Source organism: Indicator indicator, chromosome 4, assembly GCF_027791375.1.
Source record: "Indicator indicator isolate 239-I01 chromosome 4, UM_Iind_1.1, whole genome shotgun sequence".
NCBI classification, from domain to species: domain Eukaryota; kingdom Metazoa; phylum Chordata; class Aves; order Piciformes; family Indicatoridae; genus Indicator; species Indicator indicator.
The window spans coordinates 31,387,441-31,522,971 of record NC_072013.1 but is presented as its reverse complement, the minus strand read 5'-3'; the positions used below and the strand labels follow the sequence as shown (position 1 = coordinate 31,522,971).

At 44.7% G+C, this 135,531-nt stretch overlaps 1 protein-coding gene across 1 annotated transcript; it reads left to right on the top strand.

Annotated features, from left to right (window-relative positions):
* The first annotated feature begins 18,097 nt into the window (after positions 1–18,097).
* Positions 18,098–75,787, top strand: KTN1 (kinectin 1). Its single transcript, XM_054400636.1, has 43 exons — positions 18,098–18,617; positions 20,238–20,375; positions 23,298–23,459; positions 25,762–25,892; positions 28,829–28,945; positions 31,428–31,568; positions 33,639–33,745; positions 35,326–35,458; positions 36,480–36,567; positions 36,856–37,022; positions 37,681–37,749; positions 39,507–39,544; positions 40,133–40,223; positions 40,879–40,947; positions 41,654–41,691; positions 41,807–41,897; positions 44,179–44,247; positions 45,498–45,532; positions 45,696–45,786; positions 46,688–46,756; positions 48,311–48,348; positions 48,954–49,044; positions 49,204–49,272; positions 50,860–50,897; positions 51,830–51,920; positions 52,026–52,103; positions 52,997–53,034; positions 54,016–54,106; positions 54,211–54,279; positions 54,706–54,743; positions 55,666–55,756; positions 57,750–57,836; positions 59,661–59,750; positions 60,885–60,965; positions 62,006–62,095; positions 62,184–62,276; positions 63,894–63,965; positions 64,376–64,459; positions 64,656–64,739; positions 67,330–67,413; positions 68,720–68,812; positions 73,901–74,024; positions 75,426–75,787. Exons 1-43 carry the CDS (start codon positions 18,098–18,100, stop codon positions 75,428–75,430), a joined length of 4,083 nt encoding a protein of 1,360 aa, XP_054256611.1. The 3' UTR covers positions 75,431–75,787.
* Positions 75,788–135,531: the final 59,744 nt, after the last annotated feature.

Sequence of the window (135,531 nt, the reverse complement as noted above, 5' to 3'; positions counted from 1 at the left end):
TTCTTTCATGAGAAGTCTTCCATTTGGGATCTCTGATATGATGTGGGTAGGAGTTTAAAGCTGGTCCTGAAAGAAGTGTTTCTTCCTGCCTCCCAAACTGGTTTGGAAGGCTGCTGTGCCTATCAGTGCTGCCTTGCTCCTAACGTCATCGCTTGTGTTGTGTGGGGACGTCCCAGTTTGGTTTTCATGTGGGTGCTGCGTTTTTCTTAGTGCTACCCATGCGTTGATCTAAAACCAGGTACATGAAACTACTTGCAACATCTTTTGCCCTTCTCCGTTTCAGCTCCAGGTAATACCTGGGACAGCACCATGGCTACAGCAGATAATACCTGATGGATCTTTCTCAGGACATTCTCAGATCTGGGAAGTGATCTGAGTTTAGTGATGCTGTGCCAGGAATGGCCCTTTTCCCTGGGGCTAGGCAGGAACTTTTCTGCCTCCTTTGACTTGCTGTTCTCTGTGGAGACTTGACACATCCTTCTCTTGGACCAGGCAGTGTCTGCATTTCTCAGTGGGGTGTGGTGCTGGGAAGCTGGCAGAAAATGGGGTTTATGGGTGAACACTGTATCCCATGTCACACCTACTGACCTTTGCTTGGGTAAATACCTGTGGCATCATGTGTGGGTTCAGCTGTCATGGAGTGATAAAGGACTGTACTGCTTTTTCTCTTTAAGCTACCTGTGTTGCCTTTACAGCAGTGGTGATGGAGGTCCATCAAATCTTCACTTCTGAGTTCAAGCTCTGACTGAGGAGGAGCTGTGTGTGCTAATGTTTGGTGAGAATGTGTCTTTGACAAGGCTGTCCTAGTATGGACAATGAGAGGCATTGTCCAGAAGAAAGGCAGAGGTAGCATCTCAAAATCTTGGAAATGAGCTGCAGGAAAGATTTATGGAGGTTGTGTTAGGATTTTACTGGGTTTTTGGGCTTTCCTACAACAGGTTAATGAGGGAACTGAGAGTTCTTCCTTGTTACCTTCACCTAAGGTCACTTCCACGTCTACAGCCTGTGCTACACTGCTGTTGGGATTGGGTTGCGTGCTAAATTTAGTAAACCCCTTTCTAGCTTAGTGTGTGCTTATGTAAAAAAACAGATATTATTTTGTTTTGAAGTAGTTTTTAATGATTTAAAGTCTAGTTCAAGCTGCACAACAAATCCAATCTTTCTCTGCACAGGTGGCAGTGCACCATACCAGTTGACAAGAACAGGTACACTTTTCCACCTATGTGTACTTAAACGCATGGATTCATTAAGGTGCAGAGTGGGTTGTGGAGGCACAATTACACCTTGCATAACTGGGTCTGTAGTCTGAGGCATGTGAAAAGTGCTAGTGAAGGGCTTAGATTTCAGAAGTTTTAAAGGCTCGAGAAAATTCTTGGTCAGATGTTTCCATTACAAGCCTGCCTTTTCAGCCCCTCCTGTCTCACAGTTTCTACCTCTTTTATCATGTCATTTGTGTGCCAAAGAAGAATTTTTTGGCTTCTGGTCTGGTGTACCTATTTCTAAAAAGATTTCTTATTCCTTGCTTGCCATTACAGGCTACTGGTGTAATAACTCAAGGTGTAACTAGAGTTGTGGGTAAGTAAGTTTAGATCTGTGTTTGGGGTGAAGCATTTGTACAGTCCTCACATGCCAGAAGAGGAGCAGATTGTGGGACAGCAAAGCAAGGGGAGTGAGAACCCAGAGAAGCATGATAGAAATTACCTCAATTACTCTTCATTTCTGTTGCTGAGTGTTTTTAGACCTTTTTAACAACTTGGCATGTTCTTGAGTTGAGATCAGTCCTGTGCTGCTCAGTGTGCTGGGTGGGTGTGCCTTCATATGCTGTGGGGCCATTTTGGGGGAGAACTTTGGGATGTTTGGTTATTGGACTCAGAACTATGAAAACCGTGGCATGCATATTTGAAGTCCCTTTAGGAAACTCTTACAAACTTAGTCCTTATGCTCACAAGTGACGAAAATCAGGAAATTGTCAGAGATGCACTTTGAACACATCTCTAAGTGTTCTTATGTATTGTGATCTGACACCCAACGTTATGCTGTACCTGGGGTTATGCAGTGGACTGGATTGTGGAACTTGGACCAGTATGGCTTAAGGAGTGTGCTTCAGTGTTTGCTAAGCTGCTTGGAGAAATGCCTGCAAGCCTCACCACTGCTCACCTGGGGAATCAACAGCCACACGAGGAAGGTGCTAAAAGAAGGCTCCTTCACCACATGGCCCATATATAATTCAAAGGTATTAAGCAAGTCTGTGAAGGAGCTGGAGCTTTTTCTCTGATGCTGGAGGGGAGCTTAGTCTCCTACTCCTAGTGCTAAAGACCAGATCCAATATTGCCTTGGAGTCTGCTGAAATATTGCAGTGGTTCCTGAGTGTGTGTGACCTTCTTAAGCTGCCTGCTCAGATCCTAAAGGGTCCATGCACTGAAATAACACAAACATATATATATACATATAACTTCTTTGTGTTAGTAGATTGGGGATACTGCTAAACAAAGTGCAGAGAGGGTAACAAGGTGAAAAGAAACCTCATGGAGAGGCATGTGTCATGATAGAGCTATAACCACTGAGGTCTGTCTTGTAGTGCAGAGGTGTTTTGGGTAGATGAAGTGAGCTTTTAGTGCTGCTAATAAATGGGCTTCATGCAGTGCTTTGAAGGAGAGTGAAGGAGAGTTCACTACCTCACTAGGGAAATGACTGAAGTTGAACACCAATTTCTTAAATTTCGTGTTGTGCTTTTAAATTGAGTTAGAAGCTGTGGCTCATAATGCAATTTATACTTGGAAATACACCGGAGTAACTTGTACAGTGCTGCAGGAATTGCTTTGAAAGCTTCTTTTGCTTCTGGACCATTTTTGGAACTTTATTTGTAAAAGTACCATCGTCGTCGTGTTCTACAGCATAAGGGATCTGGCTTGGATATGGAAGTGCTATCATTATGCCTGTGTGATAGTATACTTTAGGATAAATGTTGAAGGACAGCTTTGCTGTGAAACAATCAGACTAGCTCCTATCTGCTGTGCAAGTCATGGTGGTGAAAATCTGTTTGGCCTTCAACTCATGCAAACTTGTGCTGGAGCAGAAAGTCCCAAGTTATCAGTGTTGCAGGAAACCCATCATCAGAAACTTCTGTGTTCTGAGTATAGTCCTGAATGTACATCTGCTTAATTCCCTGTCTTTTGAAGGATTTATGAATACAGTGTGAACAATGTTTAAATCTGGCAAATGATTTAAATTTAGTGCACCATTGGAATAAAATTCAGCACTTCTTTGTGAGCGGTGTTCCTAATGTGACTATTAATTAAAACTCGTTGATTGCTACTAGCAGATGAGGGGTAGATGCCTGTTGTATCAGTTCCAACATGTTCCCTGCACTCCTAGAGCTCTGGTTCACCTCTAGCTAAGTTACAGGATTAGGACTCTGCTGCTGTGTGGCCAGGTGAAATAAGATACAACACTTGTACTCTAGATTGAAGCTGCACACTCACCATTACAGCCTTGAGCACCTCATTGGGTTGATGATTGAGAGCTATTTTTTCAACTTGGAGTCAAAATGTGTTCATGGCCTGTCACTGCCCATTTGTTTCTGTGCCAGCATTGTCCTCTGACTTGAACCGCACCCTACAAGGTTGGGTATGGCCCCTGTTAGCTTGGGAGTAGCTGAGGGAAGCAAGGGGAGCAAGTAATTCCTGCTCAGGTCTGGCTGTTTAGATTTTCCAGTGTTTCTGTGTAGGCCTCAGAGGAGGCAAATTCCTGCTTGGGGAGGCTCATAGTGCTCCTAAGTCCTAATTTTAGTCGTTGTGCTGTGCATGTTCATGGTTACTATTCATCATGCCTCAGTCAACTTTGACTTCTATATGTTGAGTCTCCATTCCTCCTATTGTCTAGTCTAGACTGAAGTGGCACTTTTAAAAATTCTGAATTCTGAACTCTTGACATATATGAAAATTTATTACCACTGTAAACTTGAACTGATAGATATTTTTTTCCTCCCTGTCCCTCACTATACTGTATGTGGTGAGAAGGGAGAAAAACTTTGCCCGTTGATTTCATTTCGCTTTTGCAGCTGAAGAATTATCAAGACTTAGCCTGATAATGAGGTACAGCAATCTTATTTCAAATGCTGCTTTCTGGTACTTTCCTTTAGCTGGGTCTGTGCCAGTAATTTTATGCAGCAATCACACTTTACTTCCCTGTAGAGAAAACTGAAATTACTCAACTACTTAGACAATGTGATGTAAGTAATGTCTTAAAACTTCAGGTAGTTAGAAGAAACCACATGAAAGCATCTAGATTTGATATGATTCACAGTCACTTTAAGAGTTTTGATTTCCTTTCAAGTTAACTCCCCTTGAACTTGCAGCTTCTTTCCAATGCAGGTCAATCTCATTTTCCTTTAGGAGTTCCAGCAGATGAGAGCATCTGTCTGCTGTCGACTTCTTTTGTCCACCACTGTTTAACAATGGGATTGTTGAGTCACCGAGAGGTTAACGAAGCATTTTTTTCCCTTGTCAGTGGTCCGGTCTCTTTGTATAGTTGTGTGGAACAGCACACTGAACAGAAATAATGGGAGAACCTTGGTGATGGAATGACCAGGGTTGTTGTTTTGCAATTCCAGGGTAAAGACCTGATTAAGCTTCAGGCTTTTAGTTGTGTACAGGGTGGCTGATTACAAAGCCCTCAGTAAGAACATTAAATATTAGTTTCTCTGCATTCAAGTGTTGGAGCTGGAGGGATTACAGTTAGTTCAGGGTGATTACAATTGTTTCAGCAGTAGCTTCCCATTCAATATTTAATTTTTTTTTTTTGGTTAAAATGAGTCTTTTGGGGCTTGGCATTAGAAAAAGGGTGAATTGTAGCCCTTAATTATGAAGTGCAGGAACAGTTGCGGCTGGACAGACAGGCAATGATCCAGCTCCTCTTACTGAGTGAGCAATGCTTTTGTACTGTGCCATTCCACTGCACAAATAACTGTCATAGGCTGTTGCTAGATTGATTGGTTTTGATCTCTCTTAGGAAGGGGTCTGAAAGCTCCAATTTTGGGTTTATCACACCAGTCCTTCAAGCTTCTGCCATGTTGCTCTATTACTGTGGCTGCCCCAAAGAGCTTCCCATAGATGCAGCTGGCAGGAGGGGCATGGGTTTAAAAAACAGCTATTAAATCCAGTTGTAGTGGGACAGTGCTCCAAGAAACGCTCTCATGTTTTCCCTCCAGAGCACCTCTCCAGGCTGAGTTTGTCGTGCAGTTCAAGTCAAAGTGCACCTGTTGTCACTGACACAATGCTGTTTGTCCAAGCCGTGCCTCCTGTCAAGGCATAGTAGGAGAAGACGTCAGCCATTGTGTGCTAGGCTGCCACCAGAGTTCGTGCTGGGAAACAGAAAATGCAGAACTCCTCTTCTAGACATAACTGCACTTTTTTGTTTTTTCCCTTCCTGGGAGCTGCTGAGCCTCTGTGGTGGCTGGCATAAGTAAGGCAGTGCCTTCTCCTGTTGGGAATGTTAAAAATACCCACTACAATTTTCCCTTTCCACATACCAAAATATATTAATGTGCTGCTGCTTTGGTTAGTCATTTCCTCTTCCTTTGTTACTTTTGCAACTGGGTAAAGGACTGTGGGCCTGTATTTCAGTAAAATCTTGTCTAGTTAAGGACTCTGAAGCTAAATAGATTCTCCTGGGTTGATACCTGTCTTTGGTAGAAGATTTCTGTCCTCGTTCGTTAAATACATTGGATCAAGTCACTTCTACGGTGTTGATACTGAAGATCTCTTTGCTGCCTGATTAATTTCTTTCCCCTACAAAAAAAATAATACAAACCAGATTAACACTTCTACCATGAGTTTAATGTGTTCTTGCAGGAGAACTTAAGTGGTATGTTGCTGTAGGAAAATATCTAAATTGTCTCACTTATTTTGAGATTTCTTGTCTTCCTCCTGTGCCATCACCTCTGTGCACATATGCTCCTCCCTCCCTGAGTTCCTGCAAGGCCTCATTCAGTGTTGGTGGAAGCACTAGTGGGACACTGTTAGAGGTTGTTACTTGGCTCAGTTGTAGGATGGTTTTGGCAGTTTCTGCACCACTGAGGTGTGGAGGTACGAAGGTTAACAAATTGAGCTATATGTCGCTGCTTAAACATTGCTCTGAGTGACTTGCTTAACCCTTCAAGGCTGGATATTTTTTGCATTTTTATTGCTGCTGCTTTGACAAGAAATTTGGAGACTAGCATTAACACTGGGTAGTCTGGAGACCCAGAGAACTTCTAGCTTTAAAACTTTCTTGGGTGTCTGGAGGAATTCAAGTGAGTAGGGTAAGATGTCTGACGAGTATTGTTAAGGGCAAAGATGACCAGAAGTTTGGAGAGTTGAGCAATAAATTAAGGCAGGCTTCTTTGTTAGGTATGTGCAAAGATCAGAAATCCATCCCCTGAACAAAATGCCATCCTTGTTAGCAATCTGTTGTGGTTTTCCTGTTGCTCTGACACTGAGGACATCTGCTTTGCACTGCTTTCAAAGCAGAGGACAGCTTGTGCCTGTGCAGAAGGGTGAGGCATAGGCATCAGTGCTTCTCCTGCCAGGCAGCCTGAGCAAAAACGGTGTTGGTAGGGCTGTGTGAGGCATCCAGGGAGGCAGTTACCTCTTCTGGGATGCACAGGCGCATTATGCGTTTGGGTCTTTTGGCTATTGGCAGCTCTTCTATATATCTTCCTGGGTTCTGTTTTCTATTTTTTTTTTTTTTATTTTGAGATGAATATTAGCCTTCCAGTGCTCAGATGCCATTCATACTTTCATAGCAAAAAAAAAAAAAGCAATCTGGACTGAAGGCCTTTTCTTTTGTTTCACTCTCCTTGTATTTTACATTTATTATAAAAAATATAAACAAGAATACATAATAGAGGAATGTATATTTAGATAGTTATATTTATTATATGCACTGGGAAAGGGTTTCATTCCAGCTGTTCTTTCTTTGCAGATTGCTGTGGAAGTATGAGAGGAATTTGAGTGCTGAGAAGCTGTAGCTCATACCTGCTTTCCTCTATTCTTTCATGCTTGCAGAGACTGAATTGGATATAAAAACATGAAAAGGCTATAGCAACCCCAAATTTCTCAAGAGGTGATATTCAGGTTGTTGTTCTGGTGTTTGTATGGTGGGGGGTGGGTTTTTTTGGTTTTTTTTTTTTTTGTTTGTTTTTTTGCTATGGGTGCTGAGGAGCTTGTTTTAATCAAGTTAAAAGTAACAGAGCATAGCAAGAGTAGGTGCAGAAGTCTCAGAAGAAATTTACTTATGTTAGTACAACTCATTCCTGTGTCAGAAAAGGTTTAAGCTGTGTTGGAGTAAGATAGCCTGATACCCTCACAGCTGAGACCCTTCACCTGGCCTTGTTTTGGCAGGGCCAGCTTTGGGAATGACACTGCATGTGGTTATGTCATGAAATGGAGCAGGGGACAAGGCGGGTAGCAGACTGCTTTGTGACTGCAGCTGTCGGAGCTGTGCTAGTACTGAGAGAGCCCCATGTCCTAGGAAAGGATGCTGTGCTAGCTGGAAGCCATGGCTAATTCCTAAGCAAGGACCTATTAAGACAGGACAAGGGGCAGTGGCTCCAATAAAAGAGAGGAAGATTCAGACTACGGAGAGGAAGAATTTTTTTTAAGCTAAGAGGGGTGAGACCATGGCCCAGGTTGCCCAGAGAGGTGATGGGTGCCCCATTCCTGGAAACATTCCAGGTCAGGTTGTCTGGGGCTCTGAGCAACCTGTTCTAGTTGAAGATGTCCTGGCTTGATGGCAGGTGGGTTTGACTACATGACCTTGAAAAATCCCTTTCAACCCAAACTGTTCTGTGCTGATTGAGACCCAGCTGAGCTGTGCAGTGCTCAGCATAGGGGCTATTGCCTCACTTCAGAGGACAGCAGCTGAGCTGTGAGCCTTTCTATGGATCTGAGGTGGAGATTATACTGTGAATATATTTATACAGAAGACCACAACAGATGTTGGAAGGCCTTTTGTTGAGGTTCCTGCTAGCTTTAAACTCGTGTAAATGGCTTTTGTGGGTAGTAAACCTGAGCTGCTATGGACCATCACATCGACTCTGCTTGTACCAAACCTCTGTTAACTTTACAGAGCTAATAGGAGTTAATAAACCAGGCATGGCCTGACGCCGCCTTCCCATCCAGGTACTGGCCACAAACAGATTTCAGGTGTGGTTGTGTGTTTCATGCTTCTACTTGGCAGGCCCAAGAGTCCTGCCTTAGATCTGTACCTGACTCCTGCTGAGTGGGTTTGTGTTGCAGGGGACCCCTTGATGCTCAAAAACTGTTACGTGTGGAACTGCTGTTTAGACTGGTAGCAAAACTGAGTGTTGGCCATTAATCTGCTAGCTTTGTTTCTTTAGTATGTAGTCCCTGGCAAAAAAAAAAAAAAACAAACAAGTTCTAGCATTACTTGCAGAGCCAAACTAAAAAGTTAATTGATGTTGAGTTTATTGCAATAAACTCAAGCAAGCCTGTGAAAGCCTCCATTGCAAAGCAGCTGGGTAACATCACAGTAAGAACAGGGAAGGTTGTATTTATTTATAGCACGGTTTGGAAGGGACTTTAAAGATCACCTAGTTCCACCCCTGCTGTCCTGGGCAGGGTCACCTACTATACTAGGTTACTCAAGGCCCCATCCAACCCATCTCTGAACACTTGCAGATTTGGAACCTCCACACCTTCTCTGGGCAACCTGTTCTAGTGCCTCACCACTCTCATTCATAGGAGTTTCTTCCTAGTGCCTTATCTAAATCAAGATTCTTCCAGTTTGAAGCTATCACTTATCTTGTCACTCCATGCCTTTGTAAGAAGTCCCTCTCCAGCTCTCCTGTAGGTTCCTGTCAAATGTTGGAAGGGTGCCGGTTCTGGAAGGTTGCTCGGTTTTTGGTATGTTGAAACTATTAGAGGTAGAAACTGAATTACTTTCTAAAGCACAGCTGAAATGTACAGTTTCCTTACTGGCTGGGTTTGTTTGCTTTATCTGGCAACTTTGGAGAAGAAGTGAGACTTGATTGCTGCCCAGCTTGCTGGGGCAGTGTGTTTCCGAGCAGCTGTACTGACATCTTTTCTCGCCTTAATATCAGAGTTTGACTTGCAGTTTTGGATTTACTGCTCTTTGGTCTTTGTTGAGAAAATGCAGTAAATTTTTTTTGTTTTTCCCTCTTCCTATTTGGAAGTTTCCCAGTTCCCCATGCGTAGAAGTGAGTGGTCATTGAAGAGCTAATCTCAGATCTGATCTATGCTTGCAAAGGAGAGCAGGGAAAGGGGAAACAGTTATCCCAAAGCCTGCGAGCTTGCTGCTGGGATGTTTAAATGCCTCTTGAATAGTTCACAGTGGTGTGGGCAGAGCATGTCTGTACATGAGCCTGTGAAGGAAGGAGCTGGGGAAGTCTCAGGGACTCCCTGCCAAGAGTGATGGGAAGGTGCAGACTTGCTGAGTAAAGCTGAGAGCCCTCTCTGGCTGCATCCCTCCCCCTGCCCTCCTGCACTCTCCTGCTGGAGGAAAGAAACCTTTGAGCCTTTACAGGAGCTTTCAAAAAAGTTAGTATAAAGGTGATTTGTTATCTTACAACTTTAGAGGTAACAGATGTGCGTGTGCGTGTGCATGTTAGAAGTTAGTGATTTTTTTTTTTTTTTTTTTAAAGGGAAAACTTGTGGTTTCTAGAGTCTGGTGGAGCCAAGGACACTTTCCTCTGGCCCTGATGTGTTCTAGCTTTTATAATACTAAAATATTTATAATATTTAAATAATAACCCCTCGTAAATTCATAAATCACAGAGTTGTTGGGGATTGGAAGGGACCTCCAGAGATTGAGTCCAACCCCCTGCCAAAGCAGGATCACATCCAGGCATGTTTTGAAAGCCTCCAGAGAAACAAACTCCCCAACCTCCCTGGGCAGCCTGCTCCAGTGCTGTATCGCCCTCCCCATAAAGAAGTTTCTCTTCATGTTGAGGTGGAACAACTTAACTGCATTCCAGCTTATACCCACTGTTCCTTGGGCACCATCAAAAAGAGACTGGCATCTTCATCTTGATGCCTGCCCCTCAAATATTTAGAGACGTTGATAAGATCTTCTCAAAACTGAACAGCCCCAGGTCTCTCAGTCTTTCTTCATAGGAGAGATGTTCAGATCCCCCAATCATCCTTGTAGCTCTCTCTTCAATTCTCTCTAGTAGATCCTTGTGTCTCTTGAGTGAAGAAATGTTTTGGTTTCCTAAGACTTTTAATTCCTGAAAAATATAGAATACTAGGATTGTTTAGGTTGGAAAGACCTTGAAGATCTTCTAGCCTGACCATAAACCCAGCACTGGCAATTCCACCATTAACCATGTCCCTCAGCATTACATCTACATGTCTTTTAAGTTGCTCCAAAGATGGGCACTCCCATCAATTCACTGGGCAATGTGTTCCAGGGTTTGACAACCCTTTCTATGAAAAAAGTTCTCCTATTGTGCGACCTAAACCTCCCCTGGCACAACTTGAAGCCTATCACTTTCTACCTGTGAGAAGAGACTGGCACCCACCTGGTTACAAGTTGTAAAGAGCAAGAAGGTCTTCCTCCAAAATTCCTTTACTCCAGGCTGAACAACCACAGTTCCGTCAGCCATTTCTCACAAGACCTGTTCTCTAGACCTTTCATCAGCTTCAGTTGCCCTTCTCTGGACATGCTCCAGCACCTCAATGTCCTCCTTGTAGTGAGGGGCCCAAACCAGAGCACTATTTGAGATGCAGGCTCACCAGTGCTGTGTAGAGGGAGATGATCACTTCCTTAGTCCTGCTGGCCATGTTATTTCTAGTATCAGTGTGTCTGTGCTCATGCTTTGAATACTGTGGGTTGCTGGTTTGACCAGGTCAAAGCAGTTTTGGGACATCCAGGGATGCTGCTGGGCTCCAGGAAGACAAGAGTGTGATTTTTCCCACCTCCCCCAATCTCGTTCTTTGTGCTGTGCCCTGCATACATGTAAGGTTGCTCATTCAGCTTTCACTGATGCTAATTCCAACTCCAGGCTTCATCGTGTGGCCAAGGTGGTTTCAGGGCGTCAGCTGCCTCACAGCACATCCCGGCCCTGCTTTATCTTGTCTGAACCTGCCTGCATGGCTGGGGCTGAGGTGGAAATCTCCCACATACTCCTGGCAAACCCTTGCAGGAGGTCCTCAACTACCCACCACTGTTGGCATTTGGACAATAGCAAGGTCATCTGCCAGAGAGTGGTGGAAACATCATGCAGCTGTATTGTGCTCTTGGCTTGCTCTCGGCACTGCTGCTGCCTTTTGTCAGCTGTTGGCTCTAAAGCTGTATGAAAAAAAAACCCTGAAAGTCAAGGCTTTTGTTGAGGCAAAGCTACTCTTCTCTGAAATTTAATAAGTCTGTCTGTGTTAACTAATGTGAAGCAACTGAGAGCAGGCAGAGCCCAACAGATGGTACAAACAGTGGCATGTTTGGAATGGAAAATATTTACCTAGAGGGCATTTGAAGCCCTGAGATTGTGCTCTGCAAATGGCTTAATTGTATCAGTGTAATCAAGTGAAGAAGAACAAGATTTATTGACAAGTCTCGTTCTCCTCTTGCTGTTAGCAGTTTGTAGGGGGTGTCAAGCACTGTTGAGCTTCACTCAAACAGATCGCCTTCCCCAAGAGGAGCAACTTTAATAGGTGAATGGCTCAGCCAGGAGTTTTGAGTGTCTGTGGCTCTCTTCTGTTGCTGCATAAATCATGTCGTCAGGGCAAGTATTTAAATGAAAGAAGCTTGGAGTTTGAACTGCTTTATGCTGCCTGCCCAGTCTTCATTTCGAGAGGACTTCTGTAAACAGAGCATGGAAATATGGATCTAAAAGTAGAGTTTAAAAAGAATACAAAAAAAGTAAGTTAAATTTTTCCATCTAGGTCGGAACTGGCAAGACCATTTAGACCTTCAGCTTTTCCAGGTGGTAGGTGCTTGGTGTCTGTCTCTAAGTGACCTGTGAGAAGACTGTGTGATCCTGTTGGGGGCTGTGCCTTTTCCCTTACATAGGTGACAAGCGAGATTTGTACATAATATCTTTTTTTCCTATCTTAGAAACAGTGTGCAGGTGTAGTCAGCTCCTTACTACTGTTCTCTGGGCAGTATGGTTTTTGGGAATGAATACCACTTGGACTGGATGACCAAGGAGGATACGGAGTTGTTGCAAGGGTCTCCTTCATCTTAGCATTGCTTACCAGCTGAAGTTAGCAAGATGTTAACCAACTCAGAGCCAGTTTGATTGACTGAAATCCCTGCCTGCCCTGACAGCTCTGTTTTCACTCTTTGCCTCTTATTGTCACGGCACAGAAGCTCTGCTGTCTTTGTTATCTCATCTTGGGGTGTGAAGAACACATCTTGTTTTCTCAGTGACATATAGGGCTGCTTAAAAATCTTAAACCAAGCTAACCTAGCCTCTAACTCTGATTTTTCTTGTACTGTAGCAACGCTGATGTTAAATGAACAGCCTGGAGGGCCATGGAGATGAGAAGGCTGAAGCACCTCCCCTGTGGGGCCAGGCTGAGAGAGTTGGGGCTGTTCAGCTTGGAGAAAAGAAGGTTCTGGGGAGACCTTCTAGCAGCCTTTGAAGTACCTGAAGAAGGCCTACAAAAATATGGGGAGGGAATTTTTACAAGGCTTGTAGTAATAGGATGAGGGGGAATGGATTTAAGCTGGAAGAGGAGAGATTTAGACTGGGTATTAAAAAGAAATTATTTAGAGAGTGGGTGGTGAGACACTGGAACAGGTTGTCCAGGGAGGTTGTGGATGCCACCTCCTCCCTGGAGGTGTTCTGAGCCAGGTTGAATGAGGTGTAGAGCAACCTGGTCTACTGGAAGATGACCCTGTCCATGGCAGGGGGTTTGGAACTAGATGATCTTCAAGGTGCTTCCAACCCAAACCGTTCTATGAATCTCTGGCAGCCCTCTTTTCTAGAGCTTGAGCCCTGCATTGCTCACAGAGTCACAGAGAGCTGGTTGCTTGCACTGTATGGGTGAGGAGTAGTCACGGAGCAGCCAAACATACTGTTTAATTTTTTGGTTTACTTGTGGCCAATCTGGATTTAGTTGCCTTGTCCAACTGCTAGGCATCCTCTCTTGAAGAGCTCTAGGAGAGGGTGAGCTTGGGAGTAAAGCTGTCTGCAAGAAGATCCTCTTTGCAGCTGACTGATATGGAGCGTGTTGCAAACAGTGCGCAGATTAAGGAAAAAAAATGTTTGAGGAATTTATTGAGTACAGATTCTCTTCTGAGACTTCTTGCTGTGTTCCTAGTGACTGTTGAATATGAGGGCTTGCTTTCAGCCTGCTTGCCAGCTTGAGAAAATCCCAGGGAAAATACCCCAATTAAATAAACTGTTGCCTTGGCTAAATTCTATGTGGTGTATGTTAAATCGCTTAGTATTAAGAAAAAAACCAACAAAAAAACCCCAAACGCAAACAAACAAAACAAACCCAAAAAATGCCATAGGTACCAAGGTGATTTTATTTTTCCCCCTTTAATACTAGTTTTTCAAAGAGGAACAAATCCCTGGAGATTATGTGCATCTTGGGACTCAAGAATTTACAGAAACCATGCTTCTAACGTGCTGGGGCTAAGCTATGAGTGACTCATTAGCCAGATGGAGCTGTAATTTAGTTCTGTCTTGTCCAGTAAGTTAATTCTCTGGACCTAAACTGAATGAATATCCTGTGAAATGAGGTATCTGTGCAGGGTGAAACTTGAGGTTTAAGTGCAGAAAGCGAAGAGTGTGTTACCAAATCCAGGGCAGCCTTCACTAGCCGGAGCAGTCAGGTGCAAGCAGCGACACTGCACTGGAGTTCAGAAATAGGGATTTTTTTTTTTTCTGTGGCATGGGCTCTGCTAAAGGGAACAAAAGTGCAATTCTTTTGTTAAACGCAGGATGGGAACAGTAACTGAGTCTGTGTGTGGGCTGGGACAGATGTAGCTTGTTCCCCTTTTTCAGAATGACTAAAGGGATGTTGTGAGCTCTTGAATTTATGGAGCGTTTCTGCAAGTGGGGAGCCTGGCACGGGCACTGGGCTCTAAGAAATGTGCCCGCTGAACATCAGGTTAAATATCAAATAGGGATAAAAGGTGAGTATTTAACCAAATGCTTTAAGTGTGGATACAGTTGCTGTGCTTCTTGTTGGCAGTAGCAAGGGGGTGTGTATGTGTGATTTCTTGCTGGGTGTGCCTTGTCTGGGTGTGCAGCTTTGAGTGGGCAGAGAGCTGTTGTAGCCGCCCTGGAAAGTTGTCCCAGGGAGAGCTATGAGTGATAAGTCCTGTTGCCAGCAGTCCTCTGGGAAAGAGGTAATATTTTTGTCAGGAGGTCTTATGCTTCCATAGCTAACAGGAATGGGGGGAATGGTAAAAGTAAATTCTGAGGAGCAATTAAGCTGGTATGTGATGGTGTTTTAAAGTTAATGTAGCATTCACTTTTTTCCTGGTTTAAAAGAAGGAGCTTCTTTGTATGACATGGAATACTTTTTTTTTCTTCCCTATGGATTGCTTCTGTTTTTCCTTAGAGAGTTTGTCAATGTAATACAGAAGTGTAAATGGGAATGGAATAACTTCTGTAGTAATTGCAGATTGTCAGAGGACGACTGGAAACTGGAGCCAAAATGCTGCCTATTTGCCCCATGGCAAGGATGTTACTTTGTAAAGATGTCTTGACAAGGGGTGGATGGTGAAGGATGTCATCTTGTCATTCTGCATATGAGCCAGTAGCAATGCTATCCTTCTAGAAGAGATTCTTTGAATGCTCTTGTGCATGCTGGGCTGAGATGGGCAATTAGTGTGTTGCCATAAGAACAGAGCTTTTGTTTGCTGTTCCTGAGTGAGCTTAATCAACTCTAGTTACATCATGAGGCTTTTATTGGTGTTTTTTTTTTCTTTTAATATTTATTTTTATTTTTCCAACCCTGCTTCCATGTGAAAGGTTGGATTTGTGTATGTGAAATTCCCCATTGGACTTGGGACATAAAATCTGTGTGCCTCTGATTGCAGTGTTTGGGGTGGAAGTGTTCACTTGGCTCACACTCTGCTTTGCCCTGATGAGTGAGAGGAGGACAGGAGCAGTGATTGAGTCTGAGGGTCTGAAAATGATTGTTTCAAGGTTGTGATCTGGATCCAAGACACAGTGCAACTGATCCTGTTGCACAAGGGAGGGAAGTGCAGGGAGGGGAGAGCAGGGTGATGGATGGATGCTTGGCAGAGCTTGCATTGCTTGGCCAGCTCTGAGATCAGACCTCATCTACTCCAGTGCATATTCCGAACTCAGCCTATCTGTTGTAATTACATATTTATGGCTCCTTTTGGAGCAGCTGAAGCTTTTAAATGTGTCTAACCTCTCTGGTCTCAAAGCAACAATCATTTTCTCCTTATACTTAGTCCTGCCTTGATGACCCATCGTGACTCCTTACTCTTGATGTCTTGAACCTTTACAAACTTTATTTGTGGAGCATGTGATTAGATCTGAGCATCTGGTGTCTGGTGTTGGGAAATGTGTAAGGGCAGCTGCAGGGTGTGATAGTCCTGGCTTGGCTGAAGCAGTTGGGTGAAGTTGTGGCCAGCTGTGTGCTCTCATATCAGCAAGGCAGAGGTGGGCTCTTCATGGTTAGGTATTGTAATTCTTGCAGTAATGTAATGATCAACCTAATTATAATTGTGTGAGATCTACTTAATTACATATTTACTTTGGGGGATTAGCCTCTCCCATAAGCATTCAATATTGAGTTTGGCTGAAGCAAGCTTTCAAGATCTGCTTCTTTCAGGACATGACTAATATTCAATCCTTAGCGCAGGAAGCTGGTTTTATCAAGTAGCTGTAACTACAAATTTTGGAAGCTCCAGCTTAGTTTCAGGCATCTGTGCTTTTTACGCCCCACAGGCAAACTTTTCCTCCCATACTTCTCAGCCCTTCTGAAACTCTGTGGTGGTTGTAATTTCAAGCCCAAGCCTATTTGGTCAGCTGTGTGCACACAGAAAATAAATGCAAACTTGGAGGAGACTTAATGTTAGGGCAACTGATGAATAATTAGTATATTGAAAGTGTTAGTCTTTTATTTGGATAACTTAATAGCCAAATTAGAGCTCCCAGTCTGTGCTTTCTGTGCTGCTCAATGCACTGTACAAATAGATTATCACAGTAACTCCTTTCTGTCCAGAAATTACTACATATAACAACTTTTGAACCAGAGCCAGCCTACAAACCAAGCTCTTGCCAGTCTGGGAGTATGGCAGGCTAGTTTAGAAGAGCTCCCAGCACAGCCAGAAGCAGAGGTAAAACAACCTTAAGTGTAGTACTAACAGGTATTTATGAGTAATTTTGTCTGCCCAGAAGCAAGGACAGCCTGGCCTCTCCCTGCACCATGCAACTTCTATATAGACTTTATTCCCTGTGTCCTCAGCAGGCACACCTGTTTTCTTTTTCTAAGCAGCAGTGGAAGTACTCCAAGCAATATTGCTTTAAGGTGTGGAACAGTTCTCCCTACAGTTTTTGGGGTCATCTCACATTGAGAAAGCAAAACTTTGAGGAGACCTTATCACCATATTTCAGTATTTAAAAGGTGATTATGAAGAAGATGAAGGCTCACTTTTTACAAGGAGTCACATTGAAAAGACAAGTTACTCCTGGGGAGATTCTGGTTTGACATGAGGAAAACTGTCTGCAACAAGGACAACCATTGGGAGTCTCCAGGACAGGACAAATTGTAAGATTTGTCTGGATAGGGTGCTGGACCATGTTGTGTAGACCAGGTTTATTTCCAAGAAAGGTTGGAATAAATGATCCTTGAAGGTCCTTCGAAGCCAGTATTCTGTGGTTATATCTGAACACCTGTGAAGCTGTCATCCTGAAGATGACCTTGGGGACCTTTGCATGTGTTGGGTGTATTGGAGGATGCTGCAGAGGGGGTGATAAGGATTATAGGAAACACAACGTGGGTTAGGTCTGTTACCTTTCATTTCCATGGATCCTCCAAGGGCTGGTTGAGTTGAAGAATCATGTACAGAGGAAAACATAGTTGAAGCATGTGCTTTCCATTGAGGGTTTTAAACTGAGTTTGTGAATCAGGAGTTGCACTTGCTGTATTAGTTTTGGTTGTAGTTTTCTTTAGTTATTTTTTTTTCCCCTTTTCCTCCTTGGAACAAATAGTCTGGAGAGGATTTAGATTCTTCCTGCAAAAATCCATGTCTGTTTCGAGTGATCAGTTGTGAAATAGGAAAATTTGGCTTGTCTTGGCCCCAGAGTTAGGGTTTTTTTTTAAACATTGACTTTTTTTTTTTAATTTCTGTGGTTCTTACTTTTAACAAAAAGCAACAAAAACAAACAAAAAGCACCATCAAACTCCATAAAAATGCATATATAAAAAAAGTGCTTAGGGCACAAGTAGTGTTTTCAGCAAATTATCCTGGAGTCATCTAGTCTGTTAGTGTCCTGGAAGTTGTGCAGTCTTACATGAGCAAAATAAGTAACAGATCTTCTTGTTTTCCTATAAATGTGTGTAATGTCATGAGTTTAAAGCTGGCTTTTAGACTTCAAAAAGCAGGTTTGAAAATGCCTGGTTCTTTAAGGTTGACTAAAATGTAGGGCTCTCACCCTTCTTCCTCTCATTCAACTTCTGAAGCTATCATAAATCTGGGAACAAAAGAAAGTGGAAATTTAACTTAGTTCATTATAGGTCATCTAATGCCCAAAGAAAGATGTTGCTTTGCATATACTGGTCCTGAATTCATAGGCCCTGAAAGTGCTGTCTCATGTATTTCTAAAATAAAAAGCTTTAACTTTATGAAATTCACTTGGGAGGGAAAATGGAAGTTCAGGAAGGAGGAGAACTGCTTGCTTCCAGGATCAGCAGTCCTGTTCCTTCCTATCCAGGCTAACAACTTTGAAGCAGATGGTGAATGATCTAGTTTGATAATTTTATTAAAAGCTATTTTAAGGTTTCTCTAAAACAATGACATGACTTCTTTTATGATTGGTGGAGGAAATAATATTAAGGGAAAGCCTGTTCAAAACCTAATTATTTTTTTTTCACCTTCCCTTGTAGGTCTTTTTTAAATACAGCTGAGAAAAAGCACAATGGAGTTTTACGAGTCTACCTACTTCATCGTCCTCATTCCTTCTGTGGTTATTACAGTCATCTTCCTCTTTTTCTGGCTTTTCATGAAAGAAACTTTATATGATGATGTCCTTGCAAAACAGAAAAGGGACCTAAAGTTTCCACCTACCAAGGCTGATAAAAGGAAAATAGAGAAGAAGAAGAAGAAGAAAGAAGCTCAGAATGGGAACATCCATGAGTCTGACTCTGAAAGTACACCCCGGGACTTTAAGCTCTCTGATGCCCTGAGTACAGATGAAGAGCATGTTGCTCCTGTTCCCTTGAGCGTGACAGAAGCGTCTACCAGCGTTAGAGAACGGAAGAAGAAGGAGAAAAAGCATAAGGCTGTTCAGGATGATCATGTAACTAAGGATTCAGAAGGCTCCAAGTCTTCAGGCAAGAAAGTAGAACCAGTCCCTGTTACAAAACAGCCCACTCCACCATCTGAATCAGCATCATCTAAGAAGAAGCCTGGGCAGAAGAAGCAGAAAAATGGAATGGGTATCTGATGTTGCATATGCTTCTTGCACAGAACGCCAAAACTGTGTTCTGCGTTTTGCAAGACCACAGAGTGTCTCTCACAACTGTTCTGCCTGATCTCTGTGGAGCAAAGCTCCCTTCTAACCTTTTCCTTTTTATGAGCTAATTCTTTCCCCCCGGGTTTTACATCTGGCAGCGATGCTCTGGTTTTCCTCCTCCCATCCTTGCATTTTGCTACTAAAGATTGAGTGAAACAGTGTAGCTCATATCTCTGCTTTGCTCTATGGTTTGGCTACTTTGATCTCAACCTGTCAAAATTTTTATTACCTGAAAGAAGTCATTAGATGTTTGCTGTATATATTCTGATGTCAAGTTATGAAAAAGTGGAGTCCTAGAAGTGATTGCTCTGATAAGTAAAGGGCATCTAGAGAAACCTTATAGCAGATTGTACAAAATAAATCACGGTTTAAGTGCAGGCTTAATATACAAAGAGGGGTTTGGTGGCAGGTTCATGGAAAGAAGCACTTACAGCTGCCTCCCACCTGCTGCATCTTTCTAATGGAATGGAACTGATGCTAAAAGAAAACTGGTCCAGATTTTGTGACTGAAACATCCAACCTAGAAGAGACCAAAAACTGTAGTCAGAATCAATTGTGACTGTCCTGGCCATACCCTCAGTGGAAGCTGACATGCCTCAGTGTGGTTGTCTGCTTATGAATAGAAATTTAAAAGGAATAAAAATAGCCAGTTTCAGAAATCAATGGTGTTTGCAGATCACCCTTTTGAGCTGTAGTCATAACAGGTTTGCTAGAGGGAGTGAGGAAGAAGCATGGCATTGCTGCTCTTTTTTTCTGAAAAAAGGGAGAAAAAAGACCCACCCATTACCAGCAACAACAACAAAAAACACATTAATTTAAAAAGTATCAAATCTTGTTTGTGGGTGTTCTCCAAAAATCTCTGTGGCATGATGAAATGTGGTCTGCAAGCACTGTTCTGAGGGCAGCCACAACTAACTCTTATCACTGGTTACAGGAGCTGACACTATACCCCTGTATTGTGTGTGTCAGCTCTTGACAAGAATATTGTGTATTATATAGCACAGGCTGTCCAAAATGATAAAAACCTAAATTCTCACTAGAAACAACTTTAAAAAAGAACAGTTCCCTAATGTGAAACACTTATTTTCTGCTTCTCACAGTCCCAGTAGCTATTGGGGGTGTGTGTGTAAAACCCAAGTGGTTTCATGGAGTGGGGATTAAAATACTTTCTGCAAATGAGAAACTGGGTAACATGTGCTGTCTGCTCTGTCACAGTAAAACCTGGATTGGATTTGTTAAACTGATACTTGCATTGCCATATGTTCTGCTTGCAAATAAGATTTCTGTCTGTCAAAACACTGGGTGCTGTGGCTCTTGATTCTGCTAAATCTTCCTATTGCTTTGGGGTTTCATCTGACATGGGAGGTGTAGGTGTTAGTGAGTGTCTGTGTATGTTTGGATGGATGGGTAACTTTTGTGCTCTGATTTAAAATACCTGGGCTTCTCTTTTTTGTGAGTGGACTTGGGTTATTATGAGCTTGCTGGTTTAAAAGTGATGGTGAGGATATACAAAAAAGCATATTGTCTTAATTGTCTGTTACAGATGATCAAGATAGTAAGACTGATTCTGTTGTATCTCCTGCCAAAAAGCAAGTCCCAGTGCTGCTCCACCAGGAGATAAAGCAAGACAATGTATCAGGAAAGAAGAAAGTCTCTGCAAAGAGGCAGAAGGTTGATAATGGTGAGAATACAGACTGTTAATAACCTGACTGTTAAGCTTTTTTTGCCATCCATACTTTGATTTCTCTTCCTTTGGGAAAGAAGCATGTAGAAAAATCTCTCTTAATTTGAAAAATCAAAAATTCTGGGTAGGAAAGATTGTTCAGCCTGAGATGCTTGTGAAGACCTGGTACCACTGAACATGGATGGGATGATACTGTGAACCTTTCTGAGCTCTTTTGGCTCTAAACATCCACTCTTGAGGAGTAACGTGTTGGCTCAGTGAGTAAGCTGAGCAAGGCTCTAAGTTGCTCTGGTCAAGTCATGTCTGGAACTGCTGCAGTCATCTGCCCCAAACAAGACTGCAATTTTTTCAGCTGGTTGCTTTGACCACGTTCCTCTCTTACTGTCCTGTTGTTAGTTAGCTGTTGCTCCAGCTAAACTGCTCATCTTGGCTGTCAAGGCCTTTACTGTTTGTCATCCCCCATTCTCTGCCAAGATGCTGTTTCTTGTCTCCTCTTTGTTCAGTGTGCTTCTGTTCGTAGTGTTGTGGTTTGGTGTTTGGTGGTGGGTTTTTTTTTGGTTTTGTTTTTTACAACGAGTGCCATTGTTCCTCTGGGAAGAGCATGACCATGAAGTTCTGTGAGGGCACCTTGTTACCTTCTCAAAACTCTACTGGGATAGCTATCAAGAATTTGTTCACCAGTGGGTTGCTCCTGGAGTAGAGAGTGTTGGTCACTGTTTCCTTTATACTTTGGTCAGGTCATCAGGGTCCAAATGAGTTGTGGGCCCTGGTCAGACCAGGGTTGGTTTCCAAGTTGTGTAGGGTTTCTGTATGTCATAAAAGTTGGAAGAAACTTACGGGGAACCTAGGATGTGATTATCTTTTATGGATATTCCTGAGCTTTTCCTGATGCATTAATTGCCCTTTTTGAGGGACCATTTAATGGACCACAGACTTGTCTATGTGTGATGACTAAGTGTCAGCATCAGCTCAGCCAGCATTAAAACTAAGCTGTCAGTAATACACAGGAATAGTTCCTGTATTATCTGAATGAAAACTGTGTTCTTCTAAAGCCAACTTGCCAAAATGACAGAGCAAAAATCAGCTGCAGTGAGCATCCAGATAAATCTGGATGCACTGAGGGGATTTTAGATGTTACTGGCACTCTGAAGTGTCTCACTGATATTAAAAAGATTCTGAGAGAAGAGGAATAAAATGAGTTTGGGAAGTTTAATAAAGAGAGGAAGGGGAAAGGTGAGGGTGGTAACTGGATTTAGGTGGTGGATATTTCTGCTAGTGGAGAGCTCTCCTGAGCTTGTAGTGTACCTGCAGGTGTTTGCTGGCTGCTTAAGTAGAAAGACTGTAGCAGGTGACATAAAAGATCCATCTGGCCTATTCTGCTCTGTAATAGTAGCCACCATACAAACCTGTTTTATAACTGTGTCCCTGGCAGCCAGGAATGTGTATTTGTCTTGCACTGATGCCTGAAACCTTGCATCCCACCCAGTTCCTCCTGTCTCTGGTCTGCTGCATGGCATCTGCTGTTCATTAGCCCTTCAGTCTAGGTTGGCAGTGTCAGTGAGCTTTTCTGCTGTGGCAGAATGTCTTGCATATTTTAGCTAGCGTGGACCAGCACCTCAGGAGCTGGGCAATGAGGAAATCCAGCTTTGTTGCTGGTCATACAGAATCATAGAATGGTTCAGCCTGGAAGGGACCTCCAAAGGTCATATAGTCCGATCTCCCTGCAGCCAGCAGGGACATCCCCAACTAGACCAGGCTGCCCAGGGCCTTGTCGAGTCTTACCTTGAATATCTCCAGGGAAGGAGCCTCAACCACCTCCCTGGGCAACCTGTTCCAGTGTTCCACCACCCTCATAGTGAAGAACTTCTTCCTGATATCCAATCTAAATCTGCCCTTCTCTAGTTTGAAGCCACTGCCTCTAGTCCTGTCACTAGAGCCCTTGTAAACAGTTTCTTCCCATCCCTCATGTGTGCCCCCTTCAGGTACTGGAAGGCTGCTATCAGGTCTCCCTGGAGCCTCTTCTTTTCCAGTCTGAACAACCCCAGCTCCCTCAGCCTGTCCTCATAGCAGAGGGATTCTAGCCCTGTGATAATTTTTGTGGCCCTTCTCTGGACCCTTTCAATCATATCTGTTGTGTCTTCTCTGTTGCTCTTCTCCCTTCCCTTGTTTTTTTGTCTTGGTGGCACAGGTTGAAAAGTTCTTTGGAGAGAGGCTGTTGTTTACCATGTTGATAAAGTGCTCTGTAAATGGAGACCTGAGGTCAATCAGTACCTCCGGGTACCTCTCCACATTCATGATGCCTAAAGCCTGCTCTGACAGATGAGATATCTTCATTGCATGCACTTAAGTCTGCATGTGAAGTAAGCTTGATTGCTGGCCCTACCAGATGTTCTCTAAATTACTTGGTTCACAGAATGGTGGGTTTGGAACAGACCTCTGAAGATTGACTCCAGCCCCCCCAGGTGATGTAATCTGGGTAAAAATGCTGGCAGTAAGGTACTAGCTTTTAAGAGAGCAGAGACAAAGGAGTTCAGTGCACATCAGGAATGATGAGTGATGGCATATGCAGCCACAAGTAAACCAGTCTCATCGCTGCTATGTGGAACTTGCTTGTTAAAGTGAAATGAAAGTCAAAATGTAAAGGAAGATCCCTGCTACTTTTTAAAATGCTAAAAGGCAACTTTAGGAATAGGTATTTAATTGAAGCTATTAAATAACTATGCATTAGAGATCTTTATTTAATGAACTCACTTGAAGAGCTTTAATGAGTTAAGTGGTAAAGGATAACAGAAATAGAATATAACTCACTATTGAGGTTGGAGAAGCTTGAATCCAACTCTCCAATACGTTACATGCCTTTTCTAAAAACGTGTTAATGATTACAGAGCTTTAACCCGTCCTATGGACTTTTGATTACAGTTTTGGTGGATGAACCTCTTATTCAAGCAACTACTTACATTCCTTTGATGGATAATTCTGACTCTTCGGAAAAGCGAGAAGTGGTTGAAGTAGCAAAACAAAATGTGAATGAGGGAATCCAGAAGAGCAGTGGCAAGAAACTGAAGAATGAAACTGATAAAGGTAAGAAATTGATAATGCAGTCTGTCTCTGGCAGAGCTTGCTTGCAATCCTCATCAGGGAAAACATGCAGAAAGCATGCTGTATATGTGGGGAAGAGGAATCCTCTCTTATTTGCTAGGAAGAAGTGATGGGAGGAAAACGTTCGTGGGTGCAGGACACTGTTCTTGTCTGTGCTCATTTCTACTCTGTCTTTGGCACTGTTGAATGGGTTTTGTGCCATCTGAATCCTTTTAATGCTGACTGTAGGCTTTTGTGTTCTTGCAGTGAGCAAATGGGTGATGGCAGACCACACAGGTGCATGCGAGCATCACTAACAGCGATGGACTTGAGCTTTCAGCATGGGCTGTTTCACTCTGCTTGAGGCTGGGAGTGCAGGTCTGGGGCTGTTAGTGGAGCTAGCTTGGGTTAATCAACCAGTGTGTTATCTCTTGAGTGCAGCACAGTCACTTCAAGCAAATTTCTGGCAGAGATTGTGTCTGGCAATTTCCAGCAAGACTCTGAATTTTCCTTTTTAACAAAGCTGGATCTGGCTGGGACAGGGGTGCTTCTTCATACTGCTCTGTGGTGGCCTGGAGTGATTTGTGAGCATTGTGTCTCACCCTGAAACTTTAAATAGGTTACTGACCTGCTCAAAGCATGCCAGGTTTACTTGAGCCTTCATGACTTGAGACCCTCAAATTTGTGGACAGGCAGACAGAAGAAGCCAAATAATTTCCTGCTCAGGATTGTGTAGAAGGCTGGCTCTCCAACACAGTCTGCTGGGTCACTCACTGCACTCTTTGGAACTTTGCTTTTTAAATTTTGTCTTTGAAAATGCTCATTTGAAAGCTTCCTGGCAACGTTGTGGTATCTGGATTGGAGTACTACTTGCCTGTGTCTTCTCTTGTGTTTCTAGCTCAATGGCTGCACCTTACTGCCCCACAGCTTTAAAGCTTCTCACATGCACCCATCCCTTCTCATTTCCTTTGCAAGCTGTGACCTTGTACATGAGCTCCTAATTCTCCTGTGTCAGCTTGGATTTGCCCTCCCAATATAGAAATCTTCCTCTATTCTAACTGTAAGCTGCTTGGATGCAAGGACAAGGTCCTCCTGTCTTCAGGGGGCACAAGCTGAGCTGTTACAGATTCCTGGCTAACTCAACTGTGGTGTCAGGATTTTGGTGTATTCCTGGTAGCAGCATCATTGATGATGTCATTGTAGCAGTTATGTGATCTGAAGCCTCTGGCTGAAGCTAAGTTGAATTTAGGACTAACAGAGATGGTGCTAGAATTTTCTCGGTGCTTCCCCCCAACTCCTTGCACTCTGTTATGTAGTGACTTTTTTTCATGCTCAATCATTTTTCTTATGGGCTTAGCACCCTGCTTTTTTTGTTCTTAATTTAGTTTTCAAACTCTGGAAATGTTTGGGTTTGTGTAGCTTGGTGTCAATGGCATATTTGTCTCCAAAGCTTATGGACAGGGGTCCAGGTTTCTCATCACAGGGGCTATTTTCTGACCCAAGCATCACTTTTAAGCTTTTCTTTCTTTATTTTGCTGTTGCCTTTTTTTTTAACAATCCTTTCACATACTTCTGTGCCCTGCTGAATATTTGACAGAGATACTGGATGCCGTGGTCTTATACTTACATATGAGCTATGCATGTGCAGCTATTTTTAATGAATGATTTTTTTTTTTTATCTTGATAGTGCCTAATTCAGTTGAACTGTGCTTCCTTGTTTGTGGCTTTTTAAACCTTTAGTTGGCCATTAAGAGAGAACTTAGGGATTTATCTTCCTACTGCTGAACTTCTGCTGCTGCAGTTTGTTTCCAGATTTAGATTGAGGGAATATCTTTCTGGTTTCTATATATCATGATGAGAAATGTGCCAGTTCTTAAATTCATTACCTTGTCATTTGCATATTGTTTGTGGAACCAGGCTGTCCTTTAAATTGAAAACTGAGGTGGAATTACTGTCATAATACATGGACAGTCCTCTATAGTGTTTTCACATTTATGCATTTTTTTCCTTCAAAATCTGTGTTATGCTTTGTCTTCTTGCTAGCAATGCTGTAAATGTGACCAACTGTACAAAGTGGTGGGACTTGTGGGACTTTTTTCCCCTCCAAACTATCATCTGGCAGATTGTTATCAGATACTTAAATTGGAAAGATGTTTTTACTTGAATGTTCATGACCTCTTGCTTGGCATTTCAGACTGAAGTTAGATGTTATGCATAATGATACCCTATCATGTGCTGTTTCGAGGCAAAATAAATAATTCTGTACAGAGTCCAAAATAAATACATCCTCCCTTCTGTGTTGCAGAGAATGCTGAAGTGAAATTTAAGGACTTTGTAATGGGTATGAAGAATATGATCTTCACTGAAGATGAGGCTCGTTGTGTCGTGGAGGTGTTAAAGGAAAAATCCAGTGCCATTCATGACGTCTTGCAAAAGGTGAATGAGCATGGGCGGGAGGTGGAGAGGACTATTAAGTAAGCAGAGATGGGGAGAGATGCTCTCAGATTATCCATGTTCTGGTGTGATTTCTGCACTATGTCTTTAGAAGACTCTTTCCAGCTGGTCTGTGCTTGCTTTGCATGCAGAAAGCAGTTGTCAGATGTCTGTGTGCTGCCATCTGCCATCCCATGGGCTGGCTAGACAGGCTGGTGGGTTTTGACCGCTCATAAAGAGCAGACATAACCGTGGAGAATAAGGTATATAGCACAGGACAGCTGCTGCAGCTGATGTGTCTGTTGGCATGTTGACTTTCAGGAATTGTCTTTCACAAATGGGTGGAGAGGGTAAACTATAGTGAAATTAAGGAAAAAAGCTGCTGTGGCTGTGTCAAATTGTGAAATTGTCAGCAGATTGTGAAATCTGCAAATCTCTCCATCTTCTATATTTTCTAGTCTGCTGACTTCTTTGGATATTTCTTATAGGATTTTGGGGTGATTCAGATTTGGAAGGGACCTTCTGGGGGTTTGTAGTCCAAACCCCTACTCAAAGCAGGGCCAGCTGTGGGATCAGCCCAGGCTGCTCAAGTCTTCTTCTGGCTTGGCTTGAAGCCTTCAGGGGCTGAGACAGCACAACCCCTCTGGGCAACCAGTGCCCATGCTTAGCAATTCTTTTTTAGTTTTTGTGTCAAGCCAGAAGACAATGGTGGCCACCAATATTATACATATGTCTGCTCCTCCCTCCCATGACTCATTATGATTGTCTGTTTGTCACACTTGAAGTCTTGTAATTCTGTGTTCTTCTGCAGAATATCATACCAGAACAGAAATGCAGAACTGGATATGTCAGCTCAGTTAATGCAATAGAGTAACATATCACAGAGTTTCTGTTGGAAGGATTTCAGGGGTCATGTAGTCCGACAGCCTGTTTAAAACAGGTTCAACATTGAATTTTGAGCAAGTTGCTCAGGGGTTTGTCTATCTGGATCTTGAAAACCTCCAAGGATGGAGACTTTTTGTGTTCTTTCTGGGCCCTTGTTTCAGTGTTTGACTGAAAACCCAGTAGTGGTATACTTGCAATGGCATTGCCTGTTTTATTTAGAACAGCAGCCAGCCTCCCTGTTGTATTGTTTTCTCATGGTGTGGGGTGTGTTTTTGTGGTTGTGTGTGGGTTTTGTTTTTTTTTTTTTTTTTCTGTAAGTAAGGTTTGGTGTTGAAGTTAAACCTCTAGGATTAAGATGGCTTCCTGGGTTTCTATGTGACCGAAAAGTATTTTCCCATCTGTAGCTCTTGCAAGACACTGACAGTGTGATTTATACTGCTTATGTAAACGGTACCACTAAAGAACAAATTCCAGGCAAATTTGAAGTACATTTATGAGACTGACACTTACTTGCGTCTTCATTATGAGACTTAAGTCACAGAACCATAGAATTCTTTTGTTTGGAAAAGATCTCTAAGATCAAGTCCAACCATTAACCTAACACCACTAAGGCTGTTAAACCATGTCCCCTGGTGCCACATCCACACGTTTCTTGAACACCTCCAGGGATGGTGGTGACTCTACCCCCTCCCTGGGCAGCCTGTTCCAATGCCTGACCACTCATTCCATCAAGAATTTTTTTCCTAATATCCGGCTTAAACCTCCCCTGGCACAATTTCAGGCCATTTCTTCTTGTCCTGTCACCTGATACTTAGAGAGAAGACACCACCTCCCTCCCCAGTCTCACTCCAACCTCCTTTCAGGTAGTTGTGGAGAGCAATGAGGTCTCAGCTCATCCTCCTCCAGACTGAACAACCCCAGTTCCCTCAGCCACTCCTCAGAAGACCTGTTCTCTAGACCTTTCACCAGCTTTATCACTCTTCTTAAGACATGCTCCTGCACCTCAATGTTTTTTGTAGTGAGGGGCCCAAAACTGTATCCAGTATTTGAAGTGAGGTCTCACCAATGCTGAGGGGCATGCTGGTGCTTCTATTCCTGCTGACTACACTATTGCTGATCTAGGCCAGGATGCTGTTTGCCTTCTAGGTAGATTGCTGGCTTATGTTCAGCTGGCTGTTGAATAGCACCCTCAGGTCCTTTTCTGCCAGGCAACTTTACAGCCACTCTGCCACAATCCTGTTGTGTTGCATGGGGCTGGTGTGACCCAAGGGCAGGACCTGGTTCTTGGCTTGCTTAAACCTCATACAGCTGACTGATCCAGCATGTCCAGATCTCTTTGCAGAGCCTTCCAACCCTCAAGCAGATCAACACTCCCACCCAAGTCTGAGCACAAACATTTAGGTTTGTCCCTCTTTGCAGCTGTTGCATTTTCAGGACCAGTATACAAGTGGTTAGACTGTGGGGATGGTTTCTCTAGTTCTGTTTGCTGCAGTATCTTTGAAACTGTGTGTCAGTGTGCCAGCAGAAATGTAGTTATGTCAATTGGAGGCTCTCCTGTGAAGTGGAGAGACTAGATCAGTGTTCCATTTTTCCCTTTGTGACAAGATATTTGAAGAGATTAAGTTTGGATTATACCTACTTTGAGTGTGGGTTGGACCAGGTGATCTTGGAAATCCCTTCCAATCTCAATTATTGAATGATTCAGCATCTCTGTGTCTTTTTTGTTATATTTCTCATAATGGCTGCTCTTTGTTTTCCTCAGTGCCACCACAGTGGCTCTCTTCCAACATGAAAGCACCTTAAGAGCCCATTTATTCTCTTAATTGGTTTCTGTGTGTTTGAAAATGCATTTCCTTTTCTAATGAAATAGGAGCTGCAGGATCCATTAGCAGCAGAATTGGGCACTGGTGGTGCCATGAACCCCATGCAGACAAATGATTTGAGGGCAGGAGGTGGAGTGTTTCTTACTCTCAAGTTTGCTCTGCTCCCTGCTAGTGTGCTCTGCAAGTACTTCTGGCATGTGTGGTCGTTTTTACTCTGTGCTTCTGCTGCAGGCTAGCAAGGCTGAGATGGCTGCAGCTGTACATCAGCTACAAGACAAAGAGAAGATGCTCGCTGCGATGAAGGAGGAGGCAGCTGTGGCAAAGGAGCAGTGCAAGCAGCTCACCCAGGTAAATATAAAGTAGTCTAGGCTTAGAGAGCTGTGGGAGAGGAGCAGGGGCTTGTAGGGCTAGCAGCCAGCAAATGCTGGTTTACTAAGTGTAGTATACATTGAAAGGTGAAATGTTTTGTGTTGGGAAAGCTTACCTAGACACTGTCTCTGCTTTTGTGATGCTCTTAATGCATTTATGTGGAATTATTTTCCAGACAGTTAATTTACTGAGACTTCTAAAGCTACTTTTATTTTCACAAGGTTACTTGAAAAACATTCCCTTCACGAGTAGAAGATGGTTTTGTGGATGCAAATATTAAACTCTGTTTTTGCATCACGCTCTTAATTTGGTACATATTCTGGGATTTACATGCTTGTGTGTCTCTAGGCACAACAATCACCAATTTTCTTTCACCAAGAAGGAAGCTGCAGAAAGGATAGACTGCCTGCTTAGCCTTTTGAGTTACAGCTCTGATTGCCTTAGACTCACAGGGTTGCTGATGCACCACTGTCAAGACTAATTTATGAAACCAAACTTCTTTATCCACCAAGTTTTCAAAGGAAAGCACTTATGGTTGAACCAGTAAATGGGCATGTGCAGAGAGTTTTGAGGGGAGAAGTCTTCTATTTTGGCTGGATTGGAAGCACACAGGCATCAGGCTTGGGGAGATTGTGGTGTTAGTCACCCAGATTTCTGTGCCCAAAGAACTGAGTGGCCAGAAGACATGGGAGTTGGGAGCCTTGGCAGATGAGAAGGGAAGAAGGGAGTGGGTGTTGTGTGAGCTCCTGACAAGGCACAGGTAGGTGTGTATTTGCCAGTGGGATTGAGAGGTTTGGAATAGTCAATATGTAACTTGTGATATGTTTGGGAAGGAGAAAGAAACCCTGTTCCAGGATTGCAGGATGAAAGCTGCTGAAGAAGCAGAGAAGGTGCCTGGGTGTGGGGGAAGCTGATGTGGTTGGAAAAAAAAAATCTGCAAAGTGGTGCTTGTAAAGGCAAGGCAGGAGCTGGGGAGAAGTAGGGGTCAGTGAGGGCTTTTGCCATCTGGTTTGGGGGAAGGAAGGGGGAAAGAAAAATAAATGGGTATTCCTAAAAGCTGGGAGAAAAGGGGCAACAGCAGAGTCGCTGTGGTGCTAAGGTATCAGGATAAGCAAGGGAAAAAGCTCAGCCTGACTGGTAAAAAGCTCTTCTACTTAGCATGTTTCTCTGAAAACACTGCTAAAGGCTATGGAGGGACTTCAAGGTGCAGAGATGTTCCTGCAGGAGTGTTGATAAAGATAACTGGAGAGAGCAAGAGGTGTGTGACCTCAGAGCTATTTGGCAAAACACAAGCTAGGTTACAGTTAATCTTTCCAGCATCTCTGGCATGGCCTTGACAGGGTAGCTCCGTTAGTGTAGACTGCAGATGGATGGTGGAACTGGTGGAGTGGTAAAAAGAAGCTGCAATGTGTCCTGGTGTCCTCCTTTTTGTTGCATCTTAGCTGATGCAGATTTAACACAGGGAGAGCTTTGTGTCAAGATTTTTACACTGTATTTGCTGAAGTGACTTAAAACTGTTGGTGTGACTTAGGTTCCTAAATGCCTCAGTGAAGATAAGACTTGGGAACTCGAGCCTCTTATTTCATTGGAGGAACAGCTCCTGAAGCTACTAAGTTTTATTTGAAAGAAAGAATAGCTGTTATTTAAATTAAAATGTGGAAAAAGTTATAATTAACCTTAAGAGAGAGAGTATTCAGGCTAATAATTTAGAGCACTTGAGGAGGCTGTGTAGCTGGAGACACCTGAAGCTCAGATAGTACAAACAGCTCAGTCTGCAATGGGAGCTTGCTGAAAGCTGGACTTGATGTTTTTGCTAACTACAGCAAGTACATTTGTATTGCAGAGGAGCAGCTCTGTGGATTTCTCAGGTGCCTGGGTTGAATTCCTGGCTAATAAATGATTCAACAAGGTGTATTTCCATTTGAAAGGTCTAATATGGCATCGTGCTAGTGGGGTTCAGGGCTTCTCTGTTGATGAGTACTAATAGTCCATCTCCTCTGGCAAAACAGTTGGCGTTGTTACCTGCCACAAAGCAATTACTTGCTCTAAAATGCTCTGTTGTTTTGCCAGGGTTCCTTACCTGAGTTATTCCATCCTGTTAAATTTGGGATGAAAATTTAAGCTCTGCACTGTGCGATATCTGTGATTTACCATGTTAGGACTTAGTGTAGTTTGGCCAAATGCAATAGAAATGAGACTCCCGCTCTTCTGAGACAACAGATCAGTGTTTAAACTGGCAAACATCTTTTTAGTAGATGTAAAATTGTGCTGAGGTCTGGCCAGGTAAAGGTGCTGGAGGTCTGGCCAAGTTTTAACACTTAACTTCTCTGAGCAAAGATTAATGCTGACTTTGGTTTGGTACAGATTTGCTATAGTGTTAATTATCTTTTAAAACACTGACAGACTTCAGGAGGGAGCAGTAGATGACTTTTTTCCCTTTGTCCTTTCTCTCCCACCAAAGGAGCTGGTTGCAGAGAAGGAGAGAAATGGTTTGCTTACGGCGAAAATGCGAGAGCGCATCAACACGCTAGAAAAGGAGCACGGCACTTTTCAGAGTAAAATACATGTTAGCTACCAAGAATCTCAGCAGATGAAGCTAAAGGTAAGTTCTTTACCAAAACTGTTGGATTTATCTTGTGCAGAAGCAGATCAATGCTGAGAAGTTGTTGCTTTAGCCAGGGTGCAGCATTTGTTGTTGGCACACACAGAAATTATCTTCACTTGTTACCATGCGCCTTGAATGCAGTGTGTCTAGCTGGTGGTATAACACTTGTGTGATGATGGGAAACTGTGTGATAGTTTCCTGACTTGAAAGATTGTGTGGTATCACAGGTGACGTTTTGTAGTCTGTAAAAGTCTAGATAGCCTGATATGGTTACTTTTTTGTGGTATTTTACTGAAATTTTATTCACTTGAAGTGTAAAACTGAATTGAAAGACAGTACCACTAATGCTGATGATCATTTACTAGCTGATAAATCTCATTTGAAAAATTATTGTCAAGTGACAACATAGCAGAATATACAAGAAGTATCATTGCCTGGGAGAGTGCTTTGTTGAAAATATTTGAAGAGCCAACACTTAAAAAAAAAAAATATTTTCTTATTTTTTGTGTAAGACCCTTGTTACTCTCTCCTGAAGTTGTATTAGAGTGGACCTCAGAAGAATTTGTTTTATCAGATTAAAAAGTTTAGCCTAATGTTTTCTAGGAAAAAATGGCCCCTCTTACACCAGCTTGGCTGGTACCTAGATTCCAAATTTTAAGTGTGGTTTTTTTCCTTCCCTATATGAATAACAGAATCGAGCCCAGCATGTGAACTTTGCAGCTTTTATGCTCTTATCTCCTGTCTCGGCACTTTGGGCAGCATCATCTCTGCGGTTTTGATGCAGAACTGTGTTCTCCTGAGCAGAGATGCTTACTTTGCATCTATGTAGACAATTGCATAACGGGACGGTGGTACTGTTGGCTGGGAAGCATGGAAGGAGATCTGGGCATGACCAGGTGGCTTCTGCAAACTGTTGCAGGCTAAGCTGGAGAAAGAATACGCTGAGGAAGCAGTGCTCTGGTTTTGCTCCCCCTGCTGATGTATTGTAGCATTGCAGGGAAGCTGAACCTGTCAAAGCCTCCAGTTACCATAGAACCATTAAATGGTTTGGGGTGGAAGGGACCTCCGCCTCTGCTTCTGGTGGGATCTTGTATATCTGTTGGTTTAAAAACAAACAAAAAACAACAAAAGAATCTCCCAGCACATGTCCAAGGTCCAGCATGTTGTGTTGATGCTGAGCTAGAGGGACTATCTCCTGCTGTGGTTGTTAAATGCTAGTTTATTTTTATTTATTTTATTTTTTTTTATATATAACCCCTCCCCATTGACAAATCAGCCATTTGGTGAAACTGTCTTGGAAATGGTGTCAGCCACATCTACAAATAGGCACTGGTAGAAGAGCTGTATGTGCTGGAGGATTTTCAAAGCAAGCTGTTGGGCTGTCAGACCAGCTTTGTCTGCATATGCAGAGTCTGTTTTCTCTCTCTCTCTCTCTTTTTTTTCTAAGTTTGAATTCTCTTGATGTTGTTTGCACTGTTCTTAAGCATCCTTGGGTTATCAGGGTTTTTCTGCCTCAGTTTGGAACCATGCTGAAAATGCAATCAAAGCACATTATTGCCTAAACTGATCTATTTAATAATCTTGACTTCAGGATATGAGGCCTAGCTTTTTGCAGCTTACATGCTATAATCTGTGTATTGTTATTTTATACTTTATCTGTTTTGTTTAAAAGCCTTATAAACATTCACAGTATGTTGAGTTTATTTCCCTATATAATGGTGTTCAGTTATTGACAAATAAGTGAAGTTATACAGCTGAGCAATTGGTATTCAAAGTAACACTTGTGTGGTTTTAAATAAAAAAAGATTGCCTTGATAAATAAGTTGATACAATGTTATAAAAGGAAACTGGTGTTTTTATCTCAGCAAGGGGGTCTGAGTGGCAGTTTAGTTTGAGTGAGAGTGAGGAAGGATGTAAAACTCTCCTTCTCCCAAAAATCCACTTAGTTTAAAATAAATAGAACTATTTTGATTATATTATCTACTCTTGTTGTGGGGGTGGCTTGGGTTTTTTTGTTGCTTCTTGGTTTAATTTGTTTTTTGGAACTGATCATTCTTTCCCCATCAGTTCCAGCAACTTCGTGAGCAGATGGAGGCAGAAATAAGCCACCTGAAGCAGGAAAATGGTATCCTGAGAGATGCTGTCAGTACTTCGACCAATCAAATGGAGAGCAAGTATGTTAGCAGCTCCTCTGAGCTCTGTGTGTGTTTAAGCCTTCCCTGAAGAGTTGTTCTAGCTTCTGCTCATTTTGTTTCCATCTCTTTGGCTGTCTCTGAATTTGTGGTTAAACTAAAAGCAGTCATATTTTGGGTTGGGGAGGCAGTTTGTATTTGCATTGAGCAAAGACTTTCAAAACAGGTAATTGTCTCATCAACTTGAAGTGTGAGCTTTTGGAGGGTGACTGCTGAGACATCAACGGAAAAAGGCAAAACTGCTTAGCCATAGTTGGTGTTTCTGCCAGGGTCTGTATCCTTTCCCCATGGGCTTTTAGGAGAGGTGCTGATGCTGAGCTCTTGGGAGAACAGCCGCTCTAAACTTCAAAAATCAGTCTTGTGTAAGAAAAAAATATCAGCACCTTGCAGCTAATGGCACTACTGTGGCAGTACTTGAATTTATTTGCTGTTTGGAGAAACAAAAAGGCATCTCAAGGTTTTGTCTCTTGTGAGTTATGACTAAGACTGCCCCTGAGCTGGCAGAGAGGATTGTATATATGATGGTAAAAGGGTGAAAGCTGAGTGCCCTGGTAAGGTGTGTGGTCAGACTGGTGAATTGCTGCCAGTGAGCTTCTGCCCATGACGAACAATAGCAACACTTCACATGCTCTCAGGTGTTTGTTACTGTTGAAGACTAGAACATCAAAACCACCGTCTGGACTGGGAAAGGGCTCCGTGTCTTCTTTCCTGACTATGCTGTTCTTGCAGAGATGGCTGCTTCTATATGGATCTTTCTGTTACCACCTTCTACATTGCTGAGCATAGCGCAGTAGAAGTATTTGCTGCTCTCTGTGTGTGTCCTGCCAGGACAGGCTGATACAGTGAGTGCTCAGAGAAAGATGCTGGTGCCCTGATTTTAGGTGTCCTGCTTGTAGGAATGAAGCTTTGTTATGTCTTAGCTTGGAAAAATCCATCATTCACGCAAACTTAAGATAAAAATGGTTTTCATTTGCTTAGACACAAAGGGGAGGCTTTAAAATTATTCCTTTGGGTTGTACAAGTACATCTTCTCTCCCTAAGAGAGCATCAGATGCCTTCATAAATTAATAGATAACTCAAGACCAAGAGGCAGTGTGTAGTCCAAAGATATGCCTGAGGTTAATCCAGAAGGGGAATAGTCTTGAGTAAGCCTGCGATCAAGAATCCTTTATGGGGAAAGGAAAGGAATGTGAATTTCAACCTCTTCCTTATCCTGAGCCTCTTCAGTTTATATAAGCTTGTCGAAATTCTGCCTATCAGCTTCCCAACATTTTAAAGGAACTGATGCTTGTGGCTTATTGCTGACCTTTATTTCTGACTTGGTGGGTTGTAGCTGCTGTGCTGGTGGCCAAGAGGACCTGACTGTCATGCCTGTCCTAAGATGGAGTGGTGTGAACCCCCCTCTCCAGTACAGCCCTCTGGCTGCAAATGTAGGACTTGGTGTTGATATTGGGTTCTTAACAACTTGGGCTGTTGTTAAGGCCCACACTTCTTTTAAAAAAAAAACAAAACAAAAAAACAAACAAAAAGGAAAGAAAGCTGTGAAAACATTTTATTTTCAGGCAGTCAGCTGAGCTGAACAAACTGCGCCAGGATTATGCTCGACTGATGAATGAGCTTGGAGAGAAAAGCAGTAAGCTGCAGCAAGAGGAACTTCAGAAGAAGAATGCAGAGCAGGCAGTTGCTCAGCTAAAGGTGACATGAGTTTTCTTTGCCTGTTGAGTTGGGCTCATCTGAGCCAAGTTCTGAGCTGGGTGGGATGTGAGATGTGTGGGAATCTCTTTAGCTGTTTCACTGGCCACTAAATCTGTCATCTTTATTTGCAAGTATCTATTTTCAGCTGAGCTGAGCCAGCCTATGGGTTTATTTAATGTTTTTCGTACAGTACTTTGAGTTTAGAGTGATTACAAATCTCCCTATAAAATCAAGCATAGCCTTCCAGGTAAATATCCTTTAAAAGCTTAACTGATGATGTTGAACTTTGCTTTCTATGAGTGTACAGTTCCAGCAAGGTTTAATATTTTTGAGTTATTAATCCAGATGGCATTGTCCTTGTGTGATTTTTATTTGAAACTACAAGCTTTTGCTTAAATACGTGTTCAAAATGTTAAATAAATAGACTTTTTAAAGAATTAAAATGTAAATGAGCTGGCTGGATGCATCTCTTTTTTTTGCAAGAAAATATTTTCATATATATGTACACATACACAAACATTTTATTGTTCAGGAGAGAAGCTTAATGTTTTTCTCTGAGAACACTAATCCAGAGCTCATTACATTTCTCATATTTGCAATAGAGTCTCAGTTACCAGATGGTCCCCCTGCCTCTGGTCTTTGCAGGTGGAAAGTTATCTAGACTTCCAACATATTTTAATTACTAGATGCGGATTTATGTGATTCTTGGCTAGTCTGGCTTCTAGAATGAATTCTGAACTTGCAGGGCAAAGATGCTACGCTTTCGTATTACAGAAACCATCCTGTTAAGGGTCTATAATGAAAGTCTGCTCACAATTTGCCTTTCAAATTAATAGGCTGAACTGCTCTAGGAGAAGGATTACAGGGCACTCTGCTTCTCTGATGTGCTCTAATAGAAACAAGAAACAATATTTCTCCATTGCCATATATTTTGGTAATAGCACTGTAGAGATGCACTCTCAATGTTTCAAAAACAAATTAAGGGTTAGACTTCTTTTCATCAACTCTCTTTAATATATAGGTCCAGCAGCAGGAAGCAGAGAGAAGATGGGAAGAAATCCAGGCTTATCTCAGGAAAAGAACAGCAGAACATGAAGCAGCACAACAAGGCATGTAGCACAAAATTCCCATGTAGCCTCACTTCAGTGATTTGGCAGTTGCTGAAGGGTGTTATTGAGTTAATGGCTTAAAGCTCAGGTGAAGTCAGAATTGCTTCAGCACTCTGGGGAAGTCGCATGTTGTGGTACCAGTTAGTCTTACCAGAAAGCTGATGATAGAGCTGACCCTTGGTTTGATGGAGTGAGGCTTCTAATCAGCCTCCCTGTTTTCAGTGAAAACTATTTTCCTTGAAGTTAAGTATTTACTTATGAATTAAAATCCTGACATTTCCACTACAGATGTGCAGAATAAGCTTGTGGCCAAAGACAATGAAATCCAGAGCTTACACAGTAAACTTACTGATACAATGGTGTCAAAACAGCAGCTGGAGCAAAGGATGTTGCAGTTAATGGAGGCTGAGCAAAAGAGAGCTTCTGCAGAGGACTCCATGCAAATGCAGGTGCAGGTACTATTGCTTAAGTATCTTAAGGGTTTGGTGGTTTTTTTACTCCTACTTCATGGCTATGGAAACACAGTAATATCCTTGAAATGCTGTTTTAGCAAAGCATTCCCGTTGAATAAAGAATGACGAAACTGTGCTGGTCTATCATCTGGCAGCTCATGAAGTGAGGTCTTGTGTGTGGTGCTGTGAGGAGGTCTGGAGACATCTCAGACCTGAGAAGTGTTCTGGGCAAGTCAGGAAAAAGTGCTGACCCAGGTGATTTCCCAAGCTATGGGAACTATGTTCCCAGACACTGTGGTCTGGAGAACACCTTGGAAGAGCAGCCATGTAACTTTTCATGTTTGTGTGAGCTCTTGTGGAGAGATCTCTCTTCTCTTGGTGTTAAGTGGTGAGAGGCAGCGTGGACATAGCTCTTGAGGGTTTCAGGGAAACCAAATGGTCTGAAATGGGGCAGGGAGTATTTTCCTCTGGATACATAACAGGTTCTTATGCTTTCACTCAGTGATTGATCCAAGTGGAGAAAAAAATAGTCTTTGAAAAGTGTCTGGCAAGTAAATGCTAAACTGTTCTTACTAACATAATCATGGCTACGAGCTAATCCTAGCAAAAGTTGACTAGCTGCAGATCTCAGCCTGCTTTTCTCTCTGTGCTCTCTTACAAGGAGCTGATAGAGCAGAATGATGCTTTGAATGCTCAGCTTCAGAAGTTTCATTCACAGATGGCAGCCCAGGTACAGCATGTTCTCAGACTTTTGTTTGTAGTCATGAATTTTTAACTTTTGTTAAAAGTCAGGGATTTGCTTGTTTTGCTTTTTAATTTGTAGCTGGATATGAGATGCAATGCTAAAAGCAAAACTTGTTAGCATCCTCTTTCCTAATGTTTCTCAAACTGATTTAAAACTGAAGCTTCTGCTGTCCTTTTTTGGGGAAAAAAAGAGTCCACTCATTCTCTCCTGTAGTGGCTTTCATTTATAACCAATGGGTGGAATACCTTTTTGAATGTTTGTCTTCTGTAGATTTGCATGTGTATGATGTGGTCTTGTGATTTGTCTGTCTCTTTGCAGTCCTCCTGTGAACCACCTGATCCCTTAAGGGTGCATCAGGTTGAGAAACAGTCATATGATAGCTCCCATATAAAGCTGTTTGTTCATTCCCATGGTGATATCTGTGCAGAAGAAAAAGAATTCAGCACCAAATAAAATCCCACTGAACCTGCACAGTGCCTTTCAGTTCTTTTAATCTCTCAAATATTAGGTTGTCTAGTTTCTTTGAAAAATGATTTCTGTTGTTAAGTCTAAAACCTCAGAGCCACTGAAAGTGCTACCATGTGGAGCGGGGTCACAGAAATCAGGTCAGAAAGACCCTAATTTCTGTGAGAACAAGTGGAAATTGTTCCTCAGCGGTTGGGTGCTTTGTTCTTTTAATCATGGATGTGCTTAGTGTATTTGATTGTATTTGACATCAGACTGAAAATGTGTCATCTGCCGTTGTGTGAAATGCTTTAACCCATTGGGTGAGGAGGGTAGTGAAGGAAGAGGCTCTCTGGATGTACAGGATCTTTGTGACCTACTCCTCTCATCCTAGGCCTTTAACAGGACTTTGAAAATAAATCTCTAGGGAAATTTTAGCTCTGGGTTACACAAGGGGGTGCGTGCTTTTATCCCAGTGACCATGAATATGCAGGGCCACTTTTCCACCATGAACAGTGGGTGTGAAAATAGCACTCTGGGGAAGTGAAGTTGGACTGAATACTCCTTTGGATATAAGGACTGATGAAAGTGTTCCGGTCATTAAGGAAACCCTCTGGGACTGGAACTTCTGTTTGATATTTTTCTCTGATACTATTCTCTAGGGTACGATCCAGATGTGGTTGTAGGGGAATTGCTATGGGATGAGGTTCAGGATTTTGGGGAAGGATAAGGCTGGATAAGGAGAACCATTTCTCTGAAGCACAAAGGAGCATCAAATTATGTCACAGCCACTGCTAAACTGGGTGTGAGACAGTCTGCTGAGGTCCCTTGATGGCTTGATAACAAGTGTGATGTGCCTCTTCTGCCCTTTTGTGAGTGACCACATAGGAATAGGCTTTTTCCAGAAGTAAAAATGCCACTTGATGTTTTTTATGCTGCTGCTTCTGTTCCTAACACAAGTCGTGATGCACTGTGCAAAGTTTTAATGTAATTTGAGTAAAGCACTTGATCTTTGAGACGCACATGCTGGTGATCCCTGGGCTTGTTTGAATCTGTTAGAGAGTAAGTAAGATGGTTCATTTTCCCCCCTTTATATTTCCTTAGGCCCAAGGGGAAGGAACACTAATGTGCTGGTGTTCCTTCCATGTTCCTTAGCCAGGAAATAGTTGGAAGTGTCCTGTGCCAGTTTAAAATAACTAGACAAATCTTACACATGTTATTCCTGGCTCACTGATTCTTTGGCTTGCTTTACTTTTGGCTATTTTTACTTTATATATTTATTTACTTTCCTTTTGCAGACCTCAGCTTCAGTCCTGGCAGAAGAATTACACAAAGTGTGAGTATTCATTTTCCCTGGTATTTGGGAGGTGTTACAGGTGCTTAATGTGTGCCACCTTTCCTCCTTGCACATGCAGTGTGTACATGAGGAACTGGTGAAGGAAATATTGCTGCTTTTAACTCCTCACTGTGAGATTGACTTTGGGAGCTGGGACTCTTTCCTGAGGATTTCCCTTCTGTGACTGGCCTCAGGTTTGGAGTCTGTACATGTCTCTCTATGCTACACAAAAGCAGTGCCTCCTCTCTTGTTTCCCCCTGCCTATGGGCAGGGATCAGTGTAGCGTGCAGGAATGTGCATGACCATGAGAACTCTTAATATTTGGGCTGTATGGCTGTGCCAGGAGATTTCTCCCTTTGGGAGATGAGGGTAGTTGTTTCAGAGCTAAGAGAATGTCTCATAAATTTTTGGCAAGCAAAGAGCATTTAAAATGGATGGGAAAAGCTTTTGGACCCAAAGTGCACTGTCAGCAGGATTTAGAGTAGGGGCTGACCTTAAGGGCCAGCATCTATTTTATGTTTAGCTTCATGTACCACTTTCATCTGAGACCTTTTAGTACTGATGTGTCATTGTTCCTTGTTTGTGCAGGATTGCAGAAAAGGACAAGCAGATAAAGCAGATGGAGGACTCATTAGGCAATGAACATGCCAACTTAACCAGCAAGGAGGAAGAGCTCAAGGTATAATAAAAGCATGTGTAAATGCCAGTTGATACATGGGGAGGCTTGTTGGCTGTGTGTACAGAATGAAGCCTGCAAGGCTACTACCTTTGGCTCTGGTAACAGCTCTTTCAGCTATGAGTCTGCTGATTTTGCTCTTCTAGGCAAGGCCAGTGCTTGACGCTGGGAAGCTGTTACAGAAGTCCAGCATGGTAGGGGTTGGAAATGATCTCTGGATATCAGCTAGTCCAGCACCCCTGCTAAAGCAGAGGCACCGAGAACAGCTTGGCCAGGATCATATCCAGACATATTTGGAATCTCTGTCGAGAAAGACTCCATAACCCTCTCAGCAGCCTGTGCCAGTGCTCTGGCACTCTAAGGAAAGAAGCTTTTCCTCATGTTCAGACAGACTTTCCTGTGTTCTAATTTATGCCCACTGCCCAGTGTCCTGTCATTGGACACCACTGAAAAGCATCTGGCCCTATTCTCTTGACCCCAACCCTTTAGATCTTTGTAAACAAGCTTGTAGGAAAGATAAGAAAGGTTGAGTCTTTGACTTTCTACTGCCTCAAGTCCTTCAAAAACTAACCTGAAATACTTTGCACTCAAGAGTGAACTTATCTGAAATACTGTCTCTATGCAAAGTGCATATATATTTCCTTTTTCCTCTCTTCAGGTCTTACAAAATATGAACCTGTCTCTGAAATCAGAAGTACAGAAGCTACAGGCTCTGACAAATGAACAGGTAAAAAAAAAAATTAAGACTTAATTTTACTCTTCCAACTAGCTATTCTGTCACAAAGGCATATCTACTGGCTTTAACCAAGCTGTGGTTAAGCACATTAGAGGTGTGAAGCTACTGAACTGGGCTAATACGTGATTCCCTGGAGTTCTTACAGCTGGTGGGAGTCCTACTTCTCACCCTTCCTTCACCAGCAGAATGTTTCTTACTTGATTATTCAAGCTACTGAACCAATTTGCTTGGTTGGTTTAGATTTGGAGGCATGCAGGGCACTTCACAGTAGTTAACACAACTGTGCTTGAATGTGCAGTCTTGGCATTTACATACAAGAATCCTGCTAAAAGAAACTTGAAAACCAGACAACACCCTCTGTCTTACCACAGATAGCTTTTTAGAGCCAAATAAAATGCTGTCACTCTGTTACTGCTATGTGGCTAGTTCATTATGGAAGTGGAAGTGAAGTGTTTAATTAGAGATAATCCTGGCTGGCAAATGAATCTCTCTTCCTTTTGCATAATTGCATGCTGGCCTGATATATATTGGTCTTTAAAACAGTGCATGAAGACAAGCTTACCCCTTTCACTCCTGCTGGCAAGTCATGTGCTGAGAGGCCAAATGACTTGTTTTAGCTTTTTAATATTGTGGAATGAAAGGTTGGATTGGATCATGTGATGTATCTTAAGTCTGTGTTAATCCTCTTTATATCTAGGCTGCTGCTGCACATGAGCTGGAAAGGATGCAGAAAAGGTAAATAGCTTTGGGATTGAATAAACAATGTTTGTTGGTCTTTTATGTTCTTTTGAATCAATGCTTTTTGTTAGACCTGGATGAGAAAACATATAACTGTTCTGCTCTGTCTCAGTATTCACATCAAAGATGACAAAATAAGAACTCTTGAAGATCAGCTTCGAGAAGAGCTTGCTCAGATTTCAAACACAAAAGAGGAGTTCAAGGTAAGATACACACAACAGCTTGTTCTTGTGCTTATTTACAGTATATTTGCCAGAGCTGTGGGTGTTGTGGAGCAGTTCATACAATTGAATGTTGATATAGAATTGATTATTGGGTATTTAAGGTAAATTACAGTGTTCTCTTTACAAGGCAAGAGCAATGTGGGGCATTGTTACATAGTAGTAACAGACCGTGCAGCAGAGTAAGAGATGGGGTAACATGTTAAATGAGGTGTCTGCAGTTGTGAAGAGTGAGGTCTTTGAAATCTAGAAGAGGAGGTTGTTCAGTAAAAGCTGTTGCAATTTCTCTGCATTTCCCTTTCTGATACGACTTCGGAGGCCTTGGTGTGAGCTTTGTTTGGGTTATCATGTTGGCAGGTTTGTTTTATTCTGTCCAGGTGGGTGTAAAAATGCTTATATTTTTCTTTTGCTGTTTCTCATAAGGCTGCAGCTAAATTCCTGAAGCTTTTAGTTTAGACATCTGGAATCTGTAGAGCAAATCTGGTACTCGTTCCTAGATGGTGTGTGCAGAGAGCGACTTCACTCCTGCTTGCCCTCTGCCACTTCAGGCTTTATCTTCTCAACTCTAGCTGTTAGAAATAGACCTGCTTCCTGAGAAAGGTGATGACTCAATCTTTTTAACTCTTTTAAGGCCCATGTTAGGTACTGCTGCTCTTCTGATGTTGCTGGTGAAAGGTCACTCACTTTGAGTCTCATAATGTGAAGCTGATAGTGAGGAGTAGAGCAGGGTAGTGATAGGGGCAGTGTGTTTTTGTAGGGGAAGCCATGCCTTCTGAGTCTTCTGAAGGTTTTTTAAGGTGTTAGCAAACAGGTAGTAAACTTGATTCAAGTATTCAACTGGCACTTTCAAGGCTCTCTAGTTTCTCTGAGCTGCCAAAGAATAGTGGGAAGAGCTTTTATTAATAGGAAACAAAGTACAGCTTCAGTTGGTTTTGTAATAAAGATATCAACTGAATTTTCAGTGAAGTGTGTGCTGGGTAATGGGTTCATAAACAGTCTGGAAAGGGGAATGGGAAGAGGTAGCAGGCTTAAGTAAGTTGGCAAGTCTCAAGTTAGTGACACTCTCAGGCTTTCAGCATGGTGGAAGATTTTAAAATGGCAGGTGAAGTGGTGAAAATGAATAGAAGGAGGAATAATCTGACTTTCCTTTAACGTGATGGTTTTTGTAGTAACTGTTACCCAGGAAAAACACCTTGGAGGTGTTGTGGATTGGTTATGTGCCAAAATCAACTCAGTGCTAAGTAATGGCAGAAATCATCTGTAGGTAATTCTAGCAGTTCTTGGGAAGTGAATAGACAACTCAATACAGATTGTCATCATCATGATCATGATACAGTGGAATCTATAGTGTGCTGTCAGATGAATATTATATGTCCTCCTAGTATCTTCTTCTACCTGTCTTTGATCCCAAACATAAGCCAGACCAACTCTGTACTAAATGCTTTCACCTGAGGAAGTGCTGCTTTTATCCCAGGCATGTGAAAGAAGGAAAAGCCAGGTTCAAAACAAAGCATTTTTAAAAATTCTCTGGATCCTCACCATTGCTGTTCCTCTCTGCTTATGTAGTCCATGTAATGCTTTGGGTCTGAAATACAGATCATGTGTCCTGCATTTTTCTTTTGTGAAGCACCAAGCAAGTCTTTGTAAAGCCAAAAAGCAGTAATAGAGGAGGATTTTAAAATACATATCAAGAATCCAGATGGGTAACCTGTCTGTGAAGGGGAGCAGAGTGTTTTGTATAGAGCAGGAATGCTAGAGGGGAATCAAGGTCCATAGTGCAGCTGTTTGTATTCCAAGTTCACCTCTATCCAGCCTGCAGTGGGACCAAAGTGTGGCAGGTGTGCAAACCTCTCAGCTCCTGGACTGCAGTGCATCCTCAGCGTGAAGTCAGCTGAAGAGAACTAGAGAGGTGATCCTAGACCATTTGCTTTACCAGATGAGTGTTTTATGAGATGCAGATATCAAATCTTGACATGATGCTTAAGGAGGAAAATGCCGTTTCTCTTGCCTTTCACACTTGGTGCTGTCTTTCTCTGCTAGGGAATAAGCATGGCAACAGCCAAATTTCTCATGGGAGCATAAGGACAAAAGTGTTAATACAGAAAAGCAAGAAAGCAGGGAGAGGACTCTTTGTAGTTTTGTAGCTTCCAAAGAACATGCTGTAATGACTTTTGTACTATTTAATTACCTTGCTGCCATTATGAAAATGCTGCAGTTAGAGTTTGCAGTTCTGAACTGATAAAAAGTTTAAATTTCCTTCCAGGTTCTCAAGGATCAAAACACAGCTCTGCAAGCTGAAGTTCAGGAGCTGCAGACTCTCCTGTCTGAGCAGGTATAGCCAGTGTTCACTGGTGGTATACTTCTTTTAAAGTTTTTATCTTTTTCTTTTATTAAGCTGACCCTAGGTTGAACTGGTTGATGTCAAAACCTGTTGCTTTTTATTTTTTTTTTTCCATAGAGGAATCAAGTAAGACGCTTGTGACTGTCTTCTATGTCTAGTCAAGAGTGTCCAAACAAAATGTGTATTTTATTTATTCTTTTATTTCTTTCTCTGAAGAATGCTTGCTTAATGCAAGCAAGAACTTATTTCTGCAACCTCTCCCAGTTTTATTGGTGGCTTTCTGGAATAAAAACTTATATGACCAACCAGTCCTTCCAGGATTGGGGACTCTTCCTGGGCTATGGAGAGACCAGAGTAAGATCTATCACCCTACATATTTTCTTCCATCCTGGAATGAATTCTCAAACCAAAAGAGCAGACCTCTGGAATGGGAAAACTATTTACATCCTGATGTCTTTTGTCCATTCTGTATTTTTGCCCATGGCACACCTGCTGCAGCCAATGTGACTGATGCTCATGCAGAATGATGCAAGTTCAAAGCTGTTGTTGCTCAGCCCTGTCTCCTTTGTGTGCCTGGGAGAACTCTTGTGAACACCACTGTCTTTGTACCATCATGGAATGAGAGAACTTCCTAAAACACTGGAAAAAGACTTGCAGGACAGGACACTTTAATTTTCTGCACTGGTGTCTGCTAGCGAGCATCTTCTAGTGAAGAGCCAGATTTGCAGCCTTAGTCCCCTGTATCTGGCTGATTTGGTGTCCTGTCTGAAATAGTGGGGTTGATTTTTCTTGGTAGCTGGTTGATGTTTCTTGTGGTGTCTTGCAGTGTGTTCTTGAGAAATCATAAATATTTGCTGAGTGAGTCTCAGGTTGGGCTTGTGGCTTCAATACATGCTCAAAAGATTTCTCAGGTACTGAGCTAGTTGCTATGGATTAGATGCTGCACAGTGCTTGACATTCATTAAAATCCCCTGTCCTGCAGCATCTTGTCACTACAGTTTCTGTAGTCCATTGCTGTAAAAAAAAAAAAATCAAGGCATTTGGGCTGGGTCTGTACCTCGTCTGAAACACCAACATCATTTCAGCATGAATTAGACACATTCTCCCTCTACTTGATATTCCCTTCAGGATTAGTGTGGCAACTAATCTTTTGGTTAAGTAGATGCTCTCTGGTTATTTCTGTTTTTAAAATCCCAAACCATTGTTGATCCAATTAATAATCACTTTTTTTTTTTAAATAGGCCAACAAAGACTTGTTAGAGCAGATGGAAAGAAGGTAAGAAAGGTGGTGTTATTTTTGTGGTTTTTTTTTTTTTTTCTTCTGAATCAGAGGCTAAAATGAAGATCTAGTTTTGTTGGCAGCAAGGCTGCTGTTGATAGCTGAATTGCCTTGAAAGGCTAACTCTTTTTTTCCTCATACTCTTGTTTTTTTTTTTCAGCATGAGAGAAAGGGATGATAAAATCAAGACAGTTGAAGAGCTGCTTGAGGCAGGACTCATACAAGTGGCTAATAAAGAGGAGGAGCTGAAGGTAGAGTCTCTCATACTATGTTTTTATAGTGAAGTAGAGATTAAGTGCTCTCCTGCAAAGTGCATGTTTGAGCATTCATAGTACATCCTGAGATTATTCCCTTTGAACAGGAAAAGCATCGTGTAGAGACAAGGTTAAAATCTTTCTAGTAAGATTAAGCATGAACATTGATGATACACAGTGACTGCTTATCTCTGCTCAGTCCATAGCAGATTTTGCTGGGTTGTGTACCTGGTGCCTTTTAGAGTAAATACATCTTCAGAGCTGTATGTTTGGTCTAATCTGCAACAAATTTGTCTTTAGGAAAGGGTATTTTGTGAAAACTTGGCAGCGTGGAACTCTTGCATCTTGCTGCTTAGTTGGATAGGTTATAAACTAGAGACACTTCTAGGGCGATGATAAAGGTGGTATTTCCTTCCTGTTTATAAAGAAGCTTGTGATGAGAAGCTTTCCTGGAAAAGCCAGTACAAGAATCCCTGTTTCCAGATGGGTTTTGTTGGAGAGCAGTGTCATGTCTCCGTGGACATAGCCAAGACAACGCTCGCTCTCTTAATGTCCCTAAATTGCAGGTGCATCACTGACATCCCTGTACTGGGGAGGGATTGTGATTTGCCAAACACTCAGGTTACTAATACAGCCAGAGCTGTGAGTCCATCACCTTGATTTCCACCCTGCCCTCTCCCCCCCCCATTCTCTCTTCCTGTGACTTGAAGTCCTCTCTGAGTCTGCTGTAATGAATAATTAGGTCATTGAATACTTTGGCTCTAGCTGCTGCAGAGAGGGTCTTTCCCAGACTTTCAAAGACTTTCACTTGTTCTGAAAGAAACTACTTTTCCATCAAGCTTAACACTTTTTTCCCCAGCAAATGAGTCTTTCATTATCTGTGTGTCTGCTTTCAAAGGCGCTGCGAACAGAAAATTCATCCTTGAGAAAAGAACTTCAAAGTCTGCAAATTCAGCAATCAGAGCAGGTAGGACTTTTCATCTAAAACTTTTATTACACCTAAACTGAATCCAAAAGAATCTTGCTGTGATTGCAAAAGTCAAGGGAAAAAGGTGAAGATGTCTTTGAAGCCTGTTGGCAAAGCATCTTCTTTTCCTCTAGTGTTGGTCTGGAAGCTGATGCTTCTGTCAAATACTTCTCTTGCCTAACCGTTAGAAATGTGGCAGATGTGAAGGTTCCAATTCAGCAGCAGTTCTGGGTTGGTTTGAGTTTGCCATGCACTGAAAAATGATTATAGGTTGGTTTTTGAGGTGGGTTTTTTTGGTGGGGTTTTTTTGTTTGATTGTTTTTCCCAGAAGACTAGTGCATAGCTGGTTGGCAGCTCATACTGCACCAGCTTCATTATACATATTTGAGCTTTCTAATGTTAATCCACGTTTGTGCAGCTGTCAGTCCCCTGCTGTTTGTCTCTGCTCAGTGACACTATCAGTATTAGCATTTCTGATGTGCACTGGGTGCAGGTGGGGAAGTGCCTTTCCTTGACATACAGATCTGCTTTTATAGCTTAGGAGGGCACTTCATAGAATGGTTTGGGTTGGAAGGGACCTTGAAGATCATCTAATTCCAGCCCCCCTAGATCTAACACCTGCTACTAGACCAAGTTACTCAAGGCCCCATTTGATGTGGCTTTGAACGCTTCCAAGCTTGGTGGCTCCATAGCTTCTCTGGGAAACCTGTTCCGTTGCCTCATCACCCTCATGGGGAAGAATTTCTTCCTAATGTCTAATCTAAATTAGTTTGGAGGCTTTCCCCTTTGTCTTGTCACTCTGTCTTTGTAAAAAAATCCCTCTCCAGTTTTCCTGTAGGGCCCCCTTCAGATACTGGAAGGCTGCTCTTAAGTCTTCCTGAAGCCTTATCTTCTTTGAGTTGAGCAACCCTAACTCTCTCAGCTTGCCCTCATAGGAGAGGTGCTCCCAACCTTCTCATGATCTTCATGACCCCCCTGAGGACCTGCTGTATAGTTCTATGTCCTCTTTCTGCTGGAAGTACCAGAGCTGGACCCAGCACTGAGTGGGGGTCTCACCAGAGCAGAGGGGGCAGAATCCCTACCTTTAACCTGCTGCCCATGCTACTTTGGATGTAGCCTGGGATACAGTTGGCTTTTTGGGTTGCAGACACATGTTGCCTGCCTCATGGTGGGCTTCTTATCAATCATCACCGACTTAGTTTCTAGAAAATAATTTTAGGGATAGGACATGCACAATAACTGTAGAGAGGGGGTATGGTAGTGCCATACTGGTTAGCTGATCAAATGCTGATCCTACGCCTCCCTCTCCTGGTAAAGATGATATGGGTTTACTTTTGTTTTCCTGGAACTTGTAGCCTTCTTTGTAGTACTGATTTGCTGGGAACTGGAGACCAACAGCTGATTTTCTCAGGAGCAGCCAAATAGTTAATCGTTAGACTGTTACATAGTTTGACCAATCCCAAAGTGCTCAAACTCTGTACTCCTCACTCCTCAACACTTGCAGATTGTTTTCTTCTATCCTGTTTTTCTAAGTTGAAACTCTGTTTTGGACAGGTTTCCTTCCAATCACTAGTAGAAGAACTCCAGAAAGTGTAAGTAGTTGTGCAGATTTAATTTCTGGTTATTACCTCTGTCTGTCTTTACACTGTACAAGTGTTTTACTTCCCAGAAATTATTTGCTTTTAACTGGTTGAAGTGTGTGTGTGGCAGAAAGCATTATCACTTTGGAAACACGTTGCTTCAGATCAATACCTTTTGAAAATTCAGTTGCTTCTCTGCTAAGCAATTAACTTCAGAAGGCCAGCTTTGACTAGACAACAAATTGCTCTGAATTGTCAGTTGTTTTTCTTTAGTAGGCACTAAAAGGAATGAGCTTTGCTCACTCTCTGTGTGTGTGCATTTGAAGTTGGTACTTTGATGGAATGTCCAGTGAAGGCTGAAATTGTGTGTCATTTCAGGGATTATTGATACCTTAATTTGAGTTTTAAGACAGTAATAGCATCTATTTAGCATGTGAACTAGTGGTTACATAAAGCTTGCTTGTTCTGTATTTTTCTGTTGTACTCCTCCTATGTTTCTCCTGCTTGGTCCCTCTGTGGGTCTCAGCAGCTTGTGATGTGCTAGAAGCCAAGCATGTGTATTGCTTGGGTAGTGCCTTTGTTCAGCCAGCTAATGCTAGTCCTCTGATCTTTTTAAGGATCCATGAGAAGGATGGAAAGATCAAATCGGTGGAAGAACTTCTACAAGCTGAAATCCTTAAAGTAGCAAGCAAGGAGAAGACTGTTCAGGTATCCATCTCTGCAGTACCCACCTCTCTGTGTCTGTGCCACTGACTATCGTTTATTTGTTACCGCATGGCGTTCTGTAGTGATGAATTTGTAGCATCCATTCTTGTGGTGTTTTCGTGTTTCCATTGTCCAATCCTGTCTTGTTTTGTCATTGAAAAGGCTTTGACACAGGAAATAGAGGCTCTGAAAGAAGAAGTAGGAATTTCCCAGCTTGAGATGGAAAAACAGGTAAAATACCTTAGTGCCAGAAGTGTGAAACAGCCTTGCCTTAGATGCACTGCTCACTCATTTCTGTTCTAGGTTCTTTTCTTTCACTGGTGAATGTCATTGGGTAAGGGAGTTTTTAATGGTAGAGCTACACTATTCTTGGATATAAAGCCATAAATATGTAGTATAACTACAGTTGTCTTCCAGACACAACGTTCCTCTGGATGCTTAAGATTTTAGGACTGTTATTAGCAGTTTTGACAAGAGTTGCTGTAACTTAAAAGCATTGTGGTTGGGCATATTGCATGCTGTCCCTGTGGTAAACTTGGAACCCTGGGACATCTTTTGATGCTGGTAGCTCACAAATCTCAAGTGCTGAAGGTGCTTCTCCTTTCTGTGTTGCTAGAACAGTGCTACAAGCCCAAATAGTATCTGATTTCCAGGTAAACTGAAGACTTTTTTTTTTTCCTGGTGTGCCAAAAAAGCTTATCTTGGCATTCCTCTAGCTCTCAGGAATGCAGAAATGGAGAGAGTATTGGCTTTTTTAGGTGTGCTTGCTGTCTAGCATCCAAAACAACAGGAATGTACATTTCCTTAGGGAGCCCATTCTGCAGGCAGCTTAATCTGTCTTGCTTTCAGGAAGTTTGCTTGCTTGTTTGCTTGGGGTGTGTGGGTTGGTTTGTTTTTTTACCTTGGGTGGTTTTTTTTTTTTTTTTTTTTTTTTTTTTTGGTGTGTTTGTTTTTTTGGTCTGGAGTTGACTTTTGTTTTTCCCAGTCCTTCTAGCTACATTCCAACATGTCACCCCTTTTTCTTCTTTCCTTGGTGTAAAAGTTTTGTCCTTTTCAGGCAAAGTTTCATAGAATGTGTTTCTGTCTTGGGCTTTTTCTTCCATGTAAATTACCAGGAACTGGATTATTTGTGTGTTTCCTTCCCTAGATCTGACATAGAGCTCAGAAAAAAATACAGTTCAGAGTTGCCAACTCTGAAAAGCTACATACAAGGAATGCTTGCTCCAAAAGTGGTGTGTTCTGCACCTTTTGGTCTTCTGCAAGCAGAAATGAGGGTTTTGGGCATGTCTGAAAGTCTACAGTGTTGTGGTCCAGCACTAAACTATCTTATGTAGGCAGCCTGTGTATACACAGATAATCACTGTCACACTTGTATACAAAATTCCAAGGAAATATTCCCTCTAAATCTTGTTTTTTCAATCTGTAAATTCCCATTTTAAGGCTTAATAAGGGAGAACCTGTGTTGCAGAGAACATCTAAAAAGCATTTCTTTGTGCAAAGGTCTAAATAACGAGGTTCACACTTTCACCATGAGAGGCAGTGGGCCTTCTTGTGTTCCCATTTGCACTGTTTTCTTTTCTCCTCTGGGAGTCACATTTTAAATTTGCAGAAGGTAAATAGTGGAGACACTTGGCTTCTCATAATTTATTTTCCCACCAAAAAAAAAAAAGTATGTTTGTTTACACAACTGTAACAAATAATGCCTGTGTGAATAATGTCTGGTGGCTTTTCCCACTGCTTCTCTTTAGAAGAGGTTGTAGCATTTGTCTCTTCTGTGTGCATTGAACTGAAGCAGCAGTTGTCTTTTTTTTTTTTTAGGTGTCAATTACATCACAAGTCAAAGAGCTTCAGACTTTGTAAGTACATTTGTTAACATGTCTGATCTGCCCTCTGCACCCCTTGCTTCCCTGCTCCAGTCTGTTTTTAAGTTGAAGTGTTCTTGCCTGCTGTCTATGCTCAGCATGAAGTGATCCAGGCTATTAACACTGGTCTCAGTGGTTGTGTGTCCTTGTTAGTAATACCTGGTCCTGTCTGAGATGGAAAACAAGGTGAAATGCTCCATGGCTTTGTGAGCCTCAGTTAAACAAAAAGAGATTAAATTCAGGTCAGGATGGAAGGACATAGGCAAGGCACTATGGCAAACTTGATTTGGAATGGAAAAGCTTCTTTGCTTTAGAATCATAGAATCAGTCAGGGTTGGAAGGGACCACAAGGATCATCTAGTTCCAACCCCCCTGCCATGGGCAGGGACACCTCACACCACTTCGAGGGTGCCAGTGTCATGGAGCAGGCTGCCCAGAGAGGTCGTGGAGTCTCCTCCTCCAGGGAGATTCCAAACCTGCCTCTACATGATCCTGGGCAACCTGTTCTCAGTCACCCTGCTTTATCAGGGGACTTGGACTAGGTGATCTCCAGAGGTCCCTTCCATTATTCTGTAATTGTGTAACATCTGTGCAGTAGCTGGTTGGAGAATTGAGCCACCCTTGTGTCCCCAGCTAGGGAGGGGAAAGGAAGTATTTTCAAATGAGGAGAGCACATGTGAGAGATCCCTGCAATATGTGTCAGTGTAGAATTTGCTTTCACTTAATGAGCAGTACCATTGATCAAGGGCATCTCTTGCTAACCCAAACTGAAGTGGAACTGTTCACACATTGATTTATAGTGGGTGAAAATTGTTTGTCCCTTTGATCACATACGCTGCTGCTGTTATGTGCTGCAAAGCATAGGATGCCTCTTTTTTCAGATGAACAAAAGAGCAAAGGTTTATGCTGTGTGTTCAATGCTACAGGCTGAAGGGGAAGGAAAAGCAGGTGAAAACCATGGAAGCCTTATTGGAAGAGAAGGAGAAAGAAATTGTTAAGAAAGGAGAATGTCTGCAGGTAAGCTCCATTGGCATTCCAAAGGGAAATGAGTCCTGTTGCAGAGGTTCTGGCTGTGGACAAGTTATGTTTACTCTTCTGAACTTACTTTCTTTTTGTTCATAGGGGCAGAAAGATACAATTGCACAGCTCACCAGTAAAGTTCAGGAGTTAGAGCAACAGAACTTACAACAGCTCCAACAGGTATGGTCTGTAGGGTGGATGTGGTTTGGGAGTGCTGCTCAGTTGAACTGGAAGATGTTGTTTTAATCTTCTACCTTTTATAAAGGGTTTGCATTGGCTTCAACCTAACAGAGCTATTTTAAATGCTACTTGACTAAACTGGTGGTTGTGGTGCAGAGAGCCCACTGGTTTAAATGTGTTAATTCAAAACAGGTTTTACATGGACAACAAGTTGTGAAAGCTTTTCTTTAGCCTGGATGATACTATGCAAAATGAGTTGCTTTAGTGGTCTGAAAACTTTGAAGCTCCTAGACAGAATCAGACCTGTGTGGTAGGTACCTCCTTGCCAGAGTGAAGTGGTCTCTCTGTAAGGGTATGTTCATAGAGGAACTCTTGCTGTAACTGAATGTAGCAGCCCATCTTAAAGTGGCCAGGCTTTGCTGTGATTCCCTTCTGCCTTTGCCTGATGCAGAAATTGCAACTGGCTGATACTTTGGCTTTTGATTTCCTGCACTGGACTTGAGAACAGGTAATTGGGACAGCCTTGGAGCCTTGGTGTGACTTAGTGTAAGAAATTTTCCAGTAAGGTAGTAGCTCATTTTGGATTTTTGTTGATGATAAAGGTGAGAAACTGAGTTGCACTCCTATTTAGGGTGGATGTCTAGACAAGGGAACAGTGGATTGGAGAAAGATTGGCTGGTATAAAGTTTAGGCTTCTTGGTGTAAGTCGTGCTTCTGAAATCCTTTATGTGTTTAGGTATTCTTGGGACAGTGATGCACAAATTGCTTGTGTTTCTTTGGCAATAGTCTCGGAAGCTGTGTGGTGCCCCTGTTTGTGCAAAGAGTTGCTGCTAGTAAAGTTGAAAACTTTACTGTGCCATCAAACCAAGATTTGAAATAACTTTGTTTTTCAGGTGCCTGCTGCTTCCCAAGTCCAGAACCTGGAAAGCCTGTGAGTATGCTTAGTAGCAGTTTCTCAAGCACTTGCCGATCATGTGTGTTCAGTGTTGGCATTTCTCTTACTGGACTGTGTGAACTGGTTTCAGGAGTTTAATGGGCTTTGCTAAAATAAGCTGTTAGTGCTGATGGACATACCCCAGCCAGGCTGTCTCCAGCATACAGCAGCAAGCATCTGGCGCCCCTGAGTTGTACTGCTCATATAGTGACAGTAAATGATGGCCCAGGGCTCCACTAACCAGTGAAATGGCAGCCACTTCTTGTATCTAGTGATAATTTCTCCTTCTGTTTAGCATGTGTTTAAAAGAGTGTGGGTTTAAGTGCCTGTGGCTGAGTCTGTAAAAGCAAAGAACAGATACAGTATGCCATTTTCAGCCTGAGATGCAATAGTCAGTTTTTCAGCTCCTGTTTCATGGAGAAACACTGCCAGAGTTTCCTCTGTTTTGACTCTGCTTTGTCTGGCTGCTCTAACTCAAAGGAAGGTTGTCTGAGACTGTGCCAAAAAGGGCTCTGTCTTCAATGCAGTTCTTTTAGTGTGCTGCCCTCACAGTAGAGCTCCTGTGTAACCAGTATGTGGTACCTAAGGCACCTTTAGGAGACTCTCTGGCACCTTCAGAGCCAGATGGCTTACAAGATTTGCTCAGGTGATCAGTTGCTTCTCTTCCACTTGGGCTCTGAATGCTGTTGAGATCAGCTATGACTAAATGTGTTTGTTGATTGACATATGGAATGACTAGTTTGCTTCAGGCTGTTCTAAGCAGGTAAGTGTTTGCAGTACATATTGTTGCAGCTGAAATGTATTTTTGTTAGCTTCCTTTGTTTGGAGCCATAGTGTAATGGTTTCTTCTCCATGTGTGGCTGATTTATGCAATATACAAAACTTGTCTTCTGCTGCTGAAAACTGTCCCAGCAATACTGGCTCTTTTTAGCATAAACTAACCCTTTTTTTCCCTTACTTTGTAAATCATCTCTGCAGATTGAAAGGGGAAGAAGAACAAATGAAGAAGTTGAAAGCTGTAGTGGAAGAAAAAGAGAGAGAAATTGCAAGCCAAGTAAAACAGCTGCAGGTAAAGTGTAGAGAGAAGTGCCTTGTGTTGTAAGGAGTGTGTGTGTTCTGAGTGTGCATCTAAATGTATACATGTATATTATATTGCCTCTTATCCTTCAACAGGATCTACAGAAGGAAAATGAATCTTTTAAAGTTCAAATTCAAGAATTAAAGCAGGAGAATTGCAAACAGGTACAGCTTCTAATTGCAGTGTTACAGAGTGAAGTCAAGGGGGATACTGATAGCTTGTATGAATGGCATGGAAACCAGTAGCTGTATTGACCATATAAATCTAGGGCCAGCTTTGGGGTTGGATTCCACCAAGCCAGCTTTTCTGGCTGTTGCGTATCTCTTTCTGCTTTCCTTTATCATGTGAATTTGCAGCCTTGTACTCTTCCTCATGCCTACTTTGTTCTTGTCTGGCTTTCTACCCCTGTCTTTACATGCTGCATCAGAGCCAGTGTTCTTCTGTCCAGAGTAGGCTGGACAGGACTCCCTCGAAGGCCAAGAGTGCAGCTGTGTAGTATTGCAGCAGTGGCTGGTTAAGATGGCAGATATGTCCTCTGTGCTAATCTTTGCTTCTGATCTGCTCCTAATGAGTTTCTGATCTGTTTGTAGGCATCTTTGGCTGTTCAAAGTGAAGAGCTTCTGCAAGTGTGAGTACAGCCAGGAGTTGAATGCAATAGATAAAGTGCTAAATTCCACTTGCTGCTCAGGAAATTTAAAAGATGAAATAAAAGCCAAATGTACAATATCAGCATGTGACAAGTGTCCAGTATATTAAAAAAAACCAAAACAAAAAATCCCAATTTTTACTGTCTAATAAAACTTGAGATAATCCTCAGGTTCAATCTTCTGCCGACAGTGCTTGCAATATAAGGAGGCAATGTAAGCAAGGCATGATTAATTTTATATGCATTCCAGCTCAGATGTATGTCTTGAAGAGTTTAAATGTTGATGTTTCAATCAAAAGTGGCGAACTTTTTTATTCTTGGAACTTCAGTTTAGTAGAGGGTTTATTCATATTATAAAGTTGCTTAGTGGAAATCTCTTTTCCAGGGAAAACATCTCGGAGTAGAAGTGTGCTGTAACATTGAGCTGAAGCCCACTACAGAACTGTGTGGAAGCTAATGCCATGCCAGCTTACGTTATACTACACAAATTGCCACTGTCATGCATTTTTGGCTGGCTGAACTATTTATCTTTGAAGTTAAATGTTTTTATAAATTGTGAACTAGGTGTTTAAGGAGAATAGTCTTATTCAGCAGGCAGTGCCTGTTTGATATTTTACTAGCGTGGGCTGACAAACTTGTCTAAAGTGTTGCCTTTCTGTGGCCTTCATAAATGTGTGCAGATGCCCGTTATAGGAAAACAACAGCTTTACAATGGGCCTTGCTTTGGCAGCCTGCAGTTCACAGAGCAATAGGAAGCAAATGGTACTGCCAAGTCAGTGAGAGCAGCATTTCAAAGAATGTTCCTGGAAGGAAAGGCAAGTTAGTGTATGTGAAATGGTGTCAGTGCTTCGTTTAATTTCTTCGATGGCTCCTGACTTGCTTGTGATTCTTTTTGCCAATTCAGGGTTGCAGGGAAGGAGAAGGAAATCGCCAGTCTCCAAAGCGAGCTTGCCTCTCAGAGAAATGCTTTTGAGCAACAGAGGAAAAAGAACAATGTAAGAAAATTCTTCTCCCACCTCCTTAAAACAACCAACGAACAAGCCCCAAAGAACAACCAGACTTCTGTGCACAGACTCCTCAATGCCTAGAGCATTCTGCTGAGAACGTGTTTCTGACAGTTGTCTGCCATATTGTTCTCTTCCCTTTTCTTGGGAGTGACTAAACTACTTTACTGCTCTGAGTCTCATCATCTCTGTGATAAATTGCTTATTTGATGACAGAGAGCAGGCTTGCTGGGTGCATCAAGTTCTGAGACTCAAATTCAGACCCTGTTAGCCCTGCTCAGAAACATGTCCTTTGCCACGGGAAGAAGAGGGGGATGTGGGAGGATGAAGGGGACTGCTCTGAATTATGGCCCTTGTGTGGGGGCATGAGAGGAGATACTAACTCCAGGGCCATCAGATCTGACTCCTCCCATTCGTAAGAGTGACTAATCCTGATCTGAAGGAGGTGAAGTGAAGCCTTTCTTTACAGCAGACACTGATGGTGCAGTATGGGTTGTTTTTGGGTGGAAGTAAGGCTTGTGTTTTCCACCACAGGTCTGTGAAGTTACCTCCTTGTTGTATTTAACCTGTGCAGGGCAAGAGAATGGCAGCTTCTAAGTTATGTGGAAGAAAACTGTTAAAATACAGGGGTTTTAGCTCACCTGTCTCTCCTTGATAGCCTATAAAATCCAATGAATACCATGCAATAAGCTTTTACTTAACTATAAAGACGATGCACAAGAAAGATGTTGAGAGTGCAAGCTTTTGAGCAAATAATGTTTCTTAAGCACTGAAGTGGAGGGAAAGTGGCTGGGTATTCTTGGAATACAAATGAGCTGGAAAGGTAGAACATGCATGCCCATTTTCTGGGGAATTGCAAGGTCTAAGTACCCTTCATAGTGCAGGCAGAAATCTGGCTGCTGGTAAAGGCAAACCATGCCTGTAGGTCCCAGCTTTCCACACTGCAATTTTATACAATTTTATTGTGTTATGTCCTGCAAAGCAGCCCTTATAATAGTAGTCAAATAGAAGTGGTAAAGTAAAAGTGAGTGTGGGTATGTGCTAGGATTTGGATGCCACTTTGTGTGGCCTTTCAGAAATAGCTGTTACCTGAAGCAAGATTGCTCTGAGGGTTGAAAATAAATAATAAATCTAAATCCCAAGCACCATAATCTCCTCCCCACAAGGCCCACCATCCTTCCTAGATGAGAGCTGTGAGGCTCTTTTTAAAGGAGCTCTCAGTCTCCTAACTGAGCTTACATGTTGACATCTTGTGGAGTACACATTTGATCACCTCGCCAAGAAAGACGCAGGAGCGCAGCACGGCACGGTGGTGTTTCCATGCGGATCTGGGGTGTGCTTGCCACTGGAGAGATTCCCAAAACCTCCCAGGAGGGCTGGTGAGCAGCAAACCAGTTTTCTTTGGGTACAGTGGAGAGAGCTGTGTGGGTAAATGCTGCAAACCAAAGTCCTGAACTTTGTGTTTCTAAAAATCAGATGTGGCTTAGATTTGGGCTGAGGCACAAGGATTTATGCAGCTCAATCTGGTTGCAAGATAAGTGGCGTAAATGTGCACACCTCCATCTATACTTGGGTCCATGCTGGGTTCTGCAATGCCACATGCCTAACACTCTGTTGTGTAATCTGTGGTTTGGTGTCTGTGTTCCTCACTACTTTTGGAAACTTCCCTCTTTTCTTCTTACAAGTGCAGTCAAAGTGTGGGGTTGCTGTAGTGATATGCTCTGCAGTAACGCTTGGATCAGTTTAGGATGTGGGGACAGTTTGGACAGAAATTGGCATTCCCCCCAACCCCTTTCAATTCAAACTCTTTGAACATCAGACTTGTTTTTGCTAGTATATCTCATCTTACCCAGCAAAATCATCTTGCAATAACCAGCATTTAGATGCAAATGGTGGAATTTAATGCAAAATATATCTCTGAAGTGAAAGCGGAAACAGTTTGAGTATTGGCTGAACTGAAATCATTCTTTCTAAAAATGATTAGGACCTTCGGGAGAAAAACTGGGAAGCAATGGAAGCATTGGCATCAACTGAAAAATTGCTGCAGGACAAAGTGAACAAGACTGCCAAGGTTGTAATGTTAACTGCTAGAAACGATGCGTTAAGCTAGAAACAGATCTGCAGCTGGTTTTTGAAATGAAATGGAAGCATTTAACTTTTACTGCAATTAAATATAGTCTGTTCTGAGTGGTCATCCATATACTCTCACTTCTGCTTCTTCCTGTTATCTTAGGTTTCTTTTTTATTCTTTTTACCCTTAGTTTGTGGGCATGCTGAGTTTTGATTTCTGTTTGCATAATTGTGAGAGCTGTTGTGAATCTTTTGTTCTTTGTGGGGAGCTATGGAATAAAGACTGCTGGTGAGCAACCTGCTTTCATCTACTGGGCTTTATTGTGCTTTAATAAATTTATTGGACTCACAAAGACCTAGAACTAGATCATTATGTAAAAACCTGGAACTTCTCAGGAAAACTGTCACCACAGCTGTGAAATTCCTTCTTGAAAGCATATGAGGCTCGACAGGTCCTGTCAGAGCTAATGTTCAAAATAATGCAGGGCATGAATATCTCTGAAAAGAGCTTGCATTCGCTCTGAGCCTGATTTAATGTTAATTGTCACTATGCAGATTTAAAAAAAAAAAACAAAACCAACCAACCAACCAAACAAACTCCAAAAGCATCAAAATTATTTCAAAAACAGAAATCAGGTAGCTAGAAGCAGAGGAGCTCCAGGTGAGATTGTGCATCTGTGTTTTAGAGATGTATCTGCTCTTCACCTAGTCCTACGTTCAGAGAAGTTGTGTACCTGCTTTTGCTGTGCGCTAACCCTTGCCTGCTTTCTCTTGCAGTCTGAAGACTTCATCAAACAGCCTTTTGCCCCTTCTTTGTGGTTCCTAAATTGCTGCAGACTAACACACTTAACACAGCTTCACAACCTAATGTCTCCTGTCCATTTCTGTTTCTGAATCTCAACCTGTTAATGCCACCAAATCTCTTGCAGCAGAGGAACTCAGAGCAGCAAGGCACAGTAACACTGATGTCAAAGGGGAAAAAAACCATCACCAAAATGAGTGAAGGATTTTTGCTACATCTTGTGCAGAGTTTCAGGCTTTCTGCATTTAAATTTATATGGGAGCTTGAGCATCTGATGGCTTAATTAATCCAATCTGCCACAAGCATAGCAAGCAAATATCCTGTGGCTGGTCTGCTTTTAATATTAAATAAGTGGAACAATAGATCTGTGGTGCCCTTGGATCTGTGTGTTTCTATTTGCAGAGCAATGACAGAAAATATGGAGACTGTTACACAGCTCTACTAACGCCCATTGCGTCTGAGCTTGGGGCAGGAGGGTGTAAGGGTTTCCCTCTTGAGTACTTGAAAATTTAGGAGATACAGTCTTGCTTTCTTGGCCTGGTTCAAATGTGCATTAACAAAAGTTTTCTTTTGGTTGAATTCTCCATTTTTGGTGTGGTGACATTAATTTATGGTTATTTCCCCTTATAAGATTGCTTAAGTATGGATTTAAAAAAAAGTCGATTGACCCAGCTTTTGAGATTGCTACACTTGAGTGGCAGAGCTGATGTGATCTGTAGGTGCAGTTACTCAGCATAGTGTAGTTTGTGTTGTGAACTAGTGAGTGATGATGTAATTTCTGTACAGACGTGCTAGACTGGAATGGAACTTAAAAGCTTAAGCACAGATGTGAAGGCTAGATTCTGAAGCTGTTCAGTGTTGATTTTTCAAGCAATTTACTGGCAATTTAGGAGATTGAGTGCCTTTCTCACTTAACCCCCCCCTACTTTCTGGTTAAGTAAGTAACTGTAGGCATAGAAGGGGCTATTGCTAAGTCCATGGAGCATATTTTCCAATTTCATGTGAGCCCTTCTCTTTGTTTAGGAGAAACAGCAGCATTTGGAAGCTGCCGAGGTGGAGACACGTGAACTACTCCAGAAGCTGTTCCCTAAAGTTTCTCTTCCTTCTAACATGGTAAGAGAAGGGTCTCTTCCTACCCTGTGTGTAGGGGCTGGGAGCTCTGGTTCTGCTGTGCTTGAACAATCTGGAGAGCTTCCCCACAGGCCTTTCTGCCCTAAGGTTTTTGCAGTGGAATGTGCCTTCTGCTGGTAAAACTTGTACTTGGTGGCAGTGAAGAGGCAAAGCTGCAGACAGTAACTTCAGGAAAAATGTTAAAACAAGAAAAAGTTGTCGTTATCTTGTTTGGGTTTTGGTTGTGTTTTTTTTTTTTTTACTACCCCAACATCTGATTAATCTGCCTGTGTTATCTTGTGTCTAGCAGAGATAGTAAATTTTCAAGTGTGGATAAGATCTGCTGTGTGTTTCCTCAGTGTCTGGCTTGATGGAGATCTGTATCTGCCTTGGTGGCTGTGCAGACAGCAGCTGGCTACCGTGTCCAGAGAGGCTGCATGGCCTCACTGCCAGCTCATACAGTTCAAGAGGGTTTGTTTTATTCCCAAAGTTCCCTTGAACAATGCAAATTTCCAATTTTATATTCTTGGTGGCTTTTAGTTGTTTGGAAGTGCACAGAGTTTGTGTTCCATCACTGTGAGTGATGGAAGTGAGGCTTGAGAAATGAGCTCTCTGTTTCATTTGTAACATGAATATTTTTGAGTATTCATGTTTAAAAATATTCTGAAGTGTGCTGAAGTTAGTTTCCTGTCAAACTAGAAATAGTCTTTAAAAAGACCTTTTCTGTCAAGTTATGGAACTTGCTGAGTTTCTTGCTGAGGTCCCTGAAACTACATAGCTAGTACCTGCTTTAGCTGCTCGGGGGTTTTGGAAGTGATTTCATTAAGTCTGCAAGTACTTCTTGCAGAACCCCAACACTTGCAGGGAGACCTCTATCACCCAGCTGTATTTCAGCCCTTTCAAGCCCTTGTGTACTGTGTGTCATAACCTTGTGCTCCTGGATTGCTGCCTGCTGACTGTCAGCTCAGTTGGGCTCTGTGTGGTACTAGCTGAACAACTGCTGTCAGGCTGTGTTACCTCTGGGGAATTGGGGGGACTGAAACAGTGCTCTGTAAGCCTGCAGTTGGGAGGCAAGTGTCCAGAAGAAAGATTTATTTAGGTTATTCTCATCTTTAACTGGAATCCATTTCCCAACAGAACCACAGTGAATGGATATGTGGGTTTGAAAAGATGGCTAAAGAGTATCTGAAAGAGGCTTCAGGATCTGAAGATGTCAAGGTAGGCATAGCAGTGGACAGCTTCCTTGTGTGTGGCATGGAATATTTTGTTGTATAAATCTTGCAGATTGTGAAGTTCCAATTACCAAACAGGTGACATGAAAATTGTTTTATAGGTATTTGTACTTTGTAAATCAGGAATCTATTTGCATCTTCAAAAAGCACCTTGTGGAATAGTGAAAACATTGAAGAAATTCAAAATCCCAATTCCCTTTTCCATAGAATCATAGTGAAGAGTAGATTTAGATTGGATGTTAGGAACAAATTCTCTACCATGAGGGAGGTGGAACACTAGAACAGGTTGTCCAGGGAGGTGGTTGAGAATATCTCATTCCTGGAGATAGTCAAGGTGAGGCTCAACAGGGCTCTAGGCAACCTGATCTAGTTGAGGATACCCCTCCTTACTACAGAGGGGATTGGACTAGATGACCTATGGAGGTCTCTTCCAACCCAGACCGTTCCATGATAGAATTGTTTTGGTCAGAAAAGACCTTTAAGATTTGAGTCCAACCGTTAACCTAACATTGCCACCACTAAACCATGTTCCTCAGCACCTCATTTACATGTCTTTTAAACCCCTCCAGGGATGGTGACTTTGTCACTGCCCTGGGCAGCCTGATCCAGGGTTCAACAGTGTCCAACCTAAACCTCCCCTGACCCAACTTGAGGCCATTTCCTTTTGTCCTATTGTTTGATACAAGGGAGAAGAGACCAGCCCCTGCCTTGCTACAACCTGCTTTCAAGGAGTTGTAGAGAGCAAGAAGGTCTGCCCTGAGCATCCTTTTCTCCAGGCTAAACAACTCCAGAAATAATCTTTCAAGTAACTGTTTGGTTTTTTTCAGGTTTTTTCAGGTCAGCGCAGTACCAGGTTTGTGACTGAGTAGTGAGACTTGCAGGTGAAGGTTGCACTTGCTGTTGTTTTCACGTGAAATTGAAAGACAGACCTGCCATTGTGAATGATACCAGCTTGTTGAAATAAATAACAGAAATCAAATCCATGAGCTGAGATGTGACTCCTCTGGTCCCTCTTCTGCTTTCTAGGCTATGGAGCAGAAGTTGAAGGAGGCAGAGGAAATGCACATACTGCTGCAGCTGGAGTGCGAGAAATACAAATCAGTTCTGGCAGAGACGGTAAGCAGGAGGCCTGGTCCCTGTGCCCTGTGATGTTGCAAGCTGCCTTTCTTCTGTTGGGAGCTTTCATACCCTGCTCTCTTCTTAGGAAGGGATTTTACAAAGGCTACAGAGGAGTGTAGAGGAAGAAGAAAGCAAATGGAAGATAAAAGTTGAAGAATCACAGAAGGAACTCAAACAGGTATTTCTGAAGAACCACTTTTTGCTTGAAGTTGCAGTGAGGGTAGATGTAGAGCATCTCTGGCTTCCCGGTTTGCTGTGTGCCATGACTAGGGGATGGCAAAGGTGAAGCCTGCAACTTGTATAATAGGAATGATGCCTCTTTATAACAATAGTATTTTTGGTGCTCTGCTACTTAGCTTCATACTGAGTGACCTTTATTTTACTGAGGAACTTATTTCCATTTAGAAAAACCCCAAAAATGGAGGAGTTGTCAGTGTCTTTAGATCTTTGTGGCTATTCCTCTTGCCATCTCTAGAGAATCAAGAACAAATGAAGAGCACAGAGTCTGTCAGTCTTGTGCAGGTGATGCAGAAGGTAGCTAAACAGCATGTAGTCTTGAATCCTGGTGGGATAGGAAGCAAAAGATCCAGGAATGTGTGTCGTATTTATGTGCCCAAGAACATATATTTTCTGATCCTGGCAACTCAAGGTGTATTTCTGTTAAACGTGTTTTTTTTCAAAGTCCATTTGTGAACAGATACAGACTCCTTGTGGTAAAATTTAAGTGTCATATAATAATTTTTGGAAGCTGTTAAAATAGTGCTTAATCCATTATGGTTGATAATTACGCTTGAAATTGCCTGCAAAGCTTTCCTCTTTGGGAAGGCTCTGTTGCTGGCAAAAGTGGTAAGAAAAATCCTTTAATGTTACTTTCCTAATCTAGAATTCAAGTAGGTCAAACTGCTTTTTTTGAAAGAAATTATTTCTAAAGTACTTCTGCTTAGCAAATTTTGAGTGCCAGACTATGAATCTGGAGCAAACAGAGATGATTTTTCATAAATGTGTGGTCTATAAAAGGCTGTCAGATCTTGAACTGTAGATGTGCCTTCATCTGTTGTGCTTATGCAGCCTCTAATAAGGCTAAATGTTCTGGGTTTGGCTACCTATCACGCAGGGTAGGGGACAGTCTTCCCTGTTTAGGTAACGTATTTCCTTTATCATGGCTAACAGGCAACTGGCTTAGCTGTAGAATCATAGAATTGTTTCTGTTGGAAGAGACCTCCAAGAGGGAGTCCAACCACTGACCTAACACTACCATGGCCATTAAACCATGTCCCAGAGTGCCACGTTCACACGTTTCTTGAACTCCTTCAGGGGTGGACACTCCACCACCTCCCTAAGCAGCCTGTACCAATGCCTGACCCCTCTTTCTGTCAAGATATTTTCTATCACTTGATACTAAGGAGAAGAGATGACCCCCACCCCATGACAACTTCCTTTTGGGTAGCTGTAGAGAGCAATGAGGTCTCCCCTCATCCTCCTCCAGACTAAACAATCCCAGTTCCCTCAGCTGCTTCTCAGAAGACTTACTGTCTAGACCCTTCCCCAGTTTATATTCCAAATTCTTTATGAACCTATGTTCTAAAGATGTCAAATAGCTTCTTATGTTGAGAGAAGGTACGAAAGATGTTCTAACAGAGATGCAGTATATTGAATTGAGTGAGAGCCTTACTTTTTGTTCACTCATTTAATCCTTAACATTTTTGAATCATAGAAGCAAATTTGTGTGTATGTGAAAAGTCTGTCTAAGAGCAACCCATCTGAATGATACGTTTTGCTTTCTTGCAAACTCCAGATGCGTTCTTCAGTTGTTTCTTTGGAGCAGGAGCTAGAGAGAGTAAAGGACGAAATCAAAGAAGTTGAAACTGTACGTGCAGGTGGTTTTGTTTTTGTCTTTGAAGCATTTCTATTATTTAGTCATGATGTAAGTGTATGCTGCAACCTGTGCTGCAGTTTAAACTGGATCTTTTGGCCAGTGTTTCTAAGCAGCGGACAAGATGGGTACTGGAAATTGTCCCATTTTTCACTTCTGTGCTCACCCAGTGGGGCTCTTGTGAGACTGAGCAGTTTATTGCTTCTTGATGTCTTGGGCTTCATTGTTTTAATCTGTTTGATGTGTAGCAGTTTAAATCTGTGCTGTGCAATCACTGGATTTGAAATGTTCTCTATATGTCATGGAATATCTGATTAGAAATTTATAGCTAATTATAAATTAAGAGATGATACTGCAAGAAAGCTTTGAAAGCATCTGTTTTAACTCTGTTTTTCTCTTTCTAGCTGAAAAGAGAGAGAGAACATTTGGAAAGTGAACTAGAAAAGGCAGAAATAGAACGATCGACTTATGTGTCAGAAGTCAGAGAGGTAAACTTCATTGACCAAACTGTTCTTTTTTCTTTTGTTGACTAGTTGGCTGGCAAACTAATCTAATGCTTTAGCCCCTGTGGCTGAGGAGTCGATATGCTTGTAACCTTAGGGTAGAGCAACACACTAATAACTGAGCAGAAGAAAAGTGGGCATCCTAAGGAGACAAATCCTAAAACTCTAAACTTCATTTCAGCTCAAAGATCTCTTGACTGAATTGCAGAAAAAACTTGATGATTCATATTCTGAAGCAGTAAGACAGAATGAAGAGTTAAATTTGGTAAGAAGCTTGTTCTCTGCTGGGCACAAACTAGGCTCCCAGCATACTCATGAAGCGGAGACTTATTTCAAATCCTGTCTGTTCTGCTAACCTCTTCAGCTTGATATTTTTGTCCATTGCAATCATTTATGTAGTCTGACTTTTACAATTTGTCTCTTTCTCTGCTCCTAACAATAGCATGTCTGGTTCTTAGGACTTATTCAAAGTCTCTAAGACTTCAATTCCTGGAACTTCTTGAGAATCAGTGTTCTATAGCATGGACATACACAACACCAAATACGTGTCCTGAGAGCAGCAAAAGTCATGCTCTTGATACTTTAACTTGAAGATTATTCTCTTGTTTTTTCCAAAGCTTTTGAGGATGCAGCTGTGATATCTGTGCTCTGACTGTGCAGAGCCTTTTCCATCCTCCTCTGCATGTACTGGAATTGGCCAAATGTTAGATTAATTCAGAATATCCAGCCATTCAGCAGCTGGCATATTGATGTGGCTGAGTAGCTCTGCTGGCTTGGTCTATGCACTGTGTTACAGTGTGTTTGGCTAGAAATGCTCTTCAGCCACTAATGCTCCTATACAAGGTTTTCTCAAGAAGGAGTTGGATTAACCAAGTCCTCAGCTACCGACCCAAAGATGCATGATTTTCCAGTTTGAGCCCTTTCACTCCTTGCATGTTTCAGTGATGTGTTTTAGGCTGTAGGAGCACGCAGATTGATCTCTCTCTATTTGAACAGTGCTTGCTTTCTTTTGAGCCCAAAGCAGGGAAGCTTGTATCTCTCACCATGTCTTTATTGGGACAGCCTGTCACTGCAGACTGAGCAGGGTGCTCAGCAGGGTGCTGCCACTCAATGTATCTGGGTTAAAATAGTTGATTTTAAAACCCAACCATAATAACAATCTGCTTAAGCTAACAGTATGCCTGGCAACACTAGTACAGCATTGATTATCATCCTGCCTCAGCAACCAGAGCCCCTTGGTTTGAAAGCAAGGGAAATGGGAATTGAATCCATGTCCTATAGTAAATCAGGAAACAGAAATCTCTTGAATATGAGGCAACAATCTACAAAAGCTTAAAAAGCTGAGCTTCCCTGCAAGAGCAGCTTGACTCTGCAGTCTGATGCTGTGTACCATGGCAGGAGTGTGAGGAGGTGGTAAACAACTACCTTGATACAGCTCAGGAATGCTGTCCAGCGTCTGCTGGTGTTTTTTGCAGGAGGCTGAGGAATAGAACTGTTGGGTTTCAAAGATGTTTACCACTGATATATAAGGTTAGCAAGGAGAGAGGCTGAAACTTTAGAGGAGCTCAACAATGCATCTTCAAAAGGTAGAAAACCACCATCCAGCAGTCCAGGAGCTCCAAAGGGAGAAAACCTTCTGAGAGTGAAACAAATATAATGTGTAGGTTTGGAATAAGTGAGGATTCAGGGCTCTGAGTAGCCTATTGTTCATTTCCTTAATCCCCTGCTGGCTTCCAAGAAGATTGACAGCAGGAATAGTGAACATTAACACAGTGCACTTCAGAGGCACAAATCCAACGACACTGGCACTTGAGCTGCTTGTTAGCATTCCTGTTTGAGGCTCCAGCCTTAAGTGCCATGGCTGGTTCTGTGTCTGGTGTTGAAGAGCAATTGAAATATTAAAAAAAAAAAGTTTATATCCTTGGGAAAGCTGTAGTTTAAGGGCAGCCAGTACAAAGTATTCATCCCTCTTGACTGAAATAGTTTAACTTTTTTTTTTTAATTGAATTTAAACACAATCGATGACTTAATACACCCCTGTCAGTGATTCATGCCTTGATGTGACATTAACAGACTGGTTAAGTCAACATAGTTGTAGTAAGTGGTGCTTTATTAAGATGACAAGTAGAGGTTTTTAGTTTATTCAGCAGTAAAGTGACTGCTTAGCCTGAATTAGGAAGATGACAGTTTACTTTTTTGCATATCTGCTGTGAATTAAGCTGAAGTAAGCTGAAATTAAGTTGAAGAATAAGAAAGATGGGGTCAGACTCTTTAGCAGGGCCTGTTGTGACAGGACAAGAAATAATAGCTTTAAACTAAAAGCAGGACAACTGAAAACTAGATACAAGGAAGAAATTTTTTATACTGAGGATGGTGAAACACTGGCCTAGGTTGCTGAGAGAGGTGGTAGATGCCCCATCCCTGGAACCATTCCAGGTCAGGTTGGATGGAGCTCTAATCAACTTGCTCTGATTGAAGATTTCCCTCCTATGACTGCAGAGAAGTTGGACTAGATGACCTTTAAAGGTCCCTTCCAACCCAAACCATTCAATGGTTCACTATTCCTACTGGCAGTATAGTTCAAAAGTTAAAACCACTTGTAACGAAGCTGATGCCAACTATGTCTTTTCTTCTGTAGTTTCCATTCTTTATATTTATCTTTACAGATGGAATCTATCTTCCTTGACTGTCCTTGTAAACCTCATCATATGTGTTGACTAATCCAGTGTGTGTGCAGTAATTGCTAGTAATCTTCCTCCCTTTGCAGTCAGTGTGCACTGGGTTAGTCCATGGGACCAGACAGCTGAAATCTGTGTGTGTGAAGGAAACTGATGTTCTTTGTTATTGTTTTGCAGCTGAAAACACAGCTAAACGAAACACTATCAAAACTCAAAGTTGATCAAAATGAGAGACAGAAGGTAGCTGGTGAGTTGCCTAAGGTAAGCAGAGACCTTAACAGCTACAGATCCAAATGGTAGCAAACCCTCAAGATCTGTGGGTTTGCAGTGCTGGAAAATGTGCTGATTTGAGCATCCTGAGGAGACTGCCTGCCTGGCAGGGTGCTTTACTTCTCTTGCTGGTTCCCCACATGCCTGGGGCTGTGGGTGTGAAAGCTCATGCAAGATACCTGCGTGTCTGTTGAAGGAATGAAAATGCAACTAACAGCTCTGTTTAATTATCCTTCTTGAAGGAGTCTCTTGTTTGTGATAATTTTATGCTGATGGGAAACAAGTGGTGATTTGGGGCTGACAAATAATTTGTTGTTTACAGAAACCCAGCCTAACAAAAAGCCTATCCCACAGCCCTACACCCCCGCTCTACCCCGAATCTTTTAAGCCCAATCTCAAATGGCAGTTACAAGTGGTTTACAAGCCATCTGCCTGGTTGCAAATCTCCTCTAACCCAGGAGACTGCAAATCTTCAAAGTTAGCTCTTTGCAAGCTTGATGAGACAAGCAGGTGGGTTACCTCTGCTCTTCCTCAGTGACTGCTCCTGCAAGATGGATTGGAGTGGGAAATCTTTAAGCATAAGAGGTCTCAGTGCTATCTGTCACCCCAGAAACAGTTCTCGCAGGAGACCTGATAAATGGAGATAAGAATAGCTTGCAGAGTGGCTGAGCTCTGCCTGCAGACTGTGCAGCACTTTGTTCCTCTTGCAGTAGATGCATAGTAAGGACAGGGAGCTGCATTCTCGCAGGTCTGGAGTGGGGAGAGCTGTTGGTAGGGCAAGCGTTGTTCCTGGGACAGGGACATATAATCACAAAAGCACTGCCAGGAGGTAAGGAGATAAAGGAGACCTCATGTAATAAGGAGTTTAAAACATTTTGCTCAGAATAATTATATTGGATGTTGACAGGTGAAGTGGCCTGTGCTGATGTCCATTCTCTGTAAATGTAGATCTATGATTAGGCTTTTGGAGACCTGACTGCATTGCTGCTCTGGCACAATAAAAAGTGTTGCTGCACTATTTTTACCTAATAGCTTGACATGAGACTATTAAAGCTTCCCTGTAGAATTGCTCTCAAATGCAGCAGGCTGACATGTAACATGCCAATTGTAAGGAGACATGTCAATCTTGGCAAATGTGCTGGTCCCCTGAGGAAATCTGGCATAAAACAGATTTCTTCCTGAACAGTGATTTCCTGTGTGTCTAGTACTCTTGGAGAGATGGGGATTTGCTTCTCAGCCTTTGCTAATTGTTCTGCCTCCCCTGTTTGGTGGGTTGTTTCTTTTTTGTTCCTTACAGGCCCAGGAGTCCTTGGCATCTCTCGAGAGAGAAATAGGGAAAGTTGTTGGAGATACCAACGTCATTGAAAACAGCGATGTTTGCACAGAGTCGGTGAGTGAGTCTTTTGAGCCAAGCTCAGGGGCAATGCACATCTCAGGCAGAGTTTAATCTTTGGGAAGTGAGGTCCAGCAGCGGAGCAGGACATGAGCTGCTTATGGTAGTTTAAGGCTTGATGAAGCTACCCATCCTGCAACTTGTTGGGGTGGCATCCTAGAGCTGTTATGCATTGAGAGTTCTGCTGTCATTTGGATTGTGACCTCTTCCCCATGGCTCAAATTTTCAAGGACGAAGGGGAGAGGTTTGGGACATAGACTTGGGCTTCCGTGGATTGTTGTTTTTGGTTTGTGAAGACTTGTCCCCTTAAGAAGGGAAGCTAAGAATAAATCTGTTGGTGACTAAAGGAACTTAAAATACTAACTGTTGGGTTGGTGCTTCCTGACATCTGTAACACCCAAGAAGGAAGGTAGTCTTGCATGTCCTGTAATACCAAGGCAAAGAATGTCTTTTACTAGAAGACTTGCTCCTTCTGGTCCTCAGCAGCTGGAAGGGAGAGCCTGTCCCTAGCCACTTGTAGGTGCCACAATTCAGCTGGTCCTGAAAATTTTTGCTGACCTTGATGTTGTCCAGCAGCAGAATCTGGCTAGCCTGAACTTCAGTAAGCAACATACTGGAGCACTGCCTCGTGGTGTAGGTGGGTTGCTCTTCAGACTGATGATATTGCAGTCACAGAATCTGGAATTTGATGGACTCAGTCTGAGGTGAGCTGTTTTCATGCTTGCTGAGCTGCTTGTGCAGTGGGTACACTGAAGGGCCGGCCCTGAAAAGACATCATCTGTACAAGTGGTTGAGTTGTGGCTTTGTAACTGGGTTTCTCTGTCTCTGAGAGCTTTCACACCAGCTTCAAAATAGTTTTGGAGCAGCTTTCCAGATGGCAGTTGGGTAGGGGAAGGCTAAAGCAGATGCCTTCCAGTGTGTTTTACACAGCGAAGTGGTGTCAGTGGAACTCGTTACCCATTTTCTTCTGATTGATAGAGTGGGAGGAAACTCTGTTGTTTGAGAGGGAGAGGAGTATTTGCTGATAGGACAAATAATTTTTATCTGCTCCTTTTAGCTGCTGAAAATAAGTGGCTTCATCAGCTGTGAGAGCCAGTGAAGAGTCCTCTAAGGAGTACTGTAGAAAAGCCTTTGCCTTTGTAGTCATTAGCAGAAATGAAATGGCTTTTCCAGAGTGATCAGTCATGGCTGCAGATCAACTCTGGCCTTGTGGGCTCACTGTGCCCAAGCCAGTGATGCAGCTGGGCCAGCCCTTTGAGTTAGTTTCCTGGGAGGGATGGTAGGTCTGCTGAGCCCTCTCCTGTGTTGCTGATAGGAGGGCCAGCCTGTCATGGTGACTATTGGGTGCTCTGTATCCCTGTCTGCAGCAAGCTGGAGAAGAGTCCTTCTCAAACCAATGACAAACTGCTTGATCTCTGCTGTGCCTGTATGGCTTATTTAAGTAGTGCATCACAGATTCACAGGTTGGAAGAGACCCTCAAAGGTCATCTTGTCCAACCCCCCTGCAGTCAGCAGGGACATCTCTAACTAGATCAGGCTGCCCAGGGCCACACCAAGTCTGATTTTCAGTGTCTCCAGGCACGGGGCCTCAACCATATCCTTGGGCAACTTGTTCTATTGTTATACCACTCTAATTGTGAAGAAATTCCTCCTTATATTTAAGAACAGCAATGCCATCAGCTGTGGCATTTTGTAGCTGATGACAGTGGTGAGCCCTCCTGAGCTGGGTGTCATTAGTTATGACCTGTGGTGGCCCAAGCATGGTGATTTGATTTAATTTCTTTAGCCTTAAAACCTCTGGCTCATGCCTTGTTCCTCTGTAGCTGTGTGGTCATGTTATGGAACCCCAACCAGGTTTCCTGCAGAGTAGTCATTGCTTTATTCTGAAAAGGAGTGTGGAAAAACAGTTCGAATTAAACCTGTAATTAAGCCTTCATTAGTAAAAATATGCTAATTGTCTAAACTGGGCTTTTGACAGGTAGCCATTGGCAGAGGCTGAAATTAGAATGCTCTTTATCTTCTTCCCTAAGTCCCTTTGCTGCTTTTTTTGTCTCTTAAGGGGGAAAAAAAGAAGCTGTTTCCCAGAAGCCTAAAAACCCATCTTAAAATAGCTCTCAGATTAAAAAAAGTCTTCCAGCCACTTCCACCTAGCAACAGTGTCTTCCTTTTTTAAGGACCTGAAAACACATGCTCAAAAATGAGCATATTTGTTCCTTCTGGGTACTGGAACCAACCCACAAAATTGAGATATGATGCTTGCATAAACCCTCAGACGCATTCTGTGTGTTTTCTTTAGACTCCTTTTCTGTTTAAAAATAGACTATTTGGTTTTTCTAATCAGCTTCCTTGTCACTTATGGGACTAGATGATGACTAGAGGGTGCCTTTTATATACTTTAAGAAAGTCATTTATATTCAGCAGCTTGCTTAAGCAGTAAACTTTTGAGGCTTATGTGAAATGTAGTGTGCTCTCCCTCCCCCAAATCTCAGTGTAGAACACTCCATCACTGAAAACTGGAGGTGTCATTTCTGTGAAGTGTGGTGGAAAGGGAATCTGTCAGCTCAGATCACCCTGGGTCTGTGATCACAGGGGGTTCCTCACTACAGTCCTCTTCCTCTATTCATCCCACATCCTTAAGACATAGAATCATAGAATTGTTTTGGTTAGAATAGACTTCTAAGATTGAGTCCAACCATAGACCTAAAACCACCAGGGCCGCTAAACCATGTCCCAAAGTGCTATTACGTCCCCACAGTTCTTGTTCATCTCTGGGGTGGTCACTCCACCACCTCCCTGGGCAGCCTATTCCAATGCCTGACCACTCATTCTGTCAAGGAATTTTTCCTAATATCCAACCTAAACCTCCCCTGGCACAGTTTCAGGCCATTTCCTCTCATCCTATCATCTGATACTAGAGAGAAGAGCCTGAACCCCACCTCACTCCAACAACCTGAAAGGAGGTTGTAGAGATCAATGAGATCTCACCTCATCCTCCTCAAGACTAGACAACACCAGTTCCCTCAGCCATTCCTTGGAAAACTTGTTCTCTAGACCCTTCCACAGCTTTTTTGCTCTGAGTCATAGAGCTGCATAAGGCAACCTTGCAGCCATGGGTTAGCAGAAGCTGCTATAGGTCTGTGTAGAGCCCAAATGCATCAGGAGCTGGTCAGGATTCGCCCTGGTAGGGCTGGGGATGTGTCTGTAACTCATGAGTAAACACCACCTGAGATTAGTGGAGTCACTAAGGTTAGATTCATAGAATGGCTTGGGTTGGAAGGTACCTTGAAGATCATCTGCCTCCATCTCCCTTGCCATGGGCAAGGATGCCTTCCACTAGACCAGGTTGCTCAAGGCCTCATCCAATCTGGCCCTGAACACTTCTGGGGAGAGGGCATCCATGACTTCCTGGGTCAGCCTATTCCAGTGTCTTCCCACCCTAAGGAATTTCTTTCTAATATCCAGTCTAAATCTTCCTTCTTCCAGCTTCAATCCATTCCCTCTTATCACTTGCAAGCCCTTGTAAAAAGTCCTTTTCCAGCTTTCTTGTAGCCCCCTTCAGGTACTGGGAGGCTGCTATAAGGTCTTGCCAGAGCTGCCTGTTCTCCAGGCAGAACAGCCCCAGCTGTCAAGGGGAAGCAGATAAGAGAGGGAAGAGCAGTTTGGAGATGAGGGCTGAGAATGAAGTGAAAAGCCTCTTCCTTGCGCCTGCTGGTGCTGCTCATCCGCTCCCGTTCCCAGTGCTGTCGCTCAGCGCTGTGACTGCTTCGTTTGCTGGGGTGCTAATTGCATTTGCTGCTCTGCTTTCATCCATCCCTATGAGATTGTAAGCGAAGCCTTTGTCTTGACAGACCTGATGCTCTACTTTAATAAGAGTAAAACAGGTTATGGCTACAGGTTCCCAATGATCTTCTGCAGCAGCAAAATATTTACCAGTTGCACTTCAGTAAGAGCTTTGCAATCTCTGGCTTTGTTCTCTTGCCTGAGCCCAGAGTCATTTCTGTAATGGTGCAGGCGGTTGAGTTTGATTTACTGCGCGCTCAGCGTTGCTTCAAGTCTGGCAGCGTTTCCAGCCAAGTGGGAGCTAGGAAAGTGCCCCTCTCTGAACTTGCTCTAATTTCCCCAAAACTCTAGGGAGAGATTTGCAGCAGCATTATGCATCACTCTCCTTCTGGTAGTAAAACTGCTCTCGGTTGGAGCAGGGCTGGCTGATGCTGAGCGCTCACGGACACCCCTGTGCTCAGGTTGAGAAGTGGATTTTTCTACATTGCTGATACCCAGACAGAGTTTCTTATTTTTAGCTGCTAATTTGGAAGGGAAAGCTCTTCTTACAGATATCTGCACATCTGTATTACGAGCTGAATAAGGAAGAGTAATATATGTTTTAGAGGTGGAGCTCTTTGTGTGTCTCTGGAGAAGCTGATCAATAAAGGTAATAAACCAAGGAGTATTTTGCTGTTAGTTCAGTGAGCCAGGGTCTGGAGTGGAGGGCAGGGAAGAAAGGAAGAGTCCATCTTGAGCTGTGACACTTCTTTAACAAACCACTGAAGTCCTTAAAAACAACAACAGAAAAAAAGCCTTGCTTGAGGACACAATCTCACAGATCCTCATGAAGACCAAATCCTTGGTGATCCAGCAGCCTTATTGTTACAGCTGCAGGGGTCAGAAGTCATCCCTCCCACTGGGCACACTGTCACTGAGTGCTTAGCAGCCTGTGTTATAAACCACATGGATTTTTTAGCCAAGCTTATGGGGATGTGGGGTAATAACCCCTGAGGCTGGATCAGTTGTGGTTGCAAGCACAATTCTTGGAAGCAGCGAGTAAGTGGAGTCCTGGGCAGGGAGGATGGGAGATGGAGGTCAGTGATGCTATCACCAGCGTTTGGTGTATGCAGGTAATTTCCTGGAACAGGAAACATCTTCTTGACTTTGAATCATGTTTTCATGTGGCCATAACCCTCTGACTTACAAGAATTGTTCCCATCTGCACAAAGAGTTGTAATTTTATACAGGGGATCTTTCTAGGCTTTCTTGGTAATTAGATTCTAAATGAGTTTTTAATGATTTTTTTTTTCCCTCTTCTTCCAGGAATTGACTGATAAAAGACTAAATGTGGCGGTGAATCTTAACCAGGATGTAGGTCATCTCAAGAAGTTGCTTGTGTCAGTAAGCCAAATGCTGTCAAAGGGACGAGAACACTACCAGCTAGTAGGTAGGTCTGCCTGGTGGCCGTCCAGTTGAGCTGTCAGGAAGGATTCTGGTCTGTGATGGTGGGACCCTTTTGCAGCCTTTCAGTATTTAAAGGGGGGCTGTCAGAAAGATGGGGGAAATCTTTCAGGAGGGTCTGCTGTGACAGGACAAGGGGTGATGGTTTTAAGCTGAAGGAGGGAAGATTCAGGCTAGATAAAAGGAAGAAAGTTTTTACACTGAGGGTGGTAAAACAGTGACTGAGGTTTCCTGGAGAGGTGGTAGATGTCCCATTCCTGGAACCATTCCAGGTAAGGTTGGATGAGGTTCTCAGCAGCCTGCTCTAATTGCAGATGTCCCTGCTGACTGCAGGAGGGTTAGACTAGATGGCCTTTAAAAGTCTATTCCAATCCAAACCATTCCATGACCCTTTTCAGATTTAACAAGTTGGGTGTCAAAATCAGAGACTTGCTGTTTGGAATTAATCAAAAACTTGTAGTAGGCACAGGATTTGTTCCTCACTGGATCCATGCCTGAGTTAGCTGGGACTGATCTCACATTCCCATGTCTCTCTCTAGGCATATAGTTCTTTCTCTTCCTTCCACTACCTGCTACTTCATGTAGCAGGTTTCCCAAAGTTCTGTTCTCCCTGTGCCTTGTTTCCTTTGTCCCAGCTACATGAGCAAAATTTCTACTCCTTCATATTTTGATTGCTTTAGGTTGGAGGATGTGAAGTAACTCACTGGGCTTCCACCAAGTTAACAGCAATGGCTGTATCTGAAGTGTCACTCTGTCATGAACTCTTCATCCAATTATAGACACAAGCACAAGGCTTTTATTTTAGTACACAGCCAACTTGGAAACCTGGCCCTCTGTGGTCGACTGCATCATGCTGGTAGACCTCTTAAATAATCCAAAGTTAGCTGAAGATTGCTTAAAACTGGAGATACTGAACTGTCTCAGGAAGCTGGTGCAGTTTGTGAGCCTCTGCTAGATGCGAGCTTGTGAGACAAGTTTGAGGGAGGGTCGTGAGCTGTTCAGTTGGGGAGGCATCAAAGCCTTGGCACTGAACAAGCTGCTGCAAGAAGTGTCAGAACTCCCTTTCATCTGTCTACTGAGCATGGGGACCTGATTTTTTTCAGTTTAGGTATTTTTTTTCTGTTCCTGTCTCCAGCATGGGCAGCAGAGCTGGTCTTAAGGGCTGGTAGCAGGGTGTTTACGGTGGAGTGAGCCCAGTCTTGTACCACAGGCTTGGTGCACATGGGAGGGAGGTGTTACCTTCTGGGAGGCTGTTTCCACCAGTGTTGCATGTTCCTTTGGGCTTCCTTGTGGTCCAACACTAATGAAGTGGCTTGGTTGAGCTGCTGAGGTGCAGATTTGCTTGAACAGTGCCTGGCTGATGTGGCTTTTTGTGTTTCTCTTGCAGAATGAAGACACGGGGGAATCGTTAATTTGAGGATAGCAGAAGGCATTGTATTATATTTTGCCAAATTAAAGCCTTATTTATGTTTTCACCCTTTCTACTTTGTCAGAAACACTGAACAGAGTTTTGTCTTTTCTAATCCTTGTTAGACTACTGATTTAAAGAAGAAAAAAAGAAAAACACCAACCAAACCCAACTCTGTAGACACCTCCACAGTTTAGTTTTATAATAAAAACAAACCTGTTTGGATAATTAGACCTTTACATTCCTGGAGAGACAGTAAACTCATAATCTTTTATTTTGCTCAGTAAAACTTGTTCAGAAAACTCCAACATGGTAAAGTTCACCGTGGGATATAACATTTTAATACTGATGTTGTACACTGTTTTACTTAATTACATTTTTGGGATTAGCTGCCTCTGACTTCAACCTCAAGTAAACACTCCTCTTTTTTTTTTTTTTTTTTTGGTTGCTAATGTAATCAGTTTTTGTAATGGTGTCATCAAATAAAGGGATGCTATTATTCAAGGTCTTCCTGCTCTCTTCTTTTAACTGAATGTGGATGACTTGGGTGAGATTTCCCTGTCTGCCCCCTCTCAAATGAGCATCAGGCTGCACTTTGCATACTTGGTTTTGGACAGAGAAAAGGCAAACTGGGGTGCTTGCAAACTTCAGAGCAAGTCAAGAAAAGGTGCTCTGTTCTGCTCTAGTGAGACCACAGCTGTATTGTTGCGTTCAGTTCTGAGCTCCCCAATTCAAGAGAGACAAGGAACTACCAGAGTGTCCACTGGAGGCTACAAAGATGCTGAGGAGACTGGAGCATCTCTGTGAGCAGCCTCAGATGGGAATCTTATCAGTGCTGATCAATGGCTAACGGGTGGGGGTGAGAGGATAGGGCCAGACTCTTTTCAGTAGTGTCCAGTGATAGGACATGGGGCAAAGGGCACAAACTAGAACAGGGGGAGGTTCCATCTGACTATGAAGAAAAACCTCTTTTCTGTGGGGATGCTGGAGCCCTGGGGGATGCTGACCAGAGAAGTTCTAGAATCTCCTCTGGAGAGATTTAAAACCTACCCGGATGCAATCCTGTGCAACCTGCTCTGGGTGACTCTCATGTTAGCGGCGCAGTTGGATTAGAAGACCCCTAGAGGTCCCTTCCATCTGCCACCGTTCTGTCATTTTTGTGATACTAAGGTGGTAACAAAAAGTGCAAGAAATCCCAGCGAACCATCCCTCAAGTTGGGGTTCCACGTGGTGTATTGTCTTGGGCAGGGGAAATCAGGTATTACATGGGGGATGAACAGCTACGAACAGCAGATTGTACAGCCAAGGCAGCTTTCATGGCATCCAGCCCTGTGCAGAGTATCTCAGTTTGCCCCTGACCTGCCTCTGGGATTGGAGTCTGGTGAAAGGAGTTTTTGGAAGGGATTGGAAGCTCTGTTACTGGGTGCTTCATTGGGAACAAGTCTGGCAAGGATCTTTGGGGCAAGGAGATTTCTGGGAGCATGGGGAGATCAGGTGACCCTCTTCTGCTTTGAGTTTTTAAGTGTATTACTAGAGGAACCCTTCAGTTCTGTGGGAGATTTCTTCAATAAAAAATGTGAGATGATGTTGCTTAGTTCTTAATAGCACTTGAGGACATGATTGTCTGAGAGAAGGCAATGAAACAGAGGCCAAAATGAATAAATAGTTTAAACTGCTTGCCCTGAACTTTTCATGCTCTCACCTTTGTGGAATCTTTTGTTAATATTTTGGTCCTTGGTCACCCACCAGACAGAAGGTGAGGTGAAGATGTTTCTTCCTTACACAGATCCAGTATTTTCCTAGATGACACCATTCCTATTGAGAGCTATGAAACAGCTCAGGAGAGAGAGCTGAAAAACTGCTTCTTCATTAAAGCTACACTTGGATTTCAACTGTGGCCATTAAAGTCATGTTCCTTGGAGATGTTATTTCATTGAGTAAAAACTCAAGTATTGCTAGTCTGTGCTGTAGGTGGTTTAAAAGCATTTCTAGTGCCAGAGACATCCTCTGCAACTAGACCTGAGGTAAAACCTGAACCTTGGAGGGTCTCCACTCTCACCTAGGTTATGGTTAGAGGCTGATGCTTTGGCAAAGGGTATACACGTGTATCTTTGAGGGTAAGTAGCACCTTAATGGGGCTGTTCAGGTTTAACTATTTAAAAAACTACTTATGAACATCAACCTCAAAGATGGTAGTTTGGGCTGGGGTGGTTGTGTTCTGATTGCAGTCCTGCCCATCTGGAGAATCCTCATGGCCACCCTAGTTGGGAAACTCCTCTTCTTTGAAGATCTGTTAGTAAAATACATGGTCATGGGGGCAGGTGCTGGCTGTGGTGGTCATATGGGAGAGCAGACCTGAACTGCTATCCTGTCTGCTTCCTGGTGTGCAGTTGAGTGGAAGCTCAACCTTCACCTAGGTCAGATAGTCTCCTTTGGTCCCTCCATGCACCTAGGTCTTTGCTGTGTGTTTTTTTTTTTTTTTTCCTCTCCAATAGACAATGGACAGCAGGAAGTCTTCACAGGGGGCTGTTTCCCATTCTCCTTGGACTCACCAGGACAGTTCTCCCAGCATACGTGTGTCACCAGTCTAGGTGACTAGGTGACTCAGAGTCTTCCTGTGTGTCTTGCCACATGTGTTGCTGCTTGGAGAGCATGCAGAGATGGACACCTGTGAATTCCCTCCATCATCAGCTTCCTCTGTGTTCAGATGTGGCAGTTGCTTTGCAAGACACTGAGAAAACTGGTGGTAGGTAAGACGGGTTTCACAGCTACCAAGTGGAGCAGTATTGGCTGACTTGAATCTCTCCCCAGTGTGGTGTCATGAAGGCAGAACAGGTTGAGGAGCTACAGGTTGAAGAGCAGCTTGCTGTCCTCTCCAACAGCTCAGCTGGAGCTTGGCACAGGTAGTGCCCCAATGGGAGCTGGTAAAATGATGCCCCATTTTCTTCAAAAATATGGTTTTGCAAATGCTGATGATGCCTTGTTCAAGGAAGAAATGCAGCTGGAAGGGATGGCAGTGCCTGGAGAGCCTTTGGATGCAGCCTTTGGAGCACCAAAGGCAGGATGAGTGTGGAGATGGAAACCTGGCCATGTCTCCAGGCTCTTCATTTTCTGTTGGGTTAAGTTGCAGCGCAGGAGTGAAGTGCTGCAGTGCTTGGTTTAAAAGGAGAGATACTTGCAGTGTCATGCCCTTTCCCTCTTGGCAGAAATTCTCTCAGGAGAGGATGAGACCTTTTGTTTTGAAATGGAAGTGTAGGTTTTTATTTTGCTGTAGAAGATGTACAGAGATGTTAAAAGGCAGCTGTGGGAAGATCCCCTGAAAAGTCGGCTGAGCAAACCCTAATCCCTTCTCTGAAGGGTGAAGGGAGGTGTTAGGGTGGTGCCCCAGGAGCAGTGGGAAGGGGAATGGAAGCTGTTTCTTCTCTATGTTCTCTCTATCCCTTCAAATGCAACTGCTGGCAGTTGTCTCTCAGATTTGGAAGGCTTTAGCTTGCTGCTTTGGTCACTAAGAAATCCTTCTTGCTCTGAGCATCTGCTGAGGCAAAATGTAGAAACAGAAGTGTGGGAGGGAAGCTGATTCATCAATGCAAAGGTAGAGCTCCTGGCTCTCTGCAGAGCTCCAGCCCTTGGTTCCCAGCCAGACTGGGAGGCACAGCAGGTTTGGGCTCAGCCTGCGCTAGAGGGAGACAATAGCTAATGGATATGGAGATGCTGTGTGTGGAAAAGCCCAGACAGTGATGTTCAGATGTTGGCAATGGATTTTTTAAATTCTCTTCTAATTGTGAGGCTGGGAGAAGCTGTGCAGTGCAGGCTGTGTGTGATGTGGTGCTGGCTGTTGAGTCTCATACTAAACTGGCTTCTCTTGCTTTCTGCCCCCTTCAAAATGCAAACGAGAGATGCAGGCAGAGGCTCTGAGCTGTCTGTTTACTCTTGCTGAAGTTGTGCTGCCTCTTCCTCATCCCTAAGCACAAACCTCCCACCCTGTCCCAGCTGTATCAAGTAAAGTTGAGTTGCTCATCTCATAGCAGCTGTTGGGTTTTCTCAGGCAGTGACTCACTCAACTATTTATTGTTGTGATTAAAAAAAGAAATCTCATGCAACTTTAATTCAACCCCGAATAATTCAAATGATTTTGCCATAAATCCCCTGTGTGATGACGCAGCTGTGACCTCTCCCCAGGGCTGCTGGGGATGTGGGGGGTGCTGGTGGTCTGTGCCACCACAGTCCCCATATGCCTGTGACCTTGGATGTTCTCTGCAGCACTCAGTGTTGTTGCAGTCAGCTCTGAATTTCCTTGAGTCATTTGATGGTTGCTGAGATTCTTGCCAGGCTGGTTTTGACAGGGCTTTGTCTTTTGTAGGTTATACTAGGGGGCTCTGATCTGCCCAGAAACAGCCATGCCCTGGGATGCATGCAAAGCAGTGTGGAGGGAGGGGATTCTGCCTCTCTGCTCTACTGAGACCCCACCTGCAGTGCTGGCTCCAGCTCTGGAGTCCTCAGCACAGGAGAGACGTGGACCTATTGGATCAGGGCCAGAAGAAGCCACAACAATGACCCAGGGGCTGGAACCCCTCTGCTGTGAGGCCAGGCTGAGAGAGTTGGGGTTGTTCAGCTTGGAGAAGGGAAGGCTCTGGGAAGAACTTCTTGTGGCCTTCCAGTAGTTAAAGGAGCAAATAAGAAAGATGGGGACAGAATTCTTAGCAGGACCTGTTGTGACAGGACAAGGGTGATGGTTTTAAACTAAAAGAGGAAGATTCAGAGTAGAGAGAAGGAAGACATTTTTGATGCTGAGGGTGGTGAGATAGTGGCACAGGTCGCTCAAGGAGGTGGTAGATGCCCTATGTCTGGAACCATTCCAGGTCAGGTTTTTTGGGGCTCTGAGCAACCTGCTCCAGTTGCAGATGTCCCTGCTGGCTGCAGAGGGGTTGGACTAGATGACCTTTAAAGCTCCCTTCCAACCCCAAACATTCGATGGTTTTGTGAAACGAAGCCATTTATGTCACCATGGGACCAAAAGCCATGAGATGGATGGAAGCCCAGAGAGGTTCATGAGCTTTACCCTTGTGATGTTCTCAAAAAACCTACTTGGACAGAACAGCCATCATCTCTTTAACCAGGCTTTTAAAGCACAGAGAAGTAATAACCCAAGACCATTTCAAAGCTCATGTTCAGAGTGAGCTGAATGAAATGAAGACTGCTTGAATGCTACAGAAATAGCTGGTTTTGTTCTCCACTGGGAGATCTAGCTTGTTTTGACAAATCCTTGTGGATCCCATGTCAGTCCTGGCTAGGCTCACCTGCTGCAGTGTCCTGGGGTGGCTGGAGGGGATCAATGGCAGATGAGTGCTTCATGGTGGGATGTTTAGCCAAGTATCTTCACAGAGGTCATCATCAGATTTGCTTAAAACAAGCCTGGGCTGATTTCCTGAAAGTATCAGCTATGGTCTTGCCAGGAGCTCCATCTGGTACTGTGGCAGGACCAGGAACCCAAGAAAACCTCCTACAGTTTGAGCTTCATCTGGATGTTGCCCTCTGCAAGATTCTATCAAAGCGAACAGGTCAGTAAAAGCCTCGAGGAGTTTCCTCAGGCTATGTGAGAAGAGACCAGGAGTGCAGGGACAACCTCTGGGAATGTGAAGACTTGCTTGGGTGATCACTGGGGGAGATCACCCAGGGCGTGTCCCCTTCCAAACCTCACCTCTCCTCCTTCTCAGCCTCCAGTCATTCCCCTAACCAAGTGCACGTTGCCAAACCAGCAACAACTGCTTGCAAAGGGCGAATGTTGCAGGCATTCCTGGTTTCAGCAGCTGGGGGCAAAAATCCTGGCAGCACGATGGAATGCTTTGTCTTCCCCAAAACTGCCTCCCCAGAACCTTATTTATGTATATATGTATGTATTTATTTACTTATGAAAGAAACAGAAGCCAGAACCCAGACCATAAAACTTGCCCTCATAGCAAAACCTGTTTGGTTTTTACTCCAGGGTGAGGCTCTTTTTAAAGAAAAAGCTAACTGAAAGTAATATTAAGTGAAAAATCACTCTGCCAAGACACCTGAACCACCCCCAACCCTTAAAAAACCCTGAATTTTCAGTTGGAAGAAGAGGGAAAAAAGTGATATTTAATTTTTCTTTCCTTCCTGTCTGATGTTCGTTCTAGCAAAGAAAACAAAATACTGTCCTTTGAAGCACCTGCAGTGACGATTTATGGCAGCTTGAGAACAGTGCTGCCAACAACCAAAACCTGACAGCCACAAGCATTTTCCTCTTTCCGTCCTTCTCCATCACTCACAGAGATGAGGGATGTCCTGCTGCCCACAGTCTTTGTTGGGAAGCTCCTGCCTGTTGTACATCCGTGCTGGTATGAAGCGTTTGGTCACTTCGCCTCTGCTTCAGCAGCCATCCAGGAGAAACTGTGGTCCTTCTGGGATGGATCAGAGGTGACATGGGTCTGTACAAAAGATTGATTATTTTTATCTTTTATTTAGATTATTTTTTGTTTTGCAAGCATATATTTGGGAAGGTGCTGAGGTCCCTGCCTGAAGAGAGCCAGCTTTGGTCTCTCGTGTGCTTGGGATGGGTGCAGGTTGTGCTTTTGGATCCTACATCTGCAGTGCAACCTGGTTGTGGCTCCTTGATGGCTGTTTTCAGCTTCCTGCAGGGATGTTCTATTTTTGGAGTGGTTGCACCTAAAAATAAATCTTTAGGCTCCTGGGGAAGCTCGCTCTGCATCATTGAGGAGCTAATTAAACTAGGGGGAAACGCAGGCCCTCGAGCAGAGCCTGTTCCTGAAGATGTTTTGGTTTTCTTCACCCTAGCCCCCCCCCCCCCCCTTTCTTTTTGTAGTGATTCATATTCTTGTACCATGTGGGCAAGGGCCAAACATTTACCCTTTGCAGGAAGGGCAGGGTTCACACCCTAGGCACTTGGGTGGCTCCGCAACCCCCCCAATCCTGAAACTTCAGTCTCAGCCCCATTGGATGCTGGGCAAACAGCTCTAGAATATAATAAATTTTATCCAGTTAATTTCTAGAAATCTAGGGTTAGTATCCAGCTTGGATGTGCTGAGGGGTCCTGGTGGGCTTTTGCTCTCCAGACAGGCCATCAGCAATTTTTTCCTCAAATTGGAAGAGGTTGCCCAGAAAGGTGTCAGATACCCCATCTGTGGAAACACTCCAGATTAATATAGATGGGGTTCTGAGCAACCTGATCTAACTGAATATGTCCATGCTGACTGCAAGGGGTTGGTCTAGATGATCTTTGAAGGCCCCTTCCAACCCAAACCATCCTAGGATTCTATGAAATACATCCAGGTGTCCCATATAGATCACTGTGAGACCAAAAGCCATGAGATGGGTGGAGGCCCAGGAAGGATCATGACCTTTACCCTTGTGATGTTCTCACAGGAACAATTTGTATAAAACTCCCATCATCTCCTTAACCAGGCTTAAAACAGAGAGAAGAAATAGCCCAAGACCACTTCAGAGCCCACATTCAGAGCCAGCTGTGTTTCTGCAGGATATTAATGCTGCTTGGGGCCATCCTTGAAGACTCGATCTCTTGCTTAGGCAAATAAGCTTAAACCTAATCCAACCCTGTTAAGAACAACCTGAGCTGCAGCAGGCACCAGGATATAATTCTTTAAAATCAATAAATATTTCAGGAGCAGAGGGAGGGGGGTTGTATCAGCAATGCCAGTCCCTGCTGGTCATTATTAATTCACTGGATGCAGTTGTAAATTGGCTGAGGAAGCACAATGGCCAAAAGCAGAAGTGCTGCTGCTTCCCTGTGTCACTGAGATGTTTTGCTGCATCTTCAGCAAGCCCAAACGGGGACCAGCAGCCTTCAACCAGTTGTTAGACATTGGAAAAAAAAAAAAAAGAAAAAAAAAAGTGTTGTTTTGGAAATGCCTGGGATTGTGCCCTTAGTCTCTGGTTTTATAAAGACAGGTACAGCACAACTTGGACTTCTGAGCAGTCACTTGTCTGCTGTAGGATATTTGTCCTAAATCTCCAACTTTTGGGCTCCTGTAATGGAATGCTAGTCTTAGATTAAGGAGCAGCCTGTTGGCTGCACTGACATCAGTGGGATCAGCCCCTGTTCCCAACCTGGGGAGGGATTTCATTACCATAAGCTTCATGTTTCCAGAGCTGAAATAAAGAGAAACTGACACCTCTCTTCTTTCAAAGCACTTTTGAAACCTGATGAGGAAAACCAGCAAGAGCCAACCTGTTGGTGCAGGGAGAGAACTCAGCTCCTCTCTTCAAGAAGTGTTTGTAGGGAAAAAGGCTGAAAATGGGACTTATAGAGAGCAGAAAGTTCTATATATATGGCCATAAGAACATCTCCCAAGTGCCATATCCACACATTTCTTGAAGATCTCCAGGGGTGGCTATTCCACCACCTCCCTGGGCAGCCTGTTCCAATGCTTGACCACTTTTGCAGGAAAGATGTTTTTCCTAATATCCAACCTGAACCTCCTCTGGCACAATTTCAGGCCATTTCCTCTCATCTAACACCTAATAGTAGGGAGAAGAGGCTGACCCCCACCTCACTGCAACCTCCTTTCAAGGGGTTATGGAGAGCACTGAGGTCTGCTCTCATCCTCTTATTTTCCGTACTAAACCCTTCACTAGCTTCTTCTCTTGCCCTTCTCTGTGTCCACTCCAGCACCTCAATGTCCTTCTTGGACTGAGGCGCCCAAAACTGAACAAAATATTCCAAGTGTGGCCTCACCAGTGCTGAATACAGGAGACAATCACTTCCCTGTTTCTGCTGGCTACACTGTTCCTGATCCTATTCCAGGATGCTGTGTTGCCTTTTTGAACACCTGGGCACACACTGGCTCATGTTCAGCCTACTGTCAGCCAACACCCCCCAGGTCCTTTTCTACCTAGCAAGTTTCCAGCCACTCCGCCCTCAGCCTGGAGCATCCATGGCGTGGTTGTGCCCAAAGCGCAGGACTCTTATCTACCTCACGTAAGATCCACGCTACAGGCCCGTCTTTTACTCCCTGAACCCACATTTCAGGTTCATCTTTTGCCATTGTCTCAGCTGTCCTGGTCCTGTGGCCAGCAATGGGCTGCCCCCCCCACACACACACATACCCCTGCCTTCCTTTTTCATATTTCCTTCTTTTTGCCTAATGTGTGGGCTACTCTTAATTCTGGGAGCTGCTGTTTTATCTTCTCAGCTGTGTTTGCTGCTGATAAAAGCCAGCTGGGGCAGGGGGTCTCTCATTAATAAGCCACATGTGCAGCCCAGCAGTGAGATATTGATGTATTTTTAATCAATATACTCTTTTAGAGGGTCCCAGCTATGCATTCTGTGCTAATCTGCTCATTACAAGATGGCAGGGCGGCTCGCAAGGTCTGCGAGCGTCCACCCCGCCAAGCTGGTTTTTCATAGTCATCACTGGTGGCTTAGATCTTGTACTTCCTGAAGGGGAGAGATGATGAGAGCAATAAAGCCTCGCTGTGCTAATTATTGTCATCCTTGAAGTTTAGAGGAGGGAGGTGCACCGCCTCAATTAAGAAAAATGGGGAGCAATAACCTGATAATAGCAAAGCCTTTCATTAATCAGTCCCTCTGGAAAGGGGAGGCTCCTCCTCCACTTCCACCATTGCCAAATGCCTTGCTAGAATGGAATAATCACAGAATGGTGGGAGTTGGAAGGGACCTCTGGAGATCTAGACCAATTCCCCTTCTAAAGCAGGGTCACCCCAGAGCAGGTTGCCCAGGATCACAGTGTCCAGGTGGATTTGGAATCTCTCCAGAGAAGACGGCTCCACAACCTCTCTGACCAGCCTGCTCCAGGGCTCTGTCATCCTCACAGCAAAGAAGTTTTTCCTTGTGGTGAGATAGAGCTATCTCTGGTCCATTTTGTGCCCATTGCCCCTTGTCATGTTGCTGGGAACTATTTGCGTTGCTGGGACTGCCCCTGGGGTCCTCAGCACAGGAGAGGCATGGACCTGTTGGAGTGGGGTCAGAGGAGGCCCCAGCAGTGACAGAAAGGCTGGAACCCTTATGCTGTGAGGACAGGTTGAGAGAGTTGGGGTTGTTCAGCCTGGAGAAGAGAAGGCTCCAAGGAGACTTTGTTGTGGCCTTTCAGTACTTAAAGGGGCTGATAAGAAAGACAGGGACAGTCTCCTTAGCAGTGATGGTTTTAAACTAAAAGAGGGAGGTTCAGACTAGAGAAAAGGAAGAAATCTTTTATGCTGAGGATGGTGAGACTGTTGGTCCAGGTTGCCCAGAGAGGTGACAGATGTCCCATCCCTGGAACCATTCCAGATCAGGTTGTGTGGGGCTCTGAGCAACTTGCTCTAGTTGCTGACTGCTTGGGACTGGATGACCTTTAAGCTTCTTTCTGAACTCAAACCATTCTGTGATTCTATGACATGAGGCCACCCTGTTTTGCTGTCCAAGCTGGAGCAGCATGCACCTCTTGATCACATAGCAATCCTAAAGGTAGTGGGATGGAAAGGCACACTAAACCTTGCTTCGTGTTGTTTACCTTGCTCTCCCACGTGGGTTTCATGAACTTTAATTTTGTTGAAATCCGATTAGAATATCCTGTTGCTATTTGCTCAGTGGCTGCAGAATCAAGGCACTGGGTGTCTTATGGAATGGAGATGAAGGCTCAGATGAAAGCATTGAAGCTCACATAGACCAACCACCACACAGGCTTTGAACTGCTGCATCCTAATTTTATTTGGCATTTTTGGCATTTTCCACTCCTCCCTCCTTTTCCCCCTCCTCCCCCCCCCCCTTTTCCTAATTTTTCTTCCCCCAAAACAGTTTTTGTTTTTGTTTTGTTTTGTTTCTGAATGTGAAACTCCAGAGTCTTTTCTTCTTGCTATTCCCTGGGGAGAATGAGGTATCCTGCATGTAGGAAGACTTATAGAACAGGTTGGTACTTGACAGAAGAAAATATTCCCAACTCCACACATGTAGTTTTCCGTTCCATGGTGGCTCTTGATGGATCCCATGCAATGGTCAATAAACACGCAGCACCACAACTGTCCAGTTTCTTTCCTCTGTCTCCCAGACTGCAGCACAGACACTTACCGAAGAACCTCTTCATTAATTTTCTGGAATATTTACACATTGCACAGAGCAATGATAGGGCTGGGTGTGTGTGTCCTGCCAGTTTAAGAGAGTTCAGATGATTCATATCTCTTCCTACCTGGCTTCAAGTTGCTTGGTTACCAGATGTGGGAGCAATTGGTGAAGGCAGCCTTGGCTTTGCAGGAGACTTCTGTCTGTGCAGTTAGGTCTACTCTAGGTCTGTCTAGAGCACAAATCTTATGAGGAGCAGCTGAGAGAACTGAGATTGTTTAGCCTGGAGAAAAAGAGGCTGAGGGGAGACCTCCTCACTCTCTACAACTACCTGAAAAGAGTTTGGAGCCAGGTGGGGATTTTTCTCTTCTCTTCTTTTCTCTCTCATAACAAGTGACAGAATGAGAGGAAATGGCTTCAAGTTGTGCCGAGAGAGGTTTAAGTTGGATGTTGGGGAAAAAAATGTTCATGGAAAGGGTTGTCAAGCCCTGGAACAGGCTGCCCAGGGCTGTGGTGGGGTCTCCATCTCTGGAGAGATTTCAAAGACATGATGTGGTGCTGAGGGATATGTGTTAGTGGTGACCTGGTAGTGCTGGGTTAATGGTGGGACTCAATGGTTGTAAAAGTCTCTTCCAATAAATATGGTTCTGAGAGTCTATTCTTGGTTACTTGAAGCTGCAAGATGAGACAAGCATCAGCCTGGAAGGGAATCTGGTTGAGGTGTGAGCTGTCTCTTGCCACTGTCGTAAGGTGGGGGCAAGCAGTTGATCTTCTGGATGATAAGTGATGCTTCCTTTTGCCTTTTGCAGTTGTTTTGGTCATGAGGACAGAGATTTTCCTCCTCAACAGCTGATTCATAGCATCGTGGCATGGAGGCTGCACTGGGGTCTGCTACAGCACATGCCTCCATGGAGCTTGTTTTGAGAAGTTAGGGCATTGCCACTCATCAGCAGAGGTGTCCCTCCTCAGTCTTCTTGTTTTGGGATGCTGCTATGGGTGAAACTGCAGCTTAAACATCCAAGTGGCTGGGAAATCACCTTCATGGGGGCTGCTGCTGTGGACTGAGTCTGCATGCGAGGGCAATGCTGATAGGTGCAGGGGATGTTCTGAGAGTTTTTGCTCCATCACTGCTGAATCTGGGGGGCAGCACTGATTCTTCATGGCTGCAGGGATGGGATTGGCTGCATCTCTACTTTTTTTTCTTTCCCCCCTCATCTCACAGGGAGCCTTAAGGGGAAGGATTGCCTCCTGTGCTTTTTCTGAGGACGCTTAGCACTGGAGGAGGAGGTGGCAATGGAAATGAGTCATCTGTCTAGCAGGTCGCTTCTCCCCCTTCAGCACTGCTCCCACGCGGGAAGGTGGTGGTTCTCCTCCTTCCTCAGCAGAGGAAACAATGAAGCTGTCGGAGCCTGCTGTCTCCCACAACGTGAAGCTCTGGCTGCTTTCAGAGACGCCTTCAGGTTGGGACCTTTTGGTGGGGGGAACCTTCAGTACAGTTGCACATCTCTCAGCCAGATTTGTGGTTTTGCCTTTCACATACGGGGAAAGAAAAGGCTTTTCAGGCAGGGTAAGAACAAAGACCTTCAAACCCCTTGTTCCATCTCCAACAGCCACTAGGGCAGAGCCCAGGGACCAGGCGGGCTTTGACTGGTGCTCTCCCAGCTACTGCGCAGGATATCCTCAGCCATATGTGGTTTCCACATCTTTAGTAACCACTATGAGGTTACTGGAACCCACCTAACTCTGGTGTCCTGAGGCAAGCAGATCGACTGACTGAACACACACCCTTGCAGAGATCCATCATTAAATCCTACACAGCCATCAGTCCTGTGTTTGCAACCCCAGATGCAAACAAAGCTCTTCAAGCCCTCAGGATTTGCTCCAGAAATTCCTAGCATGTTTCTGCAGCTCCTGGAAACGGATTTCATATTTCCTACAAAATCTTCCCCAGCCCCTGTGAGCAGAAGGCAAGCTAATGGCTCAGGCAGCAGCTGCTGATGCCACAGCTAATTTTAGTCTGAAATTTGGCAGCTCTAAGCAAACGAGCAGACCTTGCCCAAAGGTTTCACCTTCTCAATCCCCTGACAGCAGGGTTTGATTTGGGTGAGTGAATTCTGCTCTTTTCCTTTGGTAAGAGCTGGGTCCAGATGCCGTTCTATGTTCCAGGAGTTTCGAGCAGGTTGTCATCAGCAAGTACCAATAAATCAGGTTTAGCATCTTCTCAGGGCTGATGTGCTGCTTCAATCAGTTGTCCCAGTGATTGTGGGTGCTGGGTGAAGCAGTAAAGCCAGGTGGCCTTTTGTAGCTATTGGAGAGACCTCCAAAAGTGTGTGTAAGGGAAGGGACACAATGAGATAGATGATGGCACACCTTGTTTGATGATGCTTGGCTTTGGGAGAAGCTGAACCTATTCCTTCATGTCTTTAGGACAACTGGTAGTCATACAAGGGCTTTGGTGCCAAAGTGTCTTAGAGGTTGGAGGAGGGCAGGTGCTAGAAAAGGAGGCTGGTGGCAGTTTCAGGTGGTATAATAGTCTGGTTGGGACTCAGGGAAGGGACATAAGGTGTGTCTGTGGCCTCCTATGCATAGGAGCAATGAGGAGGAACTTTTCTTTTCCTTCAGTTATCAACCAGCAGTGCTTTTTCTTGACCCCATCCTGGAATCTGGTGCTTGGTGCCTGGCTGTGACTTATGGTAGAGATGTAATCCATGGGAAACAGAAGGGGCAAGTGGAGGGGTATGGTGGGCTCTGTAGAGGGACTGGGGCTGAAAAAGAAAGCACCTGGGTGTACTGGAGTTGTGTGTGACTCACTTCACTAGCAAGCCACCTTTTCAGCTGTCCATTCATCCACGCATCTGGAGTTCTTGCTCCAGTCCCAGTACCTGCCGTCCTTTCGGCTCCGTTGTGCTAGGAAAGGTCAGCGCCGATATTAATCCCTAGATTATTTCCCTCCCCTATTTATGAAAGTGTGGCTTGAGCTAAAAAGCTGATTGTGGCAAATAGAAGGCTTCTTGTGTGGCATCCTTGAATAGGAGGGGTGTTATCCCGTCCCCATGACAACGAGCATTTGAATTAAGAGCCGTCTACTCCGAACAATTTGCCGTCACATGGTTCAGAGGAAGCACTTTGCAACCCTTGTAGTCTTTTCAATAGGCTTGATTGTTCACGTCTCCCAAACATCATCATTAGCAGGGCTCTGCCACAGATAATTACTGTGCTTTGCATTTTTCTGCCCCGCACGTGACCAGCACAGTCCCAGGGACGCAGGTCACCCTTAGCTCTTTCTCCTCTTTGAGAGAAGTGGGTGATGGACTTTGGAAGACAGCCTGAAAAACCTGAGCAGTGCCCCACGTGCTAAGGGATGGATGGTTTGTAGGAGGGGAGGAGGAGCGCTGCTTGGAGGTGATGCCTGCTGGATGCCCCTATCACTGCAGAATCATAGGATCCTTTGAGTTGGAAGGGACCTTAAAGATCAGGTAGTTTCAACTCTTCTGCCATGTGCAGGGACACCTTTCACTAGAGCAGGAGCTTGCTTTCCTTCCTTAATGTGTGGGACTTTCTTTCCTTCCCTGGAAATAGCCAGCCCTCTGGCACGTTTCCTTGACCGTGCAGCAGCCATAAACGAGGAGTTTAAAATACATCTTAATGCTTTGCCTAATTGTGGGGTTTCCTGGAGGACAGTTGTGTGTTGACTATGCTACTCAATGTGTGGAAGAGCCAGCAACACTGGCTGCTCTCACATCAACAAGAGCAATATCACTGATGTGTTACAAGGGCAGGTGCTAGGTCCTGCACTTGGGTCATAACAACCTCATGGATGATACAAACATGGGGAAGAGTGGCTGGAAAGATGCCCAGCAGAAAAGGACCTGGGGGTGTTGGTCAATAACCAGCTAAATATGAATCAGTGTGTGGCCAGGTGGCCAAGAAGACCAACAGTATCCTGGCCTGGGTCAGCAAGTGTGACCAGCAGGAGTAGGGGAGGGATTGTTCCCCTGTACTTGGCACTGGTGAAGTTGCACCTTGAATTCTGAGTTCAGTTTTGGGCTTCTCACTACGTGAAGGGCATTGAGGTGCTGGAGTGTGTCCAAAGAGCAGTGAAAGTGGTGAAAGGTCTAGAGCACAGATCTCTACAACTGGCTGAAAAGACGTTGTGGGTTGGTCTCTTCTCCCCAGAAACAAGCAGCAGGACAAGGGGAAGTGGCCATGGGTTGTGCCAGGGGAAGTTAAGGTTGGATATTAAGAAAAGTCTATTCTCCAAAAGGGTTGTCAAGCCCTGGGATAGGCCCAGGTAAGTGGTGGAGATCCTGTCCCTGGAGTGGTTTAAAAGATGTGTGGATGTGGTGCTGTGGGACATGCTTTAATTGTGACTTGGGCAATGCTGAGTCAGCAGTTTGACTACTTGATCTTAAAGGTCTTTTTCAACTGAAACGGTTCTGTGATTTTGTAAATACTTCATTTAGGGTTTTGTGGTGGCTTTTTGGTTTTGTGGTTTTTTTTTTTTTTTTGGTGTGGTGTGTTTTTGTGGTTTTTTTTGTTTGTTTGTTTTGTGGTGGAGGGTTTTTTTGTGTTTTTCTATTTTGCTTGGCTAATGAGTTTCTATTGCCCATTCAAGGGGACAGTCATTTTTGCATCCTGTGGAAAGACAGCCTGAGAGATGATCCTTGCAGGACTGAATGTGCCTGAGTGCAGTGCTCTTTCCCCAGCCACTGTGGCCTGGAGGGACCATTGGTGCTACATTAGTTCAGCCAATGGCCTCTTGGACAGCAGGCAGCCAGCAGCCAGCTGGGGTGGAGGTGGCCCTTTGTCCTGCATTAATATGATTTGCATTGTGCAGGAGCAGGTGGCAACAACCTCATTTGCAATTTCTGTGCCTGCCACATGGCCTTTCAGAGGGGTGTTAAGATAGATGTGGCCTCCCTGGCAGGAATGTGAAAACAAAAAGGCTTGGAAGAGCTTTGTGGGGTTCAAAATGTGCTTGGATGGCTAAGACACATCCATCCCTTCTCAGTCGTGGCAAGTGATGCTTGGGAGAAGCCTGGGTCACTAACACTGCTGTTCTCCAAGTGGCATGATCGTATCTCCACTGTTTGCAGGGTGTGATGTAGGTTATGTCAAAGCGACAGAAATGTTTCAAGGATCCATTTCTTCTGCCTTTGAAAATAAACACCTTGCTCCTGCTCACGTTTGTGGGGAGCCAGGGATAGCATTATCCCATGGCAATGGTGAGTCCTCTTGGATTAAGGAATATTTTTGTTTTATTCTGACTTTAGAAGGGAAGCCCTGGGGACTTTTCAGCAGGATGGCAGCTGGGGGTGGTCATCCTGCCGTGTCCTGCTCTAGGTCCCTGCATGCAACTGCCACTAGATTTTGCTGGGTGACCTTCTCCCAGTCTTTGCCTTGGGTTGGGGGAAGAGATTTCCTTGCCTTTAAAGAATGGAGCCATCCCACCACTTCCAGAGTGATGGGAAGAGTGATGCTGGGGCTTGATCTGTGAATTCCAGATGCATAGAGCAGAAGAGCTGAGCTCAGCCCAGGAGATGATGGAAATTAGAGGAATGGTTTCAAACCCAGGAGCTGGCTTTTGGTCTTTAATCTGTTAAAGCCCTTCTCCTGTGATGGGCTGAGCAATCTCACTTCAGGCCAACCCCTGCAAAGGCTCAGCTGGCTGGGGAGGATTGAGGGCTGGACATCAGATTTGCTGAAGTCCATGTGACCACATCTTCAAGTTGCAAAACCTCTTGGTACAAGAAAAGCAGGAGGACACACAGAGGGTCACAGGCTGTGCTTCAGAAGCAATAAAGCATAAGTGGCAATGTACTGGCATTGAAACAAAGGTATTAATCCTATAACATGGGTCTGGGTGCAGTCGTATGTATTTTGGGTGAGGAACAACGGGATTTTACAGCAGCATTTCAGAAGGGAAGCAGGAGCGCTGCTGAACACCCAGACAACACAGCAGCTTTTTAGAGACAGTCAGTTAATTTTACAGCTTTTTTGTTCTCTGCTCCTAAAAAGATCTGCTGTTGCTTTTAGCTCTAATAGCACAGGTGGAAGCAAGAAAAAAACCCCAACAACTAAACAAAAGTAAAAGGCCAAACAGCCTCCTTGTAACAGGCATTTTAGATGGGAGCAAACCCTCTGAGTCCTTCACCATGAGCAGTGGGACTGAGGCAGATTCACCATCTCCAAGGATGCTGCTTCCTAGACCTGAGCTGGCTTATTTACTTAGTTCTGGACCTGAGCTGGCTTACTCATCTAGAGCAGCAGGTTTCTGTTGGGTTGGAGTGGTGCTGCTGGGCTGCTACCCAAGGCAGAGGAGCTGATGTGAGCCTGAGCCCTGCACCATCCTCACATTTGGTGTTCACAGGACTCAGTGTTTGCCTTTCTTTCTGTGCTGGACCCTGTGCTGGGTTTTGGTTTTAATGTGCAGAGGAACATTGAGCTATCTTAGCTTTAAGCAGTGATGGAGTCTCAGTGGGGCCTCAGGTCCAGCTGCTGCCACTGGGAAGGAATGATGCTTGTGCTTTGTGTTTGGCATGTTCTTGCTTGTCATGTAAGCACTGAGGTTTTTATAATTTTTATTTTTTCCCCAAAAATAGACATATTGTGTCCCTTTAGGATACAAAACCCCCTGGGATTTGCAGAAGGATGGCTATCTGGATGTATGGTGTGCTGGGGCTGGAGGTGGGTGCCTGGAGGAGGGGTCAGAAGAGGAAGATCAGTGGGGCTGAAGAGGATGGTGGTGCTGCTTGCTTTAAGGATGCTCAGAACTAACCTCTGCAAAAGGACCTGAGCAGCATCTACCCTCAGGCTGGGTGGATGGGCCAGGGTGATGTTGCAGTCCCTGACTCAATTTCCTTTTGGGTTTACCACTGGATCTTGCTTACCACAAAGCCCCTAAAGCTGGAGAAGGCAGCACACTGCATCGATGGGTTTCTTAGTAGGCAGGGGCAGCCCACAGGCAAAACTATGCTCCTCTCCAGTTTGGTGTCACACATAAACAATGTGATTTCTGGTTATTTGCAGAAACCAGAGCAGAAAGACTTGGGCTTTGGATGTGATTGAATGTGTTTCAGGGGATGTGGACTGTTAACTTTACTCTATGTCAGTGAGAGACAGCTGCACATTGGAGCTGACCCTCTTGTGCCATTTGGAAACCTTCCCAGAGCTCAGAGGCAGGCACAGATGGAATTCTATCCAGTATCATCATGGCTGGGGGCAAAAGAAGATATGGGGAATGGGAAGCTGGTGGTTCCTTTTGGCCAAGCAGATTGGAATCTCCTTGCACATTTGTGGCAGTTTAGGCTGGGTGCCCCCTGCCACTGCTACATGAGATACACCTCTGGTGTCCCAGGTGCCCACCCAATAGGGGTGGACACAGGAAACAGCGTATTTCTACCCATAAATCCTAAAAAAAACCATCTGCAGAGTCATCCTCTTCCTCTTTCTTCCCTCTCTGTTCCCACGGGAGATGTCCTCTCTTATCGGGTAATGCCGGGGGAGTATCCTCAAGGCCTCTTAGGCCTGGCTAGGCCTAATGCCAGGAGGAGAATGGAGGGGGGGGGCAGTCTCAGACCTGGCCAGCCTGAGACTTGCCTAGCAGCGGGAGGGGGAAGAAAGAGCCCTGGGGGGTTTGGGTAGACCCTCAGGTGGGAGGAAGGGAGGATTGGGAAGCTTTTGGGAACTCTGTGAGGGGTTCTGTATTCTTTTGGGATATTCTTGGCACTATCCTTTGTAGTCTTTTGTAGCTTCACCAATCGCTTTTCCATTTAAACTTTCCATCACTCTCCAATCTGTTTGTGTGAGTCTCATTCCTTTGTTGCTTTCGGGGCAAGAGACGATCTGTCTGGCCCCAAACCAGCACAACATTACTTGTCTGGGAAGGGGTGGTCCTGGGATGTCCATACTGTTACCTGGAGAGGGGTCCTGGGTGTAGCAAATGTTCCTAGTCTGCTGAAGATGTATCCCTATGTCTGTCATTCCCATCCATCTTCACAGGAGATGCTGGAAGAGCACCCAGAGAAGCCAACTCCTCTTCTTCCCCTGAGTGGGCTTTACAAAGCAGAATTTGCTCCACTGTCCGTGTTTCAGGAGCAGTGGGCTCTTGGGGATAGCATTGCAGATGGACTCAGCAGTCAAGGGAAAGGGCTTTTGGCACAGGGTCAGCTGATACCTCAGCCTGTAGCCAGTGACTGGTTGCTGTGAGAGCCTCAGGGTTTTGGATGAGTTGGCAGCATCTTTCTCCCTCAGCTCCATCATTGAAGCATCTTTCTTTCCCTGTCCCTGGCTGATGAGCCCCAGCATCTTGTTAATCATCCTCATGAAGCCACCCCAAGGTTGTGTTTGCTGGCCACAACTCTAAGAACTTTTCACATCTCTCCTTGAGTAAGGATCAGCCTTGGAGCTGTGCAGGGATTTAAAAGAACCACAGAACAGAATGATTATCACTGCCACAAGCCACTGCAAGGGCTGAGGTGAAGAAATGCAGGCACCAGGAGGAGACTGGGAAGAGGCAATGGGAATGAGCTGGGGAAGTTATGGTAACCAGACATGGCTAAGGGTTAATGTGGCTTGGTTTTCAAGGTGGCACTTGAGAATGAGAGGGCAAAGGGTCAGGGACTGTGTGCTTTGTTTGAGAGTAAGAGTGTGAGAATTCAGTGTGTTTTGATTGTGCAAACTTGCAGCTGGTGTGTCCTGGGTGGGGAGTGGAGTGACAGGAGCTCCTAGCACTGGGGTGAGGCCAGAGAGGGAATTTAAGCACAGCAAACTGTGGGGCAGTGATTTATGGCACCCAGAGGAATATTGCTTTTATGCTCTTCCTTTGGGGCTGAGGTTTTGGGTACTGGCAGAGATAGGGTCTGCACCCACATGGACCTTTGGTCTTACCCAGTGCTTCCACCCTGCATAGATTTCAACCTTTCTGTGGATCTAGTCCTAAAAAATGGAGGTAAGAGCAATGAGTTTGATGCCAACCATGCAGGAGTGCTCCCCAGATCAGTATTTTGGCGTGAGAAAGGGCAGAGGAAGTCTCTCACCCTTCCTTGGAGTCATGTGTGGTGCTGGAGAGAGGTTGCTGAAGATGAGTGGGAGAAGTCAGGGTTGCAAACTCTTCCAGGGTTTCACATGAACTGGGAACTGGAGATGTGAGTTTGACTGGGGAGAGGGGCCAGATGTTTACCTTTGGGTCTGTCTCTGTGTGGCAACTGCTTCCTCTGCTCCTTTGGGCTCTGTTGTAGAGGACATGAATGTGGAAGGTCTCCCTGAAGCTATGCACAAATCACCCAGCCTCTGGCCAGGCTGCTGGTATGCAATTAAAAGCTTTTGCCAGTGAGAGTCCTAATTAATGCTGGCTCTCTAGTGTTGCATTCACACGTGCATGCTTTGCAGCTGGGAGTCTTTGTTAAGTTAGCTGGAATTTGGCCCTGGCTGCAAGAAACTCTGTGTGTGGCTTGCTTGGGTCAGGGCAGTGTTTTCTTGACTGGTGGCTCTGGGCTGGTGGAAGAGATACAGAATTGTATGGCTGAAGCCTTTCCATGGGTGGATGGTGAATGCAATGGGGATAGACTATTTTAGGGTCCTGAAAACCATAAGACACCACCATCCCCATCCCCTTTACAGCTTGGACCAGTGCTGTAGTGAAGGAAGGTCCTGATTTGAGCCATGGCTGTCCTACCCATCTTCTGTCCAGCCCCTGCTAAGCATCTCCTTCACCCTTAGTCTGTCCTGTCTTTAGATAAACAACACCCCAGCCCTGCAGCTTTCAGGCTGCTTGAAGGTGTCTCGTGGAAGGAAGAGGATTTTAGGTGGTTTGTGGCAGTACTTCATGCAGTGAACGAGGAGATAGCTGGTGGGAAGACTCAGAGTAATTAATAACATTTCTTTAGCTTTTTCTTGCAAGGCACTAACCAGACTTCTTGCTCAGCCTGTTCTCCATGCTGTTTATGAGACATTAGCCTCTTCAGTCTGACCCAGTTTGGAGTCATTAGGGCCACGAAGCTGCTCCTGGGACTCACAGCACCTGAGACTCTCAATAAACTCAGTTATAAACAAGCAGCTCTTTTCCCCTTTACTGTTGATTTGCATCAGCAAAGGATCTTTGGGGGGTTTGAAATGGATACCCTTGGGAAGAGCCATAACCCCCTGACCTCGAGGGGAAGCAGCTGACGTGCTGACCACTGTGGGAAGGGGTTAACCAGGGTCACCAGCCTGGTGTATTTTTTCCCCCCTGAAGCTGATAAGGAAAAGGAAATTGGTATTTGCGTCCCTGCAGCAGCCTCGTCGAATAGGAAAACAACAAACGGAAAAATAACACATTTCCAGAGGTGCCCCTCTTTCCTGGAGCTACAGAATAACCCCTGGGGCTTCTCCTGCCACACAAGGATCATGCATTGCTCATCTGTTTTATAGGAAAGTGACTTTTCCCTCCTGAACAGGCTCACCAGAAGCCCTGGGAATCCTCTGGCACCACTTGGAGCCTGGTGGCATCTGCTCTTAAAAATCGCTGGTGAGAAGAGTCTAACTGGGAGCAAATGGTCTGTGCTGGCTGTTGACATCTGTGCTGTGCTCCATGGTTTCCTTTGCTCTGTCTCTTCCCGTTCTTCAAATAGAATCACAGCTTGGTGGGGGTTGGAAGGGACTTCTGGAGATCATCTAGTCCAACCCCGCTGCTAAAGCAGGGTCACCCACATCAGGTTGCCCAGCATCACAATGTCCAGGTGGTTTTGGAATCTCTCCAGAGAAGGAGACTCCACAACCTCTCTGGGCAGCCTGCTCCAGGGCACCAGCACTCTCAGAGGAACAAAGCTTTTCCTCATGTTCAGATAGACCTTCCTGTGTTTCAGTTTGTGTCCACCTTGGATGAGGTTGGTTGCCCCTGGATGACTGCAGGGAGGCCTCTGAACTTACTGGTATGAGATTACCAAGATTGATGTAGGTTTTCTCCCAAAGGCAGAGCTGCAGCTGTGCTTGGGAGGGTGCTTGGGTGAGGGTTGTTGGTGATAGGTGCCCACATTTCTCTGCAGCAAACTCTGGGGGCCTCTGTGTTTCTGCAAAATATGATCTTGTTCCTGAGTGCTCTGGCAAGTGAGCTTGTGGATGCAGTCTCTGGAATGCAGAAGCCACCAAGGTTTTGTATCTTTAGGACAAGAGCAAATGACCTCAAGTTGCACCAGGGGAGGTTTAGGTTGAATAGTAGAAGAAACTTCTTCACTGAAAGGGGTTTCAAACGCTGGAACAGGCTCCTCATTCTTGGAGGTGTTTAAAGGCTGCAGAGGTGTGGTGCTGAGGGATGTGGTTTAGCACAAAGAGCTGGTAGAGATAGATAATGGTTGGACTCAGTGATCCTAAAGGTCTTTTCCAACCCAAACGATTCTATGATCTAACATTTACAACTGTGTGGGAATGAGAGCTGAGTGTTCCTGCTGCTGTCAGCAACCACAGGGGTTGGTAGCACCCTCTGGCATTTATTTCAGCTAGTCACCTTGACAATCTCATTAGTATCTGCACACAGCAGATAAAGGAGGATTTCCATGTGGTCAAGGTGAGTATATGTTAAGCTTGGGAAGGGACTGATCTGGTTTTCCCTGGTTGGATGCCTAGAGCTGCTCAGCTGGAGGCTGTCCTGAGTGCCTGAGGACTTTGCCTTTAGACAATAAGGGAGCATTGTACTGTCCTAATGCAGGGCAAAGCTGAGAATTAATCTGGATATTTGGAAGGACCTTAGCTGCTTGTGCTGATACAAGACTCTGAGTTTTCTTGCCTAATCTCCTCCAGGCAACTTGGATCTCTCACAGATCCCTCTGTTGGATAATGTGCTGAAGCTGGCCAGGGTGAGTTTGCATAAATTACAGGCAGCTCTGCTCGGGGTGAAGGTAACTTTGTTATGGCCCAGGGGGTCATTAGAGCTTGCTTATTGCCTCTCCTTTGAACCCTACAAAGGAAGACTTTAGGCAACAATTGACTTTGCATTTGGACTCATAGAATCCTAGAATGGTTTGGGTTGGAAGGGAGCTTAAAGACCATCTAGTTCCAGATCCCTGCCATGGGCAGAGACAACTTCCACTAGACCAGGTTTCTCAAGACCCTATCCAACCTGGTCTTGACCACTTCCAGGGAGAGGGCATCCATAACCTCACCGGGCAACCTGTTCCAGTGTCTCACCACCCTCACTGTAAAAAATGTCTCCCTAATATGAAGCTTAAATCTGCCCTCTTCCAGCTTCAATCCAGTCCCCCTTGTCCTATCACAACAAGCCCTTGTATAAAGTCCCTCCCCAATTTTCTTGTAGACCATACCAGGCAGAATTTATCCTCTCTAGAAATGTCTTTTGCTCTCTACATCCACCCACAACCACTCTATTAAAGTAAGTCATTATTGTGGGAAGTTCTGTTTGTGGAAAAGGTTGACCTCACAGGTGAGATAACAAACTGCTGTCTGGCTGCAGCAGCATGCAATGAGTTAATGGTGGGCTTACTCTACACTGGGCTAACTGGCTGGATGGCTAGTCCCAAAGAGTGGTGGTGAAGAGGCTGGCCCCCTCCTTGCTCCAGCCTCCTTTCAGGTAGTTGTGAAGAGAGTGATAAGGTTTCCCCTCCACCTACTTTTCTCCAGACTGAAAGTTGACTGAAATGAGTTTGTCCTCATTTACCCCAGTGTGATGCTGGGCTTGCACTGGTGGCTTCAGTGCCATGTTAATGGCTCCAGCATCAGTGTGGTGGCAGGAGCTGGGATGGCTCATGCCTGTAGGAGCATCAAGAAGGGGAGATTCAGATTTGGTTGAGCAGGGGTCTTTGTTCCAGGGGGGTGCTGAGCAAAGAGGGGGGGAGTTGGAAAGAGGCAGAGGGTGATGGGAGGGCTGTACTGGGAGCCCAGCTCCCATCTGGCTGCCTTATCAAGGCCTGCACAGCCTGGTGTGTCACATTGGGATGTAAATTGCATTAATTGAATTCACTTTGGCGGTGCTTTTGGGAGCAGCCAACGACCGACTCAAAATCTCATTTGCATATTGATAAGACACAGTTGAAAAATGATGCCTTCTAATGAATAAAATGTGTGTAACTGGTCCAGCTTGATATTAGCATTAAAGTGTTAATCACTTTGGCATACAAGTTTATAGTGCTGAGTAAATTTGTCTTCAAAGGGTCCTGAGACAGAAATCTATGTTTTTGGACTGCCATAGCAACATTGAGACGTCTTCATTGTGTTTCTTGGTCAGAAAGCAGGTGCCAGCTTCTAATTAAAGCCTAATTTGCAATTTGTGTCCTATTCACTGTTTTCATGGGAACTTTGATGGCTGATACAGCGGTAAGCAGTAACCAGCAGCAAGGCTTGAAAGCAGGAATGGAAATTCATCCTCCCCTGGGGCTGCTGGGCTGAGCAAGCACAGGAGAGAAAAGGGGCCAGGAACATGTTGTGATGCATGTCCCTCACCCAGGAGGTTCCTTGCAGTGAGGGAAGAGGGAAATTATTGTACAAGAGCTGATGCCAGCCCCTCGCAGAAGTTGGTGGTAGTCCTGCTCCAGGCTTCTCAAGCCAGTTCTGCCCCCGGCCCCCTTTGAAGACAGATGCAAAAAAGCTTCTTCCAAACTCCCAGTTAAAGGATCCAGGTTAATAATGCCTGTGAAGGTCTCTTGTTGCACATGTTCTTCACTTTGCCTGCTGACCTGCAGCATCTCATGCTTTCCAGTCTTCCAACTGCCTCTATCCATCTCCTTTTCCTGCTTCTAATTAGAGGCTTACAAGCTCTTGATAGCACTAATATCAAGGGAAATTAGCAGCAGCATGTCCATTGGTACACAAAAACATTCTCTGGCAGAATGGTGTTCTGCTGGAGCTGGCTGCCCTTAGAGCAGTGTTTTGAGGTGCGTGTTGCCGGATCTCTAGGGGAGATCCTATCCAACTTGGTTCTTGAAATGGGATTTTGCTGGTTCCTTTTGTCTAGCTGAGCCCTAAAAATCCCTTGAGAGGGAAATGCCACCCTGAGCCTTTGCTCCAAAGCTGCACCATCCTTTAGCAGAGAAGTTTTTCTGTGCCTCTCTGCTGGCTGCTCCTTCCCACCTCAACTTAGATTTTCAGCTGCCACAAATCAGCACAGCTCCAACAAACCAAATTTTATATCAGCTGAAGCTCTAATTCCTAGTGCTCCAAGTCCCATCCTTCCCCTTACTGCTGAATTCATTCCCTCTATGGACACTCTAGGATTTAAAAGTGCCACTTAAAGATGTCCCTGTTTACTGCTGGGTGATTAGACTAGGTGACCTTTAAGGGTCCCTGCCTACCCAGACCATTCTGTGATTCTATAACTTGTGCCATCCTCCTCCTTTCTGTTGGATGGTAAGGTGATCCTGCTTTGGCAGGGGGGCTGGTGTCTACAGTCTCCAGAGGTCCCTTCCAACCCCTACCATGCTCTTATGGTTACCGAAAAAAAAAAAAAAAAAAGTCAGTGGCTTAGCCCAGGTTTGACTGTGTTGTTCCAAGAGATGTTTTGAGTGCATCACACACCTGGCTACACGAGATGGTAAATGCCACTTCCTTCTGCCCTCAGCCTCCCAATTCCTCTCTCCATCCCCCTACTGGCTCAGTTACCAAAAATTAAATGCTGCTGGATGGTTTATCAGCTGCTAATCTCCTTCCCCGAGGGATTTAGGTTCCCTGGGCAGGCCTACAACTGCTGACATCCTGGGAGTGTGATTGTGTCCTAATAAGCACATTTGCCTGATTGCCTTACAGCTTAATTGTACTGTTCACAGTCTCCTGAGAAGCATGATATGGTGACGACACTGCAGGAGATCTGATTATAGACCTGACCTTCCTCCTTGGCTTATTTCCTGCAACTCCACAAAGATCAAGAGTGGCACCACCAGTCCGGATCTCCTCTGAGAGGTAGTGATGCAGCAGGTGAGATGGTTCTAAGAGTGATGCTCTGTTTGGGGTTTAGGACCCCAGTCACAATAGGCTCTGCTAAAAAGATTATCCTCATCTTTCCTATCAACACTATTAAGTACTGAAAGGCTACAAGAAGGTCTCCCCAGAGCCTTTTCTTCTTCAAGCTGAACAACCCCAACTCTCTCAACCTGTCCTCACAGCAGAGGGGTTCCAGACCTCCCATCATTTTTGTGGCCTCTTCTGGACCTGCTCCAATAGGTCAGATTTGCATACAACTACTTGATGCTGCTTATGCCCTGGGAGTGAAACCCTCAATAATGTATGGAAAAGAAGAGGGGGTGTGGTGTGTGTTTGCATAGTTGTTTGCATGACCCGGGATTTCAGCTGGTGGTGTTCTACTCAGTGTTATTTCTGCCAACACATGGGGCTCTGTTGCTGTCCTTGCTGCGAGCCCTTTCTAAACAGTGAGTGCTTTTCAAGCAGTGTTAGAATCATCCTGGGCTGATGCACATGCAGAAGCAGACATGTACACATCCCACATCCTGAAGCCAGGGTGAAAATTCCAATAAATTGGTGTGGCACACTCATGGGTTCGACTAGATCAGCAAAATAAATCTGGAATAACAAAGAGAAAACAAAATAAACAAACAAAAAAATATCTCCACAACCAAACCCAACAGAAAACCTCAACACCTAAAACTTTGCTGACATAACAGGAACAGAACAGCCTCGGGCTCTGTCCACCTCTCTCTGTCTGTGAGTGGAAAACACTCTGCTCCAGGAATCTGCCTCTTTCCTGCTTGCTGGGGGATGCAGATGCAAGTGTTCCCTGCAGGGAATATCCTGTTTACCCAAACTCCAGCTTCCCACCAGCAAGCTGCACGTTCCAACAGTCACCACTGCCATTCGAGTGACATCTCCTAGGGTGCTGCTGAAGTGGTTCTTAATAAAGAAGTGAGTCATACAAAGCTTTTGGACTAGGTACTGGCACGATAAGAGGTTTAGGACATCTCTGCAGCCCGCGGCGCAGGAGGACATGCTCTTAGCAAGTGAGCTGGTGGCATCTCATGGTCACAATGGCTTCTCTAGGCCCAGCAACTCCTCTCCAACCCACTCAGCACCTGCTTTGAGCAGTGGCCTGGGAGCTGTCACACCTTTTCCTAACAGGTAATTCCTGTTATAGCAATATCTTCATTAGTGATACAGATGTGGTATTGAGTGTCCTCCTCATGCAGATGGCACCAAGCTGAGTGGTGGGGTTGATATGGCAGAGGGATGGGGTGTCACCCAGGGGGACCTGGACAAACTGGAGAAGTGGTCCTAGCTGAACCTCATGAGGGTCAACAAGGGCAAGTGCAAGGTCCTGCACATGGGTCAGGACAATACCCATTATCAGTAGAGGCTGGGCAATGAAGGCATGGAGAGCAGCCTGGCAGAAAAGGACTTGGTGGTACTGGTGGACATGAGCCAACAATGTGCACTTGCAGGCCAGAAAGCCAATCACATCAAAAGGGCTGCATCAACAGAAGTGTGGCCAGCAGACCGAGAGGTGATTCTGCCATTCTACTCTGCTCTGGTGAGACCTCATCCTAAGTACTGTGTCCTGCTCTGGGGTCCTCAACATAAGAAGGATATGGACCTGCCAGAACAGGTCCAGAGGAGGCCACAAAAATGATGGGAGGGCTAGAACCCCTCTGCTGTGAGGACAGGCTGAGAGAGTTGGGGTTGTTCAGCTTGAAGAAGAGAAGGCTGTGGTGAGATCTTCTTGTAGTCTTTCAGTACTTAATAGTGTCGATAAGAAAGATGGGGATAATCTTTTTAGCAGAGCCTGTTGTGACTGGACAAAGGCTGATGGTCTTAAACTGGAAGAGGTGGTGTTCAGACCAGATAGAAGGAAGATATTTCTTATGGTGAAGGTGATGGAACACTGGCCCTGGATGCCCAGGGAGCTGGTGGATGGCCAGGGAGCTGGTAGATGCCCCATCTCTGGAAGCATTTAAGATTGAGCTTGATGGGGCTCTGAGCAATCTAATTTAGTTGGAGATGTCCCTGCTGACTGCAGGGGGTTGGACAAGATGACCTTTAGAGGTCGCTTCCAACTCCGTGCATTCCATGCTTCTGTGATTCCATGAGGCTCTCTGCAAACCCTCCCAAGAACCCATTTGCTTTGGTGCATGCTGGAGCTGCTCTAAAACATCTGGCTTTAAGCCTCCCTGGCTTTATGGGGCATTGTGTGCCTAAGTCATTTAGACTGTTAAAAAGACTTTTCCCAAAGGGCTTAGTGCTGCTTCCCAGCACTGGGGATGGTCCAGGCAGTGTGTGAGAGTGGGACATCAGCTCACAATGGAGAGGGAGAGAGAGAGAGAGGAGTTATTTGGCTCCTGTTTTTTTTCCCAGCTGGGTTAGGGCTCATTCTAGCCCAACCATCCCTAACCACATGATACATATTATCAGTTATTAAAATATTTCACAGGAGCCAGAAATATCTGAAAAACCTGTTGAAACACTGCACTAAGCATTTTACCATGGTGTTAGGAGCAAGCTCACTCTGTGCTTAGCACAATCTGTGTGGGGTTTTTATTCCTTTGTCTTATTTCATTTAACCCCTTGGTCAGGCTTGCTTTAGATTTGCTAATTTGGTATGCCTTTTAAAATTCAGAGTGGTTTCCTCTCTACCTGTCCACCTGGAATCATGGCTACAAAGGCCAGAGGATGGGGTTGTCCCCATCTTGTGCTGTGGATTTGTGCTTGAAAGGTCCTGCTTCTCTCCTTGCTCACCCCAAGGTGCAATCCTCCATTGTGGCAGAAAGGTCTCCTGAAATGTCTGTCACATGCTGGTAAGCTGTGGGGGTGTCCCTGATGGAGAAGGGTGGGGCTTGATGCTGGGGTAGGAGCCTGGGGGCTGCACCCAAGGACTTCCTTGACCTCCTGGAGACTTTGGTTTCTCTCTCTGTGTTCTCCAGTCCTTTGCAGCTTCCTAATCCAGCTGCCCTCAAGTTGATAAGTGTTTTTTCCTTTCTCCCTCCCTTTATTAGTGTCCCACCCCACCTATTTCACAAGATGCAGGGTCAAACATGTGATGTGCTTCTTTTGCTAGTGCTTAACTCTAGTGAAGGGGGATTTCCTACCTTAATGAAGGGCAAAATGTGGTGGGGACTCTCTCTTTCATATCCAGACTTTGCTGTCCAAAACGGTGTCCAAATTCCTCTTTTAATGAGAATCCCCAAATGTAAGCTTAGTTTAAGGTTAGGCAGTAGAGACTGCTAAAGTCACCTGGAGAGCACAGAGCATGGTCATATAGTTAATGACTGGGGAAGCACAGATTTCAGGATGACTGAGTCCAAATATCTGGACTTTCTGGCTGCTAGTCAAAGATGTGAGGATTTATGCTCTAGGTTTGCAGAGAAAAGAATTCCAGTTTAGTTTTTTTGGTTTCAGTCTGAGGTACTTGGTCTGTTTGGAGAGCAATGGCTAAGGGAGTGATGTGAAAAAAAGGAAGTCATTGGTCCTAAGCAAGGTTGGTTTGACTTTTGGTCTTATTTTTATCTAGCAAGGAGGCCATGTGGTGGGGTTAGCTGATGTGCCAAGATGTCCTTAAAATCCAGGTGGGTTGGATCTGGAGTTTACAGTCAGATCAATCCCTGCCTTAGTTTGAATTCCAGGTTTTAGTAACTAAATTCAGATTCAGCTTTTTCTGAAATCTGGGTAACTATTTCTGGTTTTGGGTTATTTTCCAGTTCTAATCTTGGTTTTACTTGAAGAAGTTGATGGTTGAATCATCACCCCTGGAGGTGTTTAAAAGATGCAGGGATGTGCTGCTGAAGGATGTGGTTTAGTACCAGACTTGGTGGAGTTAAGCAATGGTTGGACTCAATGATCTTGAAGGTCTTTTCTGACTGAAATGATTCTATGATTCTGTAATCATAGACCCCAATGCCCACTGATGAAGCTTTGAATGCACTTGACACCAAGCTGGCCTGTGGAAGGATCCTGCAGATCCAAGTGTAATTTTGCTTTGCTACAGAGGGCTACTCTGTGAAGCCAAAATTGAGCCAAGGGAAGCACAGACCTGCAGACATGGTCTTTTTCTCCAGGGGCAGGATTTGGCAGGCAGTAAATAGACAGAACATCCCAACCCTCCTGGGGGAGTGACCAGTGTTACAGTCACACTCACTAGACTCCAGCTGCAGCCACAATTACTTTACCCACCTTTTTAGGCACTCATGTTGTCATCTTGATGTCTTACTCAGCACTGACAAACAAAATTCCTTCTCTCCACGCCATGAGGGAGGCTTAAACTGAAGGGGTACTTGACTCCACTGGAGAAAGACACTTTTATGGCACATTTCTGTTGCTATAAACCCATTCTAAAATAATGAGAGTTGTGAAAGGATATGACCTAAACTATAAAATGCACTTATTAAAGTTGTATGATAAATCAGGGCAGGACACGCTTGCCTCTTCCGAAGGATCTGCACACAGTTGGATAAGAAATGGAGGCCTGGCAGATTGATGTCTGGTGTGTGGCTTTCTCCCAGCTGGGGGTGAAGAATTAGCACAGGTCAAATTGCTCACAAACCTCTGTCAAGGATATATATGTCTAGCCTAAATGTCAGGCTGGAGGAAAGAAAAGCTGAGCTCCCTGATCCTGCTGCATCCCAACAAGAATGATTTCATTCCTTACATAGAATCATAGAATTATTTCGGTTGAAAAAGACCTTTAAGATTATCAAATCCAACTCTGACAAGTCTGGTGCTAAACTATGTCCTCAGCACCACATATTTGTATCTTTTAAATGCCTCCAGGGACGAGGATTCAACCACCTCCCTGGGCAGCCTGTTCCAGGGGTGATAACCCCTCTCTGCTTTTGTGTCTGGATGCTGTGTTTTTGTTTTTTCACCCCCTAACAAACCCACAATGGGTTTGCAGCAAGACATCCTGCTCTCATGTTAGGTGCTCCAGCCCCAGACTGTCAGGATCTGCTGCTTAATTTTAAAGAATCCCAGAACCAGAGACCTTTGAGATCATCAAGCCCAATTATTAACCCAGAACTGCCAACAAATCCACCACTAAATCATGTCCCTCAGCTCTCCACATCTGCATGGCTTTCAAACCCCTCCAGGAATGGTGACACCACCACTTCCTTGGACAGCTTGGTCCAAGGCTTGGCAACCCTTTTGGTGAAGAAAATTTTCCTAATATCCAACCAAAACCTTCCCTGAGGCAACGTGAGGCTATTTCCTCTGGTCTTGTTGCATGTTACTTGGGAGAAGAGACCAACCTGGTGGGATTCCCATCTATGTTTCCAACAATGGTATGTTCAATTCTACCCAGAAATACATGGATCAGATTTGGAGAGATTTAGGTAAGTAAAGGGGAACTATCTGCTCAAGGTGAGAGGGGGCACTCTGTTAAGGTTGCATTTGATGGTCACTGGTCTCACAGGAACATCACATTTGGTGGTCAGGCAGTAGCCACCTGTTTAGAGGCCTGGAGAGGACTGGGTATTGGTGATGTTAACAACCACCTCACTAGGTGATTAACTGCACCAGTGGGAGGGGAGGGGAAGAAAGGAGATTTTATTTCCCTCTTTTTTTTTTTTTTTCCCCTAGAAATATGTTCTCATTCTTCAAATACTTGGGAATCTTTTTTAACCCACTCAAATAATTTATTACTATGTGAAAGTTCCGGCTGCAGGCAAGGCTCCCAGATTAGCTTTCATAAAATCATAGAATGGTTTGGGTTGGAAGGGACCTTTAAAGGTCATCTGGTCCAACCTCCCTGCAGTAAGCAGGGACATCTCCAACTAAATCAGGTTGCTCAGAGCCCCACCAAGCCTGACCTTCAATGTCTTCAGGAATGAGGTCTCCACCACCTCTCCAGGCAACCTGTTCCAGTGTTCCACCACATTCATAGTAAAGATCTTCTTCCTAAAGTATAGTAATCTGTCACAGGGAGCCAAGCAAGAAATGCTGTTGAGGAGCTGTGGGATGCTACAGTTCCTGTAGTGTGAAGACTAAGGGACATGAAGCTGAAGCAGTTTGTTCATGGGTATGGATGTACTGAGCAAGTTTATTTCAAATCCCAGTTCCCAGAACAATAAAACATCACTGAAACGACCTCATGTCCCTGCAAGGGCTGAGGCTGAGCCCTCCCATCCAGACAGGGCTTGTGCCAGGGCCAGTTAAGGGGCAGGAGATGCATCTTCTCCCTTCAAATCCTTGTGGCACTGAGCTTCATGTCTTAGTTGCCAGGTAATTCTTGTTTGGGTAATGCCATAGCATAGGGAAGAGCCTGTTATTTGCCAGTAGCAGGAGACTCTGTAAGCACTAATTGGACAAATGAGGCTCCAGGGATTTACAAACTAAGCAGATGAATATGCAGTTGGGGGGTGGGGGAAGGCAAACAAGGCTCAGAGCCACCCTGAAGAACAGCTGGAATGGTGCTTTGCTCCTGAAAGCAAAGGGGCACATGCTGCCTTTCCTCAGCTGTGGCAACACTAGAGACCATTCTGTCCAGTGAGATCTATCCTCCCCTCATAAACCACCTCCCACTGCTGCTTCCTCACAAGCATTTCTGATGAGCAGATTTGTTTTACTCAGGGGATGCACAAACCACGTTTTCTGGCAGGTATTTGGAGGCATTTCCCAGGATTTGGCAGCCTTCCCAGCATGTGTTACCCACAGGGACAGGCCACCATCAGTTCTCAGTGCTGGGTACTGTACTGGGGGGGAAAGACCTTCCAGGTCTTCACCTGTTCTTTCTGTAAAAGGAGGAAGGAGGGAAAGACCAGGAAAGAAAACATCATTATGGGGACAATTAAGGTGTGGGTTCCTCCCCCCCCCCCATCATTTTTGCACTCAAATGTTCCCTTTAAAAGAATATCCTAAGTTGCACCAAGCTCCATCAAGCCTTTCAGAAGCCTTTCTTTGCAGCTGTGGGACATCAGCCCAGCAGTGCTTGTCCTCGCTTCTAGTGAGCCCAGCCACAGCTCACCAGCAAGTCAGATCCTGACCTGTGAAGACAGGGATGAATGTCCCACATGTTGTGCTACTGTAGCCTGGGAAGGCTGCAGGTCTACAGCCTGACTTAGTAGAAGGTGTCCCTGCTTATGGCATGGAGGCTGGGACTAGATGATCTTTATGGTCCCTTCCAAACCAAACCATTCTATGATTTTATGATGTGCAGGCAGCTTGGCCTAGGACCAGAATGGGGATTGTTTCATGTCTCAGAGGAGGCTGAAAGTAGCATCTTAAAAGCTGCTGCCTGTTCTGACCAAGCATGGGCTTGGGCTTACCAGTGAGACAAGGGGTTGCAATAATGCAGAAGAGCAGAGCTGCAGCTCTTTGCAAAGCCATGGGGCCAGCAAAAGCTTTGGGGTTTAGGGATGAAGAGGTGGAGAACAGGGGGAAGAGGAGGACATGGCAGTGATGGATGCCTTCTCCCTTCTCCTTGTGTCCCCATGGGCAGCTCATTCTTTCAGGGCTCAGCTTCATCTCTTTGGTCCTAGGGATCAGTTGCCTCTGCCTCCCTACTTGGTCTGTGCAGGAAAACAGCTTAGACTGTGATCTCCAATGCACATGACATGAGGCAGTGGAATGGCTTAAAAACATTGTGTTTTGACTGCTTCCAGACATAATTCATTAACAGTTCACTTTTCTTGCCTTTACTGCTGCCCTTTCCAACATTCTCTCCATAGAGAGGAACATTCATGGCACTGTCATCAAAACACAGCTTATCCTCAAACCACAAAGTCTCCAGGCATGATATCTGCTGTTCTTCATGGCTGGGTCCTGCTCCATGACCTGGGTAACAAGCTACTACCATAAAATGAGTAATAAGGTGTTGTATTCAGTGTCTGGGTCTGAATACTGCTGGTCCTGCAGCACTTGGACATAACACTGTGAATGTTCCCCAGAGAACCACCAAGAAGTGACTGATGGCATGGAGTAAGTTATTGCAAGCCCTTCTCGTATTAAAAAGTGGTCCTGGCTGGAGTTCGGATGATAGATCATTGCCTTTTTCTGTAGTGCATTAGCACTTGATCTCAGAGGTCAGGCCAGCAAATAACCTTCTCCCTCTAATTGGCATGCAAAGCTGTGTATGAATTTGGACGGGGGATGAACTTGGAGCATCAGTGTTGAGATGAGAAAAAATGGAGAGTTGCAAATCTGCAGTAAATTGCTTGGATATTTATAGGCTGTCATATGTGAAACATTTATTTAAAGAATAATAATAAAAAAATAAATCATAGTCCATAGAATAGCCTGGCTTTCTTAGCCAAGGTCAAGAAGTTCACAGCCCTGTCTAGCAGAAGCAGAAATTATGACATGGCTTTAACCACCTGGTGAGATTACCTGGATGGGAGAGGTGGTTGTCATCTGCATGCCCCTGGCTTTAAAAGTGAATGGGTTGGTTTCATTGTGAGAACAATGAGTGAGGAGATGAACTGCAGAGGTTTGAGTTACGCTGAGGTGATGGATGGGGGACCCCAATCTGCTCCACCTTCTTAAAGTGAGAGAGCAGAAATAGCCAAGTGGGACACTGCTTTTTAAATCTGAGAAAAAATATCAAACAAGAGGCTAATTTTTTCCACTTTTTGAGCCTTTCTTTGCATCCACTTAATGGTTACATGCTTTCTTCTGCAGTCCTGATAGCCAGAAATGTCTTCACGCAGCCCCAAATGGCATTGTGTCCACAAAGAACCCTTGAGTGCTGCTGTGGCATTGAGGAGCACAGGTGAATGTCCCTTCAGTTTTGGGGAACACCACCTTGCTTTTTGTGGGACAGCAGGGCTATGGGTACTGGAGACCAAAGGAAAGCAGCCAAACCTGGGAGACCTGCTATCTCTGATATCTCCTGAACTAGAATTTTCACTTGAGATAGGACCTGTCAGCTAACCCAAAGCGCAAAACTTCATGCTAAAGTTGAGATGACCACATTCAGTGTAAAGAAATGATGTGATCATCCCTTTCATTGAATCATTGAGGTTGGAAAAGACTTCTAAGATCATCAAATCCAACTGCCACTCAACACCACCAATCCTGCCCTACTATGTCCTGAAGTGCTATTTCTACAATTTTTTGAATACCTGCAGGGATGGTGACTCCACCGTCTCCCTGGGCAGCCTGTTCCAGTGCATGACCACTCTTTCAGTATAGAATTTTTTCCTAGTATCCAATCTAAAACTCTCTTGGTACATCTTGAGGCTATTTCCTCTTCAAAATCACCCAGTCTTGTAAAGAAAAGTCTTCCAGATCCTCTCTGCCAGCCATAAACCTCAGGAACTGTCTGGCTTCGTTTTTGCGTGACTTGAAGGAGCTCTTCATTACATCTTCCAAAATAATGGGAGAAGTCAGTATGACAAAAGCATAATGAAAAAGGCTGATGTAAACATAGCTGTAGCCTCCTACAAGTCTCTATAGTCAGCTGCTTTCATTAATCATTGCTGCTTCCAAGGGCTTATGAATTCCAACTATTATTTTCTCTCTGTATTTTTCCTGGGAGGAGGACAATGATTAATTGGTTCTGGGCTTTGTTACCACTCCTGGGTATCACAGGAGTTAACTACGAGCCTCTGGCTGAGCTGTGCATGGGCACAGGCTTGCACAGGGTGACTCCACACAAGAGGCTGCTGAGGTGAAAGGGGAGAAGACTTTCCTCTCTGGGGTTGGAGATGTGCTTGCACCAGGAATCTTAGGAGATTTAAATCTTTTTTGGGGTGGGAATATGCTGGAGTTTATTGTGAGGGAGAGATGCCGTCGGTTGTCTTTTAGCCTTCAGGGAAACACCCTTTCCATCCAAGACATCTGTGTATGCCCAGGACCTGAAGTATGGCTGTTTTCTTGACCTGTTTTTCTATTTATGACCTATTTTGCTCTTCTCACTTGTGTCACATGCCGCTCTGGTCAGGCTGGGTATGAGATGCATTGTGGTGCACAAGAGCTGGGACTGCACCAGGCTGCTAACACCTACCATCACCCCTGGTGCTTCCCTCTCCCCTTCCCTTGCTGTAATTAAAGCCCAAAGCCTAACTGCAGTGTGCTCATGGTGGTAACACACCCGCTCCTGCAGCCTGCTCCTGTTGGCAAACAAGACTCGCTACAAGTAATTTTTCCCAACAGAAATTCCCTGGAGAAAAGCAGTCTGGTTGCCTCTCCCTGCCCAGACACAATCTGTGCAGCAGGTGGAGTGCATTTCAGGTATCTACAGAAATGCTATAGCATGCACATCACCAGGCTGATTAATAATAACAATTAAGGCAATTATAAGAGCAATGACAACAATAATAAATATTATACATACTAAAATCGTTATTACTGTTATTGCAGTAAGAAAAATGGGGATGGTCTTTTTAGCAGGACCTGTTGCAACAGGACAAGGAATGATGGTTCTGAACTAAAGGATGGGAGATTTGGACTAGAGACTAGGAATAAAATTGGTGGTGGTGAAACACTGTCCCAGGTTGCCCAGAGAAGTGGTAGATGCTTCATCCCTGGAGCTATTCCAGGTCAGGTTATTTGGGGCTCTGAGCAACCTGATCCAGTCAAAGACATCCCTGTTGGCTGGAGGAGAGTTGGACTAGATGACTTTTAAAGGTCTATTCCTACCCAAAACATTGTATGTTTCTATTATTATTATCATCATTATCATTATTATAATTATCATTATTATTCTACCACCATTGCTGACCTCAAAATGAGCTGCTGCTGATTTAAGCCTGACCACAAAGCAGAAAATGGGCTGCAGCAGCAGTGAGCAGATGCTGGGGCTGGGGGAGGGCACATCAGGCTCTGCCTTCATCTCTGAAACCCAGGATGATGTTGTGTCTTGGTGTGTGTGATTAATGAGCCCTGACTTCACAGCAGCTAAGCAGCACGGGGTGAACACTCCCCAGCCTCCTGCTCTGGTCCCATGAGATGCCTGGTCTTTGATGAAACCCCAGATTTGACTTTTCATGGTGACTGTGGCTCCCAGCCGATGGCACAACAAGCCCAGCTGCCCCCAGAGCCCCTGATTCACCAGGGGTGAGGTGCAGGGGGTGCATCTGGGCTGGATGTGGTGTTACTGGCCCTGATGTGCATTGATTATCACCCATGGTGAGCAGTTTGGATGACGAATTGGCTCACATCGAAGGGAGCCTGCTCTTGACCTCAGTAAGCCAGGACTTTCTTCAGTAACCATTTGACAGCTTGGTTTGACTGATTGAAACTTTATTTAGACAAGCATGCTTGAGTAAGTGACCAGCAGGAAGGCAAACCTCCCCATGTTCCTATTGCAGCCTTGGTCTGCCCCGTGTTTCAATGTTGATGGTAGTGCAAATCATTTCTGTAGTCTCTGCCAGCTCTCTGCAGAAGTGTGTTCAAAGAAAGGCAGTGAAACTGCTGAGGGTTCTGAAGAATGTGTCTTATGGCTGAGGGAACCAGGGTTGTTTAGCCTAGAGAAAAGGAGGCTGAGGGGAGACCTTATCACTCTCTACAACTCCCGGAAAGGAGGTTGTAGCCAGGTGAGGGTTGGTCTCTTCTCCCAAGTAACAAGTGTAAGGACAAGAGGAAATGGCCTCAAGTTGCACCAGGGGAGGTTTAGTTCAGACATCAGAAAAAAATCCTCACTGAAAGGGTTGCCAAGCCCTGGAACAGGCTGCCCAGGGAATTAGTGGAGTCACTGTCCTAGAGGGATTTAAAAGACATGCAGATGTGGTGCTGAGCGACACAGTTTAGTGGTGACTTGGTAGTGCTGGGTTAATGGCTGGAGTCGATTATCTTAAAGGTCTTTCCCAAACAACATGATTCTTTGACTCTACATTCCTAAGTGCTGCTGCTTCCATATCCAGCTCAGGTATTTTTTGATCTGAACTTCCATTCTGCAGCGAACTTGTGCAGTAGGTTTCTGTTGTTTGGCTAACACAAAGAGCAAGGACTCTGTCGTTTTCGCTTTGGGAATCCTGCTGGGGCATGACAGAGCAGTTTAGAAGATGCTATTTAATTAAAATACCAGCAACTGGAATTTCTGGAAAAACATCTGAGGTTCTAATAAATTATCCTGGTCTCCCATGTTTCATGCTCCTGATCTTCTAACTTTTGTTCAGTCCATATTATTTTGGACAGTGTTTCAGGGGAATACTTATGGGCACAGCATGTTCCTAGCTATGACTGGCTTACTTACAAATTATCCTTTAATCAACAGATTTGATGTTAATTAATAATTCATAGACTGCTCTTAGGATAAAAATTGCATAATAATGTCCTTGATGCAGCCCAAAGTGTCCATTGTAGATGGCATAAAATGTTAATTAGCAGGATAATGCAGTTAGGAGAAAACTCTTTTAATTATGTAATAGACCTCATTACAATGGGTAATCAACAGTGTTTCCAAATTAGCCCATTGACAGCACTTATCTATACATAGCAAATAAACTTTTGTTTGCAGCAAATACACTTGAACATTCAGCTCCTGAATTGTGTTCAGGCTGGTTTTCAATCATTGCCATCCCTACTGATGATCTACAGAGGACTGTGCTTCTCAGATGATTGGGTCATATGTAAACCATAGAGAATATGGGGGGAAATTGGCCACAAATATTTGTTCAGATACGCCAGCAAGTTTTAATTTGACCTTTGATGGGACCCTCATCTGAATATTGGAACGTTTTGCTGACAGCAGTGCCCAGAGAAAAATGTAAAGCATCGGTGCATGAACATCCTTTGAATTTCACATTGTGCGTTAGGTCACCCGGCTCACACTGCCTGCTCTGCTGATGAGTTCCATAAATCACCCAGTTGGGCAACTGCAGGCACCAGGTCGTGTGGCCAATATGACCCAAGAGTGTGCACAAAAACCTGGTTGGAAGCGACTTATAAATCATAGAATGACAGAATGGTGGGGATTGTAAGGGACCTGTGAAGATCATCTAGTCAAGACCCCCCCCTCTGCTAAAGCAGTCATCTCTAGAGTAAACCACACAGGAACATGTCCAGGCAGGTTTTGAATGCCTGCAGAGCTGGAAACTCCACAACATCTCTGGGCAGCATGTTCCAGTGCTCTGACACCCTCCAAAGGAAGATGGCATTTCTTATGTTTATGTGGAACATTCTGTGTTCCAGTTCATATTTGTTGTCCCTTTTTCTAACACTTGACACCAATTAAATGAGTTTAGCTCCATCCTTATGACATTTATCCTTTAGATATTGATAAGCACCAATGAGATCCCCCTCAGTCTCCTTTTTCCAGGCTAAAGAGCCCCAGGTCTCTCAGCTTTTTCTCATAAGGGAGATGCTCCAGTCTTCTCAGCATCTTAATGGCTGTCCACTGAACTCTCCAGTAGTTCCTTGCTGGGGAGCTCAGAACTGGACATAATACTCCAGATGAGGCCTCACTAGGGCAGAGTAGAGGGAGAGGAGAATGTCCCTTGACCTGCTGTTCACACTGTTCCTAATGCATCCCAGAATGCTGTTGGCCTTCTTGGCCATGAGGGCCACCTTTGTGAAGGAAAACAGGAAGGAGCTCAAGAAGCAGATTCCTCATTCGTAATCATTGTCCTCAGCTGACTTGCCAAAGCCTAGTAAAAAGAAGGAGTTTGTGCCAGGATGGCTGAAATAAGGAAGCTCATGCAAAGTCAACACCACATCTAGATTTGCACCTTGAAGCATTTTGCTGTTTCTGCCTCGATTTTGAATTATTCAGGCTTCTTTGGGAAACCTTTAATCCTTATTTCTCTTCAGCTCAGCCAAATCTAGGGCTTTAATAGGTTCCATATACAGATTTGGTCCAGCTCAGAGCTTTTGGGCAGGGATGATGGATTTGTCATGTCATATCCTCTGTCCAGCCCAGCAAATCTTCATCTCTCACTACAAATAATTAAGGGTGATAATAATATCCTGCAGTCAGTTGCTAAGCAGTACTAATGGCTGCTGATCTTCCTCAAAGGGATGACATGAATTCTTGGGATACAATGACCTTTACTTGTTCTCTGTGGTCCTGCTTGTAATTCTCCTTTCAATATTGTCCAACACCCATAGCCCAAGTTTATCCGTATTGTTGAACAGATGGATACTCTGTTACTAGGTTTGTTCTAGCAGACACCAAACTAGATTGGCCAGATGTAATTTATAGCCTCTAAAATCTCTGGCCACAGATTTCTGACTCCTTCAGTGCTTGGTCATTTCTATTCATTTCATCTCTGGAATCTAATGTAATAAATTTATAAAAGGCTCTAACTCCTCAGCATTTAATCAGCTTAGGACGAGAGAATTAAATCAGCAGCCCTTAGGTGTACTTCATCCTGAAAAGGAAATTTCACATTAGAAGACAATCTCATTATTTGGACTACTTAGGATTGCACAAATTTCTCAAGAGCCATGAAGAATAGAGAAGACTTGAGGTGTGCTCTATCCTCTATTTATCGTAGATGAAGACATAAGAAAGCATGAGGAAAAACATATTTATTTTGAGGGTGTTGGACTACTGGAACAGGCTGCCCAGAGAGCTTGTGGAATCTCCTTCTATGGAGACTTTCAAAGCCCACCTGGACATCGTGATCCCGGGCAACTTGATCTAGGTGAACTTGATTTAGCAGGGGAGTTGGACTAGAGGATCTCCAGAGGTCCCTTCCAGCCGCTAAAATTCTGTGGGTCTGTGAAGAGCAGGAAGGTTTTGCCTTGCCAGCATCATGGAGCCTTTACGAAGGTCTCTAAATGATCCAGACTCCTAGACAAGATAGTATTTAGGAGTAGGTAGACATTTGGTAGAACCATCCTGGTCCCTGTTCAAGACACTTTCCATGGTCACAAGAACAATTCTTGATCAAACTTGTGTTCAGCAGAGGATTTAGCAGATACTAACTTAGAGATGTTGGTGCCTCCTCTCTCCTCTCTTTCTAAAAAACCTCCCCCTGGGCTATGTCCCACCCACACACCTGGGTTTTTCACCCTGAAAGGACCAAACTGCTTCTGGAAGACTACTTATGCCCTGCACAGGCTCATGTAACTCACAGTTTGGAGTCAAATTCTGGCCACGGACGGCTTAATTCAGCGTGCTGGATGTAGGCTATTGGGGGGACAATTCTTTGCCTCCATTGAGTCTGGAGAAATCACAGTTTTTACTTTCTTGTGTTTTTTTCACATCTGTTTTTTTTATTTAAACCCTCAAAATTTCAGCAACTGGGGTGATAGGGTGGACAAAGAGGTGATGCTGCCACTTCTGTATGAGTGAAGAGACGTTTGAACGGGTGGTGAGAGATTCTCATCTGCACAGAAACTCTGTGGTGAAGCAGGTGCTGAAAATTTCAACATCTGGGGCAATAAGGTGGACAAAAAGATGATGCTGCCATTTCCATGTGAGGGAAGAGATTTTCCAAAGGGTGATATGTGATGCTCATCTACCCAGAGCTGCAGAGAAACTCGGTGGTGAAGCAGGAGGCTAACCCCAGGGCTTCTCTGGGTTACCTTACTGCAAAGCCATCTTGCCCTGCGTCTGTTCCCCAGCCCTGCTCATGGGTGGGTGAAGTTGGGTAAAAAGAGGATTTCTGAAACTATCTTTGGTGCATCCAGGTGTAGGCTTGGCTGAGAGGCAGAAGGAAAGGAGGAGGTAGAAAGGGAGAGAAAGAAGCTGTTGAATGTAACACCAGGATTGTGTGAGTTGCAGTGTCTGGGCATGTTGAGGCCAGGTTGTGCAGAGCTGTTCTTCTTTCCTGTGTCATGTGTCCATGCTGCTCCAATCCCATGGGATGGTGATTCTGCCTCTCTGGGCACTGGTGTTATTTTAAATGAAAACAACTTGCTTGTTTTCCAGCCCAAGCTGGCTCAGCCAAGCTCAGCCCCTCTAACCACAGTCTGGGCATTTATTTTTGTTTTCCAGGCTTTCTGAGGCATTTCTTAGGGTTGTTTGTCTGGATCTTGCTGGGAGTGATGGAATATGATAAAAATAGAGAGGAGTCCTGGGCTTGGGTTCATTCTTCTGAAGAATTCACAGTGAAAGCTGACACAAGGCAGGATCTCGTTGTCAGAGTAGGATACCTGATACGTCTTGAAGCTGTTCATGGGGCCTGGGTGATTGAATACAGCTTGTTAGGGTGGCTTCCAGATTGCCCTTTAGCCTGACTTCAAAATATGGATCGTTAAAATATTTAACAAACTGCATCTCCAGCTTCAGTGCAGGCACCGGGGCTAAACTTGTTTGTAATACAACGACTAGGGCCATCTGAATCATCACATTAACTCCAGAACCTGGGATTTTAATTAAAATCATAGAATAATTAAGGTTGGAAAAGACCTCTAAGACCACTACCATCAACCCAACACCACCATGCCCTCTATAGCATGCCCCAAAGCGTTATGTGGACATGCTTTTTTAGCACCTCCAGGAATGGTGGCTCCACCACTTCCCTGGGCAGCCTGTTCCAGGGCTTGACAACCCTTTCAGCAATTTTCCAGTCTAAACCTCCCCTGGTGCAACGTGAATCCATTTCATCTTGTCCTATCACTTATTACTTGGGAGTAGAGACTGATACCTCAGCTTGCTCTGATCTCCTTTCAGGTAGAGATTGAGAAGTTCTCTCCTCAGCCTCCTTTTCTCCAGATGAAACAATTCCAGTTCCCTCAGCTGCTGCTCATAAGGTTTGTTCTCCAAACCCTTTACCAGCTTTGTGATATTAACCGTGATGAGACTTGCACCTCAGTTTGAGGGTAGGCAGCGCTTGGGTAGGAAGGTGCTGGTGTTTCCCCAACACCTTTGGTCATGTCAGTGCTAAGGGAAAGCCTCGGACAGTCAGAGCCCAGGTTTTGCTTCACAGGCTGGTGCACCACATCAGAGTGTCTGTGCACCACGGCTGGAGCCAGGTGGAGAGCATCTGCCTTGTCGTGTTATCCTGCCCTCTGGGAGCGAGAGGAGCAGCCGCGGGTGTCGTGTTGTCTCTGTTCACTTGAGACTGTGTTGCTTTGCTCTGCCGAGGTAAGCGAAATGCCCTTTGCACGCGATGGGGAGCTCCTGGATGGCTCCTGCAGGAGTTCATCCCCACGGCCAACAGCCCCCCTGGGAAAGCACTGCTAATGCACAGCTGAGCTCTGCCCTTCTTGCAACCACCAATTTAGCTTGTTACTGGTTTGTTCAGCTGGTCTGGAGCCTGACCACAGGGTGCTTCAAAGTTCGAGATGGTTACCCTGAATCCCCAAGGGAAAAAAAACACTGAAAGGGGAGGACAGGGCAGGATTGAGGACATGAACCACAGCATCTCCAGCTCCCTGGGGTTTCCAAATTGATGATGTCTCAGGCTTGGGTCTGTGCTGCAGCTGCAATTCAGCCCTGAGCTGACAAGAGGTTTGCCTGAGGGCAGGTCATTATCTGCCTGCTGGGCAGGGTGGTTGTTCATCAGACGGATAGGAGCCATCACAGGGTGCTGCCATGGTGGCTGAGTTCCTCATCGATGGTAAATCAGGATCCTGTGATATCCTGACTGTGCAAATGGCTGCAGGCTCTTTCTCCCCAGTAATTGCTCCATCTAGAACTACATGGTAAGTGAATATTTTCTGTTTCCACTGGGAAATATCTTCTGGGAAGATTTTGAGCTTTTCTAAATATTCAGCCATGAACTTTAGTGTTTGTGCACTTTTACATTAGTAGTGAGATCCACAATAGCTCTGCAGCTTTGTTGAGGGCTGCTGTGTGTCCAGAAGGCCTAGATGTGTCTGGTTATGCTGAGGCTACATAGCACCTAGAGAGGAAGACTGATGCTGTGGCCAACCTAGGCTCTTGAGGAGCTCTGGGTAGGAGAGCTGTGGATACAGCTCCTATGTACCATCTATCTACCCTATCTGAAATGTCATATTTCTTCTAAGCTTGCTACACAGCCCACATACTTAGTGGATATCCAAGGACCAAAATCATCTCTGTTCCTCAGTTTTGCCTTCAGAAAGATGTTTTTTCACATAGGAGATGTCCAACACTGGCTACCTGGGTGGTAGTGATGTGGGTGGTGGTGGTAAGCAGATCAAGTACTGGAGCTGGCTGAGTGTTTCATGTGGATGCAGGAGAATTCCTTCAGTGCAGTCCTTGGAAAAAAATGCACTGGAATCTGTAAGGCCACTTTGACGTGGATGTGCAGAGGAAGATTTCTCTCCCTGCTTGAGAGGAGGTAGCCAAGATGCAAACAGTTGGGCTACTCCATAGCTTGGGAAGAAGCTCTTGGGAGGCAGGTTTGGAGCATGTGTTCAGGGTCTGAACTCTTGGGGACCTCATCACTGCTTCAGGGCTGATCATAATGCACCTTCTCTTGGTCCTCTACAGCTTGTCTTTGCAGCACTATAATTTGAACCAGCATTGCTATGATCTGCTAGCTGTTGCCTCCAGCATGTTTCCTCCTGGAAGTTACAGCTCAGTCCTGGTGCCATTATTTTTGAACATTCTTTAAGCAGAACTGTTCACACCTCTGGAGTCAATTCACCAAGTCTCTCAGCATTCCTATTGCTTATCTAAACATCTCATATTTCAAGGTTTATTTTGTGGTCATAAAAATTTGCTGTTGGCATTCAAAATAAAACTCTTTGTTGGATCTCAGCCTAGTAACAAATGTGCTGGATTGGGTTAGACTGAAAGAAAAAAGGGCTTTAGGAGTTTATGAGAAATGGGGCCTCCGAACTGGAATGCTTATAGCTGATTTCCTGGACTTACCAGTTCAGATAAAACAAACTGAGCCTGCAGCACTTTCCTGGTAAATGTCTCCTATGGAGCTGGAGAGGTTGTGCAGCACTTTCAAGTAGCCTTTAATGAAGATGCTTGAGGTGCTTATTGAAAGTTGACCTCTGTTCAACTCTGCATAAAAGGGAACGCCAAATGCAAAGGTTTGCAGCTCATGCTGGCATCAAACTCCTGCCATCTGCAGCACCCCACGCTTTTGGTTTAAAGCCCTGTATCATTGCTCCCACAAGCTGGTGGACAGAGAGCAGAGAGATTCCTGTAGAGCAACTGCGTGGTCTCAGGGCCAGGGAGGCTGCAGTTTGTCCCAGGTTAAGCTGTCCTTGTCCTGCCTCCTTACTGGCCACAGAAAGTCATCCCAAGCTGGGCTAGAAAGCCCTCAGCCTTTGCACAGAAAGGAGGTTGATGACAGGAAAATGGGAGAAGTTTGGAGTGGGTTGATGGAAAAGCAGGCTCCCAGACATGGATGTAGCTCATGGATGGTGGAAATGATCTTAGCAGGCAGCTGTGCAAAGAGGTTGGAAAGGAGGAGATGTTCTGGGAACAACATCCATGACAGCATTGCAGGTGAGGTTTCATCAGAGCAGGGGGGCAGAACCTCCCTCAACTTAAGTTGCTATGAGAAGTTGGAGCAATAATGATTTGCCTGTTTTGTGGCAACAAAACAAGAAAGGCAAGGAAAAGTTTGCAGAGTGGGTTGAACACTATATAGTGCCTCCAGGATGGGTGGGAGAAGCTCCGGGTGTGGCTGAGTGGCTGTCCTTATTCTGCAAATGTTTCTTTGAATGGGCTGTGAAAGATGAACATCCAGTTACATGTGAGAAGGTGGGCACAATAGATCTGGGAAAATTTGCTGATGCTCTGCACAGATTTACATCTCTGGGAAAACCAGAAAGGTGGAAAAACTAAGATGAAGGGACTGGAGAAAATGGGAGGAAAAGCCTCTGGAAAGGGTGTTCTATGAGCAATGGAAGACATTGGATGTGGCAAAGGGGTCTCCTCCCTCTTTTATCAAAGCAGGGTATGTGCTTGGCAGCTTGGCAGGCAGGATATTGTGAATTCCAACTTGAGTCCCAGGGAATGCAGACTGCTCTTGGCAGGCAAATGCTGCCTTTGCTACAGGTAGGCAGCAATTGCATCCTTTGCCAAGCTGCAGATCAAGTTTTCTTCTGTTTTTCAAGGCAGTATCTGGGTGAAATGTGGCCACTGCTCAAACAATTATTGAATGGTTGCAACAGAAGAAAGTTGCCATGCTGCGTCAGAGCTCTGTCTTCCAAATACAGCTTTCAGTTCTTCTTACAAATTAATCCCTCCTTGCAAAGACTTTCCTATCAGCTCAAAGCTTGCCCCATACCCCTAAGGACTTTGCAATACAATAAGGATTCCTGGAGTGTAACTGACCTTGGGTCTAGTCCAAGTCAATTGAAAGAGCCTCTGGTCTCCAAAAGATGCCTACCCCAGTGCTCATGCTCACAAAATAATCAGATCATAGAACAGTTTGGGTTGGAAGGGACCTTAAAGATCATCTAGTCCCAGACTCCCTGCAGTAAATAGGGGCATCTTTAACTGGACCAGGTTGCTCAAGGCCCCATCCAACCTGTCCTTGAACATCTCCAGGGAAGGGGCATCCACAACCTCCCTGGCATCCTGTTCCAGTGTCTCACCACCCTCACTGTGAAGAACTTCTACCTAATATCCAGTTTAAATCTACCCCATTCCAGCCTAAATCTATTGCTCCTAGTCCTATCACTATAAGTCCTTGTAAAAAGACCTTGCCCAGCTTTCTTGTAGCTCCTCTTCAGATACTGTAAGATCTTCCTGGAACCTTCCTTTCTCTAGGTGAAACAGCCCGAACTCCCTCAATCTGCCCTCATGGGGAAGTGCTCCAACCCTCTGACCATCTTCATGGCCCTCCTCTGAACCCACCCTAACAGTTCCACAGCCTTCTTGTTTTGGAGACCCCAGAATTAGATGCAGTACTCTAGGTGGGGTCTCACAAGAGCTCATTTCCAAAGTGATCAGTGGTGAAGTGCTTGTAGATGGTAGTTATCAGCTGGATTTAAGGCAGGTTTCTCTCCAGGGATGTTTTGCACTGGCAAGACCTCTCACCAGGGATATTTGTTTTCATCCTGGCAGAGCAGCCTGATGTCCAGCCTGCACAACATTTGATGCATGCTTGATTTTTAAATCTCTCTTTCCTTGCCATTCTATCTCAGCTCTTTGACTCATCCAGAGTGTGGGTGGCACTTGTGACTGTCTCTGCACTGTGTTAGGTTTTACCTTTGTGCAGCCTTAAATCAAGGTCTAGTGTGTCTAAATGTCTTGCCTGGTTGCAGAAATTATGTTAGTAGTGCTTGGTGTTAAATCTAAGCTGTAAGGTTCTGTTTATCACTTTGGCTCTGTGACCATTTCTGGAGCATCCCAACTGGAAGGATGGAATCAGAGAATGCTTTGGGTTGGAAGAGACCTTCAGAGGTCATCTAGGTCAATCCCCCTGCAGTCAGCAGGAACATCTGCAACTAGAGCAGGTTGCTCAGAGCCCCAGACAACCTGGCCTGGAATGGTTCCAGGAATGGGGCTTTTACCATCTTTCTGGGCAACCTGGGCCATTGTTTCACTACATTTATAAAAAGTTTATTCCTTATATCCAGTCCAAATCTTTCAGTTTAAACCCATTACCCCTTGTCCTGTCACAACAGGCCCTGCTACAAAGTCTGTCCCCATCTTTCCTACGGCCCCCTTTAGGTACTGGCAGGCTGCTAAAATGTCTCCCTGGAACCTTCTCTTCTCCAGGCTGAACAACCCCAACTCTCTCAGCCCATCCTCACAGCAGAGGGGTTTCAGCCCCTTGATCATTGTTGTGGCTTCCTCTGGATCTACTCCAAGTCTCTCCTGTACTGAGATCATTGCTTCCTGACAATGCAGCAGACAAGGAAGGATGGGAACAGGGCAGACTGATGGGAAGCAATCTACCATCCGCAGTCTGCTTCAGAGGTAGAATTATATTAATAATTTGCAAGCTTCTGCCCATCCATGTGAGGCTGCCCAGCTTCTGCCTCTAACCCCTACATGTAAGGATGTGAGGTTTGCTCTGCTATTGGAGCAACAAGCCAAAGGAAAGAGCTGAAGAAGGGAGGAGATGGACTATCTTTGAGGTCTGCACAGGTTGCAAAGACAACAATTTACAGTTGTCTTTATTATCTGGAAATGTGTAAGACACTCAGGTGATTAATTTTAGATTTGCTCACATAAGCCTTTTTTTTTTTTTTTTTTTCATCTGGGCTGTGAAAAGCAAAGCAAAGAAGTGAGAACATCTTTTGGAAATGCATTAATGAGCAGGGACGTTTGGCTCCGCTTTTACAGCCTGGCTTTTCAACGAGGCAATGACAAGAGTTTCAGCCTGCTGCTGCACAAAGAAGATGTCCAGCAAAAGATTGTCTTATTTTAAGGTAATAACATGAAGCTCTACCAAGCACAACAAGAGCTCATTGGTCCATCTGGGTGAGGGTTTTGCTATGAAAGTTACTGAGGTCACATATTTTTGTGGTCACTCTGGTTTCCCTCTGGGAAATTCATAGATTCTTAGAATGGTTTGGGTTGGAAGGGACCTTAACGATTATCTGCCTCTGAACCCCCTGACATTGGCAAGGACACATTCTATTAGACTAGATTGCTAAAAGCCTCATCCATCACATCTTGAAAACCTCCAGGGAGGGGGCATCCATGACCTCCCTGGGCAACCTGTTCCAGTGTCTCACCACCCATACTGTAAAGAATTTCTTTCTAATATCTCATCTAAATCTACCCTCCTCAAGCCCCTTGTCCTGTCACTACAAGCCCTTGTGAAAAGTCCCTTCCCATATCTTCAGGTTCTGGAAGGCCACTATAAGGTTTCCTTAGAGTTTTCCCTTCTCCAGGCTGAACAGCCCCAACTCTCTCAGCCTGTCCCCATATGGAGGTGCTTCAGCCCTCTGATCATTTTTGTGGCCCTCCTCTGGACCCACTCCAGCAGTTCAATGTCCTTCTTATGCTGGGGCCACCAGAAATGGATGCAGTACTCCAGGCAAATCTCACAAGAGCAGAGGGGGAGAATCACTTCCTTTGTTCTGCTGAAGGTTACAGTTCTTCTTGCCCGCAGCAAGGTCTTCAGTGCAGGTGCCAGTCTTGTCCAGTATGGCTGAGCTCCGATTTGTAAGCCTCTAGATATTCCTGTGGTGTGAAATAACTTGCAGTGAACAGCTCACATACCTGGTTTAGCATGTAGGGCAGATGATGCAGATGTTGTGCTGCAGATACTTTTGCCATAGGTGTAGTGAAGGCTTTGGATTTTACACAGCCCCGCCAGCGGAGATATGTGTGGGAAGGAGGGAAGGAAATGATATTGACAGTCCTGGGGCTAGTCCCTTGAAAAATAGAGTGGACCAGGGACCAAATGCTCCCAGTCCTCAGTAATGCATGGGATGACTTCTTTTCCAGTCAGCTGGCTGCAAGGACAGTTTAGAGATCACTGTGGGTCTCCCCTTGAATAAGTCCTTGTCTTTAAATACTTTTGCCCTAGAGCTGAAGGAAATGATGTATGTTCTTCCCAGGCTCTCACCCACTGAGCTGAGTCAGTCTGATTCAAACATGCTTCATGTTCAGCCCTGAGCAGGTTATTTAAATCCCAGTGGTAAATAGATGGTAAATCAGATGTAGTGTGGTAGGATGATTAACCAATCCACACCATTTTTTTTCCATCACTGAGCTGGAGAGAAAATCCTCTCCTCTTTAGTTGGAGGGAGCATGGCTTGTGGCTTCCCCCTCCACTTCAGGGCAGTGGCTCACAGAGCAGCTCCTGCATCCCTGCAGCTGCTCTGTAGTCTGGTGGTGCTTTGCCTTGATCAGCTGTTCGTGTTTCTCTGGCCATCAGCTCTCCCCATGCCCACTGTCATCACTCCAGCTTCCCATTTTGGTTGCTGACTCACATTAGTTTCGCTGAATTTCCCTCCCTTGCTGAGCAGCTTCCTTCACTTGGTGTATCATTTCCTAGCAGCAGCATAAACAACTTTTGATGTTTATGCTGCTGATGGAAATGTATTTTTGAAGGTAGACTTAGATCAGATGTAAGAAACAAGCTCTTCACTGTGAGGGTGTTGAGGCACTGAACAGGCTGCCTAGAGAAGTTGTGGATATTCCACCCCTGGATGTGTTCAAGGCCAGTTGGATGGAGCTTTGTGCAACCTGATCTGGTGGAATGTGCTCCTGTCCATGAAGGTGGCTGAAACTAGATGATCTTTAAGTTCCCTTCCAACCCAGACCTTTCTATGATTCTATGATCTTCTAGGTGTCATCCAAGATGTTTCAAGCTGTCAGTCTCTGGCTCTAGTGACATCTGGCTGCTGAGGGAGTCTGAGCAAGAAGTTTCAGAGCTGAATGTGCTTTTTCTCTGCAACATATCCTGGAAACTGGCTTAGGGTCAGTGAGAAGCCTGGAAGCAAGTAAGTGGTCAGCAGCCTGAGATCCCCTCCAGCTGGCATGTCCTCTCAAGCAGAGTGCAAGTCAGTTCATGAGGACAGAAAAAAATGGGCTCTTTTTCCAGAGGCAAGGTTATTTTTGCAAGGCCAGTTTTGAAGGGGATTAGTTCTAAAGATATAAAAAGGCAACCACAATTAAGTCACCTAGAAAGAGCAGAGAGGCATTGCAGGCTTGGTTTAATGGCTGAACAATGCCAGGTGTTGATTCACAGAGGAGGGCTAGATGCCTATACAGGAATCTTTGACGGCAGAAGCAAAACTGTAGAGGAAATAGAGTAGTGGGCTGCTGTTGCTTGTGAGCACAGGAACTCTGAGCTCCTACTGTGTAGAAGAAGATACATGTGTGTTTGGTGATGAGGGGTAATAGTTTTAGCCAAGTCCCTACACCCAGACCATCACAGGGGAGGAGATGGGCCCATTCCTATGTCATGTTTTGGATGTGGGAGAAGGAAGGAATGGAAACCTGTATACAGGATTTCACAGAAACTAGCTTCCCTTTTTTGAGCTGTAGCTGCAACCCAAGGAGAACACCTTCCCTGTCCTCCCCAGCCGAGAACAAGTGTCATGAGCAAATGTCCCCTTGCTGCTTGCATGCCACGGGACACACACTGTTGAGGAAGCACTTGTGCCAAGACTTCAGCAGACTCTTTTTGTGCCATTCTCCTGACTGAGTGAAATATGCTTTTGCCAGTGTTCCCCAGAACCAGCAAAAAGGGCTAGTGAGGCACAGGAGGACCTGGGGTGTGGGACTTACCTGTGCCCCAGGAGTTTCCAGCAGAGGATGGTGCAAGAGGATCATCTTTGTCCTCTCTGAGAAACTGAGACAGGCCAAATGGGCTTCTCTGCCTGGCTTGCTTGTGAGAGCTGATGGAGCTTCATCTCCCCTAAGGTCATACTCTGAATATTTCTGAAAGGGTCTGTGACAGATATCAAGCCTGCTTTCGCTGTCTTTTGTTCTCAAATTGATGAAAACACAACAGGCTAATCAGCCACCCCTGTCTGCAGCTGTGGAGGATGCTATTTCAGTGCTACCTGCCCTTGGTAACATTTAAACTTTTCGTTTAACCTGGGGAGAGGTGGTCTGAGATAGCAAAAAGCCCATCCAAGCAAAAAAATACTAACTCCTTGACCATGAAAAGGCCAAATCAGATCCTTGTTTTTCCCCTGAGGCCACCTCCTCCCAGCTGGTGGGGAGGAGGAGCACAGAGCCCTCTCACCATTGCAGAGCTCAGCTCCCAGCAAACAACATGTTTGCACATGAACCTTGTGTTGTGGTGGGGAAAAAATAGATGTCTCCAGCCAGCAGCTGTCCCTGAGGAGGAGCTGAGAGAGCATGGACACTGCTAATTACAGCCACATATTTGTCAGGGGAAGTGCTGCAGGACAGCAAGAGCAAGGCAGCCATTGACTGACTTCTCAAGCCTTGTAGCAAGGGATATGGCCAAGTCACTCCATCCTGTGGGGCTGGCAGGGCAGATAGAGGAAGCAAACAGAGTGCCATCATCTCAGCATTTCTAGTTAGTCTCTGTAGGCATCTCAATGAGCTCCCCACAACTCACCCCAATAGCTCTATTTAAGGTTTTGGAAGTGATATGTTTATCCAGACACTTGGAGCAAAACATGCTCAGGGCTTTTTTTTTTTTTCTTCATTTTTTTTTTTCTTTTCAGTCTGGGACATCTTATTTTAGGTTTAGGAAAACAGCAACTAAAGGAATAGCAAATATAACTCTCCAAGAGACAGCAAGCCTACTGTGTCTGTCTCAGCAAGGACCTGTGCCATGAACATCTATAAAATTCAAACCACTGATGTCCTGAGGAGGGGACAAGTCAGTGAGTCAACAACTATCCATGGCCTACAAGGAGAGAAAGTTCAAAAGAAGCAGGTCTCTATACTGGGAACCAGGAGATCTGACATTGCTTCTCTAGTTCTGGCCAAGCAAAACTGTGGGGTGACTGTGAACAAGCCCAGTTCCCTTCTAGCATATCTGCTCCCCATCCTGCTCTTTGGCTCGCTGAACCAAAATCTCTCCTGGCTTAACTCTCACTTTCTGAACATGCCTTCACATATTTCAGTATAAACCCATCCATTTCTGCCTCTTGCAATGTGACCCAGCACTGTGCAAGCTCCCTCTCAGCTCCAGAGTTTGGAGGGCTCTTTCTGCAGTTGCAGCCACTTGACTTTCATAGAACAGTGGGGAAATTTGACCTTTCTTTGGAGTCAGGTCATTCATTTGTTCATATCTAATAAGGCTAATGGGTATGGATAAGGATTCATAGAGGTCCTTTCCTCTACCTGAAACGAACATTATGGGAGCTTGCTGTGAAGATAAAGGAAAATAGATCCTCACACAGTGGTAAGAGAGAGGCAAAGAGGGACCCAGGAATGAGAAGGGAAGAAACACTCAGACATTGTATTGGATGATGTTCATTTATCAGACTGCAAACCTTGGAATGCATCACTTCTGAGGAAGTGATTTGCTCCGGAAAAAGGTTGGACTGCCCATCTGCCTTCCTGATGCTCCACTGCCACTGGGAGGGCAGGAAAAGAGCATGGTCACCATGTGAAACCCTTGTTGAACAACAGGACAGAGCGGTGTTGCAGTACTTCTGAATCCCGATGTTGTGAAGAAGCTGGTGGCATGTCTGCTGAAATGGCTGCACTGCAACAGGACCTGTGAGCCCTCTGCCATGGCTGCACGTGGGCAGCAGGATTTGGCCCTTGGCACCAAGGATTGCTGTGCTATCACCAGATCACAGAGAATCCCAGAACGGGAGTGGAGTTTGGAAGGGCCCTCTGGAGATCCTCTAGTCCAACCCCTCTGTTGAAGCAGGGTCACCCAGAACAAACTGACAAGGATCACAATATCCATGCAGGTTTGGGATCTCTCCAGAGGAGACTCCATAGCCTCTCTGCACTCCAGCACCCTCACAGCAAAGAAGCTTTTACTTGTGTGTCCAGCATGATTGGCTCAGAGGAAGAGGTCTGAAGTACTCCCTGTTTCTTGCTGTTGTACATGGCCGGATTTCACCCAAGAGCAGGCTTTGCTGGAATTTCCCATGTTCCTACAATGTCTAAAGTAGTCAAAACACTTTCAGGGCACTGCAGGGCTGGATTTTCAAGTGCTTGGAGCTTACTGATATTTCAGGAGAGCTTGGCTCTCTGTAAGCACATAATAAGGCTGAGAGGGAAGAAGACCACCATGTTAGTAGCAGGAGCAGCAGTTATACAAATACAGTGGTGGCCTCCTCCATTATTGCCTTTTCCCTATTTTGTTTCTCTGGCACATTGAAAAACCAATTGGTTTAAAAACATCAACAGCAAAGCCATGTAAGTGCACCAGTCTGCAGTGCTGGGTTTGCTTTGTCTTGTCCTTCAGGTTGTAGTTGCTCATGTCTGATAGTGCAGGAGCATCACAAGTCTCTTCTTGTAGAGAGACATCCCTAATGTCTTTTTCACTGGTTCCAGGATGGGTTCCCAGAAGGGACATAGTCCTCATGAAGCACCTTGGCCAGGGCAATCCTCAATATCAATACAGGCTGAAAACAGAAGGATGGAGAGCAGCCCTGTGGAGAAGGACTTGAGGGTGATGGTGGGTAAAAGGCTGGACGTGACCTGGCACTGTGTGCTCGCAGCCCAGAGCCAGCGGTGTTCTGGGCTGCATCCAAAGCAGTGTGGGCAGCAGGTTAAAGGAGGAGATTCTGTTCCTCTGCTGAGACCCCATCTGCAGTGCTGGGTCCAGCTCTGGAGTCCTCAACACAGGAGAGATGTGGACCTGTTGGAGCAGAACTAGAGAAGAGCACAAAGATGCAAGAGCTGGAAGCTCTCTGTTGTGAGCCCAGGCTGAGAGAGTTGGGATTGTTTAGTCTTGAGAAGAGAAGCCTCTGGGGAGACCTTCTTGTGGCCTTTCAGAACTTAAGGGGGTTTTTGGGGGTATGGTTTAGGGGAGAACTTTGTAGAGCAGGGTTATTGGCTGGGCTTGGTGATCCTGAACCTGAATGGTTCTGTGATTTCTGTGCTAAGAAAGATGGGTATAATCTTTCCAGCAGGGCCTGTTATAGGACAAAGGGTGATGGTTCTGAACTAAAAGAGGGGACATACAGACTGGGTAGAAAGAAATATTTTGCCCTGAGGATGGTGAAACACTGGCCCAGAGAGGTAGTAGAAGCCCCCCATCCCTGGAACCATTCCAGGTCAGGTTGAATGGAGCTCCAAATAACCTTTAGCTGAAGATGTCTCTCCTGACAGCAAGAGGGTTGGATTAAGTGACCTTTAAATGTCCCTTCCAACCCAAACCATTCTGTGATTCTATATGATCTGAATTGTTTTTTAAAGATGAGGTTTCCATGTCCATGACTTCCCTGCCTCACTGCTCTCCTTCCCCCCAGGAATCAGGCACTACTGCACTCCTGACTCTGTAGGAGCTTCAGCCCTGGTGCCTTGCACACAGCTGTGCACATCTGCTCCAGGAGCTACTTGCATCAGAAAGGGGTTCAGATGGGCAGGGAGTGGCACCACTGTGCCCCTCTGAGCCAGGGGTTCCTGTACCATAGGGTGCCTGGGACATCTTGCACAGAGATGCCAGTGTGAGCTGCAACAGAGTCTGCATTCAGGATGAGGAGGGGCTCTCCCAGGCTGGCACTTGGATCCCTGCTCACCCTGGGGTTGGCTTTGCTTGGTTAAATACAATGCTGGGGGGGGGGGGGGGAAGTCAACAACCCCCCATGTTTGATACAAGTCCAGGCAGCCTGATGCTCTTTAGGGTCTGGGGAGGACTGCAGTCACCCAATATTCACTGTAGTAGCTGATTTGTACATTTATGTGAGCCAAGGAGAGCATCTTCCCTGCCTTCCTCAGCTGAGAACAAGTGTTGTGAGCAAATGTCCCCTTGCCCCCTCAGATGTGTGCAAATGTAGGGTCTTGCAAGCAAGCTGCTGGAGCTGGGATCTATGTCCTAAAAGCAAAACATGATGGGAAAGTAAATAGAAAGGAGCTCCTCAAGGGCAGTGATGAACAAAACTTGGTTCTGGGACTCAGGAACAAAGGAAAAGAGAGACTGGGAGTGGGGAGGCTGTGCTGGGTTGCAGAAATGGCTTGGAGGTGGGCTGGGGGATGGGATGTCAGGGAATCATCATGTGCCCATCAATCTGTGTCCTGCTACCTTATGCACTGCTGTATATTGGCAGTATCATGTCATGGGAGGTGTAGTTTGACTTAAAGAGTTGAGCTGGAGACAAAAGAGCAGAAAGGGATGTCTCATCCTCAGTCCCAAGGAGGTCCAGCAGAAATGCTCTTGGGCTGTATTGCTTGGGTCTAGCCAGAAAGAAGAAAACACGGGTTTTGTTTTTGTTTTTTTCCTCCTAGAAGTATGCAGGTTTGTTGGTTGGTTGGGTTTGGTTTGGTGGTTTTTGTTTGTTTGGTTTGGTTTTGTTTCTTTTGTTGTGTTCTATTGTTTTTGTTTTTTTCAGAGAAACAATGCACAAACTGAACCTATCTAGGAAGGAGCTTTCTTTTGATTTTCTCTCTATCTTGCTCAGACAAGGTTTGTTTAGGTCCACATGCATGCAATGCTTGCTCACTATCAGATACTCTCAAAACTCCTCATACATGTTCAGGCATCTCTGGCTCAATTCATTTGCTTGTTACTGTGAAAACCAGAGAGTATATAGACAGCAAAGAGGCACATCACAGGCCAACATCCCTTTCCCAGGAACAGCCTGTTTTCCAGTGAAACATATTCCTGTTCCTTGAGCAGAAAGATGTTCACATGAAGCCAACAGAGTCCACCACCAGCAGGAACACTGGGGGTTTTAAGCTGGAGAGAAGCAGACTGAGAGGGGATCTTCTCAATGTTCATCAATATCTAAAGGTCGAGGGTCAATAGGATGGGTACAGACTCTTTTTAAGCAGTGCCCAGAAACAGAACAAGGAGCAATGGGTGCAAACTAGGAATATGGTTCCATCTGAAGGAACCATCTGAGGGAAAAACTTCTTTCCTGAGAGGGTGCTGGAGCCCTGGATCAGGCTGCCAGAGAGATTGTGGAGTCTCCTTCTCCGGAGAGATTCCAAACCCACTGGGACATTGTGATCCTGTGCAGTCTGTTCTAACTGAATCTGCTTTAGTGGAGGTCCCTTCCAACCCCCCATACCATGATCCAGGGAGCTGGACTAGATGATCTCCAGGGGTCCCTTCCAACCCCCACCATTCTGGGATTCTGTGATTCTAGGAACACTTGGCTGGGGAGGTAGCTCTCACTAGCAGCATTGCTGGGTGTACAACTGTGTTCAGTTTGCAGTTTCCTTTGTGACTGTTACAGCTGCTGGTTTTGAATGATTTTTGGCTTCTTCTCCCAGAGGGGATTTGGTGTTGGAGATGAAGTGCCTGAATATTTAACCCCTGCTCTCCCAGCTTTTCCTCTTTTCCTTTGGCACCTGAGAGCCTTGTGGCCACTCTTCCTTTGAGGTGAGCAGCTGGGGTGAATGTTTCACAGCAAGAGGACCAGACCCAGGTTAAAACCTCACTGAGGAGATGCAGATGTTGAGCCTTTAATGAGAAACTCAGTTGGAGAAGGAGGGGGCCCAGAGGCTCCAGGCCACGCTGGACAACAGTCTTGCACCTGGGAAAGAAAAACCCCATGTATCAGTGTAAGTTGGAGACTGACCAGTTGGAGAGCAGTGAAAGGGAAAAGGACCAGGGGTCCTAGTGGATGGAAGGCTGACCATGAGCCAGAAAAGTGCTCTTGTGGCCAAGAAGGCCAATGCCATTGTGGGGTGGATTAGAAGGGCTGTGGCTAGTAGGTTGAGAGAGATTCTATCCCCCTCTACTCTGCCCTGGTGAGGCTGCATCTGGAATATTGTGTCCAGTGCTGGACCCCTCAGTTCATGAAAGACCTCAGGGAATTGCTTGAAAGAGTCCAGTACAGAGCCACAAAAAAGATTAAGGGATTGGAACATCTCCCCTACGAGGAGAGACTGAGGGAGCTGGGTCTCTTTAGCTTGGAGAAGAGAAGACTAAGGGGTGATCTAATTCATGTTTATAAATATGTAAAGGGTGAGTGCCGAGAGGATGGAGCCAGACTCTGCTCAGTGATGCCCAATGACAGGACAAGGGGCAATGAGTGGAAGTTGAGGCATAGGAAATTCCATGTTTACATGAAAAAAATTTTTTTCACTGTGAGGGTGACAGAACCCTGAAACAGGCTGCCCACAAGGATTGTGGAGTCTCACTCTCTGGAGATATTCAAAACCTTCCTGAATGTGTTCCTGTGTGATCCTGCTCTGTCAGGGGGGTTGGACAGAATGATCTTTCAAGGTCCCTTCCAACCTCTAACATTCTGTGATTCTGTGAACAGCCCATAAGCATGTCCCATGCCTCCTACAGGACAGCTGTTTCCTTTGTTCTGGATTAAGTAAAGCATCTTGGAAGCTAAGGAGCACCAAGAGACCTTTGCCATGGTAGATGACATAAATCAAGGTCTCAGCTCACTGGTGTGAAACCCCAGGAATGCATCTGTTGGACTGGCCTACAATGGCAGTGCTACTTATTCTATAGCTCCCTAAAATACTGAATTTGCCTTGTGTCCACACATTAAAGTATCTCCCAGATGTCTAATTTGACTTCACCTTTGGGCTCCAGTCATCTGGGAGCCTGTGTGTCCTGACCTCTGACCTCCTGGTTTGGGTTCTTGGCCTGTGATGCAACCAGTCCACTTTGCTGAGCAGAAGCATCCTGCAGTTCCACAGTAGGCATAGGGAAGGTAAAAATAAGGGAAAAAACTTGCCTCTCTGCAGCCCCTGCCTCAAAAGTCCTTCCCAGCTCTGCTTCCAGAGGCTTTTCTGGCTTGAATGAGTCTCTGAAGTGCTTTGACCTCCTTTTTTTCTACCTTGGTGGCACCGTGCACTTTATTTTATTCCTTCAGAATTCATCGTAACTATGCAGAGAATATTTTTGAGGCAGCAATTTCTCCCCAGGAAGCTGAGAGCTGATGTCTGCCTGTACACAGCAGACAGAAAGTATATACAAACAGAAGGAAAGACACAATTTCCAGCCATGAATTCAACCCAAGTGCAAGGAACCAAGGCTTTTATGAAGGAACCGTTGTGCAGTTGAAAGTCCCAGATGTAAACAACAGCAGTAGGTAGCGCTCAGGAAAGGTTGCAAGTCTTGAGATGTGGTTATTGAAGATTTTGAACGATCCATCAAAGAATGCAACATAAAAACCTTCTTAGGCTCAATACTGGGGGAGCTGGGGAAGGCTGCCAGCGTAGAAAGTTGGTCACAGAGGACTTTGGATGAGGTGCGTGAATCAGGCGAGAAGGCAGACAAGTGTGGAGACTGTTTTGTGACGGGGATGCTGCTGTTTTGCTGAGCATAATTAACACCATGACTATGCAGTGGAAAACTGGTGATCTGCAGGGAAGTCTCCTGCTGCCTGGACAGGCGAGATAGTTACGAAGCGTAGGAGTAAATATAAACTTAGCCCACTCGGGGACAAAAAGGTAGGTGGAAAACATGTAGGCATGTCTGGGAATCTTGGCCTGCTAGGGCTCACCACAGGGTCTGTCCTGACTCGTGCTTGGGTTTTGCCCACCACCACAGGGTCAGTAACCAACATGTCTCCTTCTCCTCCCAGGGTCAAGCTCTGGCTTTGCTGAGGTTAAGGAAAATTTGTTTCTACTGAACTCAATAAACATGAGCCATTGTATGACCAGTAATAGAATCACAGAACTGCTTTTGAAGAGACACCAGAGGTGTCTAATGCACAAAGGGCTGCTGTGGTGGGGAGAATTAACCTGTCCTACTAGAGACCAGCACCAGAACAAGAGGGCACAATCTCAAGCTGCACCAGGGGAGGTTTAGGCTCAAGGTGAGGAGAAAGTTCTTCATGGAGAGAGTTGTTTGACATTGGAATGTGCTGCCCAGGGAGGTGGTGGAGTCACCATCCCTGGAGGTGTTCAAGAGGGGATTGGACGTGGCACTTGGTGACATGGTTTATTGGTCATAAGGTGACAGGTTGGACTTTGATGATCCTTGAGGTCTTTTCCAACATTATTGATTCTGTGACACCCATTGGAGCACGCCCTAAATCATGAGTGTTATCCCTGGGTATTCACTGTCCTGGCCCTCACGCAGGAGACAAGTTACTCATCTCCTTCCAGACTCTGCTTCTGGTCTGGTCTGCTGTGAACCATGGTTGTACAGCCCATAAGACCATAATGGGTGAGTGTAGAGGCTTTGAGGTAGAACAGTGCAGAATGGAGTGCTGAGTTTACTGTTTGCATGGAGAGTGTCTGGAGCAAGTGTGGGATAACTCCAACAGTGATCGCACAATATCAATCAGATAATTACAGAATCACAGAATGGTTTGAGTTGGACTGCAAATTTAAGGGTCATCCAGTCCAACCCTCCTGCAGTCAGCAGGGACATCTTCAACTTGAGCAGGCTGGTCAAAGCCCCATCCAGTCTGACCTGGAATGTTTCCAGGGATGGGGCATCCACCACCTTTCTGGGCAAGTGTTTCAACACCTTCAGCATGAAAAATTTCTTCCTTATATCTAATGTGAATATCTCTCTTTTCAGCATCATCCCTCGTGCTGTTGCAACAGACCCTGTTAAAACATGAAGAGATTTGGGACTGTGATTAGCACTCCAGGCTGCTTCCATGATATTAGTGTTAAGAAATGATGATGACAATACTAATAAAACCAGCAGCAGTAACAAAAGTGTGAGATGCAGGACACACCTCCTGGGGTAAGGCGAAAAAGCAGCAGACAGCTGGAGGAAATGGGAATGTACAAACACAGTCTTGGAAGGACCATCTTCAAAAGCACCTTTCCTGCCCCATTTCCCAGCTGATGAGCACAGAAGGGTTTAACAATATTATCTCATTAAGGCTGACAGCGTCCTGGGGGTGTAAAAGCAATGGGGCATCCTTTCATTTGCA

Bases quoted from the DNA above. Each gene is read 5' to 3' on its own strand.
- KTN1 (XM_054400636.1), top strand. From the start codon at position 18,098: ATGGAGTTTTACGAGTCTACCTACTTCATCGTCCTCATTCCTTCTGTG. The intron at 54,744-55,665 runs GTGAGTACAGCC...TTGCCAATTCAG, and splicing joins AGTGAAGAGCTTCTGCAAGT to GGTTGCAGGGAAGGAGAAGG. The intron at 62,096-62,183 runs GTAAGCAGGAGG...CTCTCTTCTTAG, and splicing joins AATCAGTTCTGGCAGAGACG to GAAGGGATTTTACAAAGGCT.